We start from the raw sequence: 144,179 nt of genomic DNA, 5'->3' as shown, positions 1-144,179 counted from the left end.
ATAATGTTGCTATCGTTATACATCTTGGGGCTGACGACAGGAGCACATTATGTTTGGGTTATTGTTCCTGACTTCAAATATTTTGAGTGATTATTGATGAAGCTTGCGTGATTCAAGGGTGTATAAAAGCTCCACACTTGTGTCGAACACACAGCAGCAAATCACTAAAAATAATTACATTCTGTGTAAATGATTGCTGAGTGAGTTAAACCAGTTTGAAAGTGACGATGCATCAAGCCTAAGTGAATGGTATTTGATGTATGTATGTTTGTGTGTGTGTGTGTGATGGATTGTATGTCCGCACGCCTCCGATCCTTTTGACCATGGAGCCACACTGTTAAGTAGATCCATGTTTTGACAGTAACTTGTTCTTTTAAACTAATCGAACTTATTCAAAAACAGTAGAATTCCAGTTGTTCTTATGGCAACTGATTGACAGTTTGTCAGTTGCAATAATCAGATCTGTTGATAACTACATTATACATGCCCCCGTAACCAGCAGGCTACAGGGATGTAATACTGCCCGTGTCCCAAAATGTCAGCAATCTATACACAGCATACTCCCTTACCATGAATTTAGATTTAGATCTGAAATTTCCCTCTGGTCAGCTACCTCAAATGAGGTCAAACAAGAAGGCCCTGCCATGGACATTTCTTGACCATCGTTTCTCCAAGCACTCGGGGAAAAAAATCGACCTGCAGCTCTCTGGAGCGATATACACCTGCGCAAGAATTCCATGCATTTCCGTCACGTCCGCGTAAATAAGCTTCTGTGCAATGCAGAAGCAAAGCTGCCCGGGGCTTTAAAGGGGCATTCCGGACGATTTTCATAATTTCACATCATGTAGTACATAAATCAACAGCTTCATGTATAGATTTGTAGAATTTATTGTGGTTCTTGAGCAGAGAAACAGTACTTTCAAAAACCTTAAACAAATTACACTGAACAAAGATGATGACATAGGAGCCTCACATATCTCAGAAATGTAGCAGTGTCATTCCATTACAATACCGCATGCTTGCAAGCTCACCTGTGTGTAATCTATGCATGCCTTCTTCTTTTGTGCTGCTTTCTTGAGCCACATCTCATGCATTCTTATGGTGAGGCTGCCATGTCATCATCCTTGTTCATTGCAATTTGTTATAAACTTCGAAAACATTCTTATTTTTCATCCCAATCATTATAAATCCTCAAACTCTGTACCCAGTATAACTAATTTATATATGTTCAAATGTAAAAATTTGAAAATCATCCGGAGGTCTCCTTTAAAAGAAGAAGAAGAAGAAAAAAATGAGGTCATTGTAAGGTCAAAGCGCTAAATAATAATCCCCCATGCAGACTACCTCAGCATGTCCGACGAATATTTTTGGTGTTCGGAAAGTTCGTCAATCCGAAATTAATGAAATGAGGTTCGTTATTCCAAAAGGTTAGTTAATCCCATAATAAAAATAGGTTGTATTGCATTTTATCTTTTTTCTTTTTCCGTCATGAAAAGATAATTATACAAACAAAGATATATTACATGAAAAGATTCGTTAGGTGTGTATATATCAACGAATATTCAGAATTACAAAACCATTTTCGTTTTCGGATTAACTAACCTTAACAAGGAACCTTTTTTTTTTTTTTCATTTTCCGATGAACGAACCTTCAGAATAACAACTATAACCAACTATAATATTTTGATACGTGTTAGTGATGTGACGTGTTCCCATTGTTATTTGGACAGGGAGTTATTCCTTTTTTGTCGCTTTTTTATTGTTTTCTTTTGAAATAAATGTGAAATAGGCATGTAGCATGATTCCATTACTTTAGGAGGGCTAGTTGGCCATGCTGTGAGAGCTATTTTGTATGTACAAAAGAAATCAAAACTTTGGGCCCATAATCGAAACATTGAGAAGGAATTGTACAGAAGTATGCACACAGAGGTAAAGTGATACATGAGAGAGAGAGAGGGGGGGGGGGGAGGAGGGGAGAAGGGCAGGAAAAAGGAAATGGCCGTAAGAAAATAATAAGATATTTTGTTAACAGCATGCACGCATTTCAACTTTAAATACATTAGCCTCTTCACTATACAACATGCAACGAAATTTACACACACACACACACACACACACACACACACACACACACACACACACACACACACACATAACGCATGCACTTTGTTTTAAGAGAGAGAGAGAGAGAAAGATTTGCGCACGGAAATGGACTTGGTCTCTGAAGATTTTACGTGCAGAGATTCAGTATAAGACATAAAGTACCCTTTTTCAATCCACTTCAAATTCACCTTTCAAATAAAAAAAAAAAGAAAAAAAAAAGGAAAATACGCCAAGATAGCGCGCCTGCATTATCGCCGCACTCCATGCATCATGCAACACGCTGAAGTGGAACTCTCGTAGAATACATTGTACATAATTTGCCGTACCTACTGTGCGGGGGGAAAAGCACCCGAAAATAACCACGATCAAGAAGTATATGTTTTAACAGGACTGAAGATCACAAGTCTGTCGTGCGAATTCCGCTCAGAATTTTATTGGCGCCACCTTGGCAATGTCACGTGAGGCCATCTAACGTAAACCCACTTTCAGTACTTCCCCCCTTCGCCCCTTCGTGTCAATACGCTTGGTAAGATTATTGGCGTGAGGGGGGGGGGGGGCAACAAAAAAGAAACATGAAAGAAAGTGATCTATCTAAATACAGTACTCTGGCGTCGTAGTCGGGAAAGTAGAGACTTCACTTGACATTTCGTGAAATACAGACTAACGTATCACCCCCCCCCCCCTTCCACCCGCCACATCCCTGGTATCCCATACCTGGTATCACCGTTTATATCTTAAGGGTGACTAGATCTGCCAGATGAAAATAGCTAGTGTTGTTTTATATATAGTTATTCAAGTGAATCTCGTAATTTTTAATCAATATCGCCTCACATCAAAGAAATGCAACTTTTTTGTGTTGTTTTCTATATGTGTAAAATGATATCACGATCTGGTCATCAAGTATGAGCGAATGCATGCCTTTTCTTTCTTGCAAGTTCCATAGCATATCCTAAAAATATATAATAATGTAAGATTGTAATCAATTGATTTTTCAATTTTTTAATATGATTAATGAATTCATCTAAACTAAAATTTATATTCTAAATTTATCACCGCCTTCGATGTATCTTTTCGACGGTCTCGAACGCACTTGCCAAACATGCTGTTGAAACTATTAAAAATCTACTTGACGTGTGTCATCATAGACGTGCGTGGGAGGTTACTTGTGTAATCTAGTCAGTCTCTAGTACCTGCTAGTACGCAAGATTCGTCTCCCTTCTTTATCTCTCATCTCTCGCTCCTCTTAACGACGAGACGTATCTGGAGTTTCTCAAGATCTTGCTCTTTTCCAAGATCAATATGTTGTCCAGTTGCGATGTTTTGCCGTCCCTGCACGCTTTATTTGGGCTATTAACTGCAACTAGTCCTGTCGATTTAAATGCAGCGGATAAAGCAGGAGTCGGTCACACTTAAAGATCTACTTTAAGCGTGGTTCTATGCAGCGAAGAATGGGCGATATATGAAACTCTAGGCCTGCATGCAGAAGCTGCACATTTGAATGTTACCATCATTGATTTGATCACTAGATCTGATTACGAGTTATTCGATTTATCTTTAATGAAGTAAGAAAGCTTGGCAATATAACTTAAGTCGTCTTCTGCACCCCCTTTTTGTTTCTGTTGTATTTGTGTGTGTGTTTCTGTGTGTGTGCGCGCGAAAAGATGTTAGGAAGCTTCGCTTGGAAAATTGGAAGTTTAACGTGACACGAGTATAAGATGCGTATCAATTGAAACTGCTTTATAATTATGCAAGAAGAGTGGAGAACAAAATACAGCTGAAGCGACATGTAAAGTTACGTGAGATTTTTGCCAATACTCAAAACTATTAATTAGGAGCTACGAGCTACAAGTGCATGGTTGAGGTAAGAATTCAGCTTTTAACTTTTTGCGAGATATCTAGAAACCACTTTATGAAACGTTAAGAAGCTTAAAATTCTAAGAGGAATTCAAAGTTCATCGGGTGAAAAACGGTTTTGAAATGGGTGAGTTATCCATAAACAAAGTAAAACAAAGCAATCCTAATAAAAGGTGGGTCTCACATTTTATTAGGATTGCTTATTTGTTTCGGATATCTCAGCCATTTCAACAAGTTTCAATCTAACAAACTTTGAATTCCTCTTAGAAGTATATGCTCTTTCATATTTCATAAGAGGTTTCTCATTATCTCCACAAAAAAAAAAAAAAAATCATCATTAAAAAACGTTGGAAACCTCAAACCCCATCTTTTCCGAAACTGTATCGTTCCTTTTAAAGTTTCGATAACCGCTGACGTAATCTTTGCACTGCTTCTCAAAACTTGTAGTGATCATTCTTGCTATACAGTCATTCCTCATCAGACCATATTTTCCTCAACGAGTTGTTTACAAAATCCAAAACAGATGATTATACAGCATGCAGATAATGTATTCTTGGAGCGCTCGATGGTGTAAGAAAGGGGAAAGACGTATACTGGTGCGAATGAAATGGAGAGCTTGAGACATTCCACATGATAAGAAACTGATCTACAAGCTATGATCAAAATTACGATTAATTCGATTGTATGTATATACAGCACTGTTGTTTTGTCGCGTTCTTCGAAAAACAATGCGAAGATTATTTTCTATTCTTTTGTTCTTACCTTAGCTATCGACCCAAGATCTAAGTCTCCCCTGTGATGGAAATCAGGGAATGCAATTTTATCAGGAGAATCTGTTGACGCCAGGTAGAGAGATTTAAATCTGAAATAGAGTCGGAATGGGAATTGCAGAGCCCTAGTCAAGAAAATTGCGTGGCGCTGCAATCTATTCTACTGTTTTTCTCTCTCGCGTCTGTCAAGAGGACCAATCTCTCTCCCTGTCTCTGTCTGTCTCTCTGTTTGTCTCTCTCTCTACTTGTTTGTCTGGCTGTGTCTTCTTTACCCATGACCTTCACCCACTCTTTATTCAACGGCATAAGAGTGGAGGTACATCGATGAGTTCTGGTGCATCGCAGAGTCAGGAGCAATAGCTTAATCAAATTCTGTCTATCTCTTTTCTGTCTATAACTATGTATTAATCCGTCTCTCTCTCTCTCTCTCTCTCTCTCTCTCTCTTTCTCTCAGTTTAATATAATGTAATATGTATATGATATAACATGATATAATATAATATAATATAACATAATATAATATAATATAATATATAATACAATATACGGATAAAATACAATATATATGATAAAATAAAATATAATGATTATGTATGCATAAATCTGCTGACATTTTATTGGCTCCACAAAGCAAAAACAAAAACAACAATAAACTGGTAATGCATTTTTGGCCAATAAATCATAATTATCTCAAGGTGACTCAAATTTTTGGCGTCCCACGCCTTTATTTCTTCAAGACTCCTGTTCAAGGCGTGGGACGCCAAAAATTTGAGTTAAATAAACACGTAATTTATTGGCCAAAAATGCATTTCCAGTTTGTTTATAGGTATTACTCACACTTTAATCAAAGAAATGTCGATGATGCCACACATATCAGATTTCATTCGACAGCGTATCTTTTTTTATGTTTAATTTTGCCTGTTCATCAGTGAAATTGCACTCGTCCCTTCTTGTCGCGTATGAAACAAATAATGAATATAACCTTGAATTGAATTGAATTGTATTGTTGAAACTAGCTTTTGGGGATGCTGGGCAAATAGGGAAAGCCTTTGAATGGCTGGTGGTGGGTCATCTTACAAGCTGTCAGAAATTATTTGATAAGTATTCTCCTGGGTGAAGTAGGCACCGTTTGTTCTCCCATTCAACGTGAATTGATCGACAGGTGATGTCTTTCAGCAAACACGAGTAATAATATACAACACCCATGTTGCATTATTGCACACACACAAAAAAAAACAAAACAACAAAAACACACGCACACATACACACACAGATTATACACACACGGCCTCATCCGTTGTCTCTCTCATTTTATACCCAGAAGCAAAACGACATGCGGTATGCAGGGTAAATGGATTATAGCACATCAGCCAACACGAATAAAAACAAAATCACAATGCTTGAAGCTTTTTCGACGTCTAACAAAATTAAGATCGCATAAGCATGTTTTCTTTTTATTCAACCGAAGGTGGCAAAAAAAAAAAACCCTCAAACGAAACAAATAGAAGTCTCATGCTGCTTTAGTTTGAACAAGGAGCTAATATTCACGTAGCTCCATAGTTTGAATGATTTGAGTGTTATAATTTTTTTCATGTAAACGAGAACTTTAAAAGCGTTCTTTACAAAAACTCCTCACTGCTTTTCATACTGTCTCGTTATAACCCTTTCCGTATTTTGTCAAGAAATGAACACTTGGATCTCAATGTTAAAGATTATAAAGCCATACAAGTCATGTAAATTTCATACAGTACAAATAAAGATGAATCACAGACAAGTCATAAATATTTCACGATGTGCAAATCACAACACATACACATGCACACACAAACACACACATACACAAATAGATGGGCATGCATTCACATTATGACGTAATGTGCTCTCATGTTTATCTTTTTCAGCTCTCTTCCAAGCAGACCAAAATGGGCCACGGGATCGGAGGTCAAGGTATCGTTGCGAGGCTCAAGGGAATGGCAAACTATGAGGTGAGAATCTCAATTTTTGAAGGGAACACTTTAAATATTTGAGAGCAGTGATGTTGCCATCACAAAAAAAAAAACCAACACAAAAACAAAACAAAAAACATGGAGTTTTACCGCTCCTTTTGGCTTTAATATGGTTTCAAGAGTTTTTTTTAATCAATTTCTCAATTGGAAACTGAAAATAACTTATACATTTTTTAATAACTGTCAAGTGCAAATAAGAGTAAGCAGAATTGAGGCAGTCTTCCAAATGTATTTGTGGGATGCACATGTGTATACAGTTTGCTAATATAAAAGTGTTTAAAATTCCAAGTCAAATTCTTCGTTACAGTATCCTTGACAGTCAAGAACACACGTATAGTATGCATACCCATAAATAATAGATATAATACACACACATTTCCTTTTATTTGCTTTGCAAGCCTTTAATATTTAATAAATAATCATTTTCATACACTCTGGGTGAATAATGATAAAGTAGCAATTCATAAAAAAGATATAAGATACTGTATATACATTTTCTTGAATACATAACATCAGCTGTAAGTAAAAAAAAATGTAGAAGAAAGTCATCAAGGTCAATTGTGTACTTCTTGTACATTAGTGTACACTGCAATACACCTTTGGAATGTGATTGAATTGGACTATCTCAAACCATTAATGAGTACACTGTATGTATCATACAATATCTTTAATACATGGGTAACACTGGCTGTGGTAGATAAATAAAAATGGGGAAAAAAGACACAGTATTACTGTGGACTACTGAAGTGGTTCACTAGGGCTTTACTGCAGTTGCAAAACTTGGATTTATGCTATGGATCAACCAACATGTACAGTACTACAAATGTATATGTTAACATAAACCCTTGCAGACTGGACTGTATGAATCTTGAAGACTAAATGTAGAATCATACGAAAGCAAAACAAATGGGCAAAGTTCTTCATATGTGATTGATGGCACTGGTATTACTCAGGTGACTACTACCAAGTATCGGGGGTTTCACAGAACAGTTTTTGCCTGAAGATTATTGAAGCATTTGCACAAACATACAAGTTTCGTCAGACCATTATGGGCTTGTCAGACGGACTCGAGCTTCAAGTGCATGATAACAATAAGTTTCATGTACACAGCTCTGGCGAAGCTCATACAACTTATAATTGAAATCACCACATAACAGCAAACACACACAAATGTGTGTGTTTGGTGAAGCTCATACAACAGCTTCGGCTCATAAACAGCTTAGGTGAAGCTCATATAACTTATAATTGAAATCACCGCATAACAGCAAACACACAAAAGTTTGCTTACCATGTTTGCATTTATTAGTTTCTTTGACCAGGATGTACATCATTCTTGTATAATGGAGTGCACTCTCCAGCTTTCTAGAAACTTGAAAGTTGATGCATCCCTTCATTCAATATTTGTCATGCATGCGTCACTGTTTGTGGTCTAAAAGGGGCAACATAGTCAGATGTGGAATAAAAGAAATGACTGGCGGAGGTATTTGCCATTTCAATCTAGAATACGGAACAAGGAAGCTCAATTAATAGTACTGATATGTTCCAAAACTCAATTGTGCAATTTTAAGTCAAAAAAGAAAAAGAAAGTGTACATCCAAGCATGAAGGCTTTTACTACAGTACTTGAGGTATCTTCATTACTTTATTTTGTTTTCACCTCCCATAATGTTACAGAATTGGATACCTTTTGTGTCAATATTTGTTCCACTTTAACCACAAATATGATGTTGAAGCCACAGGACGTCAGCAGAAAGCACAATTTATATCAAAAATGTTTTCCGTAGTAAAACTTCACTTCCAAAAACTCTACTGTGTACAGTAATAATACAAATGGTCCATGAGTAAATTGAAATAAAAACAAATATGGAAATTACTGGGAAAAAAATTGAGTTTCGGTTTACTCCAATTATCATCTCTTGATATTCAGCTTTGAATTGAACTCAAATACATATACATGTAACATTCAAATCTTGGAAAACAAAGACCGATTTCTGAATTACACTGAATAGGCATTGTCTCACTGTACAACCTTTGGAAATACATATGGATGAGCAATTGATTGAAAAACACAACTTTCAATTCCAGTGATGTAACAAGTTTATGCAATCATTGTAATCAGTAAAATTTGGAAAAACAATATGAATCATATTACATCACACACCTGCTTCATGCCATAATTCCAATCTGAAATATGTATAATGCCAGTTGTTATTTTTCTTAAATTTACAAATTCTTTCCTCTAAACTGACATGAAAGTGCCTTGATAATTCAAACTCTAGATGTTGTATTCAAGAATTTGTGTGCAGACCAAATCTCAATAAAATGTGAATTTTCATCATCTGGGAGTCTCCACAAAAAATTAGAAAAAATTTCATTGCGGAAAACTGGCTAAAAAATGAGCTCTTATTACCAGGGTCTCCTAGATTCTTGCTAATTCAGGATATCAAATACAATCGATGAGAAAAAAAAATCAAAGAAGCTTCAAGAAAACAAATAAGGATAGGTTGCACCTGTCTACATTCTGGGTTAGTCAAAAAGCAATTCATTTTGGTAATTTGATTATCAACTTTGATCTCCTGATCAAGACTTTATTCAAACACAAGACACATAATATCACCCCTCCCATAATCTTGAAAGGCATTCTCTCTTTGTCATTGTGTCTCAGAGCCACACAGTGGAATTTAATAATCAATAATGCATTTTCTCCCCAATTTCCTGGTTCCTCCTTTATATCTCACTGCAGCTGGTGCCTGTGATCTTCTGTGTCAGCGCGGTGTGTATGATGGCGACCGCCTTCTCTGGCTACAGTCTCTTCAAGAAGACAGATGTAGCGTGAGTATATGATGCATGGCTAATCTCTCTACCACTTGCCCTCCATTGGCAGTCTCCCCGTCAATGCTGCAAAAAGCTGTAACAATGAGTAGAATGGTGGAACGTAGTGAACATGAGCATGTATGCATGTATGTATTACGAGTTGATCTGGCAAGACTAGTATCAGGAGGTTTCTATCACCTCCCTCTCTCTCTCTTTACTCTTTCTGTCTCTCTCTCCCTATCCCTCTATTCCACGAGCATCATGTTTGACCCCCTTCTTTCATTGTATTAATGTCGTCGTATCATCGGTTACCGAAGAGTCAAGCTTTTAGCTGATTGTTGGCAACCATTCTGTATGGTAATCTATAATGCATGTAATTATGTCACAGATGTATGTGTAGTGGAAAATGGTTGAAATTGGAGAAAATAGCCAGTGTGTGTAGTACCATACACGTACATACACCTATTATGTTTGATATTGCTGGGGGGGGGGGGGAAGGAATTGTAAATGATGTGCCATATAGTACAGAGAATAAATCAAATTAAATCAAATTAAAAATCTCTGTACAGGAGTAGCACAACTTTTCTCAGTTTTTTTCTCCTTTTTTATCAGCTTAACTGAAATAACAGGAGAATTTAAAAGACATAAGACTGATATTACAGCATATCGGTACCTTTCTGATTATATATGGCTACAATGCAACTATATTTTTCCTGTCTTTCTATTTTCGCCTATCAGTATGCCTTTCTCTTTGGGCAGTGTGCATACCTGGTACACTTTTCAATCTTGACGTACACATGCATGCCATCAAATTGGAAGGTTGATGAGGCGCAAATAGAAACAGAGAAGTGTTACAGTGAGTGAGAGAGAGAGATAGCAACTGAAAGTGAGAAAGGAGGGAAGGGAGAAAGAGTGGGGGGAGAGGAGGGGGAGGGGGGAGATGGTGAGAAATAGGAGAGGGAGGGAGATGATGGGGGTAGGTACACTTGTATGTCTTCCGTAAACTCCGAGTGAAATCAATCCACTTGGCCGGCGGATCGGTTTCTGTTTCAAAGTATGCCCCCAACATCTTCAATTTACAAACCCAGCGGGGAGTCAGCTCACACTCGGACCCCACTAAGAGTAACATGTTGTGGAGTGTCGGCTTGTAGACATGGCAACAAAGAGGCGTTGAAACCGGAGGGGAATTTTAACATATTCACCTCAACAATGAATACTGATCTCATGAATATGTTTACCACTAGTTGGTGACTTCCTTTTTTTCTTGTCTAGTTTGCTTTCGACATGAAGAAACAGACCAGTCAATTGAATAATGGAAGACTGCATGTGTTTAATATAGGACAAGAACATTCAAGAATTTAGTCTAAGCCTGAGAAAATGAGTTTGTTGCTGTTTGAGAGTACAGTTCAACATAAAAGTACAGTTCAACAGTTCTACATTGTTTTATGTACAATGTAGAAATTAACGCTACCCCTGCTGTATTTAAAGAAATGTTTCGAAAAAATAATGTTATACATAATTACTCAACAAGGAATGCGAATGATTATCATCTTCCTAAAAATAGAACTAGTTTCGGTAACAGAAATTTCATGTTTACTGGTCCTAAGCTTTGGAATTCCTTTGATCGTTCACTAAAACAAGCTCAGAGCTTGAATAGCTTTAAGTATAAGCTCAAAACTTTGTTTCTTGATAAGTATTGATAAACAGTTTTATGGTAATAAAACGTATGTATACTTCAATCAATGTTTTCTAGAAGTACTTTCATTAAGTATACTCGGAAGGTTATCTTCTGTTTCATTCATTATTCTAATGGTATATAATGTACACTGTAAACACTTTATACATAAACCTGTGCTTTGTAACATATACATGACTTATTGTATATCCATAGTACGGTTCATAATTGTGCCCTTGTAAATAGTGTATATATGGTGTTTTTGTTATTCCACTCAGCCTTATCTTTGATACTATTTTGTCTATAATATGTAGGGGGACTACATTTAACAAGCAGTGCTTCTAAGTAGTCCCCTCCACATTTGTACATGGTGTGATTTTATCTCAGAATATCACGATATTTTGTATATACATGTTATATACTCTGTATAGTATTGATATTATATCCACTATGTGTTATAGCCTGTATATTTTATCATATAATGTCCACTATGTGGAATATGAATAAATTTCATTTCATTTCATTTCATTTAAAAAGAACATCTTATATCTCAACAAAAGTCAAGTCTCTTCCATGATATTGTGAAAAATGATTAGCTCGATTGTCACAAGCACATACTTTATTCAAGGAAATATCATGGTAATTTTGATGTTTATAATTTATATTGAGACACTTTTGTAGGCCTATAGGTATGAGAAGTAATGAAAACACTGGATATGACATAGAAATGGGCTGTTCAGGTCATTGTATTTAAAATATGTATGTAAAAGTATGTGACCAAAATTCCTTAAAAATTGATCCATTTTGATGACGAACACCTAACTTTTGCAGAATAAATGCTTCCTTTGTACAGATGAAATTCCAAATTAAAAGCTGAGAAATTCAACAGGGAGTTCATTCTTACATCTCACACAAGCAGCTAATGCTACAGCAAGAAATTACAGACTAACCATCACCATCAAGATCACCATCTACATCAACTACAAACGCGACATCGTCTTTTTAAGTAAACAATTCTGGTTTCCAATGAGTGTAAAAACACATGTAACGCAAATGCGATAAGGGTTCTAACAAAGAGAGCATGGTTGGTGGCTATTATTTATTGATTTATTTATTATTATTATTATACATATATATTCTTTTTTATTTTTTTATTTATTTTTTTTTTGGGGGGGGGTGTTACCCTCTAATATCATTATATTCTTTTTTATTTTTTCCTTTTATTATTATTATTATTTTATTTTATTTATTTTTTTTTTTTTTTGGGGGTGTTACCCTCTAATATCATTAATACCCACTGTACAAAGATCACTGATCACTCTTGGGAATTTGAATACTCAATACTGGTAGATACACAATGTCATATATCTCTCTGATTAGTATGGGTAATCTTTGATGGACAGGTTATACTAATTATATATCATGTGAGCAAAATGTTTGACAATTGACAAGTGTGTAGATAGTGTTTCTTTTAAGGTCAAGAGTGAAGATTTTTAGGTACCAGATATATAATACAAACGGAACCCCCCCCCCCCCCCCCAACACACACACACAACTTTTTGCTAAACTAATTTTTATCTCATCGACAGGATCTTCAAGAAGTCCACTCCACATCCCTGGGTCAAGGTCAGGGAAAACCAGCCACAGAAGGTAGGATGGAGTGCTCTTATTTTAAGCATCATAACTTTCAACTGGTGATGTTCATTATTCTAAAGGATCATTAATTTGAAAATGAAATAAGGTTTGTTATTCCCAAGGTTCAATATTCTGAAGCACACAAATCTCACATACCCAGAGGTTCATTAATCCAAAAATCAGAAAGCATTCATTAATTCAAACATTGATGGCGTTATTCTGAAGGTTCGTAATCCCTAAAATGAAGTAAGGTTTGTTCTTCTGAAGGTTTATTGATCTTAAATTGAAGTAAATATCCTTAATCTGACAGTTCCCAATTTCAGTGCATACTACCTTCAGATTACAAACTTTACTTCATTTTCAGATTTTTGGAGTAAGCTCTGTCAAACCTCTTTTCAGTTTTCAAATTAACAAACCTTTGGAATAACGAACCTTCAGAATAACAACTTGTAACCCTTCCTACAACAGTAGGGGTTCAATACAGTGCTCTCCAATTGCAACTTACAGACGTAGCATGGCTAAAGTGTTTGAGTTTCAGATTAAATTAGTTAACGCTGAATGGTAAAAACTTGGTGGTGCAATATTTTATTTTTCCGATATAAATGGCCTACAAAACCACAATATTTTACCATAAATTATATATTTTTTGAGATATTATATATACATGTACATATATATTTTTTTCATATATATGTATACATATATTTACATATATATATATATATATATATATATATATATATATATATATATAATAATTATTTTATGTCTGTGCATTTGAGAATATCTGCATGTGTGTATATACACACACATATATACTCTAATATACATCTAAAATGTACTTTACATCCTAAATTTCATAGTCCTAAAATTGACAGAAATTATATATGCTCCTTTTTCTTTTCTGTTCTTGCATTACAGTTCCTCACTCTGAACCAGAAATACAGGAGCAATCCCGTAATTGAGGAGCTTCAGAGGGAAGTGGGAAGCCGCAAGTAGATAGATCACTCTCGGAATCTTGATGAATCTGCAGGGATCTTCTAAGGGGTTACAGCTAGTTCGCTAGTTCATCATTTGAGTTATACAGTCCGTAGGATACTAAGCAGCGCAGAAAATTCCCGGCTTCTATTGAAAAGCTGAACGAGATGCAACATGCAAAACTTTGTGTGGCACAGCTTACGGAGATGATCGCTTTTGCTCATTTCATTTTGACAGGAAGGCTTATGTCACATGCACTGAAGAAATCCCGTCATAATCTCTTTAGGCAGGATGGCATTTGACAAAAGCAATGGATTATCAAAATTTCACATGTGGTGCTGAAAAGAAAAGTACCTGACATGTTCTTCAAGTGGCATGAATACGATCAGGTTCTGATTGTGTTTCATGTAACTGTTCATTTCTGGGCATCCCCAGTCTAATGTGCTGCAGCTGTCAATAATAGACAGGTTTTTTTTCTTAGTTTGTTTGTTTGCTTGATTCTTGCTTTGTTTTTGCTTCAATAAAAGATGAAATAATATCCCTCTTAAGTGTTAACCGGAATTTCACATTATGTTTTGACAAACTACATCAATAGCTTAGAGTATAGAGAAAAACGCTATGCAGCATTGTTAATTTTTGTCTATGTCATTTTAGAGAATTTTGAGGACAGATAGTCTACTGCACTAGAAAGGAGATCTGGGTTCATAATTTTGTTACATGGTATAAAAGTGAGCAATATCACAGACATTGAAAGCGCTATGAGACAGAACTTGATTGGTATGACCTATTGTAAAATATCTGAGATTTGTCTCATGAGGTGCAGCACTTAACTTGCCTATAGTGAAAACATAATCCACACAAATAATTTTTACTGTTTTCAACTATTGAATGATGTCCCAGTGTATTATATATATATGTAAATTTTATCAAATGATTTGATGAGTCATTTTTGATTTGTATACAGTGACTATACAAATTGACAAGTCTATTTGTTTAGCATATAATATATTTTTCAATACGTGTAACAAATTGATGTGCAGTGATTGATTCCTGAGGTAGGTTTTAGTAATTTATTCACAAACAGTGCTGGTAATGTCTACCTTATCCAGTGACAGAAAATGTATACACGTGATATTTATCTCCTATGCAGTGATGTATGTATATATTTGAATAGAATCTGGTGATTCAAGATTGACAGGACATGCAAAAAAAAGCAGATAGTGGATTGGCCTGTGTTCACAGTGAATTGATTAAAGTACTACCTTTGACTGTTTTCATGAATGTGCAGCTTTTAGAGCAAAGTAAAGTGGATATGTCTGCATTTATCCTTTTGTTTGGTCATACTTTGCACTTGAAAATCCCTGGCTGGAGTTGACTTTTGTTGCTCTTTTTCAGTTTAATATGTGTTCAAAATGAATGGCTAAAAGTGAAACACATCTCATTATGTATGGACAGAGGGTGGTAAAACATACCTGACAAAATGGGATAAACGTTGGAAAAGCTGAGCAACGCTGACGTTCTAACGGCATTCTAAATATATATCATAATTAACTTGGAATGAATATCTTCAAGAAAAGCAACTACCGCAATGACTAGATGTTGGCATTGTACTGCAGAATGCTACCCATATTTATCATTTCCTACGCAACATAATTCACATGGCTCTATAGTTCAACTATGTAAGTGTGCTGTACTGTACGAGAACACTTGAAAGATAACATAGATATATCAGAGTAACGTTGTTATTGATGTGCAAATGAAAATCTTTGTCATATTTGCACAAAGAACAGGTGGTACAAAGTCTCAAATGGCTGTTCAAGGTGTATTCCCCTTTTAGAATGGTGCGTACTGAAGACTATTAAGTGAGTGAGATGCATAAGTGCAATGTACTGCACCTCTGATATACTCCTAGGTCATGACAGAGTGATTGCTCAGTCATATGGCTTAACCTCACTCGCACCAAGGCAAGAAGGAGGTGGAAATGAATGATAAATACAGAAGAAAGGAGGAATGTCTGGCATTCACATTAAGACGTGAGAAAATAAATACATGGCACGCTGTGTGTCAGCTATACATCATGCGGTTATGGGTTGTGAGTTTGTCCAGTCTGGCAAGTTGATACGGCAAGATTTTTTTTTCTTCTTCTTCTCAGTTTCAACAAAAGTATATATTACAGAAACAATGATACTATAATATTCTACATCATACATCCTCCACTCCATTCCCACCCCCTCCCCTCTTGACTGACAGATGCCTCAGGAAATAGTGCACATCCTTGCAACTGTCACAATTTTTTGGTCCTCACAGTCCATTTGGCACAACAGTTGAAGATTTTTTCTCCCTCAAAACATTCTACTGAATTCATTTGTGAGAAATTATGGTATTCTCAAGATCCTCTCTTTTTTTTTTTTTCCTGTACATGCTTGAAGCACCATGTAGCAATAAAGCAATCAACAAATTCAATAATCATTCCAATGTAATGCCACATGAGAACACAGAGTGAATATGGATATGACAGTGCATTTTTTTTTTTTTTTTAATAATTCACAGCAATTCTACGACCATCCACAGTAGTCTTTAACCCTTTAGCGATTGAAGATTTCATACATAGGCCTATGGTTCCCTAGAAGGTAAAGCAATATTATTCTAATTTCGACAATTTTCTAAATTATGTAAAATAACTCACTGCATGTTTATTTTGATCAATCACAAGTTAAGTTTATTTGGAAGCCTACTAAGAATTTTAAAGCAGAATGATGTGTCACAGAAATAATTCTGACATACTTCTGTTGACCTTTGACCTCTTTCAAATTACATAACTATATTCAACATGAAAACAATAAAAATAGTAAAGCATAAAACTATCAAAGAAAAACAAAAAAGATGGATGGTTTTGGACGGTTCAGTTACTAATGGGTTGAAGGAAGTTGTCACTTTTAAGAACATGAAAACACATCTGTTACCAACAACTAAATTGGGAGACTCTTTGGACTTGGCATATTTTTGTCACACAAATAATCAGCTAAACATTAAATGTGTTACAATAGAACTGGATGAGGAAGGATTGTTACGCACATGTCTGTTACTACAATTACACCTCCCCAACCATTTGATGGTTCTCTGGATTTCACCTGGAGGAAATACAGGATGACAGCAGGAAGTCTAATATCATATGTGATTAACCTTACCACAGAGTGGATGAACATAAAATAATTGCTATAGGCCAGGAGTTTAATAATGCCTTCAGACTTTACACATGCTTACTTGCTCCATGGTCATCAAATTCTGGTACAGGTATAGCTTGTGATTTGCCTATCCAATGAACTGAGTTTTGTGATTAAAAGAATACAGGCAACCTTGCTTAAGTTGACCTCGCATAAGTTGAATAATCGCCTAAGTTGAAAGTCTTTTCGAGTCCAGTCTCTTTATATTCTATTGATTTTAATCCTTCGTACGTCAAATTTTCTCTAAATTGAAGCTATTTCTTCAGTCTAAATAGATTTGACTTCTGGTAAGTTTGACTGTATAAATAATGGTGAAAAAGATGACCAGGGGGAATGACTCCTCTTATGAATTTGAATGACATGCATACCTACAAATATGCTTAAAGTACACTGGTAAAAAGATAAAAAAAAAAAAAAAAATCTTCTCACCACTAGTATGCACAACTTTGACAAAACAACTTAAATCATATTCTATCACTGAGACATATTAATGATATTCATGTTGACTAATCAGGATGCCTTATTTCATCATCAAGATGAATACAATTGTTTGTGAATCATTGATATGTCATATTTTAAAACACCTGGTCATCTGGGCTAAAACATTCTAGATTTCAGCCCTATACTTTTATGAAAAGCTGTTGGAAAATCTGAAGGTGTATGACACAATTTTCATTCCTGGGGCTTCCAGAGGGTGTGTGTGTGTGTGTGTGTGTGTGTGTGTGGGGGGGGGGGGGGTGGGAGGTCTATTCAGTTAGCTGGGTCACATGCTAAGTACTGTCTGTGGGCACAGTCTCTCCCTGGATAAACCTCCAGGCAGGAAATTTTGCACATCAGGCTAATAAAACAACCATAAATCACATATTTATGATCCTCCCAACATATACCTCTCTAAATCATTGTCTCTCTATGTGACGACGGACACGTATGGCAAATACACGTGTCCATTTATGGAGCATTAAAGGGGAAGTTCAACCAAACGTATATATGCATATATATCAAATGTGGGGGAGATTTGTGAAACAGATTGGTCAAAATTTAAAAATGAAATTGAGCAATCCATTCAAAAATTACTTCTATGTGCTGCCCCTCCAGACTGGAACGTGGATCATAACAATTTGTAAGGCCACTGTAGGAGAAATGAATATGTAAATTACGTATTTTTGAATGAAAGACATGGGTTCCTTTGGCCTGCTACCAACATTTGTCACAACAAATATCATTCTTCATAGCTTTTGTACTTTCTCTACATCCTCCTAATTGTGTGACACCATGGTTGTAGAGTTTTCACCAAAAGAGGGCGACACATAGTGTATTATCAATTCATAATTTTTGAAAGGATTGCCAAACTGAGTATTTCATTTGTCTTTTTTTCATTCACTGAATCTCCATGTGTGAATAAACTTTTCCTTTGACTGCATGAGGTTCAACTCAGGGTTTAAATCTATGGACATTTCAAGGACCATTCAAGGACCAATTTGTCATATTCATGGCTCTGACTCTTGATGCAGAAAGAAACTGAAACATTTTATGTGTCAACTACAAACTAAAATGATGGTGTTTGAGTCTTCTTCCCTTCATCATGTTCATTTTCATTTTGTCTACAAACAAATTCCCCAACCCCGACAGAGAATATAGGGGATAAGGGAAAATACACCAAAAACATTTCTCCGACTGGAAAACGTGTTCAAAAGTTCAAAAAGGGGGGGGGGGGGCCTCCCAGGCCCCCCCTCCAGATCTCGGCCGTCGAACGTGCTTTTCACGTTAGCGATACATCGCGCGGAACGTCGAGGGGGGGGGGGGGGCCTAGGCCCCCCGGCCTAGTTAGGGTTAAATGGTGCATGCATGAATATCACATTGCACTGGACTTGACAGAGCTTTCACAAAATCAATTCCAATGCTCCTGAACTGGAAATGCATTTATAAGCCACTATAAATGAGAACATGAGACTTTCCTCTCGACACCATAGGCAGCAGCAGCGGCAATTACGATAATGCAGACACAGATATAAACAATGGCCAGCCAGCCAGCCAGCCAGCCAGCCAGCCCAACATTCCCTGATGAAATTCAAGACAGTTTGTGTCTCAAAATCAGAGCTTCTTTTAGCATCCTGCCCATTCCTCCTCCAGTTGAAAAAAAAAAAGAGAGAAAAAAAAAAAACTGGAGGACAATAAGAAGAGGTTGGGCCGTGAAAACATATCATCTTTCTTTGTGCCATGCTAATCTTATCGGCTCGGCATGTCTCTTTTACAGGCAGTCTGGACACCTTGTCCAAACATCCTTGACACAAAATGCGGGATGTAAGAGAAAGAGAGACAAATATCTGATACCTGCACATCTGCTCCTCTCGCAGATGATATATAGACAGACAGAGAAAGAGAAAAGAGAGGGAGAGATAGAAAAAAAAAATCCATAAAATCTGATACTGTATGCATGCATTGGTTTACATTGGGCTTCTCTGATTCAATATATTAATAAGAAAAAACTTTGGAGCAATTTAGTGCTAGAAAAGCTCACAAAATGTATAACCACAACGATCTCTCCCTTGCATAGTATTCAGACATGCATTTGTATTAAGAGCAAATTAGAAGAGCTGCTAGACAAATTGCCCTACATCGATGTATAAGTACTGAGCCATGATAAAAAATCATGGGCGTACATACTCATCATCGGCTATCATCAGCTTATGTAAGTGGTTGTTGCTGGTATATTAATGCAATCCTTATATTCTCACAAAGAGTATATGTCAAGCCTAGTGTGTGTGTGTGTGTGTGTTATGTGTGTGTGCATGTTAGAAAGTGTGTGCATGTCTTTGTGTGGCATGCCAAAGGTTAAGTTTCCACTTGTTCTCTGTCAGTGGCATCTAGCAGAACTGACAGCTCACTACACAGACACAACCCCACGGGCTAAGAACAGACGAGTCCCAACGGGAGATATTTACGGCTTGGTTTTGTTTGTAACACACACCCTTGAGGCGATCCCTTTCCTCCGATACCTGGCTGCGTGTGGAATGAGATGCTGGTGAAATGTGGGATCAAACATAGCCGCATCCAGGGGGGCCACTTGGGAGCATGAATGAGGGAAACGGCTTCTACCGGGGTAACATTTTTCAATTTCCTCGACTGGAAGCCTGCCCTTTGACAAAAAAATGCAGTCATTGCTAGCAACACACACAAGTTCCAGAAATTGAATTGAATTACTGAAACTGCATCGATCTTAAACTCGAGATACAACGGACAGTTCAAGCACATTTATTTATACATACTATGTCACTTGACATTGATATTATACACATACTAAGCAAAAAAAAAAAAAAAAACACAAACAAACAAACAAACAAAAACAAAACATAAAAAATTAAGCAAGATACAAAATATAATATGAAGTGGATCATGACTAAAAAGTGTGTCAGCATACAATAATATCTACATAAAAGACTATTCTCAATAAGATGTGAAATAGGAAGGAACCACAAAGGCAATTAAATTATATTAAGAGGTGATAACTTGCAAAGTAAATTACACTGAATGATAACTTTTTGCCATTTTATAGATCCAAAGATATTAGCACTTCAGTTACATTCATCATAGTGGTTTCTAAATGATACAGCCTTCAATGACAGCTAGTACCCACAATGAATTCTTGATCATAAATTTCTATGACATAGACATATATGCTAGAAGTGACTGGAAGACAGCATCACATATATTTAATAATTATAAATTTAAGGATTATGTAATTTTCACTGCTAGGAATCTGCTGGAAGTTTTGAGACTGGCATAAGTATTTCTGATACTGGATGCCTTTTACAGAAGAGGTTCAATTCAATTCAATTCATTTATTCATCTCATTTTCGGATAAAACAATACAACAGTATTGGATTTTACAATACACAAAAGGATAATCAATCATTTACATATAACAGTGAAAATGAAAAAAGAGAGCTTGAGAAAAGCCAAAAGGCCTTGTGAAGTAAGTTCCCTTACGATTATGCACAAAATAATTGATTTTTAAGGTACAAAGTGTAGACATGGACAGAAAACCAACAAATACAACAAAACATAACATAACAAAACAAAACAAAACCATAAGACAAATGATATGATAAATTGACTATGACTATGTGTGATTTGCTAGAAGGTATATTTTCAAAAATTTCTTAAATGAGGACAGGCTATTGCGTGAAAAAATATCTCCAGGAATTGAATACCAGATTAACGGAAATTGGTGACGTACGGAGTTTGAAACCAGATTTGTTTTTACTACCCACATATGAAATCTATTGCAATTTCGTGTATTGTATTTATGAATTTCATTATTAGTTGAAAACATACATGAAATATAATGAGGTAACATATCTTTGAAATAATAAAATCCCAAAACAGCAGTATTATAAGTATACAAATCAAATATATTCAAAGTATTAAATTTACGAAAAAGTATTAAATTTACGAAAAAGAGGAGGTTTGACAAAGACTATGTAAAGAGGGCTTTCTCAAGCGCAATGCCAATCCATATACAAGTTGACTTTAGTAAATAGCAAAACTTTCACCAAAATCAGACAAATAAAGACAGGTAAGGAGCTTACAGTTTTCACACCTGTACACAACACAGTGACTTTGGTCTCATCCACATACTGTACAAGTGGATATTTTTGCGCGACTAATTTTTCGCGCTCGGCCAGGTATAGAAGAGTTTCGCGTGCTTTTAATTCCGCGGAATCAATACATCAATTCAACAGGCAAAACTATTTGTGTGCTTTTATTTTTGCTCTAGTTTCTGGTTGTGCAAAATGTGCAAAAATTTCACCACCGCAAAAATGTCCACTTTACACAAATTTTCTCACAGAAATGGACCTGGCGCTGATAACTGCAAAGTTTAACCCTCGACATTTTGCACCACGATTCCGCAACGCGCAAAGATTTTGCCGCGTCGTTTCATCACTTTATTCATTGAAGTCCCCCGCATATTTTGAGACCAAATTTGCAATGTCAGGGTACACCGTTCTGAAATTATGTAATGTTTTGCATATGCATGTCAACCTGAAAACAGCTCAAATTCATGATATCGTGTGCAAATCCAATTATGCAAATTGTGTTTATTTGTTAAATTGACATAAATTAGATTATTTCAACTTCAAATAATTGAAATTAATCATATCGGATGTAGATAAGCTTGAAAAAGTGCCTGCAACAAATTTTTGGGAAAAAACAATAGAAAACAAAAGGTCGAAAAACAATAAAATACATAAGAAGTTAACAAAAAATAAAAAACAAAAGAAATTGACTTCGATCGTGCTTTTTTTTTTTTTTTTTTTACAAGAAAATTGTTAAATGTGTCTTGAGGAATTCTGACACAAAAATTTAGCAATCCTCCAGTCTTTTTAATGGAGTTACAGGTGAAAATATAATTTCATGCATAAATTTGCATAATCAATTTACTAAAAATAGAAAATCAATATTTTCGTATTGTATGACCATGTAATCTTGTAGTTGACATCCGGCTCTATGTTCAGGCAAAATTTTGCCACAATCGCGCCATCGTCAACCGTGATCTGAAGGGGGGGGGGGGGAAATTCACTCATTCACTAATATCTATGATGATAGAGCTCATAAGAGGTGACAGAAAGGACAAGAATTAAGGTGACTTTGCTCATCCTTCTATACACAGATTGATTGTAGTCTTAAAGTGACAGATGTCTGTCATGAAAGTTTGATGTTGTTACACTTCCATAATCTTTACCACTCTTAAAATCCAAACTATGAGTATGGTATCCAAACCACAACTCATGGACATTCCATTAAAGCTGGAGATACAGGATAATAATATTATTTTTGTAAATTTAGCCTTTAGCAGATATCTTCATCTCCTAATTCCAGTGCTGCATCATTAGAAGTATGATTATTTTTTTCTCTTCTTTTACATTTGTAGAAGTAGCATGCTCTGAATAAGTAGTAAAATGAATAGAAGTATCATTAAATTGAGTACTAGGATATGTACAGACAAAGTGTATCCAGGCCGGGAAACAGCATCAAAAAAAAAAAAAAAAAAAAAAAAAAAAAAAAAAAAAAGGAAAAGGGGGGAATCAAGCCGGGAAAATGGCATCAAAAGATGGAGAGAGAGAACCATGAAAACAGCATCATGAGCCAACCATCCTTGAGGAATCAGTTCAGGACTTGGAGGCAAATAGTGAACCAGGCTGGGAAACAGGATCCAAAGATAGAAACAGATACGAAGCAACATCACAAGACAAAAATAGAGACAAGGGTGACCTGGGCCTTCATCAGAATCAATAGATGGTAATGAAAGTGAGTACCACTGGAATCATATTCATTATAAAGCACAGTCCAAATACAGACACTACGGCACCAGCTCAGAATCAATACTAAAAAATAAAGAAGCATTCTATGCTGCAGCTACACACTGTGTATAAATTATGTAAGAAGACACTTAAATGGAAACATGGATACATTTTCAGTGCAAAAACAGAAGAAAAAATGAGGCAACACACTTGCATGGAAGATGTCAGAGTCAGTGGAATGTTACTAACTTATGACAGCTCAGACCCAGTGAATGTCACATTTGTTGGACTGAAAGATGATGAGGGGGAAGTGAACTTATTGTCAAGAAGAAAATCTTTATGAAGAAATCTGTAGATAAATTGGTATTTTAGCTTGGGCAAGACAGCCAGTAGTACAACCACATCAAATATAAGCTAAGAGAAGTTGGGTGGAGGGCAGTCTCTTGATAATGAAGCACAGGGAATCAGCAGTGTCTCTTTCGCTGACATGATTGGTAGGTTTTAGAAGATGTGGTGCACGCAACCTGGAGAAATAGCTGGATTTTGAGGAGAACACTCATTTTGATGCCACACCTAGTCTAGCACATTCACTGAAGAAGTACAGTCAACCTTGCTTAAAGGGGATGGCTTGTAACTGATCAGTGGGAATCAGTGGGAATGCTGGGGGATGATTGTTCCAATTCTGGTGGGATTCATTTAAGAGTACATTATATATCTATTGTTGTGTGAAAATTATTTGCTTCAGGATGGTCTCATATTCAAGTCATGTGCAGTTTAATGTTTCAAGGTTAGCATGCCTGTACAGTGACGGGGCATTGAATAATCACCTAAGTGGAAGGTCTTTTCAAGTTCTCTTTTCTTTATGATTTTAACCCCTCATCTAAGTCAAATTTTCTCTAAAGTGAAGCTATTACTTCAGCCTAAAATTGACTTGACTAAGGCAAAATTGACTGTAATCAGATATTTGGCTCACGGGAGGCATTATGACACGTGACACGCCCCTCGAGGAGGGGTGCAACAATTATCCCAGGCTCCTTAACATGAACTGGAATGAGCAGGTTTCATCCCATATCCTGCATACAATGAGAACCAACAGAAACAATCCACAAGTTCCCGCCCACTACGAGTGACATCCAGGTGTCATCAATAAATCTCAAGAAAGAAATGGAACATGGAAAACGAAACCTGATCAGTGAACCATCAAACACTTCCAGCAGTTGGAAACACCTGTCTGAGAGAGCCTTGACCTCACTATTAGTATTCGACTGCAAGAAGTAGTGGGAGGTAGGTTGCTAAGAAATAGGTGAAAGACCTTGACAAGTGCATGCAGACAGGGGTTGGTGGGTAATGACCTTGGTGGGAAGACTTGTCTAAGAGGGAACAAGATCTCTGTTTAACTTTAGTTGCACAAGGAGATCATTGGAAAGAGAGGACACATTGTACCCTTCCTGATGGAAGGGATGATTTCATCCTCAGCTCGGTTCTTACACCAACAACAATTGAACACAAAATCTTCTTTCTTTTCTCCTCCATTTCATAAATAGGAAATTCACAGAAAGCTTCTTCACAGGTTAAAGGAAGACTTGTGATGCGATGACAACATCCCCTCATCTAATATGCATACACATGGTTGTGACATATTTCAGTTTTTCGAAGGTACATGTGATATCTGAAAAAAAATGATATCCAATACCATTTTCATTTCATGTTCAACATTAATGAAGTTTCTGTCACTAGGAAAGTCCAAATGGAGTCTACTTATCAAAGTCAATTTGAATATGGAGTGGCTGATTACTTCTCCTGCCTATAACAGATATTGAAGTGTGGTGTGGATTACTGTAGGGGAAAAATACCTTAACTCATATTCATGGGATTTGTAATAAATTTGAAAATGTGTGAAGAAAAACAAGCAGAAAAGCAAACACTAATTTAAAAAAAAAAGTAAAATAGTTGATCAACAAATTTTACTCAACTTGGGTACCAAGCTGAATCATATAAGATGGATGACTGAATGAATGACCAGTATGCTTGAGGTTTGTGTTCTCTTCCCTTGTTACATACACGGCTTGAGAATGCCACGGTTTCAGAGTGAATGGCAGCCTGACCTATTGCACTGAAGCTTGAAGAAAGGTTGAGGTAATACTACTCACTGCTCCCTGGAAGGTAAGTTTCATATCCTCTCTTTTGCTTTCATCTGTGTGTGAGTTTCCATGTCATGACACAGTAACACATTCATCAGCAACAGATACTCTATCATGACAAGTGACATATCAACAGCCTGTATTCTATGTCAATTACTTTCATGTGTGTGTGTGTGTGTGTGTGTGTTTATTTTGGTACATGTTGTATGATGGACCACAGCAGGACTTTCACACTGACAAACTACGGCCATATTTCGACCTTGGATTGGATGTCACTGACATGACCAGTACACTATCAAATCACATGGCAAGCCTTAGACATTGAGACATGTAGGCAGTCCAGTATACAGGGTCGAACGTGTCAGCAATTTCAGACACAGGAAAAATTGTTAGAGCCATTGTCTACTGAAACATTCTGTGCCTTTGGGGACATGATGTCGCTCGATAAAGAAATATTCCAGTCAGTCCAAGAAGTCAGATATGTCTATCACCACAGAATGTGCAATTAGTTTACACCTTTGAGATTTGTGACAGAGTGCGATTCAGTATTATTACTGAGTATGTGTGAATACACAGCGAGAGGACCAACTTTATCTAAAAACAAACAAACAAACAAACAAATACCAAAAAGTCACTATTAGTGCCTGAACATAGGTAGAAATGATGAGTATGCACACACTTCACACTCTAAATCATGTAATCATTTCTTATTGAGTAAATCAAAGAAAACTGAGCTTGACTCTTTATGATTTTTTTTTTTTTTTTTTTTTTTTTTTTTTGGGGGGGGGGGGGGATAACAAAATTACCATGACTGGAAAGAACAGTTGAAATTATCACAACAAAAATTGTAAGAGATTGTAATATACACATAACCTCAAGCAAAGAGAACTGAGATTTTATGGTTGTACAGTACTTACATACACATACAGTACAGTACTTAACATATATACATACTATGACAACAAAATGAGGAACAGACTGGCAAATGGAGAGAAGACAAAAAAAAGAAGAAAAAAAGACAGAGTATTATGTGTGGTTTAGTGTGCACATCGAAGAAAATACATGATGGAAAATTCCTCTTTCATGATGCATAAAGATTTATGCAAACTCCTTACTGTATACAAATGTATGTAGTGCAATATTTGTCAATTTGGGTTCCCTTTAAGAGCATTGTTTATAATATTTGCGGCATAGAGTAACAGTTCCCCTAGTAGCAGCTGGGCAGTCACCTGAAAGACTTCAGTTGTTGCTATGATGTTAATTGCTATAATAATCTTCTACTGTATACTAAAAGATGAACTCCACCATCAAAACTGAAATTGCAGGGAGGTTTATGGGGAAAGGGAAGGGTTCATCAAAAGGCATTTAGCATGGAAATATCCATGAAGTTCATTGGACTTGGCTCTACAATAGTTATGTTCAGACAGTGATCCTTAACCTCGAGGATATTAGAAAGCTATCTTCGAGATCATGTTGATGCACTCAAAAGTGACCACGAGATATCGCAGGGTTAGCGCTCTATCCACGAGCCGCAGGGGTCCCCACTAGTAGATACGCATTGTGTGGACATGACAATCAATGAACTTGTAGATAAGCATGACCCCTCTGTGAACCACCCATTCCATTTCCCGAATATAAATACAGTGCCTCTTTTACTGGGGTCACCACGAACTTCTGGTTCCAAGAGGTTCTATCAACGAGTGGGACTCGCTAGTAGTTACCAGGGCAGAAGCGTATCTTTGAGGATAAGCTTTGTCATGTGAGCGCGCGTCATAGCTAAGGTGCCAGAGCTTAACCTCAAAGACAGCTTACCCTCGAGGTTATGGATCACTGTCTGAATGTAAATAATGTTAAAGGACCGCATACCATGGATTGTTCTGTAACTGTGGCATCAATCATATCAGCCCAGGAAGAAGACCTCCTCCAGAACTCTGGACTCCTCCTCGTCTCCGGGATCAGTATCCTCATTGAGCAGTCTCCCGATTTCCCGGATGACGTCATGGGATCGCTGGACAAGATGGGACTTGGTCATGTTGGCGTGGGCAGCTGCATTGGGAATCCCGATCAAGGAGAGAGAAAATACATAAATACTGTCAAACCAGATATGTTTGTGTGTATTTTAGTTTTGCAAATTTTGCGAGCCAAGACGCATGAAATTAAGATACATGCGAAAGTTCTTGTCTACACTATATGCTCTGAACTCCAGTAGCAATTTACAAAAATTTCATGCAGTGAGAAAGGATGTCAGCTTCAATTCGCGAAAATTTCATGCTGTGAAAATATCGTGCTTCACAGTACTCATTCATATACAAACAAAATACCCACTAGGTACATGTTAACACCTTAAAGTTCTGATGAACAATGATCATCCAATCACTATACAGAAAGTATACTCTTGCTTTGAGGAAGTAATGCAATGCTGACCAAGCTATGATTTATAAACAAGTATGTTTCAACAAGACGTACAGTACACACTCACTAATATACACATCCATTGTAATCACTGCTTATCAACTGGCCAGCTGGAGGTGAAAGTAAATCAAAATTCACATTGTCTGGCTATTTCAACAGACAGTCCAGTAACTTTCAAAACTGAACTGACTCTCACAAATGAATTCATTCTCTATCTCTGTCTCTTTCCTGGAAATGTAATCTTGTCCTGACATAATCATGTTCAATTAATACTTTACAAGAATTGGGGTGTCAAGCGTATATCCAATGGCAGATGGGACTAAATAATTTACAAAACAGGGCAAATAATGCCTCCGGCGACACTTCGCGGCGGAGGCATGAAAAGTTTAAAATATATTTTGGAACTAGAAATGTCGCTACGGCGACTGGTGTATGCCTCCGCCATAATGCATGGTTCTCCTAATAGGTCTATAGTACAATGTCTTGACAATGTGTGATGAAAGTTTCACACAATTGGCAAAATATTAAAATGACAGGTTTGCTACAAATGTGCTGAATGTTCACTTTCCTAGAACGAGGTTTAATTGGATTGAATTATTAAAACGTCAGAGTGCAGGTATTTGGGGGAACTGATGATTTTTACTTGACTTTTGACCCTTTTATAAGTTTATGCATTGAGTAATTTTCAAGGTATTGAGAAAAAGTATCATTTCAGTATCAAATGGTAAAATGGTATTATCTAAACCTGGCCTTTGACCTTTGACCTCACAGTTCCAAAGAGAATCACTGTTAGGTAGAACATGCATAAATATGTAAGTTTCATGATAATACCTCGAGTTACTTTTGAGATATGGAGGAAGAAGTGCAATTTAGCACTTTCACTTGACCTTTGACCTTTTGGCAAGAAACTTCCTACAGAATATATATTGGGTTATACATGCATACATCAAGTTAAAAAAAAATCCTTCAGGCATTGCATAAATATAAGGAAAGCAGTGATATTTTGAGGAGTTGACCTTGACCTTTGACCCTTTGACCTTTGACCCATGACCCCAAACTTCCCTAGATAATCACTGCCCATCGGTACATGCATATATACTAAGTTCCATGAAGATACCTTGAACCATTTGCGAGATATGGAGAAAAACATGAAATTTCAACCTTTTTTTCACAAAATAACCTGTGACCTTTGACCTTTGACCCTGTGACCCTAAAATCCAAACAAAGTATTATCCCCCCAGGATATACCCTCATACCAAGTTTGATGCAATACCACCTCACGGTTCTTGAGATATCGACAAAAACAAAACGGGACGGACGTACGGACGGATGGACGACGGACGGACGTACAGACGGACGGACGACCCGAAAACATAATGCCTCCGGCCACTTCGTTGGCGGAGGCATAAAAATCCAAAAGGAATAATAGTGTCCTTGAGTGATTGGTACTCTCAAGTCAAACATTGTGGTTCAAACCCGACTGTCTTGTGACTACAGAAACTTTTTAGGCCATTGGACACGCCTGAAAATCACCATGTACAGCAAACCATGGTATATTGTGAGGAGTCAAATGGCTACACTCACCATGAGGCACTGTGGAAGACACTGATGGTTTGGCTTTCTGCTCCTGGTCTGAGATGTTTTTACGATTAGCAACACCTGTATGACGCCCTCTGGTGTTAGATGGTGGCAAGCTTCTCCTATCTACCTGGCTGTATATGGGTTTCCTTCTTGGACCTGAACCGATGTCATAAGCCTCCCTGACACCTTGTGGTCCAAGCCTATGGCGGGACTGTGGACCAGGTCCTGGTCTTGGTTGGTTCACGAGGTATGGTCTATGCTGTTGGCTCATCCTCACATCTGCTCTGGGTTTGGTTTTATGGAGTTGAGGAGGATGAGATGGGTGAAAGTCTTCTTCTAGTATGGCCGAGATGCTTCCCATTTGCTTTTGAGGCAGGCTATGTCAATGTCAAAGAAGACAAATTTAGATTGCAAACTACACCAGGCATGCCCATTGAAATCTGGTGATGAATGGTGAAATATTCAAGGTCTGTGCAGTACAAATGTCATTTTCTCCCAACAATGAAAGAAGAAAGGCTAATTTCTGTAGAATGGTACTATAAATCTTGAATGAAGCTAACTTCAAGTATAGATATATCCCCTGAAGCAACCCCAGCAGAACATGATGGAAACATTCTAGTCAGATCTTGTACGTAATAAAGTTTGTCTCTTTTATGAATACGGCTAAATCTAGAATATTCCAACAGGCAAATTATACTTTCAGGATAACATTGTGGTCTCTTTTATTTTGTGTTTCAGCAACATGTATGTCATTATACACCTGCCATGCACAGAGGCCAAAAAGTCATCCAACAACTAGAGTGCTGAACATATACTCAGTTGAAATCTACTTATGTCGGTACATCTGATCTGCTTGTGGGAAGAAATCACAGTCAGTAGCTACATGTAATTTTTTAAGGCACTGCTTATAGATATTGAACTCAAAGGAAATGAATACTCTTCAGAAGAACAATGAGAGTACAAGTACAATGACTGTTGTGGTGTCCGTCAAATATAAAGACAACTTTGACATGGCTATGTTGACATCATATATCTAGGCTTACCTGGAAGACTGAGCTCTGTTTGTTGTTACATTACTAGCATCGTGTACATGGGATGCAGACTCTGTGATGTGGTAAGACTGGTGCAGTTGGGATGTTGCCAAATTTGCTGCCACGCGGCTTGGCATTTCTCCTTTGGGCAGAGGGAGGGAGATAGAACACAACAACATATATTATCTGCTGGTAACTTACTGACAAGCAGCCATTTGTTTAAAAAATGGAAAACAAAACAAATAATATGGCACCTGAATTTCACACAGAAGACTATATTTATGCTTCCTAGTGTAACAATTTTGAAGTTACACAATGCTTTTTTTTATGTTGCAAATTTACAGGACCTGAAATACCTTGCTCTGGATATAGAGGCATCAATTCAAATGTGTAACAGATCAGTTCAGAGGGCAAATTGTGTCTTTTCAGTCTGCTCTAATTACTTTTCACTTCATTCAAACCAACTAGATACTGCCCATATGTATCTAAAAAGGCATCATGTGCAAATATGTCTTTCTTTATATAACCTGATGGAATACTTTTAAGGAAAGCAAATTGTTCAAAAACTTCTTGTTTTCAGTTACCTTCTCAACTGATCGTATTACACACTTTGATATCTTTAAAAAACAATCCTAGGTTTCTACTGTTGATGGAGGGTAAAGTGATGTGCTTTTCTACATATCTCTTTATAATACATAGAGAATACAAGTATGACTATAATTGAGACATTTGCTTGACCTTACAGACATACCTGGGTGTCTTCTGTTGATTGGATGATGGAGTGATGCGTATCCCTGAATGTTGTCACCTTCATATCCTCCTTCTGTTTCTGTCCTCATCTGATACCACAGCTCACCATCAACTTCTCCTTGCTCCTCCTCTTCCTCTACAGGATCATAATCTCCATATTCTTTATAGTAATCATCTTCCCGCATCCTGTAATCACCATTTTGAGTGGATGAGATGTGCATGTCTCTTTCTGCGTCTACCGGATGACCTCTGCCATAGTACACCGCATCAGGAGGAGGATAATTCGAGGAAACCTCCTCTCTCTCATTCCAGGCATCAACTATACTCTGTCGCCACGGTGATCTGATCGTCCCCTGCCTCCCGTCAGGTTCTCTCCTCCAATGCCTCTCTGCATGTCCATTCATCCTGTCAACATACATGCCTGTTCTCTGATCTTCCTGCATCTTAGTTCTGTGTTCTCTATGCCTGGTTTCTCTGTCTTGAGGCAGGTGGGTCTGCCTCCCTTCAGCACCTGTTAATAAGAACCTGCCATCATCATAGTGTGCAGCCATCTCCATCCGGCCTAGCTGCTGTTTCTGTGCCTGTATTTCCCTCTGCTTCTGTTGCAGCAACCACTCTTGCTCTGCGAGTTTGTGCTGCAGCCACTCCTGTTCCTTCTGCAGCTTCACCCTCAACAGGCTGAGGTCCTGCTGCCTCGGTCCCAAGGTTCGGGGGTCGGGATAACCTGAAGCTCCTGGCATAGCTTTCTGGGGGGAGTGCACAGTAAGGACCTGTCCGTGTCTGTTATCATCATCATAGGGAACACCTGCAACCTCTCGGTGATGGGGCACTTGCTGACCTCCCTCCTGGCGCCCATAGCTGTGGTGGGTGTCCATCTCTGGAAGGGATGCCCAATGCTGGCTTTGAGAGGCATCTCTGCTGTTGCTCATATTTCTCCTGGATGAACTCTTGGTGGAATCCTTCTCCTCCTGCAGTGGCCGAAAGTCCTCTAAACTGGCTCTGGTACTTGCCACCCCCTTTAGTCCGTCCCCACTTCTTATCAGAGGATGCGAATGGTGATGTTTTGGGGTTTGGGGTTTTGCATTTCCAATTACTGATGGAGATAGCTGGTAAGACATGGCATTCTCACCCCCACTTTTTCTCCCATGGTCTACTTTTAACGTTTCATCAAGTTCTGCATTCTTCGCTGATCTAGATTGGAGGTGATGAGGTCGATGGGTGCTAGATAAGGCTGGAGTGAATTCGCCATCAATGCCCTTTGGCATGTTGTCGTCAACAGATGCTGGTGTCTTGACAGAAATGTTATTTGTTTCTGTCTTCACAGATGATGCAACACTTGAATTGTCTGGAACAGAGTGAAGCTGGACAAAGCCTCCATAAGAATCAGAGTGCCGATCAGACGTGGGAATAATTTGGGTGCTCTCTTTGATGGGCGACCGTCCAGGAGGACTTCGAGAAGCCTGCATAAAAGATTACAGAGGATGCATGTACACAGCATGTCTACAGCATAGATGAATACACGTAAATATTGAACAGATAGATAAATAGTATGAGACAGAGGCAGATGAAAAACAGAATTAAAAAAAAAAAAGACAATGACATGTGATATACAAGGAGAGTGAGATACAGAATACAATCAGAGTTGGACAACATACCTCCTTGGTTGTACTGCTGTGACCTTGTAGTGATCCTATAGGACTCTTCTGTTCCTGAGAGACTCTAGTCTGATACTCAGCGAGGAGCTTTTGGCATTCCAGAAGCTGTAGCTGGAGACGTGGAGAACCATGGCTCAGGAAAAAGAAGTAAAATGTAACTCCACTCCAGGGTAAAAAAGAAAAAGAAAAGGAGTATATTTTCACTCCGTACAAACGACAGGATGCCACACACCTGCAAACTGGCTTGCCTGGAGCAAATAAATTCCACTGCTGGACAAGTGAGAATTAACCCCGTTAAATGTAAAGGACACTTGCCTAAATACCCATTACAGCACATGGCAAGACATCATTTGTCATGCCCTAATTTGCCAGTAAGGATGCAAAACTGCCTCTCCCCCATTAAAAACAAACAAACAAACAAACAAACCGAGATCACAGAGCTATATTGATATGTGTAATGTGGATAGTGCTGTAGTTGCCATTCAAGTAAAGAAACTCTTACTCTTGACCTGAACTCAGTGAAAATGATCATTTTCTTACAAATGAGACCAGTCTTCTGGTGAGCAGACTAGGTGTTCCTGAAACTAGTGAAAGCATTGCTATCTTTAAATTACTGGTAAATGCAAACAGGAAATCCCTGAAATATCAGGCAAAAGAAGTGATGAATGCAGTTATACTATCATGATTTATACATGTAACTGCTCACTGCAGTTACACTCACAGTTGAGTTCATCTATTTTCCACAAGAAACAGAATTACGCATGCATGTCTTTGCATGAAAACAGTAAAAACAAGAGAGTAAATTGTGATCGATGTGTGATGACCACAAGGAGGCATCTATTACAGAACAGAGGAGCAAGATGGCTAACAAAGACCACAAATCAAGACAAAACCAACTACTATGGCAGGGAAAGGATATTTTCTCTCTCTTTCAAGATGTCCACCACCTGGCCTTGCATATCCTTAGCCCTCAAGTCATGTTCTTTCCTCTCTACTTGCAGCTGCTCGATGGCGACTTCCTTCTCTTCTCCAAGTCTGTTGGGGGAGGGGAAGGGTCATCCATAGGACAGATCAAGGGATGAAGGACAGAATCAAGATTATTTTCCAGCATCTTCTTGTTAAGTCATCACCATTATGCCATGATGATAAATCTTATCCATTAGAGTTTCTAATATTCATGTACAAAATGTGTCATTGTCTGCAACAATTCCAAATAGACCACATATTTGCTACTCATGGATAGATCTCATTTGAAGAGCTTACACCTGTAATTCACAAATCTGATTCAGCGATAGTATCTTTTTCAGCAGTTCTGCATCATGCAGACAATCTGCCGCATGCTAATACATGCACACATGCAATTACCACCTAAATATTTTTTTTTCTCAAATAAAATAAACTTACTAAATACATTTGACATATATGAAATAATCTTAGCAAATAAAAGACAAACCCCCACAAAAATATGAGTCTTACTTTGCAAGCTCCCTGATTAGATTGGCAACTCGTTTCTTGTCCTCTGGCCGAAGATCCTTCAGGGATGGGCGCATGAAGGATGAATCTCCTTCAGTATTCTGCAAAGACAGAGAATCATATTCCCAATATATGTAATAAAATATTCATATACAGAAAGAAACGACTGTTTCCCTTTGTCACTGCCTCCCTCTATCTCAAGACTGGCAAAACATTGATGTGCAGATGTACGAGTATGAATATATACGAAAAAGTGAATACAATCCATACATATGTAAAGTAGATATGAACGTACATGATGGAACGTACATTCCATCACATGAACATGAATTTCTGCAACAAGACAACATGTAGTGTGTGTATAACGTACTGTATATGTGGTATATTTCATGGTGTTTTCATTCTTTCAAATTTCGCAAGTTGACTAATACTGCAAAAATAATTAACTCCCTTTACACTTATGCATTGTATATAATCTCAAAGTGGGGAAGTCAGTAACTTTTTTGAAGGGGATAATACTTTTTTCACATTCTGTCAATGTGGTTTTCAACTGCTAAATATTAGATATACTCATGGACTATATGCCATATGCAGCATAGAGGACAAAAAACAAAAACAAAAAAACCTAGATGCAGCTGCATAATCTACCTTCACAGTGTTTTCATCTTTTCACAAGCTACATCATACCTGAGAACTGATGGGTTTCCTCTTGGATGATGGATTACCCCCACCATCCATCTTCCCGTGCGGCTTTGAGGGCATCGTTTTCTGCCTGTGGACTCCCGGTTTGAGGAATCTCTTGGCTGTTTCCTCAGTGGTCAGTCTGGATGCAGTATCTGTGACACCTTTGGAGTGAACAGCAACAGATTTTATTTCATTGATCAAATGCAGAGGAGTTTTTTTGAGATTTTATTCTGTTCCTATTGTCTCTTATATGAAGAACTTGATCACAAACAACTGTCAATTCCTGGCAATTTTAGATATTTGTGATTAAACCAGCTAAAAATAAAAGAAAATATCCAAAAAATAAAGGATTCTTTTCATCATAACTTCAAGAATAATTTTTGTATGCACCTTGTAAGGTTTCATTGGGTAGGCTTTATTTTGTTCTAAAGATCTAATGTTGGACTTACTTTAAAATGTTTGAAAATGGTGCTTAACCTATTTTGTAATCAGACTATACATATAAATTTATCACTAGTACTTTTGTTGTTGTTGTTGCCATGATAGCTTTAAGCATGGTTTTACAATTTGTTTTCATGTTTGCCAGTCCTATTAGTCTAGCATACAAGGAAGTTATTGTAACTTATGTTTTTAGTCAGTTTATGTAAAAACAGTTTTTCATTACCGGTAACCAAAATTATATAGGGCTTTGAATAACAGTATCATTTTTGATCTGCCAAGTGCAGAATATTCTATATATTTCAACAAGACAGGCTACTGTCAACAAATTTATAACACACAATTTTTCTCACTTGACATTCACACTTACATAATCATACTTGCCTGGAGTATGTGGGCACCGAATCAGATAACTAAGCTTTTATCAAGCAAATTTATAAAAACAGGTCATGTATCTTAAAATATGGTACATAATACCGTATGTGCATGTGATACCATCAGTGTTTGCAACTCAAGTCACCGGACACTTATGATTACCTGGAACATGTGCACCTCTCTGAGTCATCTTATCCTGATCAAAGTCTGCATCACTTTCTAAATTTCATATGAAAACAAGCAATAAAGTGATATTGACATTTGGGGAATAAATCTTTACAATCTCAACTCCAAGATTCGGCTGCATCATGAGAAATAGCATCTTCAATTTTCTTGTTTTTAATTTCCTTGTAAATTGACTTTCTGTAAATAATATCATTCTATTAGAGACAGCATACCCTTCCCACACTGACTGAATCCACAACACTTAATAAGTAGCGGTATTGTGGATTCACTGTAGGGTCTAGTTTTATAGCTGTAAGGCCGAGTTTAGGCCCTACCCACAAATATGGTGTATGGTACCGTACCTAATTACTCTAATACTCATTACTGTTTTTAGTCTAGTACTTTACAATTAAGCATGTTAAAAATGCTCAATTTTAGATGTACATAGACATAGAATCAAGTCAAACAGCAGTTAAAAGTAACATCTAACACTGGCAAACACTTAGGCCTAACCATTTTAGTGTTTTGTCTTGCCATTCAGTCTTCAGCAACTGTAACGGTCACAGATGAGATGAGATAGGGCCTACTATTACTGTATGTAGCTGTGCCAATCACAGCAGCACAGTGCTGTCTGAACGTCTGGAGGTAAGGCTGACAGTTTACGTATATCTCTGCTCTGTGAGCTCGCCAGTCATATGTAATCTGGCTGCTGACACGACAGTGCTGTTGACTGAACATCATGACCAACTTCACTTGCACAAAAGCTATTCACCATTCAGTGCGTAACAACCGGTAAAAAGCAGTCCGAAGTGAGGACTGCGTCTTAATTCGCCTGCTAATTTCCAGCTTGAAATCTAGTTTAGCTTGAGGTCATGACATTTTATGAAAATCAAAAGCTTTTTGTGAAGCTTTACTGGTCTTTGCTGCCCTGTTTTGTTTACTGTGAATTTTAAGAGGTATAAAAAAAGGCTGCATCTTTTAAAAGATGATAATAATCATGATAATTCTAAGTTGATTAGGCCATAGCCATAGCCTAGGCCTAACTTTACATAGATTCTACAAAGCTACGAGTGATTCATTAGCTTCAGTGTGTCAAAGAATACTTTTAGGTTGTACCAATCATGGCGCTGTACCAATTGATCACGGGCTCGTATTATACTCTGCTGTGTATCTATGGACTTCATCTAAGGGATCTTTCATGCACCTTGTAACCTCGTGAATAGTTTCAAGTCTAATTTAGAGAGGTTCTGGAGTCAAGACAAGAACAAATACAACCCCGAAGGAATATTTCTTTGTCCATGTTATACTGCACAGCGCCTAACAAAAAGTTATTAATGTCATGTAATGACGACACCGAGGGGCAAATAAGTTAAGTCTAACTTTACGCCCACATCCAAGGTATGTTATCCAAGGTATGTTTGTCCAAGCATTCAAACTGCATCATTTTACAACAGTCCGGGACGTTAACTTTTGTGCTGGGTGAAGAGATTCTACCAATTAATTGCGTCAGTCGTGTCTGCCGTAGAATCTAGTAACGCACGTACACCAACAAGACATTACGCTACGAGTAAGGAGAAAAATGATATTGAACAACTGAAAGAAAAACATTATCCTTGTGTACTGCACAAACCGTCTTTGGTCCAGAAAATGACAGCGTCCGTCCTCTCGTTCATTTCAAAGCGCCCGCCCGTTCGTTCGTCGTATGTGATCGTGCAGCGAGTATGCCAGCTGCTACACTGTCAACGCACTCGTAATCTCTGCTATCGATCCCTCGGTCCTACTAATTGACGCAAACTAATGCAAACTGATGCAAACTGACGCAAACTAATGCAAACTCAATGCAAACTCAATGCAAACTACTAATCATGCAAACTAACGCAAATGACTAATAATGCAAACTAATACAGACCGCTTGCGGTGAAAATTAGGGTTAATTACAGCACCTGGACCTGGCTCTTCCCAGGCCACTCTAGCCCTCTCGAAACAGATGAAGGGTTTGTTTGCAAAAACCGAAAGTCCATTTTTGAAGATTTTGAAGTACGATCTTTGTCTTAAAGTACAAAATAATACCTTTTGAATGATATATTGGTCACTACATATAAAGGTATATTTTTGAAGTTAAAATGGTCAAAAGAAGCAAAAAATTTCTTATTATTCTCTTTATTTTTCTTGACCTTTAATCGCAAATATCTCCATTTGGCAAATATGGACTTATCGGTTTTTGCAAACAAACTCTTCAGATATTCATCAAGCAAATCCATCCTATCGAAGAATGACTAACGTCACGTTTACTTCAATATATCAAGCATCTCACCTCAACAGTCAGCAATAACTACAAAAAAAAAAAGATTGTATTGAAAAATCATCAAATTCATATTTTTTGACCAAACAGATGTCGTTTTGATTTTAGTTTGCTTTCAAAATTCAGAAAAATGTAGAACAGAATGAAGTGTGGAAATACTTTTTTTTTCATAATCTTTTATTGATTCCATATTCAAAACAATTTCGTAACAAATCAAATCACATGTATTACAAAATCCACGATTTATCATGACACAATTATAATGAAATCAAACCAAGCTGTACTTTCAATAGGAACAGTACATTTGTAAAGAATATACAATGCACCAGAGATAGAAAACAACATACACTGTTTACTTACTTTCATTAAAATCAGATCAAGCTGTACTTTCAGCATGACAGTACAATCATTAAAAAAAAAGAAAACTACTAATCACGTCATCAATCTTTCCATACACACAAATGGAATTGATATTCCCTTTAATCACCACCCCCCCCCCCCGGCTCCTCCCCTCCCAACTACCCTTTCCCTCCCTTCCCCCTTCCCCGTGTACATCTGGCTCCGGGTCCTTCCATACTTACTTTCAAATTTTCCCATTTACTGAAATGAATGGTTAAAGTTCCCCTCATTGATGCTGATTTCTTTTCCTCAAATCTATATCCTCTAAAATGCTATTTTTTATTTCATTATATGTAGGCGGCTTTCCATATTCTCTACTTTTAAAAATCAAATATTTAACCAAAATTAAAATATGATTTAGTAATTGGTGTTTTCCTCTATTGCCCTCCTTCCTCTCGAACAGAATTTCTTCCCAAGTACAATTTTTTAAATCAACATCCTCCATCATTTTATCATATAACTTCCCAGATTAATTTCACAAGCTCACAAGTGTAAAATAAATGTTTGTATGTTTCTTCTTTTTCACAAAAAGAGCATAAGTTACTTGCAGCAAAACTGAACCTGAAAAGATGATGATTTGTGTAAACAATACCATGCACCAGTTTGAATTGAAACTCTTGTAATCGGCTATTTAATGTACATTGTCTTGGCCTTAAAAACATATTTTCGATCTCCTTGACAGAAAACCCATAATTTTGTTTAATTCTATCAAAAATCGGTACTGCACTTTCTTTTTCCTTAAGAAATTGCAAATACATTTGTTTCGATCTTAAATTGCTAATGTCAATTGTTTTCCCTCCTATAATAAAATCAGTTTCCAAAATATCTTTTTCTTTTTCTCTCATATTTCTCCTCCAAACCATCGGTATATTTTCATAAATACATCTTAACAAAAAAAAAATATATATATATATATCTTTTACTCCTAACCCTAAATCTCTAAAATATCTATCACATTTCAATTCACCATTTCAATTCACATTTCAATCACATTCTATCACATTTCAATTCACCAAAATTCAATTTACCAAAATACGGACTGTAATGATCGATCATTGATGGCCGAACTACTAATCAATGCAAACTCGAGGCAAACTCCAAGCAGGAAGGTCTCACCCATAGCTCCCCTGCTCCAAGAGGTAAGCACTATTTAGGCACCCGTCCCGCTTCATCATGAATATTCATCAGGCAGTAAGATACTGTACTATATAGTAAATGGCAGAACGCTGGATACGTGCCATAGAATGTAAAAACGTATCGCCGGGAACAATGAAAATCTCGAAAAATTGCATCAACAGGGGATAGGAAATTCTGGCAATCAAGTTGACTATGGAAGAACAAACTTTACTTTTAAAACAATCACAAAATCACAATAACGTTTAAATTGGACCATTCCCGCCACCTAGAAAAAGCTCTTGCTCGTTTTGACCTACCATGTTTTCCTATCTTTTTTTTCTTTTTTAAACAGGGATAGCCATCACAATGACATGCAAATTAGACAAAGTGATGATCATCTCATATTTCTCCAATGTATTCGTTAATAAAATAAAAAAAAAAAGTATACAGTGTATTAATTTGAATGTAACTGTGCCTGACATCATTAGAAACATGTAAATACATATCAACCATATAGCTCTCTTATTTGTGATTTGAATGGAACTTCCTCTTTCTGTTCAATATCACTCTATTCATTACAACCAGCTTAAACAAAAATTTGATTTTGTTTTTGTTTGTTTGTTTGTTTGTTCATCTGAGAAGATGGCTGGATAGCCCATATTCAGCTACGTTAAGCTGGTCTTCCATGGGGTCCAGTTGGATGCGAGGTGGGACCACTTCACCGGGTTAAACACCCTGCTCTTTTGCGATGAATGAATGAAGCGGGATCTTTTGCGTGCATGAGTTGTTACTCTCTCGTGCATGAGTTGTTACTCTCTCATACACGGGACCTCCATTTTATGTCCTATCCAGGGGACAAATTTAGGGATATTTTCACTTTTTGATATGAAAATGAGCTTTCAAGTTAAAATGATTTTTTAAAACTGGAAAGGAATGGGGAAAATATTTCTTCTTGTGTGTATGTGTTGAATATATATGATGAAGGGCCTACTTTTACAATCAATATTCTGTCAAACCTTCAAATGAAACTAAGACTTGGAGTTAAAATTTCAACCCTTTATCATGCTTTAAAATTTGTGTTTCTCTGGAAACTCATCTTTTCTCTTCCATATGTATGTATACCTACATGTGTGTATAATTGTATATATGTATATATATATATATATATATATATATATATATATATATATATATATATATATATGTATATATATATATATATATATATATATATATATATATATATATATATATATATATATATATGTATATATATATATATATATATATATATATATATATATATATATATATAAGTATATATATATGTATGTATATATATATATATATATATATATATATATATATATATATATATATATACATGTATATATATATATATATATATATATATATATATATGCTGTATACGCCGAATATTTCGCGAGGTTTTAATTTTCACGCATTTCGCGAGTCGGGTGCTATTCGCGAAAATTTAGACTCGCAAAATATATGCCGTATACAGTATCTATATATATAAATTTTCCATGTGCTGGACTTCAAATGTTATTATAAGAAGGAGTCTCGAGTACGCCATTTGTAGTTCCTAACAAGTAGGTTTTTATTCACAAAATTTTTGGCCCACCTCGTGCCTTCGTCTAATACAAAATTTTGTGAATAAAAACCTTCTTGTTGGAACTACAAATTGTGTACTCGAGCCTCCTTCTTCTTCTTCTAATAATAATAATAATAATAATGATAACAAAAAAAATATGTACATGTGTACTATACCTTTACTGTATTTACCCCCATAGCCAGAGGCACACATGCACAAACATACATGCATACCAACAATTCATTGGCTTATAAGGGGGTTTTCACACCCTGTCTGACACACAAACATGAGATTTTTTTTTTTCTCTCTCACACGCATACATGCATTCTGGTAAATCTTCAACGGCATGGACCAGCGCAAAACACAGTTGGACCATTGACAGATGGAACATAAGCCACACAAGAACCTCAGTAAAGACGTTGACCTAATTTACTTCATTAAGGGTTTCAAGTGCATTTAGTCTAAGATTGTTGTTTTATTTTCCTGGGGGGCATTTCATGAAGCATTTTGTCCGATAAAGTTGTCGGACAAATTTGCTCTTAGCCAATCAGAGGCAAGGATTTGTGTAGCTTGTAACAGTTTGTCAGAAAAATATCTGACCAAAACGCTTCATGAAATGCCCCCCTGAGCATATTCTTAGATGAAGTTAATTTCTATGAACACTTCTTTCATTCTGCTACAGTATTAGCAGTACTCCATCTATCAAAGTTAACTTGAATGAGGAGCAAAAAAGTACATGTATGTTAATACTCTTGATTTTCAGAGTTACAGCTGTATGCTACTGTTGTTGGAGTTTACACATGCACACACAAACACAACATACATACATGCACATGCACACACACACACACAAACACACACAAACACACTGTACATGTATACACATAAAGAGTTCATTGAAATTGACATTTACAATAGCTGATCCTGTAATTTATTAGTGAACATGCAAGAACACACAAAAAAAATGCAATACACAAGGCTGGCAAACAAAATTCATATTTACACATAAACTTCATAACAGTTGGTTGAAAATGACAGTGTTATAAAGATCTACCTGCTGCGGATAATAACAGTGCTGACTCTGTGCAGAGTCTTTCGCAAGAAACTTGTCATCATTCTCAGGGGGTAGATTCCCTAACACCCTTATCATTCTCAACAATCAACAGACAGAAACATTATGTATTACAGCATTCTGGGAAACATTTGAAACATTCTCTGGTTTGGCAATACATTATTTTTATAGCAACAACATTCTCAACATTCATGACATCAGAATCTATTGTCACTTTTTTCTCACTCTATATTCTGATCTAAAAGAAATTCATGAACATCAATAGATCATTTTTATTATCCTTATGTTTTGTGGAGGGCAAAATACCTAGTGTTACAACTTTCTAATTCAAATGAGTACTGTTTTCATTAACCCTATATCCCTTCTTCTGTCAATTCAAACAATTCCAATTTTTAATGTCAGTATCTTAAACCCATTATGATTTCAGGAAAAATACAAAATACAATAGAGAATACACTGAAAAGTCCAAGCACAAGTATACATGTAGCAAGAGAGGCATTTGTAAGAGCAAAATCCACTATAAGAAGGTAATTGAGATTATGAGAGTTGCTCTATGTACGCAGGTCAGTAATCTGTATGTGAGGGACCATGATAAATGTCTGACAATTTCAATATCTATGTGTGGGACCATTTTTCTTTCTGCATGTGTGTGTGTGTGTATGCGTGTGTGTGTGTGTGTGTGTGTGTGTGTGTGTGTGTGTGTGTGTGTGTGTGTGTGTGTGTGTGTGTGTGTGTGTGTGTGTGTTGAGCTCTGCAACACCTTTTGAAAGTGTATAACTCTACCACACCCTGACCAGATAAGATATTTCAGTGTATTCAAAACATTTTGCAAGATCCCACTACAGCATAATGTATAGGTACGATAAAACATAAGAAAATTTAACATTTGTCATTTAACCCATCCCTTGTTTACCTTGATTTGGTCGTCGAGACTTAATTCCTTACAGCAAAAGTGATAAAGACTTATTGTTACCTGGGTTTTTGTGATTTCAATAACTATTACAGACACATAATGAAACCTACATTACCATCCCTGTTTACACTTTGGTCAAATGACAAGAAAACCAGTAACATGCTTGCATTTATGCATCAGCCTCTTGCCACAAGTTTTGCTCTTTGTCTTTAGTCAAGTTGCAAATCCTACTTCACAAGCTCCTAAAACATGTAATCACTCTACATTCATTGGCACAGATTTTCTATACATACATGTTAATCATCCTAAAAGCTTTTGATTATTATTTTTTTTAAAGTCCATGTGCTGAAAAACCCTGCTTACATTTAAAAGGATCAGTTGCAGCTCACACACAGACAGTAATGGAAAAGGAGAATAGAAATTGTTAAACTACTTAACTTAAGAAATGTCTACATATGCAGCTTACTTTCTATCCAATAGTTTGAAGTAAATGCTATCCCCCCCCAAAAAAAAAAAAAAATAGAAAATACATGTAAATTCATAAATACACAAGGCTTCTGCTTACATAAAGAATTTCACTAGGGAAAGGTTTGTCGCATACCACTTTCCAGTGCAATGCTGCATGATCTTGATTAATCATAGTGTCATGATACCACCCTATTACTGTCTTGTGACACAGACGCTAAACGGGCAATCAGTTGTATCATGTGACCAGGCCTTGATGCATACCAAGTTATATGCGCAAAAACCATATGCAAACCTCATATATCAGTCCGAAATGTTGGATAAAGATGGGCGAATGGTCAACTCTGCTTGATTTTTAAATTTATAATTATAAAAAGAAAGAAAAAAAAATGATTATACACATTACTGGTATTAAATGGTATCGGTGAAAACAATGTGTTAGGAATTAATTACCTAACCTACCATGGTCACAGTAATTATTTGATAATCCGTGTTACTGTTAGTAACAACTTAATTGGTATATTTTATGATCAGCCAGGATGCCAAGTCGTTTCACATTTCTCACATGGGCAGTTGGTAAATGCACTGGCTATGCTATCAAATATGCATTTCAGTATTCAAGCGTGAGCAATGACACTACAATATTTTTCACTGATACGCAATAAGTTGGCAACATTGGAAATTTAACTGGACATGATTACGTGATCAGTGAGCTGGTATGTAGCCTTCAGCTCCAGTCTTTTATGTGGAAACTGACAAGAGACAAAAGACTTTAAGTATGACAGAATTCAGATGACTAAAAAAAAGAGAGAGAAATGTTTTTGGACAACAGTTCAAACTCTCCTTGTTGTAATTACTTGCCTATTTATGACTGCAACAAATAAACTCAATGAAAACAAATCTAGTTACTCCTACATACATCACCATTCATTCACATATCTACACTGCTTCAGCATGTTCTACAAAAGGTCAAGATGACACAATCAGATGCAATGCACTATACCTGACATTTGTGCCATGATGTAAAATCTGGAATGATACTTATTCTGTACAAGTTACCGTGCTGATTTCTTAAGGGCTGGTCATTACTATAATCTTATCTAAGTCAGAAAACTCATTCGGGGGAATATCTGAAACCAAACAATAGATGCACAGAGAATAACCACCTCACCTTGTGGGACTCTGAGTAGAATACTTGGCTCAAAACATTATTTAATAAAAAGGAAGGGAAAAAAGGAAGGGAAAAAAAACAAACATGTGGCATCTTTAAAATCCGATTACATTGTGTTACAATGAGATATCAGAAAACCGAGCCTTACAACTTACAAATAAAGCACAGGATGTGAAGTTGTGGAATAGCATTTGCTTCTCAGCGGCTGCAAGATAAAAGAAAGGGCAAAAAGTTTAATGAATAACAGGTAACATATTACACAGAGTGCTACAAGAACTTTTTTTAAATTTTTTAAATTTTTTATTTTAGAGTTGTTACAGAACACTTGCCTGAACATGAATTTTACTTGCCCGAGAAGAAAGTCCAAAGACATGAAAAAAACAAGGCAAGTGCCAAACTGTGTCTCACCCATTCGCATAGAGGAAATTAATGTTTTTCTAACTCCTGGAAGTTCATTGACCCCGCCTGTGATCTTTGACCTTGTGATGAACTCTCCAAGGGACATCTATCATCCAAGTTTCGTCACAAACGGACATAGGGATCAAAAGTTATGAGCCATAATCAAAACGCGCCGTAAAAACTTAACATTGGACCCTAAAAGTTTTTTGACCCCGTCTGTGACCTTTGACCTTATGGTGACCTTCAACTCCCTAAGGGACATCTACCATCCAAGTTTGGTCACATCAAAAGTTATGAGCCATAATCGAAACGCGCCGTAAAAACTTAAAGTTCCTGTTAACCTTTGGGAGCAGTGATTTTAAAAATGTTCAAGATATCACATTTGATGCATATGTGTAGGTCAGTTGTATCACAAAACATCCTACCATAGAAGAATTTTGCAATAGAATCTTAACCCTAAAAAGACTGGGGGGGGGGCCTAAAAGGCCCCCCCCCCCCTCGACATTTCGCGCGATTACTCAGCAACACGCAATGCTCTCGCCGCGATGCTCTATGACTTTTTTCTTTCGAGTTTCCCGCACATTTTGACACCAAATTTGTGACACCTGGGGGTACGGTTCTGAAGTTACATAACTTTTTGTACATGCACGTGAGACCGAAAATGGCTCAAAAATGTGATTTTGTGTACAAAGTCAATACAAATTGAGTTTTATCACATGGTTCATATAAATATGCTTATTTTTACTCTCAACAGCTAAAATCAATTTGTTTTAGTAGTGTTATGCTTCAAAAAGGGTCTGCCACAAATTTTGCTAAAAAAAAACAACAGAAACAAAAGGTCGAAAAAACAAAGAAATACATAAGAAATTCATAAAACAATAAAATAAATAAGAAATTAATTTTGATATCGAATTTTTTTTCAAGTACATTTGCTAAGAATGCTACAAAGAATATCTAGACCAAAAATGAGCACTTTTGGAGCTTTATTTACTGATTTAGATAAAAAAGGTCTGATTTCTCGCATAAATTAGCATAATTAATCAAAATAAAATAAAAGAAGACTATTTTGGAAAATTTAAATATAAGATCTTGTAGATTACATCGCACACTACCATATTTCCGCGGCGATCGCGCGATCCACGGCCGAGATCTTAAGGGGGGGCCCTTTAGGCCCCCCCCAGTCTTTCGAGCTACCAAAATAGCCCAGTCTTTTTAGGGTTAAATATAAGGAGATATCACTATTTTTCTCAATAAACCGTAACGGTAGACAGTTAAGTCTGGAAACATTTTTATTAAAACCATTATTCACATTTTGTGTATTTAACAATACTTAACATTGATTATACTTATTCAAATTTTTACATTGGTTGTTTCTATCCCAAACTCACATTTTTAAACTATTTTCAAGCACTACTGCTGGGTTTGTATTTCATTTGCAAATGGTAAATTATGCCTTTAACATTGGGCCCTAAAATTCATTGACCCCTGTCTGTGACCTTTGACCTTGAGGTGATCTTCATGTTCGGAAAATGTGTAACTTTGAATAACCACTCTTCCCTCCAAGTTTGAATGAAATTTGAAGTCCTCAGTACAGAGTTATTCAAGTTTTTGTAGCATTACGGACAGACGACGGACGGACAGACGGCACAGGCGATCCCTTAGTCTTCCCTCACCTGCGTTGAGCTCGTCAATTATACAGAAAATCACTTGTAAGTCGGGGGCTTGATAAAACACAATCATATGAATGAATGGCAGATGTCGGATGTCAAAAGTACATGCATACAGCTACAGACTAGTTGCATGATCTGAAATGAGAATTTTCTACTTAATGGGCCAAATATTTACGATGTGCAAGACAAAAAGAACCTGGAAAGGATCCCAACCTCATAAGTATACAAGCAAACAGTAAAAGTGACATTTTTTTTTCCCAACACAATGCCGGAAACCAAGCACAGAAAATGAGCCACGGGAAATATTATTCAGCTTTTTGTGAAATAAACATCTATGTTGTTTAGTTGAACACATTTACAAGATTATCTGAATTGATGTATATGGCAAACAGCAGGTTACTTTGGAATGAACACTTTCAGGAAAGTCTCAAAGAAAGCATTTCTAGGCACTTTTCCCCACTTTCCCAAAGGCACATTTTAGTTAATGTCCTATACATGTAACAAGCACATAACCAGCCCAACAGAGAGTGGTAAAAGGGAATGGAACCCAAATATAAAAGTGGATTGAGTAAATGCAGCAATTTTGGTAGCACACATCAATGAAAGTTTGAGGAAATTCGCACAATCCCTTCAAAAGTTATGAATTTTTCAGGTTTCAGGGCCTCCACTGCTGGATGAGAAGACTACAACATTTTGTCCTGTTACAAATTTTTAAAAAGGATTTCTTTTTTTTTTTTTTTTTAAATGACAAGTACACATAACCTTGACTTCAAAAAAAATATCATTCCCCATGCTTTCTAAGAGGCGAGTCAAGAGCTCTTTTATTAGGCTAGAAAAGAGATAATATGTAGAATTTTCTTCATATTTTCCATGTACTATTTTCCATACATGGCGTTACAAAATGTGTACTTTTCTCATCAAACGATGGACTCACTGAAACTTTAAAAATGCATAACTTTTCAACAGATTATCTGATTTTCCTCAAACTTTCGCTGATGTGTTCTACTAAAACTGCTATGTGCATTCACTCAATCCGCATTTATATTTGGGTTTCATTCCCCTTTAAATGCTCTTTTCAAGCGAAGATTGCATGCATAGCATTCTTCCATGTCTCTAGCTGCAACCGAACGTACCTCCTGCTCCTACTCCGGCTACGGCTGCGCTCGCTGCGTCGTGGAGCAGGTGAGCGGGAGCGGGACCGGGACCTGAAACATAAAAGTTGAAGAACGTTACACACTGACCCAACACATGCTGCTCAAGGGGTCCTCCTTGGTGCTAAATAATTTGCAATGACTGCCCCTTGTTTCTGAAATACATACATATATACCACCCTCTCTAAGAAATATTGGTGATTAAAAATGAATCTGACCCTGACAAGCTAACTATCACAGTGCTGATTGAATAATTAAAGAACAGAACTGTAAAGACCCTTTAAATAATCTTGTATAACAGCAGGAAACACAAATATCCCCACACAACTAAGCCTGTTGGAAGCATTCATAATAAACTGTTACTCTATTTCATCCAATAATTATCTTTTCTCAAATAACAAAGTAATGGAAGGGTCAAACTTGAAAGTTTACACACCAAATATATGTAGTTGGAAAAAAAAAGTAATAATAAAAAAACCAAAACCTCTTCAAAACCTCAGTGGGTAAGAAGGAAATTGCAAAGAAAGGGAAAGGTGTCAGAAAAATTTAGATCTGATTTCACTCCAATGACAACAAGAAAGAAATGTTATAATTCTTTTTTTTTTCTGTTTTTATCACCAGTTCAAAATCTGGTACAAGACTAACATCAGTTCCTAACTTCTGAAGTCTTTCAATTTGTACTTTTTTTTTTTTTGGTATTCTTGTATAAAACCTTACTACAATTGTAACTCCAAATTTTCCAGTCAAACTCTATTCACTTCAAGGATCTATCTCTGCTCATTGCCTTGGAAGTTTGCTACGTCAGAAAATCACTCATGCAACAGGATTCTGTACATAACACATCAACCACTTTATCAATCATCCTAAGCATTTCTTGTCATGTTTATGTTGTTACAGTAAAAGAAACCTTGCACTTACTACCTGTTTTCCTCCACTGGAAAAACAAAGGTGAAGAAATGACAAGGAGGGGATAAAGAACCCCCCTTATTGCCAGCAGTGCAGGGAACTACAGGACGCAGAAGGACGCGCTAAGACTGAGGACGCCACAGACGCATACGTGATCTTTTATTACACGTGCAGAACTGATGAAACTAGCATAACCCTGAAGTCGTAACCAAATGAAGGGCAGCAACAGAGATCTTAGCAGACATCCTCGCAAACGACAGAGCGTGCATTTCGTCGTGCCACAGCCCCCGTGGATATAAGACGACATGGACGGCTTGGGGCTTCTCTTGAAGCCGGAAACTTGCGTCGAATTTTGACGGGGACTTTTTGCCGCATATTTCTTTCTTTTTTTAAAGCCGCATGAAGTGCAGATTTGTAGTAAAGGTGTGTGTGAGGCAGACGTGGGGCTTTTTAATGGCCTGCGATCTTTTCTCCATCACCGGATCTGATATCCTATCATGAAAAGATCACATTCCGTCAACTACCCCATGAAGGAAGGCGCAGTGTTGCGACATGGTCGTTCACTGGAGAATTTACTGGGCGTTAGATACGGGCTGTCAAGCCACTAACAAGAGAGTCCTGAAAAGGAGGGAAGGAGTAATCAGGGAATGGTCACAGAATCCTGACCATGTTAAATATTAAATTAGAAGCAACACTATAAATAAAAATAAAACAATACAATTCAAATTTGTATTAAAAAGGAATAAAAGTTTTGAATGGTATATTATTGAACTGACTATTACGCAAATGCAAAATGTTTGATCTTTACTCACACACAAAACAAAAATAAAAACAAAAACAAAAACAAGAAAAAAAAAAGGAAAGATAAAGTGTGTGAATTTGGTGAAATTCCTGGTTCCTGGGAGAAATCACACAGATTAACGTTAAACTTCATAGGTATTCTTGCACACATTTATTCTTTCACATTTATTTTTCATAAACAAAGTAAGGCATTTATGAAAAAAATCAGCAGTCACAGCATTCATCAACTACTGGTAAAATACAAAAACCAGTGATATGATATACCATTTAGTACATTGATGCAAGAAGAATGATTTTTAAAATCCTTTTATTCACAGAAAATCTCGATGACATTGCAAGAGAATTCATGCTTCATTTTCTTGGAATTTTTAAAATACCCTTTTGGTTTTCCTTTTATTGCCACAGTTGTGAAAACAATTCTGCCTCTTAATTTTTTACTCTTTTCATATCTGCCACTTACCTGGAGTAACTTCGACGACGGCTGCTCCCACCTCCTGACCTGCGGCGACATTCGCGGGCAAAGTGTCCGACCTCTCCGCATTCATAGCATCGGCTCTCCCCCCTGGGTGGACCCCCGCGGCTGCCCCCGAATCTACCACCTCCACCGCCGCCTCCTCTGTAGCCACGCCTGCGAGAGTCTCCATTGGACATTTCCACCCGGGCTCTCTGGCCGCAAATGTTGCTGGTGAATTTAAGCGCACAATTGGAAGCTTATCACCCTGTCATCCATTAGTGATCACATTACTGTTGGAGACCATTGTCCCAAATGCAAAGTTGCAAGAACAGTTTCACATTTTTTTGATTCCGCGAAATCAAGACATCAACTACTGGAACATATGGAAAGCAAATATATTCATATGCTTTTATTTTCTGGTTGCTAGTTTCTGGTTGTGTGAAATGCGCAAAAATTTCAACACCACCAAAAATGTCCACTGTTACAGTAACTTGCAGCATTACAGTGTTGTGATTGAGTGTTTAGTATTAGATGCCTTTTTAAATTCTAGATGACATACTGAAATCAAAGTTTTCATTACTGTTCAAATTGTTTAAGTTCTTGCTGCACTATCACCATTGTTTTACAGCTTGTATCTGAACTACTTGCATAGTGTGTTTGTGTATGTGCCATGCATGAACTTTATCATTCACCCTGCAATGTAGACCTTTGCTTTTGATACATTTAAATATTTTCTTGTTAGTAAATGACCAGCTGTCATGAAATGTGCATAAGAACTTAGTGCAATCTTACAAAGGTACTCAACTTTCATGTGAACAGAAATAACATTCACTCACTGTTCATTTCTTTTTTTGTATGTGTAAGCAGGACTGTCGATTCAAGTGAGTCATGATAAGTCAACCCTAGATATTTGAAGGGCTTATACCATGGAGTTAGGGAATCAAATTGTCATTACCATTATCATTATTTTCTTTTTAATGGGAGGAATAACAAGAGGCAAATCAATTGCACTCTTGAAGCAAGAGAACTTTCCTGTCTTCTCCTCAATTTTCTGGAATGTACATGTACATGTAGTTAAAAGTGTCAAATGGCATTACTAAAAGGATTCCAATTTGTACAAGGCAGACACTATGACTTTCTGTTAAAGTTCACCTTTATGTACATAAGGACTAAGAAAATGCAGCAATATTAGTAGAACACATTTGTGAAAGTTTGAGGAAATTCAGACTATCCGTTCAAAAGTTATGAATTCTCGAAGTTTCAGTGCCACCATCACTGGATGAGAAGACTTCTACACTTTGTGATGTCACATGCGTAGAACGGTATAAAGAAAATAAAAGGAAAACTCAACAGATTTTCAGTTTGCTCGCATCATAAAAGAGCAGTTGACTTGCCTCGTACAGAAGGCAAGGGGAATGATATTACCCTTAAAATACGTCATTAACAAGTCGAGGGATGTGTACTTTTTTCAAAAAATGAAATTTTGTGAAATTCTTATATTTTCCGTATCGTTCTACGCATGTGACATCATACACTGTAGTACAGTGCTTGACCGTTAATCGGGAACCGCTTTAGCGGGAACTCCGCTTAAGTGTAACAAAACTTGATGCAACAAAATTTTCATGTGTTATTTCCACCGCTTAATCTGAAGCATGAACCGCTTTATCGGGACAAATCTGGCTGAAACACTTCCATTGTCCATGTATTAATGTCTAAATATAATAAGTAAATCCTTAGAAAAAAATTGCAGGGATTTAGTTTTCTTACCAAAAGAATTATTTTCTCACAAGTTCCCGATAAATTATGTCGACTGCAGTCTAACATTTGCCATTAGACAGTGAGACATAGCGCAGAGGTGGTCTTATCGAGTGCAATCTTATTGCGAGTCGTCAGCTTCTACTCACGCACGTACACTAAGTGAGTCCACCAATCTCACCAGCCAGCCAGCTAGCTACACGTGTATCTGTGAGACTGAACTCTCTTCCCCCTTAGCCCTCCTGCATGCTCTCACCAACTCGTGTGTAATCGTGTGTGTGCCACACCAACACATGCTACACACACTGTCACACAGTCCACCGTGTGTGCGTGCCAACACATGCAGTGCACTGTTTGAAACTTCAGCTTTGAGATTACACACACAGTGATCATCTACTGTGTGCAGGGTCTGCTTCTAATCGCCCCTTTCCCAGGGCCCCCATTCATGCAATTAAAGCGACAGTCACAAAGGTTCGTACGAATGATGCGTTCGTACCAATGTCATTGTTCGTACGAATTCTGGAGTTCGTACGGCCGCTTTGCAAAGAGAGGGTTTCGTACGAAGTTTAAAAAAATCTTGAACAAGACCATCGACCAGGCTACGAACTACAGCGTTTGTAGCAGTTCTTAATGGTATTTGTGACCGAGCCACTACAAGCATGCGTACACAAATTCCTTTCTACCACTCCACCAGCCTGGCCAGGTGGCTGGCATGCCTGTTGGGTGTCAGACTGTCAGTTTCCCTCTACCTACCATCGTTTTTGTTTGTTTTTTTCTTATTCTTCACCTAACATGAAACACCTGCATGGCTGCTAGCAAGTGGTCTGTTGTTTAATCGTTACAGTGTTCCTTGTTTTTCTATGTCATTCATAGGATCGGGGCAGGGCAAGGGATATCAATAGAAGGAAGTCTGCCAAGGCCAAGTTGTCTCTTGCACCATACCATCAAATTGTCATTTCGATCGCTAATCATCTTTTTTAAAGTCCCAAAGTCGGGTTGCCTCTTACACACGGGTGCGTCTATACACGGAACTTTACAGTATGTATTTTCAACTCTTAAATGGGGTTATTTTGTGGATCAAATGGATAAAGGTTTGTTCCAATAATGCATTTGCCAAAATTATGAGACTGCCGTGTCCTTTCTTATTGCCGTTTTGTGTCTGCGTGTCGTAGCATTATGTGTGTATCTGTCGCTGAGGTTATCATCGGGTTTGATATATTTCCATGGTTTAATGTAATGCCCACATACTGGGCTAAATGTCGTGTGGTTTGCACGGCCAAGAATGGTCATCACTTAAGCGGGAGCACCGCTTAAATGGGAGAAAAACTTGTCTCCCGACCCCTTGTGATTAAGCGGTGAGCACTGTAGTCTTCTCATCAAGCAGTGACTTTACAGAAACTTTGAAAATTCATAACCTTTGAATGGTTTGTCTGATTTTCCTAAAACTTTCAGTAATGTGTTCTATGAATATTGCTGCATTCTCTCAATCCACCTGTATATGAAGGTGGACTTGTCTTTGAACTAATTCATCCTGAAACATTACTGCTGATAATACTCACGTAGCATCCAGTTCCTTCACTGCATCTGCTGCATCCCGTGAATCCTCAAACTCGATGAAAGCAAAGCCTGGCGGGTTCCTGGCGATCCACACGTGTTTCAGGTGGCCGTAGTAGCTGAACTTCTTCTCAAGCTCCGATTTGCTGGCGTCATTTCCAAGGTTGCCTACGTAGACCTTGCTGCTAGAGGAGCTGCTTGATGATCTTCCGTACCTGGACATCTTCTCCCGACCTCGTCTGAGCTATGGGAATACAATGCAAAACATGCACATAGAGTATACAAATAATGAATGTTTATGAGTGCAATGGACAGAATATTTCATGAGGTGAAAGATGAAATGATCCATTCAACGAGGGGCAGCCGAGTTGAATGGATCTACATTTCATCTTTCACCGAATGAAATATTCTGTCCATAGCACGAATGAAAAACATTATTTGTTTTATATAACACCTAAAATAGATCATTGTCATTTGATGTTTTATCAATAAAGAACCAAGAGAGAATCTGAGATCGCGAGAGTGCTCACTGAGCGCTTTACGCTTAGCCTAGCGCGCTGTTGCATACACACACTGCAAACGCGTAGTGTGCCGGGCTTTCAGTGAGCGTGCAATGGAGCAAATCGTATGGATCCAAAATTGCACGGTAAATGGAGCCGCAATTGCACGGGTGATGACGTCATAGTGAAATGGGCCGAATGACCAATGTCAAACAACCAATCAAATGACAGGGATCTCTTCAGGCGTTATATAACAGTCGCTAAAGACATCAAGTAAACAACAGAACAATATTCTGATGCCTTGGATGACTGCAGTAAAAGGATACTGATCGACTCTTGAAAAAAGAATCCTACCACAGCCACAGGGCTTTTTCTGTGTTCGTCTTTGACTTGTTGAGCTTATACAAATCTGACAAGACTGCTCTAGCAACAGATTTACATGTAATTACACATCATGGCCTGGCATCATCACAACGACAAAGGCATCAAAGATGTTAATCCTGTGAATCTAGGGTCAAGAGTCTCAACAAGCAGGTGTCCTGATCCAGTATGTCCTATGTGCTCCACCTCCAACATACTGGCATATCATTAAATATGCCTCTGTAATTCTGTTCCAAAATGGCTAGGTCATGCTCTGGTACAGGAGATCCAGGTATAATATTCTAAAATGGGCTCACTTCCAGCATTTGCCTACGGTTGACTCAAACCAACTCACACTTGCAGCATATCATACATTTTGTACCTTGTGTCATTACCAGCACCAGTGAGTCCAGACTATTGTAGCAATATTGTTTTGTTTTTCATATTACTATTACTTAGAACATAAGGGGCTGAATTAAACGAAGGTGGTTTGATTTTAAACCACGGAATAAAATAGGTGTACCTTTGACATGCACTTTGTATCAATGCACATTTGTTACCTGATACCTAGCCAAACACAGGTGATTAGACTGTTTTCATATTTAAACGGAAGTGAGGCATATCACTCAAGCCACATCAACTGGCAATGTATAGAGCTGTACATCACACACCACCATGCGAAAGGGGAAAAAGATTACCTCAATTTCATACTTTGTAAACAACTTTATTCATGTACACTATTTTACACCCCATTCTAACTTATTAACTTATTTTACATTCCATTCTAACCATCTTTGTTTCATAAAGATGGATTTGAAATCAATAAAAAGCTACATATGTTATAATTGATTGGGGGATTAGCGACTGATAAGGATCAATCGCAACACTAAGACAGTCTTGATAAGGCTCGTGATTCACCATGTATTCCCTTTGGCTGTGTACACTATAGCACATACAAATAAACATGAATGTGTGCATCAAATTCTGTGCATCTATTCTCTGAAATTTGTCAGTAGCCCTTCCTTGTACAATGTACATTGAGTATGTACAGCATACAGGATACACATGGTCATGGTAGTGCTAGCCAGCCAGCGATATCTGGCCGGCTGCTGTGCTGGCCATCAATCATGAAAAAGTAAAATGGACTTAACAACCAGGGGCATTTGGGAATGAAGTAAGCTCTTCTTCAAAAAAACTTGCAGCCAAAGAAAGGAACGCTCATGACAAGACTGGAAAAGCAAAGAAAAAAAGACAATGAGAACTGATTGGAAATTTGTCTAGAAAGTGGAATGTCTGAAAAATTAGGCAACTTTCATTGTAATGGTGGTATACACCTAAGATACTGCATTGGGTGTTGATGAGGCTGTTTCCAGCTCAGCAGTGGGCATAGGCCACACAGCACCATCATATGTGTGTGGCTGTATTCAGCGACTTGGGCTAGACTGAGTGTACGGATACAACCACACATGAGCATATGGCTGTATACATCGCCTTGTTAGAATCGGACTCTATGCAGTTCTATTGCTTTTTGAGTTGGATCATTGATCAGCTAGAAACTACAGACAGTACTACATGCACTGTGAACGTGATTGATCGCGAGGGTGTTGCTTGTCATGCTGGTCATGCACATCACACTGTCTTCAGTACAACATCCAATCATTGTCATCTTTATCATGTGACAATGTAATTACGAAAACAGTTGCAATACTGTATGTGAACATGTAGTACATGTAAGATACAGAAATCTACACTGCACGTGTAGGACCACCTATATCAATTTGGGAGACAGAAAAAATAAACCAAGTGCAGTGGTTTGCTTGTATCTCTTGCTTTTCCTCATTCTACCTTTCAATATTCTCCATTAATGTTACCTCAGCTCAGAAATATCAACTGGTAACAGACTGCTCATAAATATGTGGGTTTTTCTACAGAAGTGCAGACAAGGCAGTGAGTGAGCACTGCATTGGCATTGTACTGACCGAAAGATCAGTCTGAATCTGGTCGTCAGGGATATGTTCCGCGGAGACTACATCTGGCTTCACGGAATCCCCTCCTACAGAGGAGGGCCGCTATAGTACAATGTCTTGACAATGAGTGATAACAGTTTCACATAATACCCATCGGCAAAATATTAACATGACAGGTTTGTCACAAATGTGTTGATTGTTCACCTTCTTTGAACTAGGTTTAATTGGATGAATAGTTATATTGTATAAGAGTGTGGGTATTTGAGGATTTTTACTTGACTTTTGACCCTTTCATAAGTTTTAGGAAGAAGTGAAACTTAGCACTTTCACTTGACTTTTGACCTTATGGCAAGAAACTTGGATGCGAATTTCTATTGGGTGATACGTTACATTAAAGTTTCAAGAAAAAAAATCCTGCAGACATTGCATAGATAAGACCTTGACCTTTGACCCCTGACCTTTCACCCATGACCCCTACATTCCCTACATGATCACTGCCAGTCAGTGCATGCATTGTACTAAGTTCCATGAAGATACCTTGAACTATTTGTGAGATATGGAGAAAAAACATTTTCACTTGACCTTTGACCTCACGACACAAAACTCTCTCTGGAGAATCTTTATTTGGTAGTTTATGTATAAACTAAGTTTCAAGAAAATACCTTTGGGCATTGCATTGATATGAGGGAAATAGTGTAATTTTGTGCATTTGACCGTGACCTTTGACCTTAAACATGTGTGCCCAAAAGTTGATAGGCAAAACTTCGCCCACTCATAAACATGCCAAGTTTCATCAGGATACCTCAAACGTTTTTTTAGTTACGCTGTCCACAAAATTGATTACGGACGGAAGGACGAACGGACAACTCGAAAACATAATGCCTCCGGCGACACTTTGTGGCGGAGGCATAAAAATGGCAATCATGCACTTTATGGCCCTTTATCATCGGTGTGAGATTTTACCCTAATCGAGTAGTGCAAGAGAATTTGAGTACCCATCACTACTCAGGCACCACGGGTTTGACAGCATATGTTCCAGTAATGTGTACTAGTGTGTAGGATCTCGTGTTGGGATGCAGTGTGTGTGTGTATGTGTCAATGTGTGTGTGCAAAATGAAAGCACGGTACGACACACCGTTGCTCGCCCTTCCATCAGCGGCGTAATCGAGCAGAGGGTGTGCTGCTGAGCTGTGCTCGGCACACAATGCAACTGAACTGGGGGAAACTTTTGCCTTTCATTTGTGATTTTAAATGAATGGATACTGCAATATATCTCAAGCAGAGGATCACTCATTAACCTATTCATTGGCAAAATTATTCTGCGAAATTAACAGCAACAAAATTTTTAAAAATCTTATCCCGATCCGCCATTTTGTTACCGCCTACACAGCGATTTATGGGCAACCACTACATGCACACACACACACACACACACGCCTCTCCTGCGCAGGTGGTTTGTGCGAATTGCAGTGGCGGCAGATGAATGAAGGAGACATAAAAATATTTATTAATTGTTGTGGCTGGCTAGGATGTTCAAAAATGGAAGCTATTGTATCGCAGACTTCCTTACACTCTGCGTCATGATCACGGCAATTTCTGCGATGCAATATTGTTAATGTAAAGCTTGATAATCCTGCAGCGGAGAGCAGCCAGAGGCATGCGAGGCGATATTGCGCAGTTTTCAATGCAATTGTCAAAATCGCAGTGCAAACTAGGCTAAACTGATTGTAGCTGTCTCTTCACGCCCAGCCAGCGAAGATTCCACCCAGCGAGTGAAGAAGCTAGCTTCTTGTCTGTAGCTGCAGGTATCTGTGCGCATGTGCGGTAGTTGATATGAATGGCGCTGTGTTCTGGAAGATGGCTGAGAGACCTGTGCAAGAAAAAAACAGGATTTTTTTTTTCAGATTAAAGCATAAAATCAGTCAGCAAAACATCAAATGGGACTAAATTAGGCCTACATATTCCAGTTGAGCTAATTTCAGTGAGGCTGAAATGCCCTTGTAAGGGCATTCTTAGCTGAAAATTTATTGTCTCGCGCTGATCAATAATTTTGCATAGCAAAGTGATGAGTAGATCTGTCTCTTAAACGGAGGGATGACCATACATGTTTCGACATCAGATAAGACGCCCACCGTGAAGAGACAGATACCATCCGTCATAAGGCCAAGCTAGGTGGGCTTTAGTCACTTGAGTGACGTTTTGAATACTTAAATGTCGTTATCACTTGTCAAACGGCGTTCCATGTGAACAAGTGAAGCTTGATAGCTGCTGAGTGCGTGGTGGTTCATGGGATTTCACAGGGAGTGAGGTACCATTTCATAATTGTCAGCTCTGGAGAGTGCAATGCTGGTTGTGAGGAAAGAGGAACTCTTCCTCTTTCTATTGATACCTAATTATGTTGACAAATGTCATGCATGACCGAGCACATAAACTTCAAAAGACAACCATGACAAATTACCGGTACACATTTTCAAAGTTTTGAGTGTTGCATGAAAGGAACAATGCATGTCTCACTGAATGGATGAGATCTCTCAATGAAAATGGTAACATTAACAGGCCAGCCTGTTCATGACTGCAGGTTTGTATTTAGGGCTTCTTCTAACCTTATGATCTGTAATCTTCAGTATGGCCACAGTTGTCAACTAGAAAAGCACTCTGAGAGCGCAGACTCTTCCATAGAGATATCAGTGATTTCCACCCATACGTACTTATAGCATTGTGTGCCGAGTTGCCAGATTTCCCAATATAGAAGCCTTTGTTACGTCATAAACCCTCAGCTGCATGGCGCGCCTCGCCCTAGCAGAAACTAGAGCACGCACTTTAGTGCGCGCATGCAAACCTCAAATACGTGCAGCCCCAACTCTCAAGTTAATTGACCCTACCTGCCAAAATATAAAAAATCCTTCATAAATTCCCCAAAAATTCTCGGATCACTACCAAAATTTAATTGTCTGATTGTTACTTGTATCATGTGCATTCTAAACCGTTCCTGCAAGTTTCATCCAAATCCATTGACCACTTTTTGAGTTATTTTGCACACAGACAAACTAATGATAAACTAACAAACGAACGAACAAACCAACGGTAACGAAAACATAATCTCCTTCCTTGGCGGAGGTAATATAACTTGGTCACTCCCACAAAGGCTGAACCATAATTATCAATTTTCTCTCTTCACATTCCAGACTTGGTTTGGTGCCCTGCTGCAAGCTATGTATTGAATGTGGACAAGGAAAAATGGACTGTGTGGGTTTGCCTTAGTAGGAGTGACCCATTATCGGACAGGTGGCAATGCAAAGCTAACGGTTGTGAACCATAAAATGTTAGAAGAAACCCTATTGTAGTAGAACAACCTCTAGGCCCTTATTGGCTATCTAACTCTATGGCAAAGTAAACCGCCAAGCCGCTACGGCGTTAGAGTCTAGACCTAAGCCTATTAAAACACATAGGCCCGAATTCACGAAGGTGGTACAAACAAAACCATGGTTTAAACCATGGACAAAAACCATGGAGCACCAAGTGTCGCACGGAATATTTCGTTACGAAATTGGTCATTTCGTCGATAAAATGACAGGTTTCATTAACGAAATTATCATTCCGTGAACGAAATGTTCATTTAGTTACAAAATGTTGCCATTTTGTTACAAAACAATAATTTAATCGACGAAATGACTGATTTCGTGACGAAATATTCCATGCGACACTTGGCGCTCCATGGTTTTTGTCCATGGTTTAAACCATGGTTTCATTTGTACCACCTTCGTGAATTCGGGCCATAGAGTCTACATTGTACCTGCAGTCATGCAGGCTGGCCTGTTGCCACTTTCATTGAGAGATCCCATCCATTCAGTGAGACATGCAATGACACATTGTTCCTTCACGGGCTATCCTGGGTTTTAGGGGTCTAAATTATTTTGGGCTTCTATAGTTCTAACTTCAGCACAGGCATCGATACGGACTATGGAAAGCCAAAATGGTTTCACCATAACCCTAACCTAAACCCTAACCCTAGGCCTAAAATATTTAATAACCCTAGGCCCTAACCCTAACCCTATAACCCTAATCCTATTTGGCTTTCCATAGTCCGTATCTATGCCTGTGCTGAAGTTAGAAGCCCAAAACAATTTAGACCCCTAAAACCCAGGATAGCCCCTTCACGATAACACTCAAATTTGGAAAAAGTGTAATGTGTCATTTAGAGTCTACTGTGTCCCTGTAACGTTACATGCTGTAACGTTAGGACCCTAATTTACTTTTACTTTATGTGCTTGGTCATGCATGACATTTGTCAACATAATTAGGGTAAGGGCACCAGTATTCGGTCAGCCCCCGGTATTCGGTCACTTATCACTAGTCACCAGCCAGTAAGTTCAACTGTCACAACACACGCAAATCACATTAATTCACATACTTCCACACTCATTCACAATAGGAAACTCCCTTAGCCCCCTCCAAAAATCCATCCAAAATCCCAAATTTTACCGTCAAAAGTGCAGAATCGGCGCTACTTTCCAAAAGCGCGCGCGGATAAGGCCCAGTTATAAGAGTACGGGTCGCCGAAAAAGCGCTAAAAATCGAGAAATACGCCGTTCTCTCGCGGGATTTTTCGCTTATCGCAAGCTTGGGGTGTAATGGTATCCTCAAAAACGCAAAAGAAAAACAAAATGTCCGTACGTGCCGATACAGTGTCCCAATGTACAAGGGTTGAATGCAAGTGCCGAGGACCCAGTATTCGGTCACCAACGGTCGCCTCAATGTCCCCGATGCAATTCTGCGCCAACAAGGTAGCGCGCGCGCGCGTTTTTCAGCTGCCTTGAACACGCATTGACTTTGAACGCGCACATCGCGTGACCGAATACTGGAGCCGATGACCGTATACTGGGGAATTTTCAAGGTGAAATATTTCGCGATTTTGTGCAATTCTGTGAGATATTTAACGAAATGAAAGTTGAGATTAAAGAAATTTGATATATTTCACATACATTGCTGTAGATATGATGTCTGTAGGGCCTATGTATTATTTTAGTTTGAAAAATATTGCAAAAAAGCTTAAGTGACCGAATACTGGGGATGTTACCCTAGGTATCAATGGAAAGAGGAAGTGTTCATCTTTCCTCACAATCAACATTGCACTCTCCAGAGCCGATAATCATGAAATGGTAGCCCTCCAAAGTTGATTTGGCCTACTTTTTTTTTTATACGCTCTGTACAGTTTCCCCACATTCATTCACACGCACGCTCACAACACGTTGTTTTAAATCGTCTGTACAATTGACTAACGTGTTAGACTCCCAGACGCGAACCCAAGTTACACACATTGCATAGATTCTAGTGCATTTAGTGCAGAAAAACTACTTGCTTCTGCTCTGAGTCTCATCGGTTGAGATCCACATCTTACTTCTAAATATACGTACCGAATGACTGAACTTAATGATATGGCTCCGAAATGTGTAATTTTAGCTAGCCTTTGATGTACTTGATGCCCTGCCCAGTCAGTCTTTTTGGCAGCGGAAAGACACACTCGATGTATACAGTGTATGTGTAGCTGTAGGATCATGCATGCACGTACCATACCATAGCATCAGGGCCAGTACGTACAATACATACTCCTACGGCGCGGCGTGTGTTTTTTACATGGGCTGCTGATAAACGCACGCACACACACAGGCTGATTTCTACGAGCGCTCTGTATGTACAAATACAATAGTCATGTACCACTGCAAAGTGCACGTAGGCATAACTGTAGTACGCATACCATCACGTACAGGGTGCTCATGATCTTAGGCGTGGCTTTCACTGTGTTTGAAGCTCCTTGCTGAAACCGAACTATAGAATAAATTTGCACAATGCATGCTTACAGCAACATGTAGTTTCTTTTTAAATAATGTATATTGTTGTGAATAACTCTCTTATCAGTTTGTACATAAAAATGTCTTGCCTGATGGTATAGTCAAGAACTTAGTTGAGATGGGGATAAAAGGAATTCAAGCTTATTTGATGAAAATCGGTTTTGAAATGGCTTATACTGAGAGTATCAAAAAACAAAGTAAAACTAAGTGTTCCTAATAAAAGGTGGGTCCCACCTTTTATTAGGACCACTTTGTTTGTTGTTGTTCTTGTTGACATATCAGCGCAAACCATTTCAAAATCATTTTTCATCAAATTAATTTTAATATATAATCCTCTTAGAATTCTACACTCTTCAATATTTCATATACGTGGTTTCCTAATTACCTCACAAAAAGTAAAACCCTGAATCCTCATCTCGACAAAAGCTATCCCTTTTACTTATAGCACACACTGTGGTAGCTGAACTGCAACCTGTCGATCTCCTTTGAGTCATCATTTGTAGATTTCTACAAGTATAGTGATACCTGTATAATGTGCTTTTTTTTTGGATGCAACTCGGATACATCTCTAAGTTCTCAAAATTGGTGTCAAAATAGAAATTTAGTGAAAATATGTGCAGCTCAGTGGGAGACTTGTGAAGGTTATTATCATCATGCACACCTCTGCCAATACAGTATATGGAATAACAATAAACACGACTGATTCGTGGGGATCATGTGAAAACTTTAGAGAACTGCTAACTGTTTTGCTTTGTCTCCATTTGTGGTATATTGCCGTTTGTAGATTTGTCGAAGAGTAGATTTTTTTTTCAATCATCTTCGAGTCTCATATAATTCATATATATATATACATATATATATATATATATATATATATATATATATATATATATATATATATATATATATCTACGGAACTTTTATATGGGAGAGGAAACACATCCCGTAGGTCCCTCGATCTTTTATAGGTTTTCCCGGTCAATTTCATAAATCTTGTCATTCAAGTTTCTGTTCCGAGCATTCAATTTCACGCATTTATATTCCACGCTCGCAGCAATGAATCAGCAATTAAATTCAAAATCCGGTCATTCAGATTCATCACAATTATTATTGTTCATTTGAGTCATTCAAATCTAAGATAGTGAGCACACATTTCAGCAATGAACATTCAAATTCATTTCAAGCTGGAGACGGAATTTCGTCGGTCATTCAAATTCGTGGAAAGGCTAATTTAACCATGCTGATGTTCCATACACTGTAAGCGCATTCAGTTTAAAAGAAGTCTTGCATTACTATTAGTTAATTTGAGGCCGTGTATGTGTGTCTTTTAGCTTGTAATAGATTGGGCTTCGTGATGAAGATTATTTATGTCGCAGTGTTAGGCCCACTGTTCATTCTAAAGTCATTTTGAACTTCAAGAGCATGAAAAGGGTAAAATGGCAGCCATTCATACAGGCACATCAGGCACTGTTATAATACACAAACGAGCACTGAGTGGAGGTTGATTGACATTAGTTCGAAGAAAAAAAACACAATTTCGACTACATTGAAACTCAGGACATGAACATTGTATACGTCTTGTCTGTTGTTTATTGATATCTTATTGGTTTACTTTTGCGGGCCATTATTATCAGTAAGATCATTGTGTGTCATTTTTGTCTTTAAATCTATTGATGCATTGTGTGGTTAGAGGGCGTTGTCTTCTTTTTTTTTTTTTTGTGTGCATGTGGTGTCATCAAGGAGTATGCTTAAATTGTCGTTGTATTATTGGATGCACTGAGACTCTGACCGGACTGTATTTAAAATTTCTTGAAGTTAAAAACCAAGAATACATGAACACAGAACAATGCAAGAAATGCATAGGCCCTAAGCGTGGGTTGTGTATACCTCTTTGATAGTTTTATAAGAAACATCCTCACCCCATCAACATATTCTTTAAAAAAAAAAGTTCCATTTCCTTCATTAAACAGATTTCACGAAGTAGGTAACTGATCATCTGAAAATGAAATTGAACGCTCCAAACGAGCTCATCAGGACGAGAGGGCTACCGTGAATTTGAATGCACGAGTATAGGAAATGCAGTGCTCGCATTTGGATGCGTGAATTTGATTTGACGGAAATGAAATAAAGCTATATACCACAAATGAAATTGATCGCTCGGATTCTGAATTTGAATGCCCGAATATTTTCGCATGATCGCACGATATGTGAATTTGAATGCACATTAATGAATTGGAATAACAAAGTATGAAATTGACTGGGAAAACCTATATTAAATCAGGATCACAACAGCGCCATAAGTGTATATAGTATACAAATAAACTTTGCCTTTAGCGTTTTTGGTTATGAGCAGAGGTGACTTTAAAAAAAAGAAAACAACAACAACAACAACAGACTATGGGCATAAATGACTTTAAAATAGAAATATTCACTGAAGGATGCACCCCGAAGTGAATAGTACTTTCAAGGCACCGAGGCCTGTAGTCTTAACCAGAAACTCAATGTTAGGCAGAGTACAGTATTTTGTATCATATTTTGGATCAAAAATTTAGAAAAAAAAAAAAATAAGGAAAAATGTGATGCGAGAAGTCGTGAGGAGGATGCGATATTGTGAATGGATCCTACACTGCACGAAGCAGCGCACGATGATGTCAGATTTGTTTTGTGATGTCACAATATATTGTGTGCGTGTGCGCTTTTAAAGAAATTGTTACATTGTTTCACCAAAGAGATTTTTTTCTCCCCCCCCCCCCCCCCACTGGGCAAAATCTCTTTGCATTTCATAGTGTGACGATACGAAGCAGTGCGCAATGTTAGAATTGCTTTGTGATGTCACAATTGTTTCGTAGGGTTACATTTTCACAGGGCGACGGTACGACGAAGCAGTGCGCAATGTTAGAATTGCTTTGTGATGTCACAATTGTTTCGTAGGGTTACATTTTCACAGGGCGACGGTACGACGAAGCAGTGCGCGATGTCAGAATTTCTTTGTGATGTCACAGCTGCTTCGTGACATCATTTCACAAATACATAATACTGAGTAAATGATTGTACTAGTATACGGATACTAGTATACTACTGAGTATATGGAAAATGTCGTCATAAAAAGTGACGCCATTTTGCAAACAATACGCCATGGAGCGTCAATCATGCCAACATTCTGACATAGCTGAAAATACATAAAATCACGTGAGACACTTTCAATCAATTACTGGAGAATAAATTCTTGATCCAAAATAAATATAAAGCAAAAAGGAGAGGGCTCTGTGCTACAGTGTAAACGAGCGCCACCTACGGTTTTAGTAACAAAATTACAACTTTGAGTCCGACCAGTTTGGATGATAGTTCTTGTAAAGAAGAAGAAGAAGAGGAAGAAGAAAAAAGATTTGCCAAACCTTTGCTTATCTCTTTCAGTTTTAGTCTAATTAGTCTTATTTTCAAAAAGGGAGGGGGAAGTCATAATGAATGCAATCGCCTGTAATAATTTTGTAAGCTATGTGTTATGGCAGCAAAGCTGTCAAGCAAGCAAAAGCCAATTTGATGTAATGTACGTTCAAACACTGTGAATATATAGCGACAACCCCCGCACCCCGAAAAAATGAAAACAATTGAATATTGCCGACGAGCCTGATCTTGCAATTAGATTAAACACCCAATCAAGTCTATCTCGAATCCTTTACCTATACTTTGAAGTCATATTAAAGGCTTACGTGATTATTGTCGTGCATATATTAAAAGTAATGGAAGTCCATATATGAATACTCCTCTGCAACGCTTTTTTTTCTTTCTTTTCTATCTTCACCTGTCTTTGTTCTTCTTCATTAGGTAATAAAGTTCCTGCTTTTTTTATTATTTTTTTTATTCTTACACCAAATCATACGAATACTTACGGTGTTTCACGGCTGGTAAATCGTCTGAGCGGCACAGACAAGCCTGTCTGTCCCTATCGACACAATAACGTCATTAACATCGGCAAGATAAATTTTCTGTTTGTCTATGACGAGATTCCAATAAAACAAGCGATATGTGATGAGGTCTCCTCCAATTTTTCTATCGTCAGTTGCACATTTCATCAACTCCCACTTAAAAATATAATGATTATGAAATGAGTTCACTTGTTTTACAAAGTTACTGTTCAATGCTCTTTCACGATTAGATGTATAATTTCATATTAAAGGATTATACAAAGTTACTGTTCAATGTTCTTTCACGATTAGATGTATAATTTCATATTAAAGGATTATACTTGGCATTATTCTTTTTCATTATTATGTATTCAAAAAGCATACAATATATTTTTCTTTTGTTCAAAACCATGAAGAAATCAAATAGAATCAAATCTACAACACACAGTATTAGATAGTCAATCAGATACGAATTTAAAGAACAGTTTGATATAACACAAAACACACACAAGTCTATCCACTGATAACCTCTCCTCCGATGTACTCACCAAAATATACTTCTTATGATATTTCATGCAGGGTTCTATCAAGATTATGATGCACTTAATAGTATCACAAAATGATATCAAGGTACGAATGTATAGTACTTAGTAATGTGCAGGGGCGGATCCAGGGAGGACCGCAACCGGCGCACGCCCCCCCCCCTTTATTTTTTGTTGAAACAAAAGAAATAAAAAGAAAAAAATGGGGGGAGGGGTGCGTGCGCCCCCCTTTAATTTTGTAAACACGCCCCCTCTTTACGGAATTCCTGGATCCGCCCCTGATGTGAAGTCTTTTAACCCTTTTTGTGCTAATGAGTCGAATGCACACAAATGGGCAGGGAATTAATTAATGTGGCACGCATAGAGTTAATGTATGATCTGCCATAACAGTACGCAGAGCCGTAAGCATTTTAAGTCTGTCAACGATTTCAAGAAGAAAAGTCATCTTCCAGCTGCCAAAGAAACATAATTACATGAGTGTTTTTATCCGGTTAGCCTGAATAGGAACGTGGTCATATCCCCGAGAAGACAAAATGTTTTATTGGTGTCTGTCAGACTGGGAGGTGAGATCGTCTCACCAACCTGTTTCATATCTTATTTCCAGCCATTATCACCCTCCCCATGAGAGCAAATGAACAGACACAAAACAAATTAACGTGATATTCATTTGCTTCATGATCAAGTATAACCTCAACACTAGACAAAGAGCACACTCAGAGCAAAGTCTTCTTCTCCTCTTTCTCTATGTCCTCCTCCACCTCCTTCTCCTCCTTTATCTCCATCGTCAACATCTTCATATCCATCATCATCACCATCATCACCATCATTATCCTCATCATTGTCAATATCGTCACCACCGTCGTCAACGTCATCGTCTCCATCATCACCTTTATTATCAATCACCCAATGACCCCCCCCCCCCCCTCCTCCTCCTCCTCCTCTTTCTTCAGTCATTATGTCACAGTCTCTCCTTGGTCAGTCCGATAGTAGGTCCATGGTCCGATCAATGTATACGGTACGTCGTAAGAGCACAACCAAGAAACCAGTTCACAGACAGGTGCGATTCACCTTGTGGTACGGTCCCCATGCGCATAGAGTAAAGGGAACGCTTGACGCGCTCACTCTTCAAAATCCACATCCACGTCCACCGATCGCTCGACCAGGCCAGGCGACTAGCTAGCTCTGCGAACTACCGGTAGCCAGCCTCGCCTTTCTTCAGATCATAAACTAGCAAGCTCGAGCTCCGAGCTGACGACAACTTTCCTGACGTTGGATACGTAGCAGGCGTCCATACCGGGCAACCTCGCTGAAGCCTGGTGGTGGAGGGTTAATGAAATTGTTTACTAATAGGAACTAGATATAAACTAACGCAAGACTGCACAGCTTCAACGCGGATTTAGAGGGATTGTATGGCCGGATCCGCGATCTGACAAATTTGCTCCATTAGAGCAAAATCTTACTTTGCGAACTTTGCCTTCAATTCTTCAGTCAGGATGGTTGCCTGAGTGATCGTCACCGATACACCGTCTGTACACCGATGCCTACCTAGTAACCAGCATGCGGGTCATTCACAGATGAATTTGGTAAGCCCTCTTAGATGCACCTGAAACAATGCTGTGTAGTGCGATGTTTGGTCTTTATAGTGTAATTTGTCACTTGTTACGTTTGATCTCAGTTGATTTAGTTACAAAATTTCCATTCAAAATGAGAATCACATCGATTTTACTTCTTAGACCCAAGAGTAAAGACATCCTTGATCCATCTGTGATTCAGATTCGCAGCACTAAAGTGTCATTATACTTTAATAGGGCACATTCTTATTGTTTGTAGATTTCTTCTGTACAACTACAAGTCTACAGTTCTAGAGTTAAATCAAAAGAAACATTAATTTGATTTTCAGTGATATTGATGCAGTCAAAACATGTCATTAGGCCTAGGGTTGTGGAATTTCTTGCATGGATCATATTACCTCAATCAAATAATTGACAGTTTGATTATCATTTGGTTTCACTCGTATGGGAAACCTATCTCATTATCTGTGTGGATTGCTGCCTCAAGATTTCCTTCATATTGCCTCCTTCTTTTAGTTTTCTTTGACAGTCATCAAACTTGAATATGATATAATACATACAAGATTAAAAGTCTATTGCTGAATTAACCCTAGGACCAGGGCCCCATTTCATAAAAAAAAAAAAAGTTGACATGATAACAACTCTTGCTGGAATGTCAATTGTCATGGTAACGACAAGAATTCAACTTCCTGATTGGTTGTTGCTATTGGAAGTTGCCATTCCAGCAAGAGTTGCTATCCTAGCATCTTTTATGAAATGGGGCCCAGATGCCATGCAAAGCCAGGAACTGTGTATGTTATAGTTCGTGTTGAATGTGTGGTGATGGGTAGAAGATACTTATGCGGAAAATCATGACCCACAAACTTAAGTTATTTCTTTCTAGTCTGAATGGGTATTCCTGTAAATATCTGAAAGAACAAGATTTTATTGACAAAAGCAAAGTTGCAGAGAAAATGTTTGTTTTGAGGAGATATTTCAAACATTTTACTTTATGATACCAGTGCAAAAACCACAAGAAAAAGAAAATTTTGTATAATGTCACTTAGGGGGAAAATGGAGAAGCAGATGTTGATGTTCTGGCTGACAACTATATTGACACAGAATCTGTTTGTTCATAGGAGGTATTGATACAGAATTCACTGATTCAGCAAAATTCCTGTGAAGAGATGGGCCGGGGAAAAAAGAACGCTGAAGTCTTAAAGGGACTGTACAGTACTGGTTGAGGTAGAGATTCATGTTTTGAACATTCCTAAGTGAGATAATGAAAAGCCTCTTATGAAATATGAAAGAGCATGTAATTTTAAGAAGGATTCAACGTTTATTTGATGAAAATTGGTTTTCAAATGGCTGAGATATCCAAAAAAGTTCTAATAATAAAAGGCGACATGCCCCAACTTTATTAGTTTCTCTTTGTTTCACCTTGTTTTTGGATATCTCAGCCATTTCAAAACCGATTTTCATCGAATAAACTTTTGATACCCCTTAGAACTGCATGCTCTTTGACATATCATAGAGTGGTTTCTGAATATCTCACAAAACGTTAAAAGCTAAATCTTCACCTCGACCAGAACTTTACACACCCTTTAACTTGCATTGCCCAGAGAATAACATGTAGGACCTACCTGGTATGTTGAAGAAGAAAGGCAAAATTGGAAAAGAATGGCCATCACAGGCAAGTTTTTCATGACATCCCTGTGTTACATTTGGACTGGTGCATCATTCTTCAGGTCATTTGGGGTCAGAGGTGATGCCTTTTGCACTTGCTGCATGCCTCATGGTTGTTGTTTTTTCCCCTTGCCATTATTACCCTTCAACTGTCAGGTGGAGGAAAGATGCTTTCTAGTCTTCTCCTTTGCAGACCCCTTTTTCCTTTTTCCCTTTTTTCCTTTTTTTTTCCTTTTTTCTTGCCATTCATGTGGTTTTGCTAAGGAGGTAGGTACTAGGCGAGCCTAAGTGAGCCTAGTACCTCCGTGGTTTTGCATGGCCCCAACAGAATGATGATTATATCTGCTTATTTATATAATTTCTTTTTGCTTGTTTTTAATTATCTTTGTTTGGATGCACTGGGCATGTGAGAGATGGATGCACGTGATTGAAAGGATCAGTTATTGTACATTGGTAATCTCATAAAACCTTGAAAATTTAGGTCTTAGCATAGCTTACCAGGAATTGTCCACATATGATAAAACAATTTTACTTGTACCGATGTCACCACGGGCTTGCAGGGACTGCCAGGCATTGATGGACTTGATGTAAGAAACATTTACTCATCATCCTTCATCCACAGCTACTAGACCATAATATATAGATCCTCTGTTGTGTGGATAAATCTGTTTCTTTTTAATCTGGTTTTGTTTCATGTTTGGTCCAAAGGGTGGAAGCCTATTAGCAGAGAAAGGAAATTATAGGACAAATGACCATTTCTCATAAAAAGAGGACTTTGAATGAGTGATATATTTCATGTGTATAAAGTGTGATGATGTGATTCATTTCCCCTTAAAGAGCAGGCAAGGCATGATCAGGGGGGCATTTCATGAAGGAACTTGTCGGATAAAATGTCCGACAAGTCGATTATATACGACAAGTTCAGAGAAATCGGCCAATTAGACGAAAGAATTTCTCAAAACTTGTCGGATATAATTGATTTGTCAGATATTTTATCCGACAAGTTCCTTCATGAAACGCCCCCCAGGTTGTGATGAGAGTTGTGAAATCGTTTTCACATCAAAACATTTACCCAAGTCCAGTATAGGAGATAGATTAAGTCAAGTATATTTTTTTTCCTTCCAAGGGTGGATTTAAAGGTCGTTTTGGTATGGAATATTAACATTGCATTCTAATGGGGATCAAAGACACTGATAGCAAAATTAGCATTATATCTTTTACCTATAATATGAAATGACACACTGTTCAGTATTGACAACATTTTTACTTTGTGTATTTAAAAGCTTACTAACTTGTACTATACAATATCAAAGCAAGAAATTCTGATAATAAGCACTATCCATTGTACTCAGTACTCATGAAGCCCAAAGTCTTCTGGTTGAGGCTCAAGCTATATTCAACTGTATAAAATTATCTATAACTGATTTTAGATGAGTGTGAACGTGACAGTATACAACTGTATCTGATGTGAACTGGTCCTGGGAATGTTATTATATTGCTTTGTGGTGACAACCATACTCTATACTGTCTATACTATATACTTGAAGCGAACATTGGTGTGAGATAGCATTACTTCATAGAAAAAAACGACTGGGAAAAACTCACATCCAGATTCACATCAGGGTCAAATGCATCATTTCATCCCATATATTACTCCATCCACTGTACTTTCAAAATGTCATGAAATTACACAAAACAACTGCTGTTACATTCTCTTGTTTTTCATTTGATGCTCTCTATGTGTAGTATATGTCACTCAACAATCATAGAAATAGTTAACTGTATTGAGTAAACATCTGTTAGAGTAATAATAATTGTGCCCTCGTGAATTTCATTAATTTCTTTTTTTGTGGAGGTTAATTGTCATGTTTTTACTTTTTTTCTCATGTCAAATTCATTCTGATGTATTTCTTTATACTTCCTTCAAGATACATTGCATGGCAAATTTAAAATGCTTCTGTCATTTTTTTTTTCTGATTTGATTTTAATGTATTGTTTATTTAGGATTCTCTGTACATGAAGACAAATTTGTCTTGGCTCTGCCAAAGATTTTTTTTTTCCCCCCAGAAGTATTAATTTCCATGCTTCAGCTCTATAATAAGCACATTGCTTTTGGATGCAAACTCAACAAGCAAAATTGTTGGGTATTTTTTTTTTTCAGAGAAGAAGAAGAAAAAAGAACAGTCATCATGTCCACATCTGGTAAAGAAATACCATATTAAGATAACTGTGCCCTTGTGCCATCAAACTCTGATTCATTGGCATTTCAAATGGTGGGGGGGGGGGGGGGGTGAAGAACTCTTCTTCAGTTTCACTTTCACTTTCCCTCCTGTTTTCATAGAATATTTCTTTGCCAATGATATCTTTCGTTATCTTTTTCTTTTCAATCAAACCTATTGTAAACATAAAACATAAGATGCCACATGTGTTTTTGCTGTTGCTGAAAAGATTAAAGGTGAAAATGCAATAAAGAGGGGTTTTTTTTTTTGGTGAAATCATGGACAAAATCTACTTAGCAGTCCCAAAATCTTGACAATGTGTTTAATAGATATGAATGTCTAAAAATTTGGTCTCTTCCGTTCATGCTGTACAATCTCCAGATGGAAAGGCAACAACCATTTGCAATAGGAGTAATGAAAATGACTCTTACTAAGTAAGTCTTCATAGGACATATAGAGCACTTGATTTAGCCTATTACACTGGAAGGTATTGAGAATTATATTTGCATCAGCATGTCTCAGTAATATGCAGGTAAAAAGAGTGTACCTTTTATATATTAGAAAAGAATGTAATAAATTTCATATCTAGGTCTCTAGTCACAGACTAGTGGGGGGGGGGGAGGGGGTAGTTGTGGCCTTTGGAGGGGGAGGGGGAGGGTTATGTTTATTCTAGAGAGAAGTTCCTGGGATTTTCCTTCTTTTTCCCCACTCCATTATTGTGCCCAACCTGCCTTTTGCTGCATCAGTAAGGCCCCTGTGGAGCGCTCTCCTGAGTCATGGGAACGCTATTCATGAAAGCTGCACAGGCATGTTGAGCCCTAAAGCCCTCCTGCAATTGCTGGTGAACTGTTGTCAACTTGATTTTCAACTGAGTCTGCCATGAATATATAGGCCCCCTATAGATTATGTACAACACTGTTCACTCATATCACCATTCCAAATGTTACAATGCTGTTTATATTACATTGTTGCATCATGTCCTGTTATACAGCAGGGTGTTTTGGAAGTTGTGACTTTTATCAATTGATTGCTTGTTTTTTTTTAGGTTTTTTTGCTAAATGAATTATTTGCCCATTACTATTGCTACTGCCATTTAGTCAGTGAGTATTTCATAATATCGTATACCACTCTAACCCCTTGAAGAATGAGAAAATCCGCTGCTGAACCCCTTTACAGTTGTGCATTATCTGTCTATATAAACATCAAAAGTAAAGTTCAACTGTGCATGACTGGTTTCTATGGGCAAATGCAACTTTTTATGACCTTGTCACCATGGCACTTGACTTTATCATGGAGTGAAAAAGATAGAGGCAGTTCATGTACTATGTCCATAATGTCTATAACAAACTGCTGTAGAAGTCTACCCAAGGATGTTCAAGAATTTAAACCTCTATGTAGAGTCTATTTATTCTGTCCTATTTGTTCCCTGAGACAATAATAGATATTTTTGTTGTTGTTAATATGAACATTAGAATGACAGGAGGTGAACTTTGTGAAAAACAAAACAAAACCCTTAGGGCCGAAATGATTTGCTCCAATACTCCAGCAGCTGCTCAGATGTTATGTTTACATAAGTTCATCTTTCAACACATACAACATTTTCAAATGCCTGCCCTGCTAATTACATTTGGTGCTTCGTTCAGCAAACTCTCCTCTCTCACTCAGATCTGCCCATTCATAGCTGCCACTGGTGCATAGAAATTGGTGACAATCATTTTGCTTGTCTGCTTTTAAAAGCTCTGTTAGCTGCCAGTGGAACACGGCGGTGACCCCACTTCTCAGCCTCCTTTCATGTTTTCCACCAGACCGTGGAGGGGAACACATGAGTGTGTGTTCAGATGGAGGAGAGCCAGTGATCGCCCTTTGTAAAAGGGGACTCTGGGTTATTTTCTTGCGCTTCTTTCTTTTTTGTGTACCTTGTACTTCCTGTCTCTTGCTGGGAAGCTACTGCCAGGAGGAACCCCTTGTCTGACAGTTGTGTGATTGGGCTGAAGTGTCTGATATTATGCCTAATGTCTAGGAAACTGCAGGTACAACTTGGAAGATACTTGTGAGTGTTAACATAAACTGTTCCTTTTGGTGCAGCACAACAATACATTGTTTGCATTATTGTACGTTATGGGATTTTGTGTGTGCGATGTAATCGGTGTGTGTGTGTGTGTGTGTGTGTGTGTGTGTGTGTGTGCGTGTGAGTGACATTGCATAGCTATACCAATGCCTCCTCATTCTGAAACAGAATGAATGGGGTTTACTGACACTGTTGCACACACGCAGCGCACCTGGTAGTGGTGTGATAAAACCCCTTGATAGAGTTCAACTGGTGCTTGTGCCTGTGGAGTGGCGGAATCAATCCTCTCCAGCTCCTGCCAGCTCAGATCCATACCTTCACTGCTTGTAACTGAAATTGGATGATAGGATTTTCCTCATCTGAACAGTGAGTTGGAAAGTTTCATCTGTTACCTTGCATCCTTCTGGACTGTCTTCCCTTACAGTTAGGCCATCATGTGTCAAGTTATGATGTTTGGTGTTTGTGTCAGAATCAGTATGGTCAGTCAGGCACTATTAAACAGCAAGTGTGCAATACCCATACAAAATGAAGAAAAGGTGTTTAATTGCAGAGCTTTACTTTATGTCAGCCCAATTGAAGTAGCTGTAAAACTGTTAACACTGGGCAGGAGCTAGTTTAGTTTAATTTTTATTTTGTAGGTGTACAGTTTTTGAGGTGACTGCTTTCAATGATCTTTATTTCTGCAGGTTTTCAAACTTTTAACAGAAATTTGCTAACAGATGGAGTAGTCAATTTTTTAGATTAGCTTGAATAAGTTACAAAACTCTTCCTCTTGGTGTATGATGGAATAGTGATACCATAGTTGATGAGGAACAAGCAGGAATACCTATTGTAGAACTGATTCCTATCTTTTATGTGAGGTAGTTCAAGGTGAAGGCAAACCACAAACCTCGTTTAGAGTGTGGTATAAAATGGTCATTGTGAGACGATGGACCATTTCAAAAGTCTTTTGTCAGATGATTATTATTGCTTGTGGGTTGTACAGTTGTGGTTCTGAGTGATGTCCAACTTCATAGGCATGATAGGCTCACTCATTAATATTAGGGCCTAGGCCCTGTGCAGGATTTTACTTACACGCCTTACAATAGCTGTGTAAATCATGTCAGTTTCTTTTGTACACATACTCCTACCCCTCTCTCGGTATTGCTGTTGTCAATGACAGCTGTGCTCTCTATTATCTTTTTCCCCCTCAGATGACTTGAATTCATAAAATTGTCTTTTACTTCCAGGCAATTACATACATGTATGAAATAAATGTTATGTAGCATTATACTGCCATGATAGATAGCAACATATGATTACACATTATTCTTCTCGTATTACATCTCTCGCATTGTGTTTTCTTCCTCTTCCTAGTTTAATATTCTTGTGCTATTCTTTATTCGAAATTAGTGAAGTAATACCCGAGGTTGTTGTCCACTTCAAGTGGAAAGCCATGTCATATTCACGAAGACTTTTTTTATAAAGTAAAGTCAGATGAGCAAAATGATGGGAGCTCCAAAGTAGGACGTAAATAACAAAGTTATGGAATTTTAAAGTTTTGTATGTTTTTTACCATTACCATATAATGCAATTTTTTTTTCATTTTCATTTATTTTCATATTCCTCAATGAATAATAAAAAATACATCAAATGTTATGAAATTGAATAATACATGATATCCAGCTAGGAGACATACATAGAATACTGTAAACATATAACACATAGTGGTCGATTTATAAAAGTTGGAATATGGGAATGAATGCTAAAGAAATATGAAGGAACCTACTAAAAAGCAAGCTTGTGGAGCGTAGGTCCCATTTGGAAGAGGTATTGATGTTGTTATGTAGGCCCTCTACCTGACAACTCTCAGATTTGTTTGTATACAAAAATATCAAAATAATTTTTATTGGTTGTTGATTTCCTTAGCAACTCTAACCCTTTCCCCCTAACAGTAATTTTTGCTATGTTAATACAAGACCACGCTGATTTGTTATGGAGCATCCGGTATACACCATATATTTCCCAGGGTTTATAAGTTTGTGAATTTCACAAGTCTATGCTATTTGGGAATGCTAAAAAGTTGAAAGTATAATTTACTTTGATCCCAACATGAATGTAACATGCATACATACATTTCTGCAAACATTGCTGGACTCCATGTCTCCATGATTGCGAATTCCACCACTCACAAAATTATCGGGAAGTCCAGATTTGCCCAAAATTAAACATGCAAAGTATATGGGGTATTACAGTACTGTAAATGTGGAAATTTTTGCATTACATCGATTTTTGCGCATTTCGCACTATTTTTGGCTTGCGCAAATTCTAAAACCCATGAAAATATCTCCCCAATTATATCACATTTTGAATGGGTTGACAATGGCACAGTGTGAATTCAAGAACCTGCGGATATGTTTTTAGCTGTTCAGCTAAAAAAAAATCAATCCTGTGAAAATATTAATGTTGACAGTATAGGGCCGAGATATGTATATTTTGTTTGTCATATGAAAAAAAAAAAAAAAAATGTGAAGATTTGTGTACAAATTAATGGAGACTTATGAGGCAGTGACAGCATCATCTCTGCTATTGTGGTTGAGACTATTCATTCTTATTTTTCAAAACATGAAAAACTTCATGATTCCATAACTATAGTATTTTAGTTCCAATTTTAAAGAAACCACTCCACGTCTGTTCATTTTATTTTCCTCACTTCATAATAGTTGAGTAATTGCATTTTGGTTTGGTAATAAATTTTTTCCCCTTCCCTGAGAGATCATTTGCAACAAATCAGTGCATGATAGAGATATTGAAATGTTGTATTCAAGAGACTTAATGGATATAGTTAAAAAGACAGTTTTGTTTTAATAGTATGCTTTTCTGTATTAGTAATGGCAAAATGCAGCCAAAATATCTTGATATATATGGGGTGGGGTGAGGGTTGTAGGGAACTGGTACCATAGATATGTTGGGCTCTTTAGCTTTTGCAATAACAAAAACCAAACACAACAAATATGTGGCGAGGACCCAATGGTCAAATCGTAGGCCAAGAGGCGGGCATGGAAAAATACTTAATGTCCTTGTACCACATTTCATTGTTGAATCAAAGTGACACATGCAACAGATGTGCAATGCCAACACCATTTTAAACAAACAGCAAAATTCCCACAGAATTACCTTTTCTTCTCTGACTTGCCATAATCACTTATCCCATTTACACAGGGCATTTAGAGTGCTCCAGGAACACCAGATCATGAACCCCTCTGAACTCTGTATGGACAGACAATAGGGCTCAGGAGCACTCTAAAGTTGCTGTAAAACCAGAAATATTCGTGGCATTAATTTTTTTTCCCCGTTAATTGGAGCTAACAGCCTTTTTGGCAGCATGAAATTTTCGCAAATTGGCATTCGATGCATATAGTATTGACAAGATCTTTCGCATGCATTGTAATTTCTTGAGCCTAGGCTGTCATGAAATTCGCAAAATTAAAGTGTGTGTGAACATTTCTAATTTCACAGTAGTATGCCCCTCTCCAGCATAGGCTCAGGAGCACTCCTTTGAAGTGCTTTAAATTCTTTATTTTATTTTAAATGGTCATCAGCGTTTAGAGCGCTCCAGAAGAGGAATGCAATGTGCACTGTGCGTACAGTTGGTATGTTAGAAGTTCCTGTGCACTCAAAGGTCACCATGACAGTTAAATGGCCCTCTCGGCCACTTCGCATGCAGTCTCAGCGAGCAGTGATTCTCTGTGAATGGACTCAGAGGGCCATACTGTAAAGCAAGAAATGTTTTTTAGCATGAAATTTTTTTTTGCAAATTTGAGGTGATGGCCATGTTCAAAGAATATTAAACATTTTTGTTAATTGCCACTGGCATCCCGTGCATTAAAATGTAAACAAGAACTTTCACATGCTTTTTAATTTCATGAATCTTGGCTCTAATGAAATTAGTGAAATTAAAATTCATGCAAACATTTCTGGTTGTACAGTAACTGTAAGTTGAAGCACTTCAGGAGCATTCCTGGGCCCGACTTAGTGTAAAAATGAGATGACTTTTCACTGGAATTGCTGTTCTCCTCTCAAAATGGCCTGAAATTTATGTCTTGACTGCCTTTACTGTTTTTGTCTCAGGACTTCCAGACATACAATCAAATTGACTGTATGGCATGTCACCTTTTGGGACATTGTAGAAATGTTTGATATGCAGAGACTCCAACCCAAAGCACCTTCTGATCTGGAGATTCTCCCGCCTGAAACCCCTAGCAAACGGGAGATTCCAAGTTGATGTGTGCGAAGCGCGAAATTCCCAGGTTCTAGATGCTCTCTAGTGTTATCTAAGGCTTATTTTTCAACATACGATAGCAATAAGTAAGAAATCCTTTCCAATGGGAGACACAGAGCCAGGGCGGGAGAAATTAAATCATAAGCGGGAGAACGGGAGATTTTGCAAAAATGGGTTTTCGGCGGGCGATCTCCCGTCGAAAACGGGAGAGTTTGAGTCTCTGGATATGGTGGATGTTGCACCATTAACCCATTGAGAATGGACTGATTTTGCTTCAACACACATTTCCCAAAGACACCTGCCCGAGTATAAAACTCGGGACTCGTCCTCAATGGGTCAAGATGCCAAGAAGCAATACAAATTTGTACTTTTTATAGGTCCTATATTAAATATGATATGTATCCACAACATGTGGAATGAAATCCTCTGTAGTCTTTCATTTGGAGATCCAAATTTCTGCAATCTACTCATGTAGAACAAATCACATCGCAGCAATTTGAGACATCCCGAAACCAAGTTGTGTTCAAGCGGGGTTTCAGAAATTCCAGCAGTTGAAAACAAAGAGAGGAACTCCGTACAGCATTCCGATAACGAGATTTTGTGGTAAGTTACGACAGGATATGATGGTTGACGGTTGAAACAAGGAGAAGGAGAGTTTTTATTTACAGAGTGGGTAGAGTATCACATTTATGACAATAATGGCAAGGTATCAGAGTGGAAACTATCCCTATTCAGCTTGGGAGACATAATCCATGGCCGTATCATGTGACGATTATCCGTTTACGTTACAGGCTTATCACAATTTAGCCTTGGATTGTTTTCTGGTGATCAGCGACCATTTTTCACATGGTCATAGGAGTAAAAGGTGTTTATCCACAAGGATTTGACTCCTATATAATTGATGTACTGTCTTCTTTTGGCTTGAACTACCAACTTTGCTGGCTGGTTTTAGTGTGCAAATTTGAAACTTGTGAGAAGAATACTGGGAGGTAAGAGGCATCATTTGTAAATGTGTTAAGAAGAGCATTTTGGTATGAGAGCAACAACTTTTTTATGACAGTAAACCAAAGCATTAAGAGTTGATTAGAAAGTGTTTACTGACTTCCAAGTATTTGTTGGGTTGTTTTTTCCCCTCTCATTTGAGTATCATTTGCTTTATATTGCATGATGCCACAGGATATCTCAAAAGTGGCTGTTTAGACATATAGCTTAGAAGCATTCTGTAATTGATGCTCAACTAATTAGTGCAAGTAATAATGCCCTTCAGGCTCCTTTTACATGTTCATGTGCTATGTAGATTTTTTATTTTTATTTTTTAATGTAGAGGTAAATGCAATTAATGTACTAATGGCTTGATTGTTCAAATTTTATTCCACTAACTTTTCTTAGCTAACCAGGGCTCAACATTAGCAGTTATCTGGTGGCCCATTGGCCCATGGCACTTAACATTGATGTCGAGCCACCAAATATCCAGAAATCTTATTTTTTAGTGGCCCAATCGGGCACTTACGATTCAAAATAAATTGTTATGTTTCCATTTATTTTGGGACATTGCATTTCTTTTTCAGGCCACCAAAATTTCAGATTTAAAGATTTAAATGGTCCAAACGGCCCACCAGAGAAAAAAGTTAGTGTCGAGCCCTGCTAACAAAATACAGAACACCTTTAAATTGACAGTGTTTACTGTGGCCAGGTTTCAGTGGACTCACGTGTTCATACACTTGCTTTTACCCCATCAGGGTGCCATTTGCCCACTTGCACTTTAACCTTGCGTTGGAAAATGTTTGACGAGGGCAGTTATTTTTCCCAACATTTGTCCTTTATACACAAGAGCCTACAGCATTTATATTTTTATTCATTATATATTTGGTGTTACCTTGTACTGAAAAGACCTGTAGTTTTTTGACTGCTTTTGCTTAAATTTGGTAGTCAACTCCTTTTCACTGTTGTAAATACAATCACAGAACATGTCCTTATTATCCTTATCATATCTTTCAATACAGTTATATATATATATATATATATATATATATATATATATATATATATATATATATATATATAGGCGTACCTGTGTTTTGGTGCCTTGTCTGCTACCGGCGGTTTCACGCTGTCGCGATCCTCAGGCAGATATGCTCTGCTTTACAGCATTGAGCACTTTTCAATCCTCAACAAACTTCATATTCCCGACGGATATATACCAAACGGATATATATATATATATATATATATATATATATATTTTTTTTTTTGTACAGCACTGGGCTAGAGTACTCTATTATAATGGCATATTGAAAACAAAATAATTCAAATGTGACAGCTTTACATCAATGTACAGTTGAACCTCTATTATCCGGCCTCCCTTTATCCGGATCTCTCTATTATCCGGACGCAATCTCGCCGTGATTTTTTTTTTATATAATTGCGGGAAGAAAGGGGAATTCCCAACTTCTTGAGAACTCCTACCCAAACACACATGAATTACATATTACTTCCAATATAATTGACATACATTGCATCAAATTTCCTTCCAAATTGCTTACTTTCAGACATTTCAACATCCCGAAACATCCCCAAATGTAACAATGAAAAGGTTGCAGTATACACATTACTACATGTGGTACTACAATGGGCTACATCAGTACATGTGTATGTCAGAGCTGCCAACCAGTACTGATTTTCAGTAATTTCTACTGAAATTGGACAAGAATACTGGAGGTTACAAGCAAATTACTGATTTTAGAAATCATTGTCTGTGATAAATTCTATAACACTGTTAAGGATTACTGATTTTCACTCAAAAAAGGTGCAAATTACTGATTTTCAGCCATCATAGTACTGAAAGGCTTTTACAAAAGTTGGCAGCTCTGGTATGTATATGTACATGTATAAAGCATTGAGTCTCCCGTATCCGGCCAAATCCCTTATCCGGCTGAGCCCCGGTCCCGACTTGTCTGGATACGAGAGGTTCAACTGTATTCACTAACTTAAAAAATGATTGTGAATGGAAACAAAAAAGTCTAACGGATAGGGTGTTAGACACAAAAAATTTATCCTAGATAATGGTATAGCTGTATGATGAATACGTCTGAATGCTAGCAGACGAAACAACGTATAACAAAATGACGTACCAAAATGATGGTCAGAGCATCATTTCAAACTAGAACTCGATAACGAATCAGCATTCCGTCATGTCCATATGCGTCTCAACATAATGCCCACCATAGAGCAGTACGGGTGAGCGCACACAAAAGGTGACCCTATGAATCCTCTCACTAGCGATGACATCGTGACCATAACAACATGTGCAGTAGGAATGTGCGGATCTATACAACGTTTTCCAGCCTGTCAGCTATACGATGATTGTTTACAAATCGTTTCTGTATTGAGTTGTGGTATAAACTGGCTTGCATCTGAACAGGGGGTGAGACGCTTGTATACTTCGCATATAGTGCCCTACACTATTTTGTAGAAGTTAGAGTAACACTATTGTAGAAATAGAGTAACATTAACTCACAAAAATTCTATTTTGACATCATTGTATTAACAGATCATATCTTTTATTACAGTTTCTCACACCTTTCCGACTTCACTGAAGCTTAAACATTAGGCCCGTGCACACACAACGAAAATGAAATTACAATCGCAATCCAAATTTCGATTTTTTTTTTTTCGACCGTTCATACACAAGGAAAAATTGCACTTCGCAGCAAGGAAAAAACGATCAATGGCCTAATTGCGCATGCACGAAACTTGCATGACCGAAGACTGACCCCGCGGTCCCAATAATGTTGACGTTCACGCGCTATGAACGATGGGATTAAAAATACCGATTTCCGAATCTCGATCGCACTCACACACACGACGCTTGGCAAAATAATTGCGATTATTCTGAAAAATCGCACTAATAGTGTGAGTTGGATTGCAATTAGTGAAATTTTTCTGTCCACACGGGAAAAAATTTCAAAATTTTAATCGCGATAAGAAAATGAATTTTTAAATCTCACTTTTTCCCTTGTGTGTGAACGGGCCTATTGTCAAAGAGGATGTGACGTAAAAATGAAAGTTGTTGCAGAGAGAATGAAAAAAATAGAGAGGAAGAATGTGAGAAGAAAAAGGGAGAGAGAGAGAGGAACTTTGTAAGGAAATGGGGAAAATAAATAAAAAAAATTTAGTAGAGACTGCCATGTCAGCTGATAGTCATGGCCTTCAAATTGCCATGACAGCTTGAAACACAATGCTGTCAAGAAAGCGAACATTTTGCCTTCCCGGTGGGAAGCTGATGTGCTTGACCTGATGGACTTGGAAAAATCGGGTGACTCAGTGCCAGAGATATTTTGGGTTTGTTTTTAAAGGAAACCCAAAGAATTTCCGGGAAGTCATCCTCTGAGATCCTAGATAATCAGTTCAAGGTGGGAAAACCTTCTCTAATTAGTTGGTGCTTTCTTTTCCTGTATCATTCATAGACTGCAAACTGTATAGTCTTATTGATGAGATTTAAAATCCTGAACAAACAGTCAAACGGGTATACTTGTAACTTCATTGATAGATGCTGTTTTCCTTGTATGTGACACTTCAGTGCAGATGTCTTATTGTGATAAAAATTGTAAATAGCAAGTAAACTGACAGTAGGCCACAGCATGCATTTTATGGCTGTAACGAATCAGTGGGAGTAATGCATTTTTGTGTCTTTCTTTTTTAATTTCATATCTGTTTCTTTTTTTTTTTTTTTAAGGCAGTATCAGTCGTTTATCAGTCTTTCTCCTGTGGATGTGAAGGACACCCACAGCATATCCTGAACATCAGGATCTAAAGGTCTGAGGTTAATTCCTCAAGATTTGAGAAATTATCTGATTTACAGTGTGCTTTCATTGCATAGTGCAATACTTTGAATTCATATTTAAGAATTTTGAAAAGAGAGAATGAGATAATACAAATCATAGGTGAGAACCAGAAAGATGTCTACACAGTTCCAGCTTGTTATTCTGAAGGCCTCTTAATCAGAGAATTAAATTACAAAAAAATTAAGGTTCGTTAATCCTGAAAATAAAATCAGGTTCATTATTGTGAAGGCTTATTTCTTTGAAAATGAAAAAAGAATGTATGTGGTTTGTCATTCCAAAAGTTTGTTAGTCTGAAAATGAAATTCGTAATTCTGAAGGTTGGTTATAGTGTTTGCACCATCTTTACATATTTTGATTAATGAACCTTCGGAAAAAAACGAACCTTATGTCATCTTGGATGAGCAAATCGTAGTAATAGCGAAACTTAGTTCATTTTTAGATTAAAGGACAAGTTCACCTTCATTAACATAAGGATTGAGAGAATGTAGCAATATTAGTGGAACACATCATTGAAAGTTTGAGGAAAATCGTACAATCCGTTCAAAAGTTATGAATTTTTGCAGTTTTTGTGCAGTCACCACTGGATGAGAAGACTACTGCAGTGTATGATGTCACATGCGTACAACAATATAGGAAAATATAAGGAGAATTTCACAAAATTTCATCTTTTGAAAAAAGTACACATTCCCTTGACTCGTTACTGACATATGTTATGGGTAATATTATTCCCATTGCCTTTAGAAAGAGGCAAGTCAAGTGCTCTTTTATTATGCGAAAAAAGTGAAAATATGTTGAATTTTCTGTACATTTTCTTTATACTGTTGTACTCATATGACATCACAAGCCTTAGTAGTCTCATCATCCAGTGGTTCCAAAACAAAAATGTTAAAAATTCATAACTTTTGCATCGATTGTCCAATTTTCCTCAAACTTTCACTGATGTGTTCTACTAATATTGCTGCATTCTCTCAATCCTTATGTTTATGAAGGTGAACTTGTCCTTTAATGAATCATTGGAAAAATGAACCCCTATTTCATTTTCAGAATCTGATAAGCCAAAATACTACTCTCTGAAATATGAGATGATTGTAATTGATGATATGAATAGCTTTAAAGAGGACCATCAACTTTAAGAGCCAATTATTGTTACACTGGAAGTGCATTCTTTTCAAATAACCAGAGTGCGAGACAAATTTATCTGTTTGACCCGTTCCATACGGGAACCTGGATAGCCTGTGTATTAAGTCTGTGAGGATGTCAGAATTCAGTAATGAACGGGTTAAAATTCTGTATCAATTCAAAGAATCACAGCATTTACTATTCAAAGCAAGGACGAAGAGTACACTTGAGACTACACAATATGTGCTGGTTCTCCCAGGAGATGAGGTGTTGATATCTGCCAATCTGTCATTGTTGACGTACACGGAGGATGACAAGTGTCACATGATAGCAATTAGATCACCAATGAGCATGTCCTGTCCAACTTTCGGTTGTGAGAGTGACCAAGTCTAGAAATAGCTGCAGGGCATGTGATGGGTCTGAGATTTTCTGATCTTTTAGATGCTTCATTTGTTTCTTGTGGGGGGGGGGGGGGGGGAGGGGGCAGGGAGTATGGTGGATTTGGGGACTTGAGAGAAATATGACAGTTTGGATTTAAAAAAAATTGCTCCACATGGAAACTAAATATTGGTTGTTGGCATTTCTGTCATACACTAACGTGCTGTATACTTTTTTCTGTCTCACAGTTCCCATGAGTCTGGTTTGAGAGGAAATGATATCAGATATTTTCTCATTCTTGTTGGCAGGTGAATGAAGTTTAGAGAAGTTTAGAGAAGTTTCAAACATTTCCTTCCTTGTTGCTTGTGTTTATGTTTGGTGACATGGTCTTGGGAGGTTAACAGAGACAGATATTGCACAGGCGAGTCCTGCTTGAACTGTTGTAAGTGTTACATGTGATTCTCTTAATTATACCCACGCCACACATAGTGTGAAGGGGGTATATAGGAATCACCACGATGTTGGTCGGGCGGGCGGTCGGTTGGTCGGTCTGTTGCACAATCTTGCGTCGCGAACTCCTCCTACAGTTTTGAAGCAATTTAAATGAGTGAATGATGATATTGAGGTACAGATGTGCAAGATGTGTTTTTTTGTGTTTGTCGGACAATGCGTTGCCATGGTAACCATAATTTTACCAAAACCTTGTGGATTGAATAACTTCCATAGTATTTAAGCAATCAATTTCAAAATTGGTATCTATGATGATCTATAGGTGTAGTTATGCAAGACACTCCTTGTGTTTGTACTTGACAAAGCGTTGCCATGGTAACCGCATGTTTTCTTCGAAATCTTGTGGAGTGAACAACTTCCACAGTTTTGAAGCAATTGAAATCAAATTTGGTAGGCATTATGGCCTTGAGGCATAGCTGTGGACACATAATTTTTGTGTTTGTCGGACAAAGCGTTGCCATGGTAACCATAATTTTACCAAAACCTTGTGGATTGCATAACTTCCACATCATTCAAGCAATTAAGGTCAAATTTATATGTAATATGATGATCGGGAGGTGTACCGGTAGTTATGCAAGACACCAATGTGTTAATATAAGAAAAATGTGTTGCCACGGTAACCACTCATTTTTGTATCAAATTGAACCATTTAATCTATGAAGGTGAAATTTGGTGTGTATGATGCTCTTTAAGTGTAGTTTTGCAAAATATCCTTTGTATTTGTATCGGACAATGCGTTGCCATGGTAACCGCTTTTTTTTTTTGTAAATCCTGTGGAGTGAACTTCTTCCACAGTTTTCAAGCAATTGAAACCAAATTTGGTAGGCATTATGGCCCTGAGGTATAGATGTGGAACACATAATTTTTGTGTTTGTCACACAAACCGTTGCCATAGTAACCACAATTTTACCAAAACCTTGCAGATCGAATAACTTTTCCATCATTCAAGCAATTAAAGTCAAATTTAGTATGTATCATGATCTAGAAGTGTAGTTTTGCAAGACACCAATGTGTTAGTTTAAGGAAAATGTGTTGCTATGGTAACCATTTTTGTATCAAAATAAACCATTCAAGCTGTGAAGGTCAAATTTGGTGTGTATGATGGTCTTTAAGTGTAGTGATGCTGGGGGAAAGCATGTTTCCATTTGCTGTAAGTTTTATACTCAGTGTCAACTCTGTAATTGTACAGTATTAAACTAAAATTATTCTGTTTCCAGTTCGACAAATGCACAAACTTGGTATTAACGTCATTAACGTCATGACATCACATACTATAAAGCAACACTAGGGTCGGGGGTATTAATCACCTTCAGTGATATTCTAGTTTTTAGTGATATTTTTGGATCTTGGAGATACATATATGATATATAGTACCGTATATCTGATTATATTCATATACTAGGGCTGAACACTACTATTTTCTTACTAAAATCTTTTTCTTACTATTTTTTTTTTTTTTACTGAAATCTTTGAATTTGAAATTTTGGTGGCCTGAAAAAGTAACGTAGTAGCCAGAAATAAAAAGTAATAGGTCCTATACAAAATTATTTTCAATTTAGCTGCCCTATTGGGCCAACCAAAAAATACCCTTTTTGTTATTTCGGTGGCCCCAGGCCACCAGGCCAATGCTAATGTCGAACCATATGTCTTCTATGCCACAATCCCAAACGCCAAAGCATCACATCATTGGAGGGGCATGTGCAGTTACCATAATGATTATGGTATCCATCTTTTCCAAGTTTTTTCTTTTTCCTTTTAACATGCCCTTGTTTGGAAAAGTGTTGAATATTTTCAGTGTTTATGAACATGATTTTTTAAAATTCAATTGTCTGCACAACGATGCGAATGATTGGGGTACGTGCATTTATTAAATGGGTCGTAGTGAAGTTTGGAATCCACAAATGTGGTCAACAACCTGCCTGCCGTGGATGGTTATTAGGACAGTATGTCTCCTCGAAGGGAGCATGGCGGGTTGAGAGGCAGTACCGCTGGGCTGACGTGCTCCTACATCGCTCCACGCACTGGAACGTTTGTACCCTACACCACTCTGTTCCGATAAAGAGGTCAAAAGAGTATTTGTTGGGACAATAAAGCTATGGCCTAGGGGTCAGACCTCCCCTCCCTCCCCCCACACCCCCCCCCCCCCCACCCCCAACCAGGTTCACAGGCATGAGATATGAATCCCTCCAGGCCAAAAACAATTGCTGGGCGGAGAATATGTGAGAAGATATGTGGGGTGGAAAGGGATTTCAGCATTGGGAGAGAATTATCATACATGTGGAAGGTTACCAGCAGACAGAGTTTACTGGCAATGTAAATATTGTGAATATGGGTTCCTGCCACTTGAAGATAAAATATCTGAGGTACACCCATTTTGCATGATGGAACAAAAAGTTATGGAAGTCCTTTCCTTTGAAGGAAAGATACAGTCCATGACAGTTACATGTACATCTTTAAATTTCTTTCTGTCAGAGTCTTTAATATATATATATATATATATATATATATATATATATATATATATATATATATATATATATATATATATATTACTCTTTTTGAATTACTTATGTACTTAGAAAAGGAATCTCCACTGTATGCTAAAAAAAAAAATCAGGAAAGAGTTAGGTCCAGCAGGTATCAAATGATTTCATTGAAATTGGACAAGTATTTGAAAGTTGCAAAGAAGTTTAAAAGTTTTATACGTTTTTGCAAAAGCAGTTTCATTTCATTTCATTTTATTTCAATCATTCATTGTCCATATCATGGGTCAATGATATTAGCTTATAATCACATTGCCTCAAAACTCTCCTATTGGTCAAACTGATATTTTGTGGTCACTGTTTCAGCAACTACTAGTATCCCATTGATGACGAGTCCTGAGTATACTCGGGCAAGGGAAATGCATGTGTAGTAAAATCAATCCGTCCTCAATGGATTAATAAGTCATCTTCCAGTTTGATGTAAAGAATATGATGTCCTCTTGACTTCATGTCAAAAATGAAAGTTAGCCAAGATTTGTGTTTACTTGGATTAGAGACTTATCTCATCTAATTTCCATATGACTGAACTGGGAAAAGATGACACATAATAAAACCTCATACCTGTCTAACACTGTTTTGTTTGACTTTAGTTTATACAGTCAAGGTCAACTTGAGAATGGAATAGATTTTCACTTCAAATTTGAAACAGTCTTGCTTTACAGTTGACTATAAGAGGTGATGTCAACATGAATACTCAGATATGTAGGCATATATAGACTTGCATCTCTTTGAAAGATGTGAAATTACTGGTAATAGTGATGAAATCAAAGATAGCATTAAAGTATTGTTGTTTTTTTAATGTAAACATGGATAGATGCAGTATTGAAGATAATTGAAGATTTAAGTTTGCATTGTTTTATTTTATCATGACATTATTGGTTATGATGTGTGTGTATGATTCCTAAGTCTCCCTATATTGCCTATGGTATTTATCTGCCATTCTTTTTCTTACAATAGAAAGGTATCACATTCCAGATGTTGACTGGCGGGGGAGGGAACATACCAAATGTTCCACCCGAAGGGTTTGAAATGCAATTGAAGGAGGTTATAAGTCCCTCGACTTTGTCTCGGGACTTATAGCCTCCCGAAATAGCATTTCAAACCCCGAGGGTGGAACGTTTGGTACATGTTCCTGACAACAAAAGTCATCATCTACCGAGTATTATATTAATATGGGTTAGTCAAATCTGCTTTTACACATTGTATGGAATAGGCAAATTTATCCTATCGATTGCATGAAAAATATGATCGTTCAATCGTTTGGTATCATTTGTCGTTTGTTATGTGAAAATGTTTTCCCATGGGGGAACATTACAAAAATGTTCTGCCCATGGGCGAATACAACCAATGTGCCTCCATCACGTGACTCTGTTTAGCCAATCACTAACCGGTATTTGACTAACCCATTTAATATCATATGCTTGTCTCAGTGCTCTCTCTTGGTGTATGTGTCACACTTTACTTGATGCCATCTGAGCAGAGATGAAGTGCTGTAATACTATAAGGCAGCTCTCCCTACGCTTTATGAGATATAATGCATTACCTAGAAACCTCTTATGTGATTAACCTAAGAAATTGCATTACTTCACTGGCCCTGTGCGGTGGGCTAACCTTATTTCAGCGTTCTCCTGGGCAGTGATGCAAGGAATTAACCCTGAAAGGAATAAAGCTGTTGGGATAATCCTATTAGACAAGGAGCAGAGGGATGTCTGAAAGGAAAATATGGTCTTTTTTTCCCTTTTTTTTTTCATTTACTTTTTTAGACTTTCTAGGTGTGTTCAGACTTAGGCTGTGTTTATACTTCCCTTTTTGGGTCAAAATCAGCGGTTTGATACGTGTTTAGTTCAAAACACGGTTGCGTCCTTTCTCACTTTGATATAAATGCCGTTTCAAAATATTGTTTCAAAACACACAAGTATGTGCGTTTACGATCGGTGTTTCTGACTTGTCATGTTTTACAGGGGAAGCATAAGCGCAGATCACATATACGCCTTTAAATGACGTCATCTCTGTCGCCTTTCCGGTTCGCGTGAAAATGCATGCAAAAGTGCTACGCAATGTACAATCTGCAGGTGTTGATCCTTCATGCTCCCTGTCGGTTGTTACATTACTTTACTGTAGGCCTATACGTACACAATGCATGAAGAGCTCTCTACAATACAATCCGATTCTGTCAACAGTTTGTCAATGTAAATACCTGCATTTCTTATCATTGTCTACAGTTCATATGTGTGTATTAGTAAAATAATAGAAATGATATTAGACATGCTACGGAACGTGAGCAATGCACACACTCAGGCCAGAACTTCCGAAAAATTATTGTAGGTTAGGACACAATGTTCATGATCTTTCATTGTTATGTGAACAGAAAGATCAAGCATTTATATATCACAATAATATTTCAATAAGAAGTTTCATTTTTCTTTTCTAATGCAAATATCTGCTTCTTGATAACAGTCTACCTGACTACCCCCCCCCCCCCTTTCCTTCCTTTGCTTTCATCAACATTGGGGTAGGCAATAATTATGTCTGCAGGTGTATCCACCAATTAGCTGTTACAAGCCACTGAATGGGGTGATTGACTCTGTCCTCACCTTCGCCCCACTCCACATCCAGGTTAAAAATTGCACATTGAAACCAGCAGAAAGTGATGTTGAACTTATATAGAAAGGTAACCCTCTGGCCTGTCACAATACTGGAAATGTGGATTTCTTTGCTCTTTCATCCCCTTCCCCAACATTCCCTAGACTTCTCCCTCACCTTTCAGTACTTCCTCCTAAACCCTATTATCTTCCCATTGGAAAGGAGCAAGGGTATTGGGAAGGGGTGCAAGAATTTGTTGTGGTTGCCCTTCTCCATGCAGGTACTGATTGAGTGCTTTCAATGGATAGCATAGCGCTGTATGTGGCTGTACAGTACTGGTTGAGATGGGGATTCGTTTTTTATATTCCTACAGTGTAAGTGAGATAATGAGAAACCTCTTATGAAGTATTGAAAGAGCATGTAATTTTAAGAAGGATTCAACGTTTATTTGATGAAAATTGGGTTTCAAATGGCTGAGATATCCCCCCCAAAAAAAAAGTGATAATAAAAGACTACAGGCCACGCCTTTTACTTATTAGGATCTCTTATGTTTCACCTTGTTTTTGGATATCTTAGCCATTTCAAAACTGATTTTCATCAAATAAACTTTTGATACCCCTAAGAAGTGCATGCTCTTTGACATCTCATAGAGTGGTTTCTGAATATCTCGCAAAACGTTAAAAGCTAAATCCTCACCTCGACCAGAACTGTACACACCCTTAGCCTTTAATATGCCAAACAAAGGATCCAGTAGGAAAGGGGGGGGGGGGGAGAAAAAGAGATAGATAGAGAGAGAGAGAGGGGGGGGGGGGTGGGGGGACAAAAAAAAAGAGAGGGGAGGTCATTGAACAATGTTCCATCTAACTACTGCAGGTATAGAGTGGAAAAACTATTGCAAAGTGCTCTTGTGGTGCAGACAACAATACATGTCACCTACGACTCGCAGTCTGGGTTCAACATGCTGATTTCTGGTATTACAAAGTAAATAAAGTCATTGATCAGGTGTAGCATTCCAGTCGGGGAGCTGTTCCTAAGGGTAGGAAGAATAAAATGGGGGATGGATTTCCACTGCTTGCAGTGATCAACAGGGAACTGTGATATGATGCTGGATTCACACTCTAATGACTGCATGACTGCAGTTGCAAGTTTGTTCAAAGAACCACAGCATTTTCATTGAGCCCACATGGTAACAGCATGCATTCTTGTGGTAAAGCTACGGTTTTACTTAAAGGACAAGTTCACCTTCATTAACATAAGGATTAAGAGAATGTTGCACCATTAGTTATAGAACACATCATTGAAAGTTTGAGGAAAATTGGACAATCCATTCAAAAGTTATGAATTTTTGAAGTTTTTGTGCAGTCACTGCTGGATGAGAAGACTACTACAGTGTATGATGTCACATGCGTACAACAATATAAGGAAAATCTAAAGAGAATTTCACAAAATTTCATCTTTTGAAAAAAGTGCACATTCCCTTGACTCGTTACTGACATATGTTATGGATAATATTGTTCCTATTGCCTTTAGAAAGAGGCAAGTCAAGTGCTCTTTTATTATGCGAAAAAAAGTGAAAATATGTTGAATTTTCTTTACATTTTCTTTATACTATTGTACTCATATGACATCACGAGCCTTAGTAGTCTCCTAATCCAGCGATTCCAACACAAAAATGTTAAAAATTCATAACTTTTGCATCGATTGTCCAATTTTCCTCAAACTTTCACTGATGTGTTCTACTAATATTGCTACATTCTCTCAATCCTTATGTTTTTGAAGGTAAACTTGTCCTTTAAACATCAAATGGAGGAAGCATGTTGTGCATTTTTTTTTTTTTTTTTTTCATGGGGAAAAGTTTTTTGTTGAAAGGAATGCTACTGTTTGTTTACACTATTGTTATTAGTCAAGTCAGGTATGTATCAACCTTATACAAAGTAAGTGGTGCATTAAGCCTGAATGTAATTTTTAGATCAGAGTGGGAACTACGTCTGTGTCCCATGTGAAAGACATTGTGTCACAGGTTCTTTAGTTCTATTTTGCTTATATGAAAAGATCTTTAGCAAAGTGTTTTCTTCCTTTATTTCATGGCTGATCCACCAACAGGAATGCCACTGAAGAAGGATTTTTATCCATTGCAACTTCTATGTGGAACTGTTACTTTTTTCTTGTGAATGCTGTTGTGACCTTGCGCTGAATGTTGTGTCAGACATACTGTGACATTACATGAGCTCTTTACAAATGAGCGTTTTTCTGTAGGAGATACATAACAAACCTTTGAAGCAGTCTGAGCACATTTAGGCCCTATTGGTATCTGTGTTTGTTAGTGGTGGAAAGACTAAAGACCTGATTGTGATACCTCTCTGAGTAGCTTCAAAGCAATGAAGCTTGACCTGTGCTCCCTCCCTATGGGTCTGGCCGATTTGAGGGCTAGCTGTATGGCATCTGTCTCTGTTCCCAAGATATTGAAAGTTGGTGGTCAGTGTCCCTAGAGCAGGACGTTCAGTGACCTGGTTCAGCCCTGAATATTTAATGAGGTGTTTTGGCTCATTGAAGAGTAAGAATACAATTCAACAGGGAGCAAACCACAACAGATAGTGTTTATACTCTCTGCCAACCTCCACTACAGCTTATATCCCTTGGAGTGAGGGATTGATGCGCGTAGAATTGTGTAGCAAAGCGCTGAATCCTATTCTTGTGTCTTGATTTCAATAGTTATATTACAAGCAGAAATGACACAAAGTTAGAAACAAGGGAACAAGATGGAGGTTTAGTTTCAAGAAGGTCAAGCAACATAAAAATAGGAACTACCAGGTATTTCGAAAAACACCTACCTCCACTACAGCTTATATCCCTTGGAGTGAGGGATTGATGCGCGTAGAATTGTGTAGCAAAGCGCTGAATCCTATTCTTGTGTCTTGATTTCAATAGTTTTATTACAGGCAGAAATGACACAAAGTTAGAAACAAGGGAACAAAATGGAGGTTTAGTTTCAAGAAGGTCAAGCAACATAAAAATAGGAACTACCAGGTATTTCGAAAAACACCTACCCACTTCACTGCTTTCAAGAGAGGAAGAAAAAAAAAAAGGAAGAGAAATTCTGCCATGTGTGAAATATGTCATGTGTATCAGAAAGAATGTTATAGTGTTGGGGGCATTGCAGTGTTAGTAATATTACTATTTTTTCTATCCTAGTGTAATTTGTTGTTACTTTTTCACTAACTCATGTAAGTCCTCACAAATGTTGTAAAGTTGACGTGAATGAGTTAGACAAATAGTGACAGTTTGAGAAACAAAGGGTACAAATATATGTCTATTTGCATATAAAGCATTTGCAGCTTGTTCTAATGCATTGATTACTTCATGAGTGGATCTGTATTCCATATCTTTTTTTTTTCTAGTAGCATTTCAGATTTATTAGGTAGCCTGCTCTGGACAACCCGGTTGGCAAGTAAGCCACCAGAGTCTTGTCAACTCTTTGAGATAGTCCGGAGTATCCTCAGGTTTGGATTCTGAGGGGAATGATCATCTATATCATTGTTGGATGATTCTGACTTATATATTCAGTGCAGTTGGTCACAAGAAACACTGTTCAACATCAGAATAGGAATTAATTAAATGTAAATTTATGTTTTTATTTATTTTGTTTTTTTTATGTGCATGCAGGTCATTTGATTCTTATTCATAAAGAAACTTCCTCCACAAGAATGAAAAGTATGCATCCTGAATTTGTAAATGGTCATGTATGTGTAGTGGTGTGCAAAATTAGTTTTATGAGTGTGTATTAAAGGTAACACTCCCCTGTCTACATTACATGATGTCCCAATTCCTTTGTCATATATTTGACATGGAGTCACAGAACAGTGGAATAGTTTAGGAGATGGACATTGCTTTAATTCTTCCATTGCTAATATCGAAAGTCTGCGAGAAAGTGTGTCTTTTTGTGTGGGAAGAGTTCAACCACAGGGTATAATAATGACTGGAGCCCTTCTCCCAGTTCCTCGTTCTGTAGACAAAGGAAAACAAACATGTTACCCAATGAAACGGAACAGATATCTTCCCATTGTCGACGGTGGTGATAGCCAGCTAAGTATAGTGCCAGAGCAGGAAGGATGTAATACCATTATTGTTGAAATATACCTTCAGGTGTCTTTGAATTTGATATGCACTATAAGTAGATTGTTTGTTTTTGTTTCTAATTTGTGTTGAATGAGAGGAGGCTTTCATTGTATCATTGGAGGTCTGGAGGCCTAGATCAAATGTTGAGTTGCGACCTTGTTTAGACTTGGACACATCCTCTCTCATACATGACATGACGTACATAAAAAGGTTGCCTGGTTTTTGCAGGAGTGATATTACCTGGAGCGTGAAAGTTCTCTATCTGTGAATCTTGTCTCGGTGAAGGTATGCGTGCATGATGGCTCGGTAACACACCGTCTCTGGTGACATTGTACAATCAGATTTACATAGCGAGTCGTGATGGAATGTCATTTTGATATGTGCTGTCATTCTGTCTTGAATTGGGATGACAGGTCAGAGCAAAGGCAGTGTTGTAATGTTTCACGAGATTCTATGTGATTGGACTGTTTCTCAGGAATCGTTAGCATGAGTTCTGGTGGATAGTAAAAGTTATTAGCCTCAAAACTGAGCCTCAAAATTTATACTTAACAGAGCACAGAAGTGATTAAGGATTGGAAATGTGTGAGTACAGTCACTGAGATTTGTAATTTTTAAATTGAATATTTGTTGGACATTGATGTTAAAAATGTATGACCCGAATGTGTTCAGACTGCAGTCCCTCATTGAGCTGTTCTATGACAAGCTGAAGAATATAGGCTACCTTTTTGAAGTTAACCTCTGTCTAAGAAGTGTTTTCATTTCCATAGAAATGACAGTGTTGACATTGAATACTAATTACCAGGCATCTTATCCCACATGTGTAGTGTTTTAAAAGTTTACCATTGCATATCAGCAGTGAATAATGTGTCAGGGCCTACACACTCCCTGTAAAATGTGTGCTCTGCTTCAAGAATCTACTCAGACCTCCTTAATGTGACGATGATGACCAGTAATAGGGTGAGATTGGTGTCCCAAGGATCTGGTTGTTTTTGAGCCGAACCTGCTTGCAGCATGGCCCATCTAAACATTCTTTCTGCCCCATTATTGATAGCTCAGGAGAATTGCATAGAGAGAGCATGATGGGAAAAGGACAAAGTGCAACCCAGCAAGACGTGAATTGTTTCCCTCAGCGATGCCCTTTGGTCTGGAGCAGGTTGTGATATTTTTTCTCCTTCCTTTGCTCAGGAGTACCCTCGCCTCTATTCTCCTGAAGGTTTTCCATGGTGGCCATCAACAATTTTTGTCTTAATTGCATACCTGTGCAAGTTTGCTTCAGTAAATAGAGGAAAATCAAGAATTTAAAATAGTAAGTCAGAATTTGGCTCAAAGGAGAAAGTTTTTGAGTTTTCAAGTTTCATGTTAATTTGTTCTTGATGATGATATTGGCCAAATAACATAATTTGTATGATAGATGAAGCAATGATGTTACAGGCTCACAACCCTCCAATTTGCCTTGTTCATGACATTGTCTCAAAAAACATGATTTTAGTTGATAATTTAGCAACTACAACCACATCCCCCTTAAACTCTTAATTCCATAATTTCTAGATTATGAAAGCGCTTGTAATTTGATATGAAAGATATGAACAGATTATTTAATTGCAACAAAAAAGAAGAAAAAAATCATGTACATATAAGATTTGTGTCTCTGAAGAAAATCTCAGATGGAAAAGAATGCACAAAATGTGGAGTTGTTCTTTTGAAAATGCTTATAAAATGGCTTTTTAAGGGCACTCGTGTTGCTTTCGATTGCCAGAGTGACAAGTGTCTTTTCTTTGTCCTGAAACAAGAAATAAGTCTATAGGACCGATATTTTGTTAGCCAGCTATTAATGTCTCTGATAGACATTGAAAACAGGAAAGACTTGTGTAATAAGACAAGATTTCCGTCATTAGGATGTGGTATTTTGTGCTGATTGGATGAAGGAAGGGGAATGACTCAGTATGCGATTTACAAGAAAACCCTGCTGAATAAATATTGACTTTTGGTCGTGTTTGAGACCATTGTTGTATTTCAGCACCATGCATTGCAAGAACCTGTGCAAGTACAGGACAAGATTGCTGCCATAATTGCACAGAGTCAGGTGAAGCGTGTTGGCACAGGTTTTGGGGATGCATGAATATTCTTGTTAATGCTCGGGATCAATATGGAAGGCTTGTTCTTACTTCTTCTGATGACAGGAGCAACCCTAAGGAAGAGTGAATAGAGTTTCAAGGTGAAGTACACTACTGTTGAAGACCAAACATAGTTTCAATTGCGAAACATTGTTTAAAACAACAATGTGTATAGGTTTTGTAGTGCAAGATGTGATCTTTCGAATGCCATCATGTTTTTGAGCGCGTGGACAAGCATTACAGTCCAACCTCAATTATTGGGCCATGTTGGGACTGCTTGACAGCCATCCTGATAAGTTATATTACTGGATAAGCATGATAAGTGAGATATGCTCCAGCACAGTACTTACTAGCAAGTTGTGTTGAGCGTGTACACAAGGCATTGTGCCTGATTACTGTGATGATTTGCACAATATTTTCATGTCACATTATTTGATGTGGAAATAGACTGTAATATGAGTAAAATACCTCTTCTTGTGTGTCTGCTTCTTTGAGTTTGCTGGTTTTAAGGTCTCCCTTTCTCTCTTCCATCTCCCTCATCAAACCTTCAGCAAAGTTGTATATTTTTCCTTCCAGTGACAGCATTTTGAATGATGTCATTTTGTCATAGTGATCGCTTTTTATGCCCCAACTGTCTTAGGTCTTATCATTTGCTGAAGAATTGCCATTTTGTAATTGATTGTAGTATAGTTTCCAATGACTGAAAGCCAATGAAAACCAATGAAAACCAATGAAAATGCAAAGATAGTCATGTATCAGCCCATGCCCTACTGATCCAGAGATCAGAATGAGTGATGTTCAGATGAACTCTGCATACTAAAATCATCAACAAGATTGTACCTCTAAGGGACATGCATGCAAATGCAAGGTTAGCTATCCAGCAATAGTTTGATGTAACTTACATGTAGCTAATTGATCAGTATGGACTTTTCACTGTTATGATTTATGAACATACATGACAAATCTAGAATTGGTGGTAGAAAGCTATATTTTAAGGGGAAGAAAATTCATCCTAGGCAAGAAACACAGCTAGAGCAGGAGAAATTTTGCTCAAGCGTGGAGAGTAGAAAATTTCGAGAAAATGACCTCAAGGAGGGAAATTTCTCACTAAAAGCACCAGAGAGAGTTGAAGTCTTTTCTTTTGATTCATTGCAAGTCCTTCAGGCTGGAAAAGGCCTGTATGACTTGTATTTTAACCCTCTCAGGACCAATGCTGCAAAATACCATTGACATTGTATTTGACAGTGATACCAGTAGTAATGAGGGGGTAGTTTACTTACTGGTCTGCACTGGGCTGTCATAAAGGTTTTGTCCCCCCCCCCCCCCCTAATTTTCAGCTCACCTGAGCCAAAGGCTCAAGTGAGCTATTGCGATCGCCCTCCGTCCGGCGTCCGGCGTGCGTAAACTTTTTACATTTTCATCTTCTTCTTGAAAACCCCAAAACCAATTTTCATCAAACTTGGCAGGTAGCATCCCTAGGGGGTTAGGAACTCAATTTGTTAAAATGGGTACCATGCCCCACCCAGGGGGCCCCAGGGGGGCCCAAACCCCCCAAAATTAAGGAATCTGTAAAAATCTTCTTCTCTAGAACCAGAAGTGATAAAGCTAAGTTAATACTATGAGTTAGTACATTGATGACTGTAGTTTCAAGTTTGTTCATGGCAGAATCAGGGGTGCCCCCGTCGGGACCCTGGGGAGGGGGGTGGGGAGGGGTCCTAATGGGGCCTAAATTGTACATTTTCATCTTCTTCTTGAGAACCCCCATACCCATTTTCACCAAACTTGGCAGGTAGCATCCCTAGGGGGTTAGGATCTCAATTTGTTAAAATGGGCACCATGCCCCACCCAGGGGGCCCCCAGGGGGGCCCAAACCCCCTGAAATGAAGGAATCTTTAAAAATTGTCTCTAGAATCAGAAGTTATAGAGCTAAGATAATACTATGAGTGAGTATATTAATGACTGTAGTTTCAAGTTTGTTCATAGCAGATCCAGAGGTGCCCCTCTTAGGGGCGGGGGGGGGGGGGGGGGGGGGGTTGGGGGGGTTGGGAAGGTCCAAATGGGGGCCTGAATTGTACATTTTCATCTTCTTCCTGAAAACCTTATGATGGATTTTCGTCAAACTCCCTAGGGGGTCAGGATCTCAATTTATCAAAATGGGCACCATGCCCCGCCCAGAGGGCCCTAGGGGGCCCCAATCCCCCCAAATTAAGGAATCTTCAGAATTTTGGGCCCTTATTGTACATTTTCATGCCTGGTCAAATTTTAGTAGAGCTGTGAATAATTTAGATTAGTGACTGCGTGAAAGGTGAACTTGCGATACTCAGGTGAGCGCTAGACCTGTGGGTCTCTTGTTTACCATCATTAAAGGGATTGTACAGTTTTGGTCCTGACCTAATTTCAGATTTGTAACATTTTTGGTGAGATAATGAGAAACCTCTTATGAAATATGAAAGAGCATGTAATTCTATGAGGAATTCAACGTTTATTTGATGAAAATTGGTTTTGAAATGGCTGAGATATCCAAAAAAAAGTGATTCTAATAAAGTGTGGGACCCACACTTTATTATGATCGCTTTGTTTTACTTTGTTTTTGGATGTTTCAGTCATTTCAAACCTGATTTTCATCAAATAAACTTTGAATTCCTCTTTAAATGGTATGCTCTGTACTATATCATAAGTGTTTTCTTGGTATCTCGCAAAAAGTTAAAAGCCCAATTCTCATCTCCACCAATACTGTACTATCCCTTTAAAGTTTCCATCAAATTTTATTGAAAGTTGACAAGTGTTATGAGGGGAGCATAGGGAAAGTGTTGACTCAAATTGCATGTCATCAAATATTAGGTAGTGGTGAGAAATTCCTACAACATTATTTCTATGTTGTCAAACCCCCCTCCCCCAAATTCTATGCACAGGAAATAAGATAGTTTGATTCACATGAGTCTGTTTGATCTTTACATTATTACTTTAGATTCCAGGTTGCTGAAGTTATAGCAAGCCAATATGCCTAGTTATTTTATGAGAAAAGATTTTTCAGTGGTTTCCATGTGAACACTATGACTTGAAAAAGGCCTATACTATGTGTTCATTTTGGATCTTGTATTGTGAACACATTGTTCAGTTGAGATAGCACAGATCTAATCCCAAAATAAGAATATCAAGTCAAAAACCCAAATATATTGTGGATTTCTAAAATTCTCATTATGAAAATATTTTACAGATTCATTCTCTAACTTAAAATCTTGTAGAAAATTACAACTACGTTCATTGATGTTACTTTGCAATGGATCCATTCTGTTGTTTTCTTGGATATCATAGACTAGTCATATGATAGCAACACACAAGTAGAGAGCAGTAACCAAGGGGGGGGGGGGGGGGGAACACCTGTAAGGGTGTTTAGGATGATGTACGACAAAAGATAATTGATATTTGAGTTACTTTATCAGAAAAGTTTCCAACTGTCTCCATCTTTGTCAGAAAACTTACTTTCTTGAATTACTTGAAGTCTCCTGTGAAACGTTAAAAACTACAGTCATGAATAACTTAGTGCAGCCTGTATGTGGAATGTGGAGCATTCATGTGTTTATCTTTGTTTTGTCTGCTTGCAGACGCACACCCCCGTTGAAATGATGACGCGGCCAGGCTAAAGGGAAGGAGGAAAGAGAGGCACTGAGACTGGAATCATGGCTGGGTTGGTGAGGAGCCCCTGGCAGTGCACTCTGCTGGCCTTCATCATCGTCTGCACCACATCCTATGTGTGAGTGATGATACCCTTTAATAAGCACCTACCTGAGAGGTTGTTATGGAGCTTTTGCTGACAGTGTTGACCATATCATGAAAGGATAAGCAGTAACTTTCCCAGCATTTGCTTAAGGGTTTTATCAAACAATGGTGGTCATGTGTTCTTGGAGGTGTGTTTTTGGAGGTTGAATTACAGAGATAGGGATCACATGAATTGATGAATACTAAATGATAATAATTGATACAGGCAAAGAAATGCAGCAAATACACAAAAGGATAATAGGGAAAAGGGTTTAAATGTGTGTGTGTGTGGGGGGGGGGGGGTAAGAACTCGGGGAAACGGTTCAAATGTCAGCCTTTTATTATCATCAAACAGTTATCTATTGTGCAGCTTTTTTTTTTTGCCCATCTTTCAGATCATGTAAGGAGTTACCTTTACACAAATGCACCTTTAGACATGAAACTTTACAGTATTCATAGTTTTGTCACATGTGAGCACAGTTAGACTAGAGAAAATGAGATATGTCTTTAGGCATGGTACTATGCTGATTTTTCATTTCGTGAATATATTCCTGCAGAGCACAAGCAGCAATGGAATGCCACAGTATCGTCAGGGCAGGGCATAGGTGTAGATGGCCAGACGAAGGTGAGAAACCACACACATGCCAATGCAAATATTTTGCTCGCATTGGTATATGTGCGTAAAGTTTTGGTAACCCATCTGTATCATGCAGTGTATGTCTGTTTGTGTGAACAATTGTATGTTTGTTGTGATTTGTTTTGATATTTTATTTTAGTTTTTATTGTTCTTTTGGTCTGGGGAATCCCCTTCCGCAGTAGGCTATTCAATACACTGGGCAAGCAAGTGCTTGAGAGTGAGTTTCGTTGATGACAAGTATGCTTGTCAATTATAAACCTAGCCTTTCCTTTTTCATGTATTTCTGATTAGTTTAAACAATTTATTTCCTGAAAGAGATGTTTGTGTTAGAAACATACTTGAAAAAAAAATCAAAAGATTTGAGTAAATCAGACATTTAACAAAAGTTTTTCAGCAAGTGAAACTCTAAACTGGCTGTTGTACATTCAGCTAGAACGTAAAACTGGCTGTGGTTTGTAATGTCATGTGAGTAATTCTCACTAGTCACATTTTCTCATGCATGTATTCTTTCAGCTAAAGATGCTCTCAGGCGCTTTAAATATGCAATCATTTATTATTTTGAAATTACAAACAAAGAAGTTGAACATAGGATGGCACAATGATTGTAAGAAAGCATACCATGTAGTCATAAAGTAGATATAATGAATGATATAACAAATGGTAATAAGTTTGGTTAAACCCTTGGACGTGTCCTCAAAGAAATGTTTCTGAAGCCAGAGAAAATGAGTCCTGATGATGTGACATAAATGGGTTTTTTTAAGATCTGTGAAATTGCAATTTCACATTATATGACCTGCTGTAAAAGTGGTAATTTTTGCGGTGGTGACATTTTCGGGCATTTCGCACAACCAGAAAATAGCGCAAAAATAAAAGCATGCAAATATTTTTGCTTGCTATTTGTTCCAGTAGTTCATGTCGTGATTCTGCAGATTTAAAAGCATGTGAAACACATCTTATCCAGCAAAATGCAAAAAAAAAACCAACCCCCCCAAAAATAATATATTGCGGACATATCCACTTTTACAGTATTGTTTTGTCTAATGTCTCTCAAAATCCATCTGATTTGCCACTTTGATATTATGGAATTTATTCATCGACATCTGAATGCCATTCCAGAGCATGATTGGATATACCTGGGCACTTCCAAGGTAAAAGGTACATTTCAGGGATGTTGCTTTATTTTCTGTTTCCAATGTGCATTATCCCAAAATACAATATGATCTTTTAGAACACTTTAATGAGAGATAACTTTGCCCCAAAATTGCTTCAAACAAGTGAAATGTTGGAATTTATGCCAAAATTAAAATTTTGGGGTGAATGTACATTAAGCTGGACTGACATCTTTGTACAAACATATGAATGGCAAATAATAAATGATCATTGGAAATTTGTTGTTTTGCAATTGAATGGCTGTATATTGAATAGAAAAGATAATGATAGCCCTCAAAATGTATTGAACACTGTGTTTTATACCATTTGTAGACTTAGTGGTGAATGTACGTTACATGGACTGACAAAAATGTGACATCCCTGAAGCATTTTGGGTGCAAAGTTATCTCTCATTAAAGTGTTCTCAAAGATCATATTGTATTGGGGGGGGGGGGGTAATGCACATTAGAAACAGAAAATAACCTGACATCCCTAAAATGTACCCTTTTACCTTGGAAATGCCCACTTGCATAAACTGGTACCGGTACATAATGTTTTCTTCTAGGATTTGAATGTCACTGCATCCCAAACGCTGAGTGCTCCCTCGGTACAAATGCCTGTCGTTGCCTGCCTGGTTATACGGGTCCCAACTGTGAGCGCTCATGTCCATACGACAGGAACAACCAATGTCTGACCAGCTGTACGGACAGTCCATTCTACCAAAATCTCCCGTCCTACCAGCAAGACAGTGGAGTGTGTCTCTGCAAGGATGGATACTCGGGCAAATACTGTCACCTGTGCGACCACAACGTCTGGCCGAACTGCACGCAGTGTCCGCATCAGACGTGTGAGAACAATGGGAAGTGCGACCTGTGGCAAGGCGGGTGTGCCTGTGAAGATGGATACCAGGGAAGCTACTGCTCCCTCTGCTATCCATCGCTTCACCCGACAGGATGCGGAGAGCACTGCGACCTGACGTGTGTCAATTCGTACTGCAACACACACACCGGGGACTGCGAGTGCCCGCATGGATTTGACATTACGAAGAACTGCAGCTTGTGCGACCCCACCAGGGTGAGTGATGGCTGCATGCGCTTTTGCCGGACCATTTGCCGGGCCGGTGGGCTGTGCAACGTGGAGCAACAGCGCTGCATGTGCAAGGATGGGTATGTCGGCGATGACTGCCGGCTGTGCGATCCCCGTGTGCACCCGACAGGTTGCTTGGACCACTGCTCCATGCATTGCCACAATAATGGTTACTGTGATGTGTTAACCGGACTATGCCTGTGCCAAGCAGGGTACGAAGTGACATACAATTGTGAGCTGTGTCGCCCATCACTGCACAGCGAGGCTTGCTTAAATCATTGCAATCCAACTTGCCGGAATGGTGGTGACTGCCTCTCCAGCCTGGGGTTTTGCATCTGCCCCATTGGATACATCCAGCATGACTGTAGTGTCTGCATCCCATGGCAGCAGGCAAGGAACTGCACAGACCATTGCCCTCCCTGTGAGAATAAAGCCACATGTAATACCATCACAGGGGAGTGCTCCTGCACAGCTGGGTGGCAAGGTGTAGCCTGCTCGGACCCATGCCCTGTAGGAACCTTTGGGCAAGGGTGCCAACCCTGTGACTGTGGCAACCACCCGTGTGATGTTCGTACCGGTGCCTGCCTCATCCAAACCACAACGCCTGTCCCTACAACTACAACGCTACCAACCACCACCACTCAAATCACAACAACTGTTACCACAACAGAAGCAGCAACCACAAAGCCGATCACTACAACTCCTGTGGCTACCACAACCGCAAGTGTCACAACTAGTTCACCAACTGCTGAACCTGCCAATGTCGTTGATGTTTCCTCTACAGAAGGCAAAGAAGGGACAACCACCAGCGCTGGCGCTGGAATGGTTCGCACCCAACAGAGTCCAGGTAATATAGCGACTGGGATTGTCACACCCATTCTGTTCATGCTTCTTCACCAGGACCCCTATGTATAAAAACTATGGTCACTTTACAATTAATGGTAACTTATCAATTAATGTTCTGCATCAGTGATTTCTTGGCTCAGATTGTCTGTGGAATAGTATTGCTATGGTATTTACCATTGTTTTGCACAGTTACCATGAATCATACAGGTACCATATTTTTATGAAATGGAGCCCTGATGTGCTAGGGTAGTATTTATGAAAAAGCTAAAGACAGTATGCTGTTGTGACACGAGAGTTGTACAATTCTTGTAGTTTACTCATGCCTGTTCCCAGATTTCTTCAAAGATTCTTGGTCCCTCTTCACAATTTACGAAATCAGCAAAGCATGAACGTGTGAAGAAAGTAATAGGAGAACTTCACAAATGTATTTTTTATGAAAAGTACACATTCCCTGAACATGTTACATTGGTGTGTTGAGGCTGATACTATTTTTTTTTTTCATGCCTTCATGCCTTCTTTTTTAATGCCAAAAAGAAAAATGAAATTTAGTTTCTTGAATGCACAATCATTTTGTATTTATCTGAAGATCACAGAGTTAAGCCAATATGTGTGATATTTCACAAACAGACTTGTTTTACAAAGTGATTCACAATCATATAATGGAAGATGCGATAATTGTCACTACAACAGCAACATGAACAAGGCATGTATGTTATTGAAGAGAGTGTTGGCATGTGACTGTCTTCATCCAAACCTGTTTGGTGTGTTACAGAAGAAATTGCGAGCCTGGGACCAGGACTAATCCTTGAGAGCCGGCAAAACTTTCCCTCCTCCTACGTCATCGCCATCGTTGTCAGCACCATCATCCTCATCATCCTCCTCTGTCTCCTCATCCTTTACTTGGTGAAGGACCGCAGGAAAAGAAAGTAAGCATTCATGGTTTGTTTTGATTTATTGTCTCTTTCTTTCATTTATTTTTGTCTCATCTGTCAGGACTTCTTTTCCCTGCAAGTCAATTTGTTTTAACCCATTGAGGACGGACTGATTTTGCTACAACACGCATTTCCCATAGACACCTGCCAGAGTATACTCGGGACTCGCCCTCAACTGGTTAATACTCCTGCACATTTTATTTCAGTCATATGAATGGTTGTGAAGGATGATATGTGCAGTGCTGTCATTAGTTTGCTGCTACTGTTGCTGTGGCTGCTGAATGTAATGAAGATGACGATGATAAAGGTGATGATGATGTCAAAGTTGATGATGGCAAAAGTTTCGATGACAAAAGCAGGGCTCGACATTAGTGATGGCCCGGAGCCACTGAGAATTGATATGGGGCCACCAAGTTTCCAAAAGCGCTATTTTTTTGTGTGGCCCGATCAAACACTTAAGATTTAAAGTAGATTGTTATGTTTTCATTTATTTTTTGTCGCTACTTTTCATTTTTAGGGGCTACCAAAATTTCAGATTCAAAGATTTCAATGGCCCAAAAGAGGCCACCAGAGAAAATTGTTACTGTCGGGCCCTGACAAAGATGATGATGGCAAAGGTGTTGATGATAACAAAGGTGATGATAATAAATGCTGAAAGGCTTAATGGTGCACCACATGTTCTTTATTGGGTATGTACAGTGCATGTGGCCCTGAAAAGGGCCTACCCACGTTCAACATTTCGGCAAGCATGTTCTTGCCACTTTCAAGAGAACGGCAGGAACATACTTTGCTGAAACGTCGAGAGTGGGTAGGCCCTTTTCAGGGCCACATACATGTATTGTATGTGCCCAAGAAAGAATGTGTGGTGCTCCATTAAGCCTATCACCCATTGTTCTACCGCCATGGAAGCCTTTCAAAGGTTATGATGATAATGATGAAGTCATTAGTAGTCAGCATCATTAACAATAGTAGAAGTAGTGTGATAGTGGTTGTAGTGGTATTAGTAGAAGTAGTGTCATTATCATCAATAGCTCTTATTTCGGCCTACACGTATCGAAGAAAGGAAAAAGGAAGAAACTTTTTGAGAATGTGCACATACATTTAAATTGTTATCGCATTAACGATCTCTGTATTTCATGAGCATAGCTGGAAGTAAGTTGAGAGAGCATTACTGAAATTGAAAGCCTTGGGAGGAGAATCAATGACTGACTTACGAAAAAGTATGAAAAATACAAAGCAGAAACTGGTTTAGGAGAGGAGACACAGTCTTGTATCATCACATGACTACTCCCTGTGAACCAGTGTTTCATATCTCCCATTCACTACCCCTCTCTATCTCTCTCACCCTCACTACTGTTGTGCAGAAGGTTGTAATCTTATGCCACTGAGAAATAGACATAATACCTCACCTTCTAGAATTTTTAGGTCCGAGAATGCAAGAAGGCGAGATATGAGATCTTGTCATCTCAACTTCTTGGGGTCCAAGAAGGCAAGTAGGCGAGTTGTGAGGTCTTGTCTTTTTGACATCACGGGTCCGAAAAGGCAAGAAAGTAAGATATGAGATCTTGTTTTCTCGCCTTTTGGGTCCTATCAGTCGAGACAGTGAGGCCCAAGATCTTGTAATCTCATTGTCGTGAGGGAAGAGGTGCAATATGACAGTGAGCTCTCATCGTCTTACCTTCTCAGACCCACAGACTCGAGAAAGGAATATCTGACACCTCCCTTCTCCAACCCAAAAAGGGTCAAGAAGGCGAGAAATTATCACGTCTTCTGGGAGCACTTATAAGCGTGGTACCTGAACCATCTATCTACTTCCGTGCCTTTTGTTTTTTCTTCCTTTCTTCTGCCTGTTCCCCTTCCCCTCACGCCCGTCCCCGAAGTTAGTCTGCTCGTGCAATTATACCCCCTCCCCTTCTCACTTTCTCCTGTTCTTCAGGCCTGTCAAGACCACTGACTATCAAAATTGCAGGTTATTTTGTGTGTGCATGATATGCTTACCATTGTCTGGCTTTGATGGGGTTAAGCTTTGCGACCATGTGGTGCCCATTATGGTGGCTAATAAGGAACTCATTGGTGGCTTATTCTTTCGGGCATTATACTCTCTGATGAGTGATTCATGTTCTCCACGTGCACCCATCCTCAAACAATTTCCTCCATTAGTGGACGGGATTTTTTTCTTCGCTGAGGAGTCTTAAAATTTGTAACAAGGCTTGATAGAGTCACCCTTCATTTTATTGGACACTTCTCTTGCATTGAAGAAGCAATGTCTGCAGGTATAGTGTCCTGTACAAGTAGATTATTGACAGGAATTCCTTCTCATAATTGAGCCTCTTTGAAGCATTGAAACAAAATTTAGCTATTATTCTATAAACCTGTGAGTATCAATATAAGACCTAAATGCAAAGAAAGGAACGAGCGCTGATGTGTTTGCTAGGGATGGATCAGATAGAAATCAGAGATGTGGGTATATGGGTCCCCAACCATATGTTTCTTAGAGGGAAAAAAATAAAATGCTACACCTTCAAGGTAGCATTTTTTTTCAGCATTTTTAGTTTTATTCCTTTAAAATTGATTGTCAATGCTGAGTCATACTTCACACAAGGACAAAATGATTCTGACGAAATTGCCTATGCAAATCATTCATCTCTTTTAGGGGTTGATACCAAAAACTGGTGACTAGTGTCGTTAAGGGCACAAGTAAATTCTGGCGCTGCTCCAGACTCCGGCTCAATTTAGATGTCCTTGGCGTGACTTAGATTTGCACTTCAGGTGCTCATATTTTGCTCACCTTGCCAAAGTCTGATGTACTTTTCTACTTCTTGATAATGGGAGAAAAAAGATATTAGGGTAATGGCCCATTCTGCTGAATGGGGTTCCCAGTGTCAATGTACCGGTAATATCAGGCAGAGGGCACAGAATTCTCATTTAAGCATCATTTATGAACGTACTCTACTGAATATTGTGCAGAACTTGCATATTCTTGCTTTTAGTGATTATTTTTACACACAGAGATAATGCTAATGAATATTTACAATACCCTTTTCATATTGTTAAAGGAATGGTTTATGAATGCGGTTCGAAAGACTCTTGTAATAAAACAAGTTAAGTATTATTTATATTTTTAGTAATATTTTTATTTTTGTTAGTCTGTGAGAAAACGCTCATCCTGTTGCTCCCTAATATGCAGCTCAGCTTAGCTTGACCCTGTATTTTTTCTACCAGGCCCATGATGCATGCATGTGATATACATACTTATTCTTGCATGAAAGTTTATAGAGAATAGTATGTTTGATTGACAAGACCCAGAGGTTGTTACGCTGCTGTAGTCTAGTATAGCAAGTTGTTCACAGGTGCAAGAGTTGTAATGCCTTGGCATTTGGTATAGGCCCTACTTGACTGCTTTTCGTACGCATAGAAATCAACCACTATGACTGCAACTCAAAATTGTATAATGTGAAATTTCTAATTATGTTTGATTGTATTGAAACTATGTCTGTTTTTCTGTAACATTGCTCCTTTCAGCAAGGTTAAAGAGACTGAACAGTAATGGGTGATGTGAGGATTCAGCTTGCAACGTTTTGCGAGATATCTAGAAACCACTCTTTGAAATGTTAAAGAGCATACAATTCTAAGGGGAATCAAAAGTTTATTTGATGAAAATTGGTTTTTGAAATGACTGGAATATCTAAAAACAAGGAAAAACAAAGAGATCCTAATAAAGTTGTGACATGTCAATTTTATTAGGGTTGCTTCTTCGGATATCTCAGCCATTTCAAGGCCAATTTTCATCAAATAAACATTGAGTCCTCTTTTAAATTACATGCTCTTTCATATTTCATAAGAGGTTTCTCATCTCACCAAAAAATGTTGTAAACCTGAATCCTCACCTCAACCAGTACTGTACAGTCCCTTCAACTTTACCATGGAATAGAGTGTCCCTTTAACTCACGATGTGTATAAAAGATGTGCTGCACAATGCTACTGGCACAGGACATTTTCAACATTGCCCTTGGGGCTCCTCAATAACATCATTGTCAATGTGACAGCTGTTAGGAAATGTTTCTCCTGTGTGCTGAGACTGTGTTTATGTTTGAGTGTGTATAAAATGTGTGTGTATTTGTCTTGTTATGGCGATTCTGGCCCCTCCTCTCCTTCCCCCCCCCCCCCCCCCCCCCCAATGATGGGGAAAAACTTTGTCAGTCATGGATATAGAGGTATTCCTCTTTTGCAAAGCATCGTGGGAGAATGATGGCTCGTAGTGCAAGACGTTTCAAAACGATTCCTTGAAATGATTTTGAATGGTGCTGTATTTTTTTTTTCGCTTTGCTTTTTTTGCTAAAAAAAAAAAAAATTAATGGTTGATATTAACTTACTGTACATGTCTGCCTTTTTTTAGGGGAGGGGGTAGGATTTAGGTCCCAGGAGCACGATTAAAGAATCATTGATTGTCAAAGAGATTAGGTCCTGTACCCACTGATGGGTGTAGATGGTCTAGGTAACAATAATTGTTCTGAGAGTGTAGTAAGAGGACAAATGCCCTTAGATCTAAATCTTGTTACCACTGATCATGGAAAAAACAATATTAAGAGTCAGGATGATACATATTATAATCATATTGACTGTATAGGCCTATGTGTGTTTTGTTGTATGTGGTGCTTAGTGTTGCATGTATAAACCAGTGAAAGGAAAGAGCTAGATACAGCTTAGAAACATGTCTATGTGATATAGACTAGCTAGCAAGCTGGTTTCTGCTGAGCCCTGGGTTCAGGGTTATTCAAAATAGGGTCAAAATGGTGTTTCAGACTACACAAATCTCGTATTTGTTACAGCATCAACAGCATCATTTTCAGTGCCCTTCTAATCATGTTTTAAAGTATAACCCGTTTGTGATAGGCAATGAAAGGAATCTATCTTAGTTTATCATTGGCTCTAGGCAAATGGAATTCCAATTCCCATGCAACATCTAACCGCATGTTGCAAATTCCACAGCCTCTTAATTAAACATGCAACTCCAGGAACACACACTTGCATAAGTACGGTACATGTATTGTAAACATTGTTTGTATTATTGTAATGGAGACTGTTGCAAAGATTTTTATGCCATAGTGCATGACAATAAATGATCTGAATCTGAATCTGAATCTGAATTGGCAGACATGCTTCAGGACAAAGCAGAGCTGAAAGTCTTCAAACATGTTTGAGAGGTCAGACTGGTCAGTTTACAATTATGCTACCCTAAGTAGAGCAAATCTTGACACTGCTGTAGCATGATGGGCCAAATATGGTCTGAAAAATATGATTGGGAGAAAAATGCTGAAGTGTATTTACAGGCCTACAAATATTATGCAACTAGCAGAAAATGTGTCTGTAAATTATGTTCTCAAACAAGATCTTTTGTCAGTCTAAAGGGGCTGAAAGCCTTAAAGGGAACCAGTCAAGCTGTCAACCAGTGAGCTGCCTAACTCCAGACAGCTAGCACAAATAATTTCTCATTTTTATGGTCTCACCAAGGAGGTTTTATACATTGGAGTTCCAACTGGCTGTGATTATTCAAACAGTTGTCCGATTTCTATTGATGTTCAAAGGAATTCCACAGGTGCACTTGTGCCTTTGATGATGGATGTTCCTTGCCGCCGTCTTGCTCAGCATTCTGAATCTTCTTCAACTTTAATTGATAATATTTTGACAAATGTATGCACAAAAGATATTATCTCAGGTATATTCTATAGTGATATCACAGATCACTTACCAATATTTTCATTAACTCATAATATTTTCATGAATGAACATGGTGAAAAAAAGTTCGTACCCAATAGAAAACATCTCAATCCCAGAAACATTGCTTCTTTGAATAAGGAACTAGCAAAAATTGACTGGAATATTATTTTTTCATCCAACGACGTTGAATTTACATATGACATATTTCTCACGAAGTTTAAGCAATCTTTTGATAACATCTGTAAAGTTGAAATATCCGTTAATAAAAAGAAAAAGAATATTCCCCGGAAACCATGGATCACCAGATCTCTACTTAAATGCATTAATAAAAAGAACAGACTTTATAAAGTATTTTGCTCCAAACGCGATAAATCGTCCGAATTGAAATTTAAGAAATACCGTAATAAATTAATTGCAACTTTGCGAGCCGCACGAAAACAATATTTTGGTGATTTACTTCAGACGAATAAGAATAATCTAGTTAGAGTTTGGTCAATAATTAATAGTCTCATTGGTAAGAAAAATAAAGATGCTTTCCCTTCTTTTTTTATAAAGAATAATGAAAAAATATATAATGATCAGCACATTGTAAATGAATTCAATGAATATTTTTCAAATATTGCATCAATTGCTCTTGAAAAATTGAATAACACTTCCATGACTCGCTTTTCTTCTTATCTTAAACATTCTTGTGAAACAACTTTGTATTTTGCTCCAACTAATGAATCCGAAATTATTAATATTGTAAAAAGTTTTAAGAACAGTAACAGCACAGGATTCGATGAACTAAGTACTTTCCTTCTAAAGGTAATTTATTCAGTTGTTTCCCCCTTAGTACACATATTTAATTTATCTTTATGTTGTGGAAGGGTTCCAAAAAATTTAAAAATTGCTAAAATAATACCTGTTTTTAAAAGGGGAGACAAACACTTATTTTCTAATTACAGACCCATAGCTTTGTTGCCTTGTATTTCGAAAATTTTAGAAAAAATTGTTTATAAAAGATTAATATTTCATTTGGACAAACACCAACTACTAAATAATTCCCAATATGGTTTCAGGGCACGTCATTCATGCGAGCATGCGTTAATAGACCTTCATGATAGACTGCTGAATAATATCAATAACAATAATCACTCTTTCGGAATTTTTCTTGATCTAACCAAAGCCTTTGATCTGATTAATCATGATATTCTTTTGTACAAATTATCTTACTTTGGAATTAGGGGTACAGTGTGGGACTGGTTCCACAGCTATTTAGATGAAAGATACCAATTTATTTTCTATAATAACTGTAGTTCATCATATTCAAGGGTCCAGTGTGGAGTCCCCCAGGGATCCATACTGGGCCCTCTCCTGTTTCTTTTATATATCAATGATTTATGTTATGTATCCTCCTTCTTTAATTTTGTGTTATTTGCTGATGATACCAATATTATTTCCTCTCACAGTGATTTTAAGTACCTTGTCTCTAAAACAAATACTGAGCTTGATAAAGTGTCTGAGTGGTTTGATGCTAATAAATTAATTGTTAATTACGAAAAGACAAGCGTTATGTATTTTCGTAAACCCACAATATCTCATGTCTTAGATGAAGTTAAAATCAAGATGAATAATGTTCAATTAATGTATATCAACATCAGTTAAATTTCTAGGTATTATACTTGATGAAAAATTAAAATTTAACGAACACCGTTTTTTGATTTGTAACAAAGTTTCCAAAAATATTGGTATATTATGCAAGTTACGTACTACGCTCCCTGAAAAGCAGCTATTTATGTTGTATAATTCTCTTGTCCTCCCATATTTACAGTATTGCACCATTACATGGGCAAATGCTGGTGTTACTCATTTAGATCCCATACACAAATTGCAAAAGAAAGCTCTACGTATATGCTCTAATTCTGCTTATTTTGCCCCTTCTCAGCCTCTATTTTTTCGTTTAAAAACCTTAACAATATATGATATTTATAGATTCAAAATCGCTAATTTAATGTTCTATGTTAATAATAATTTGGCACCAGTTAATATTTCTAATTTATTTCGCCACAATAAAGATGTTCACCAATATAATACTCGCTCACGTCTTAAATTCAATTACCCTGCAGCCAATAGTCACTCCATATTAAAATCTGTTAAGCATACCGGTCCCCGTATCTGGAACAACCTTTCAAATGACATCGCTTCTTGTTCAACCATAACTTCTTTCAAATTTAAATTGAAGAATCTTTTGATTCATACATATAAAGAAAATAACCAAGTTCAATCATTTTATTTGATTTAAATTCCAAAAGATTTTACAATAGTTATAATATATACTCATGAATTTTATTACCATGAGGAATATATATGCATCATGTATGTGACTGTATTTATGGGGGGGGGGGGGAGGAGGCGTCGAACTTCACTGGGCTATAAGACCTCCTTACTTATTTTTTTTCCATTTCAATGTATAGTATCTTCTGTGTTTTATGTACAATTTCAAACAGTTTATTATTTTACTTCATCTAAAAATTATGTTCACTTCGTCATGTACATGTACATGCATTCTATTTATCATTGTAATCTGGGGGCTTTACGCCTTTTCAAGCAATCGCTTTTTGTAGTCCCCGTTCTCCTCATCAATACTTCTTTTTTGTTTGCTATGTTGATCTCACAATGTATTTGTTTTATGATGATTGAGATGAATAAACGAATTGAATTGAATTGAATTGAATTGAAGATTAATTTTGAACGTTATCATAATTTTGGCCATATTTTGCTTATCTATTTATTAAATGAAATGAAATTTCAATTAATGATAAAGCATGTAAAACAAAAGACATTTCCGTCCAGAAATTTGCGCAAAAGTGTAAATCTGAGCTGTATCATGTGAAAATGTTTAAAACTGTACCATCCTGGAAAGCTGGTTTTATCACTTTTCCGCTTATCTAGTTTCCACAAATGAAACTAAAATGGAATAATCTTCAAGTATAATTCTTTATTGATAGATATATCAGATTAGTGCCCGCATATGCCCAGTCGAGTAATTTTCATGGTCATTTCAGCATTTTTTGCTCAATTTCTATTCGCGCATCCTCCTGTCTGTACCACCTACCTTTTATAAGAAGGGATAGTGAAAAGTAATTACCATCACAAAGAAATATCTTCCTTTGAAAGTGGCTAGTGATTACGCAATGAGACACGAGTCAATTGTCTTCCTATCTGCGCGGCAGATCCTGTTTTGCACATGCTTCAAATAATTTTGAGCGGCGGCTTCGAACATCTAGCAAAGGAAATAAGACGGTTGTGACTCCATTCTCTAGAACCTCCTTGTTCTCACACACAGGGTATAATTCTACTTACCTCCTTCTTACCTGTGTACATCAACCCTATGCATATTTTGTTCTGGAAAAGAAACTGCCCCCTCAGATGAAAGTCTGAAATATGAAAATCTTGCCTTTCCACCTTTTTGGATGCCAGAAGTATAAGAAAGACAAGATCATACAACCCACTTTTTTTTCCTTTTTCGGCCCCAAGAAGATGAGGTCTTGTATATCTCGCCTTTTGGTCTTCTCAGACCTAAGGAGTCTAGAAGATGAAATCTCGCATCTCTCCTTTTCACATTCTTGGACTATAGAAATCAAAGAGACAAAATCTTGGATCCATATGAAAAAGTTCAATGCATCTGCTCCTATGAATCAGAGAGACTGTATTATTAATGCATGCACGAATGCACTCAACCTCCGTACTCGGTGCGTGCATTACTTTCTGCATGTTTTTAATAGGGTTAAACTTTTTCATATGCACCTTTTTGCCTTCTCATATTCAGTAAGGTTGAGAAGGTGAGGAACTGTCATGTCTTCTCATTGGCACTCAAATGCTTCTGCATCAGAGCAAAATTATGGAAAGGAGATGTCATCATGTTGTCAAATCCTGGCCTGTTTGATCCTAACAGCATGTGATGAATCATAGTTTTCTGAGAAAAATATGGGGGGGGGGGAAGTAAAATGACAGTGTAGGCCAAGATGATTTAAGCAGCAGGGTCAGAGATCATACAAAGAGCTGAAAAATACATTTTTTTTTTTTTTTTTGGTGGTCTCCTCAGGAACATTATGTGCCAGCCTTTTCCACAGGCAGATGATACGTCCTCATTATCCTCATATAAATCTGTTTGTATGTAGATCTGAGTATCTATGTATACATGTCTGTCTTTACATACGTTGTATGGTATATATTTTTGTAATCTTATGTTCACGTAATGTGTCAACTATACCCCAACTTACATATTAGGGCCTACTTGTAAGCTAAATTTACATAGACCCCGTTTACAGTGCGGGGCTGGGCTCGGCCGCGGCCGAGCCCAGCCTCAATTGCGCGGCCGAGCCTCGCAATTTTGTCCGTTTACACTGCTGGGCTCGGCCGCGCTTTTAATTCAAACCTTTCAATATTTTGTCGTAGTGGCGCTCTACTTGTAAACAAACGCAATTTGGTATAGTCTGGTTTTCAGACCCTTTGCCAACTGGATTCCGTGACGACGAAGTCGCCGTTCGGGCAAAGGCCTTTGCCGAAGGAAAAAATCCTTTGCAAGACAAAACCACCTTAAACTATACTAGTTTTCGACGTTGATGGGGTTAATATCGTGAATAGCGAAATAGTAAGGGCAGAGGGTTTGGAAGCCAGACTAAAATTGGCCGCACATTTGGCCCAGTTTGCGTTTACACCAAGAAGAGGCCGGGCTCGGCCGCGGCCGAGCCGCGGCCGAGACCACCTCCAGAGCGAGGCCAAATGCGAGGCCAATTTTGGCCTCGCATTTGGCCTTTTGCGTGTTTACACTGAAGCGGGGCTGGGCTCGGCCGCGGCCGAGCCTCGCACTGTAAACGGGGTCATACAGCAGGGCTTCACACTAACTTTTATATTTGGTGGCCCAAAGGCAAACATCCAACCTACCAAATTCTTCATTTCTGAAATTTTGGTGGCCAGACGTGCGTTTTTGGTGGCCCTGGGCCACCGGGCCACCATTAGTGTCGAGCCCTGCGTACAGGCTTTGTAAATCTATGTGAGCCTCCTTCATATGCATGCACATACACATGCTGAATGTGACCAAGCGGAAATATGAATAAATGGGACTAATGGTTGATATTTGTGTGAGATAGCTATATTTTCCTGTTAGCACATATATGACATATGTTGTGTGCCCTTTCTTCAAAACTCCTTTTTCACCTTTAAAGGGATGGTAGGCCTATAGTATTGGTGGAGATGAGGATTGGGCTTTTAACTTTTTGTGAGATACCAAGAAACCACTTATGAAATAGTACAGAGTATACCATTTTAAGAGAAATTCAAAGTTTATGACATGAAAATCGGTTTTGGAATGGCTGAGACATCCAAAAACAAAGTAAAACAAAGCGATCCTGATAAAAGGTGGGTCTCACCTTTTATTAGGATTGCTATTAGGATTGCCATTTTAAAACCAATTTCCATCAAATACTGTATACGCTGAATATTTTGCGAGGTTTTTATTTTCGTGAATTTCGCGAGTCAGGTGCTATTCGCGAAATTAAAGACATGCGAAAATATTGACACTGATCCCCGATGTGAATGTGACGTACGCGTGTACTCTTCTCCGTTCAGTACAGGACTCCACAATCGCTAATTTAACCACTCGCGAAATCGTCAGGAATTCTCGATTCGCGAAAATTTAGACTCGCGAAATATATGGCGTATACAGTAAATGTTGAATCCCTCTTGGAATTACATTTTCTTTCATATTTCAAAAGAGGTATCTCATTATCTCACCCAAAAAATGTTAGAAATCTGAAGTTAGGTCTGAACTGAAATTTAAATATAATCCCTTTAAATGCCTGGTTGTCTGATATTGCACTGAATTTAGAACAATGGTCCCATGACAGGAAGTATTTCGGTTGATGGCTCTTTAGAAATGCCAGACTATTGTGAGATGACTGACACGGTCAACCATGCAGGAAACAATAAAACCATGATGCATGCAGAATATCCACAGCCACCTATTATCGACAATGAAAGGGCATTCCCCTATGAAAAGTTACATTGTTTTGGGTTTTTTTTTGCACATCTGCGTCTGTATTGCATCTGTATCACTTGAGGTGATGGTACAGAGAACATAGGTCCATGTAGGGCCTACATGTATGTATCATGTCTGTATGTGAGATATAGCTGTAGGCCTATATGTACACACAGGTACATGCATACATGTGCACATTATACATATTCACACATTAATGTTCTTTTTCTCCCTTAAGAAAAAAACTTAGGGAGAGAGAGTAGAAGTTTTGAACAAGTGTTCATATTTCAGACTTCAGCTTGTGACAGTCATTACAACTCATATAAGCATCTTTTTCTTCTTTTTGAGGAGCAGTTGCCATTAAGGTTGTATACACTTTTATTTGAAAACTTAACCCATATCGGGCCACCTACGGAATATTCCGTAGTTCGTCCGAACGCCTCAGTGGCCACATACGGAATATCCCGTAGTGAATGAAATGACATACTAACGACGTCATTCCAAAGTTCTTTCACCTTTTAACCTTTGACAACATATCCCAGAATGCTTTGCTACACTGTCTGCGATAATTCAAGAAGATTTTGTCCGTCGAATGCCAACAATATCGGAAAAATCATCGAAAAAAATGTGTGTTTACATGAGATAACGTGAATAACCATGAAGAGTCAGTGGGTGCTATCTACAGCTGTACGGAGTGCTCGATTTTGGATTTTCTGTCGCAGTTTTTGAGAAGGTTTGGACACTTGCCGGGCGATGATTCGACGGGATAATAGTCCCACATGTACATCCACATGTATGTACAACAATTGTATAATTCAGTTGAAACTGAAAAGCTGTAGATCTATGGATATCGCAACGAGTTTTGCTTCAACACGCTATGTAGGATGCACACATTACACTATGGATTCCTGTGCGCTTGCAATGGCTTCATCATCATAAACATGAATATAAACCTGCATTATTGTATCAATGATATTTGTATGTCCAGAAAGCTGACACTCTGATCATTTCATTTCCGGTACTGGATGTGTAAAATTACAACATTTGGTATTTTTAATCCATGAATGAAAGCAAACGAACAAATTGATTTCGTAACTTTTGGATTACTGTACTTCACTTCTGCTGAGTACTATGACTACACTGTGCATTGAATGGCAACATGTCATATACCATTTTAAAGGGAATTTTATATTCTTTCAAATGACATATAACTTGTCTATGTTTTGTTCATTGCTTGTTAATGAAGAGCGATTGTTTGGAGAGTTGTCTGCCTGTCGGCGTGTGTGCGCAAACGTTGCTAGGCCACTGCGATGTTTGTTTACACAAATGCGTTGGCCCGTTATGGGTTAATAGGCAGTGATAAATGCATAGAATCTTCTGATGAAAGGTAGGCCAGACAAAAAGTGGCAAATGCTATTGAGTTATCAATATGAGCTGTACCAAGATATCTGAGGATGGATATGCTTTGTGCGGCTGTGTCACATTGTGTTGCTTTTCTCTTGAAATCATGCTTAACTCGTTGAGGACCGACTGATTTTGCTATAAGTATAACACGCATTTCCCATAGACGCCTGTCCGAGTATTCTCAGGACTCGTCTTCAACGGGTTAGGCCTACCTCATTGAATGATTTTTGTTTCACATATATTTATAAGTAATTGAGTTTGACCATAGATAAGTACTTATTTGATATGTGTGGATGCATGTAGGCCTAAGTGTATGCAGATATTCACTAATTAATGACACTCAGTCGTGTATCATGTATGCATATTTCTTATTTCAAGAAATAGTTTCACAGTTACAACAACCTTTACTGAATACATGGGCCAAGCTTTTGTTTTGCTGAAAATGATATGAAAAACAGATCTCTTCATTTCACTCTGGAGAAGTCCGTCGTTTCCCAGACATTTGAGAATGACTCATTCTTTATACTATTAAATCCACTCTCTGGTATGTGTATGAAAACTTGCATTGGTCAGCCTTTTTGACAACTTATCAAGCTTGAACTGGGAATATGGAAAAGCCAGCCAGAGAGATATGATGTCAAGGTCTACATAATTTGCTCGTGCTGTTACTGGACCGTTCCGCTCCTCCCCCCCCCCCCACCCCTACCCCACCCACCCACCCCTACCCCAACCACCAATGTTTGATTGATGGGGAGAGCCATTGATATTATACAAAGATCACGTGGCTTTTCCACTGGAGCATGGATCCTTTTGCAATTGTCAACTCCAAGCTGGGAGAGTGTATTATTGTGTGTATAATGGCTGGATTACAAAACAGATCAGCTCGTATCAAAGCCATTGCCTCTGTAGTTGTGTCACAGCCCTAATGTCATAGCCCTGTATAAGTAATCCTAGGTATTTTTTAAGTGTGGCACATGCTGGCTTTCGCTCCAAATCTCTCCAGATCTCAGATGTCAATAGAGGCAATCTAGTGCAAATGCAATGTATTGGGGAAGTTATTTCTGCTTCTATCCCTTTCTCATGCAGGATTAGAAATAGAAAAGGGGGATAGGCCTACATTGTATGTCCACAAGATCTAGAGAGGGTTTTGAAGGTTCCTGCTCTTTGCATGCATGGAGTTGTAGAAATGTGTGACTCAAACAAAATTGACATTGAGGATATATGAAATATAAGACAAATTAAGGTGGTTAGGGAATGCTATTTAGTGAGATGAGGATTTTGAAAGTCAAGTTAATGAAGGAAGGAGGTGGATGAAAACAATTAGGAAAAAGAAAAAAGACAAAGCAGGAGACAAAAAGAAAAGGCAGAAAAGGAAAGAATGTAGCAGTACCAAATTACACATGGTAAGCATCAGCAGTAGAGGGAACCAATGAGGAACAATTTTTTTTTTTCTTTTAAGGAGACAAGGAAACATTAAGTTGGGGTCAAGTTTTGTGACTGTAAGGAGGAAAAAGAAAGGGGAAAAAAAGGAGTGAAGGAGACAGGTATGTCAATAACAAGGCACAGCTTGAGATCCCTGCTGGGATGTAGCCCCTGATACCAAGCTGCACTCCTCCCCACACCTGCCTGGTGGAACTCAAACTTGAGACCCCCTCGTCTCACTGGAGACCCCCCTTGTCTGATGACTTCCATCCGCCTGATGTTCTCATGACCTTAGAAGGGGTTCCAAGCTTTATAGAAACTTGCTTATGGACACGTGTGTAGAGACATGTTTTTAGGAACATTGCAAATTGTTTATCCTAAATCATAATATTTAGTAAGTCTGAGAGCAAACTTTAAAGGGTGTGTACAGTTCTGGTTGAGGTGAGGATTTAGCTTTTAACGTTTTGGGAGATACATGTATTCAGAAACCACTCTATGAGATGTCAAAGAGCATGCAATTCTAAGTGGTATCAAAAGTTTATTTCATGAAAATGGGTTTTGAAATGGCTGAGATACCCACAAACAAGGTGAAACAAAGAGATCCCAATAAAAGGCGTGGCCTGTCGCCTTTTATTATTATCACTTTTTGGGATATCTCAGCCGTTTGAAAATTAATTTTCATCAAATAAACATTGAATCCTTCTTAAAATTACATGCTCTTTCATATTTCATAAGAGGTTTCTCATTATCTCACTTAGGAATGTTCAAAACATGATTCCCCACCTCAACCAGTACTGTACAGTCCCTTTAATTAGTTCATCTGAAATGTAATTAGACAGTTAAATGTTGTGCAGCTCTCCGTTTGGTTTGGACACAAAAATTCCAATTTTCTCCACCCCCCCCCCCCTTAAGAAAAAAAAGAAAAAAAAAATCTTCGAACCTGTCCTTGGTATGTTATTAGAGTAACATGTGTTTCTGTATCCTCCTCAGTGGATAAGTTCTGTCTGTGCCTAAATATTTGAAAAAAAAAATTCAAAATACAAACATTTTTGTATACAAGTCAAGTAGAGCTGCTCAACACCTACATTACATGGAGTTGCCAATTTGTCTTACTCTCTAAACTTTTACAATTCATAATTCTTTTAATGTGACTGATTTCCGCCCTTTTCAAATTAACTAATCTACTTTTCTATTTCTTTCTAATTTTACACAAAGCAACATAACATCAGGATGGAATAGCCCTTTGTGTAAAACTGTCATAGACTAGTGGCATACAGTCTGAGTCATTCTCTTTATGATATTTTATTGGTTCTGCTCTGTTTGGGTTTCAGGAGTGGTTTGTTCATGTATGAGAATTTTAGTTGTCATCAACCTTCCCATTCTTGTCATCAGCACTGCCAAACATTTTAGGCTCGTCTTTGATGCTATCGAAAAGCAGTCAAATCATGATACCCCACAAGAATTTTAGGTCGAAAGAAAAAACATATTTTCAACATAAAATTTTATGCCAGCTGATAACGTTTCAACAGCAGCTTCTCATGTGATCAGACATCTGCCAATGATAGCTGCATTGACTTGGATGTTGTCTAAGTTCTTTGAAGTTTTATGTGTGTGTGTGTGTGTAGCTGTGTTTGTGATTGAAGGTGAATTTGTCCAGGAAAAAGATATTGTGAGTGAAAGCAAGTTTGTACATGCAAAGCAGGTACATGAAAGCAAATAATGTATCATAAGAGATGTGAGTGACATTTAACATTTTGAACTAAGAACTTAAAACATTCGTTTAACAGATTACTATCTTATCTCTACATCTCATTTATCATTGTGCCCTCTTAGTGCTGAGTATTTTGTATTTCTCTTTTCTACTTCAAACATGGTAGCCTATACAGCTTAACATGTTTGTTCGCTTCTGTTTTTGCTTCTCTGCTCTAGACGTCAGCTTCCTGACAGTGGACCTGAGGAATTCCCTCTGAACAACACAGTGACCAACAACCTTGAGAATAACAGATCTAGTGAGTACATTTGGTTTTTGGAGATACCCCTCGTGATTGATACTAACTTAAGTTGCGTTCAGACGGGAGCCCTTAACCTCGAAGTTAGGAAACTTCGAGGTTAGAGCTTGTAGTTAGGGACCGTGAAGACGCACTCATAGTTAGCAAACCTCGAGGTTTGCTCGATGTTTTGAGCCACGAGAAATCTTATGGTTAGCGCTCTAACCATGAGCCGCGGGGGGTCCCCACTCGTAGTTAAGCACCGTGTGGACACAAAAAACAACGAACTCGAAGTTAAGAGTGACCTCGCCGTAAACTCCAGCCCCCACAATTTCCCTCTGCTTCCGGGTCAACCTCCCAAACGTACACCACAAATACACTACACGTGAAAAACCTATGACGCACGACACAACAACATCATCTTTTCTTCCCATGCGCTTGATTTCTGAAACTGAACACGTCGAACTCGCTACTGTATTCTATATTCTTCTCCGACGCTAAAAAAATGTTTTCGACGAATATCTTCATAAAGGCATAAAGTCATCAGTGCAGTGCTATCTCTGCATACCATGACAGAGAAAAAGAGTACCTGTAAGCGAGTCGGACAGGGTTGGACTAAAGAATAGATAGACGCCTTGTTAGCAGTGTGGGCTGAAACTTCCGGTTTTGTGGTTTTAACATCGAGTGGGACCCACTCGTAGTTAAGGGGGGGGGGGGCAGAAGCTTAACCTCAAGGTTTCGTAACTTCGAGGTTAAGATTCGTTGTGTGGACACACGTCGTAGTTAGGGGGCAAGAGCTGAACCTCGAGGTTTCCTAACCTCGAGGTTAGGGCCTGCCGTCTGAACGTAACTTTATATATATGTGATATGCTGGCTAAACAAGGGCAAAGCTTTTAATTTGGAGAGAACTAATTTGAAAGTCAGTACATGTAAATCCTGTCAATTCAGGACTGATTAGGATACTGAACTTTCACCTGCATACATTTCTGTTTAACAGCTGGTGTATAAGGGCTTGGCACAGAAATATATGTTTATGATAGAAATGCAAGTTGTCACCTAATCAATACTGGAAAAGTGGAAATTTTCTCCTGATTAATTTTTTTTTTTCACTAGGTCAGGTAAGATGAATTTCACATGGTTTCAATTATGCAGAATCAAAATATATAACAGTATTACATACAACAAACAGCAAATATGTGTACTTTTTCATGCTAGTTTCATGTTGTGCAAAATATATACAAATTGCCACTTTTACAGTAGTGCAAAAGTGCATGCTGAAAGTGGTGTTTGGCTCTTTGCAGAGAAGCTGTTAAAAGTACAACTACTCAGCAGCCTTAATCTCTACTCGTGGTGATCCCTACATTTTGCTGCAGGTAATATCTACATGGATTCGGTTCACCCTCTGCTAGCTGATGGAGAGGAGCCAGTGGATGGTGCGTGTGATAACCGACGTTCTCTCTCAGAGGAGCAGGTCCAGCGACTCAGCCGGATATCTGGAGACCTAGCTTTTTTTGTCAAGGTCCCCAATGCCATGGCAGCCAACAAGGTTCCCAACCCAAACGTCTTCAACGAGATTCCAGGCAGCAAGGATAAATTCAGTGATGTTGCTGGTTCAGATGTGGCAAAGCCAAACAACAATGACCCTGATGCGATCTGCAAGCCTGGCTCCAGCGCAGCTGGACAGGATGACTGTGGCAGCAGCAAAAAGGGGTGTGGGGGAGGAGATGGGGACGGGGAGGATATGCTCGGAGCGTGTGGTGGGATAGATTCTAAGCTGGGACCAGGTGCCACGTCAACGCCAATCAGACCAAAGAGCGCCGACGGTCGCGTCTATGAGGAGGTCATCCACCCGAACCTCGGAGCCCGCGACCCGACGGAAATCCGCAACCCCCGCATGAGCGGCGAGTACTACTTGCTGGAGCCGACTTCCGCTTGGGGTGGTAGCGGTCACTCCAGTGAGGTTGAGACAGACCTCAGCAAAGCATTCCAGGAGGACAGATTGAGTCAGGGGACGAACCCAAGGGTGAGTGCTGACAGTGGCATTGAACAAGCAGCCGCCCCAATTCTCTCGCCCCACTACGAGCAGCTGGAGAGACCCTTTGACCTGGTGCAGCAGCGGTCGCCGACGCAGTCAAAGTCAGAGCGCAGCGATGATGAACGGGACTCCGGTGTGTACGCCCATCTTTCTCGTGGACAGTCGGGAAAGGGATACAACAGGCTGGAGTTTAGTCCACGGAGGCAAAGGAAGGCTCACGACATGGATGTATACAGTGATAACCCATATGGACGGCTTCAAGGAAGCAGGAGTGATGACAGTCAAAGTGATTGAATAAATCACACACCACTGATAATGAGTGATTAAAAAATGCCTTAAATGTCTTTTATATTCTCTTATTTTATCTTATTTAAGAAACAATGAAGTTCACGTTAGAACTGAATACATTGGTGATGGTGTCATTTTTTTCCATTGTTTGAGCTTGTCTGCTGTAAAAAATCTTGTGTACTTGTGTTTTCAAAATCAAGTTTTATCAAGCTGTAGAAAAATTGCATATATAGAAAAGATGCTGTATTTTGCTGGGATTCACATCTCATTCAAGACAATGTCTGTCAGTGTATATGTTGTTGTCACCTTGCTTCTCCGCAAAGACGTGTTCTTGTACTGAAACTAGCATGTAAAGATGTATGTAGATTGACACTACCTTATTATTGGTTCCCTGCGTATGTAGTGAAAAGAAATAAACTCACATCAAAACTTGTCCTTGTTATTCACAGTGGTTGCAAACAAAGACATTGTATGTGTTTGTGTTAAGGTAATATTTTGACAGATACAATTTGTGCATCTGTACAATACCAAATAGTATTGCTGGAAAATGATGCTGTATTATATTTCATAGATTTTTTTATAGAACTTGCATTAAAAAACAGTCATCCATAATTGGTGCTAGTAGCTTGTTAAATTATGGTCTTTAGCAGGGTAGGTTTGTTTTTGTTCTTTTTTGTTTTTTAAATGCTAAATGGTCCATCATGTTTCAATTCCATTTGAATGAGTGTGCTCATTTTGCGATCAGTCCCTTGCAATGAATTTGGATGGTTTATGTAAGAATACATTTCAGTTTCAAAAGCTCTTGAGGAGAGGTAAGAATGTAATAAGTGTGTTAATGATCAGTAAATCTATCAATGCAAATTCATCAAATTAAGCAACTCTTCCACCCTGAAACTTTTCTGGCTTTTCCTCTTTCCATTTGATTTACATATTGAACCCATCCACAGAAATGATTTTTTTTTTTTATTTATTATTATTATTATTTTTTTTTTTTTTTTTTGGGGGGGGGGGGGTTCTCTCTCTCTTGTTATTTCTTTGTGGAATGTAAATCCATGTCCAAAGCCTGCCTTTCCAACCTAGGAATTGCTTTGATACATGAGAATTTTCTTTTTTTTAATATAAAATGATTGATTGTGTTTGAAACCAATGACTTGTACTTTAGAACAGTGTTTGGTATATCTGTCAGAATGGAAGTCAACTTAGGTCAAGTGAATGGGAAAAAAAAAATAATTACCAGACGTGCCTGAAACGTGTATCAAAGTTAACTCTATAAGATTTAAGCATTGTAGGATTTTTTTTTGTGTGTGTGTGTGTGTGTGTGTGCTCATCTGAGCATAAATGTGAACATACATTGTCTTCCTTTATTACCTGTGTTGAGGTAGTACTTTGTTTCTCATGAGTTGTAGAGTGATGTGTGTTTTGCATTAAACGATACGTCCACACAGTTTCTGTAGTCAAAGGATAGGTGGAAATGTCATGGATTTTTTCTTCTTCTTTTTTTTTTTTTTTTTGGGGGGGGGGGTGGTCATTACAAAACTTAAAGGTTTGGCTAATTAAAAAGAAAAAGACAAAAAATATATGTGTGGCCAATTGTGAGCCCAAAGATAGCTTACCTTGTTTCCATTTTGTAATTTTTGTTGCTGTTATGATGTTCATATAATTTATTTCTACAAATTTACATGACCTTGCTTAAAAACAAACAAAACGAATACTTTAAAGTCACAGAAAAGTCAAGAAATATATTTTTGTAGAAGATGGTGGAACCCAACATTCACTAATGGGACTTCATTACATACTTGCTTCAGTACATTCATGGCCTGCCAAGGTTGAAATCTCTTCACATAAATAAGTAGATTCTATTGGTAGCTGCTTCAGTTCATATTTGACATGGCAGCATACATAGGAATTTGAAGAATGTAAAAAATTATGTTTTTTTTTTTATATAATGGTGCTCAATTTTATTACAGATTGTATTTGCAAATACTTCTGATCAGTTTGGCCACCATCCAGAAGTTTTACATGAAGCGGTGTCAACTGCTGTCGTTTTTGTTTAAAGAATATTCTCTAGGCCCAAAATAGGGTTTAGACGAACATTGAGTAAGCTGTTTTACTGCAAAGATATTCAGATATTCTTTTCTTTGTGCTTTTTTTTTTGTTTGTAAATTTCGTGCACATGGAAAACATCTGCAATGACTGAAATTTGTCAGAAAAGACATTAAATCAGAACGCTTCTGATTATAGATTTTGTATCCATGAAATTTTATCGTTAGGCACATGGTGCTGTCAATGAGTATGTACTTGGTGATATTTTATTCTGAAAAAAAAAATGTTTGATATGTGTGATATGTGAATATTGAATCAAATCCAGCTATTCATTTGTATTGTTCTCCAGCATTATATAATGATTGCCAGAGAAGGCTAAAGTTTCTTTAAAAAAAAAAAAAAGAAAAGATCTTTCTGATATGCATCAGAGCATTTAGAAGCAGTTTTAGAAACATTTGTAGCTGTTCAAGTGCTGGCTTTGTGACATATTCCACTTTTATTGATGTTTCTAACCCCAATATGAAAACTAGTAGTGGGCTGTTCCCCTCATGCACCTGTGATAAGTGGGCACAGTGATCATTCCATTTTGTTCCATTCCATATCAACAGTAAAATTAGTCTGGGATGCAGTAGTCTATATGAACAATCCAGCACACATGCGCTTGGCAAGGAAAATCTAAGGCAAATGTAAGACAAGCCTTGAAGTCTTCATGGATACCTTTCACAATGGAAAGTGCACAGCTCCTTGATTCAAATTCAGAATGGCTGCTCTATTACCATAGATCTACAAACACCCTTTGATTAGAAGTCTATGTTGATTATTATCTTCTTCTTTTTTTTTTTTTTCCTGTGGGGGGGGGGCGCTACTTGCTAGGGTTCCCATTTTTCATAAAGGAAGCCAAAGGAGACATTTGAAATGTATTTTTCATATCCATTATGACCAAATTTTTATCCATATGACCAAATTTTATTAATTCAACAAAGTAAACAACATTCCTCTGAAAGGAATTACCGAAATGGTCCTTCCTTGAAATTCATGCACAGTGTGAAATTAGGCCGTTGAAATTTTCTCGTCTTAGTCTTCTGCAATGAGTGGCTTACTTTGCTGTTTTCAAGTGTTTTGCCTATTCTCACAATAGAGGTCATCTGTGACAACTATGAGCTTGTTACAGACTTGCCTAACATAGCAACAACTAGAACTACAGGACTTCCATGGGTGACCAAACATCTACTCACAAAGACTTGTCAAAATGTACCATCCAGCAATTGTTAACATTAGTGACATTTATCTTTTATAGTGTTACCTCAAATACTTGTCACTCATGCTTTTCTGTTACAATATGTGTTTTTGATTGATCATGGGAGACATAACCCATATATCATCGACTGAGAGCTAGAAGAGCATTATCACAATTTTGGGGCATATTGAGTAAGTGGTATCATGTTGTATTTAAAGCTCAATCTCCTTTACATTATGGTGTCAATTTTGAATTATTTTCATTTTCAGTAAAATGTTAAAAATCAAAACCACAAAGATGCTATTGTAGCCGATGTTTGGAACAATGCATCTACCTGCTTTTGATTAAATAGACTTTTTATTGTTTAAGTTTTATTTATGCTAAAATCTTGGATTGCGATAGGGCCCTTCTGGTTCTCAGCTGACGATATTGCTTTTCATCATAGTTTTCACCTGATTCCAAGACCATGAAGTTCTCATGCATGGAATGCTCCCTCACTTTTCACCCCAAAAGTATAGGTGATCAGTGATGGGTGATTGCAGTTAAAGAATAGTTGGTACTGTTTTCTTTGAGGAACATCATTCTGTGAAATGATGAGTTGCTGTATCATTTGACTGGCTGGAGTTCAAAAGTTTGTTCTCTCTGTGATTTTCATTCGTTACACACAAATATTTTACTTGATATTGGTGCTGAAAGTTTCAATAATTTTGCTTTTGTAATTGTGCATATTCTATCAAAAGCAAATCTAAATATTTTGTCTTAAGAGTTACTGCTTAAATTCTTAATGTGCGTAGTGATGCAAGAGTAGCTCAAAGTCTTTTGTGTATGTGTTCACAGTGTTGTGAAAGTAAACTAGCTGTTATACAATGCGGAGTAGTGATTTGGTGAAACAATTCTACTTGTACAGGCAGTCAGCTGGGGCAGTTAAGATTCGTGCACCAGTATTTCATCGACTGGTGCTGTGAAAAAAGTCGTGATATCTTTAAGTTCTGATATATGTACTAGGTATCTTTGTAACCAGCCACAAACGTGTTTGGGTTGCTGGTGCGGTTAGTATCTTTGCTGTGTATGTTGGTGAAGAGATGAGGCAGAAGGCCTTTGTGACATCCATTGTTTAGCAGAAGTGTTTAAAAATGAAATCTTGACACATTAATAATTTTACCGCTGCAGGACCGTTAGGGAACTATGGCACATAATGGCACTAAAACCTGTGCACAAGGATTACCCAAGAATGTGTAGATGTTGGTGAAGAACATGGGGATTCTTTCAGAGAATAGAGAAGGGGGTGCGTAATAGGAACTGGTCATTTGCAGAGATGTTGTTTTCAACATATGCCATGATATGTACTGAAGAGTAAACTTAGTGCTATGTAAACTTGACCAAATCTTTTTGTGACTATGTAGACAGCCTGATATGAAGCAATAATCAATGCATACCTCAAGACAGTAGGAACATTCAAACATATTTCATTTACACGGCGGGGTTTGTTTTATACTGACCAAAGGGTTACAGTATGTCAGACACATTTTCTAATGTCTGTATTGTAAGGTCTTTAATTCGTATTTAGAAAGCCAAACGAGATATGTTCTAAACAATAATTTTAGCTGTAATTTACTGTCTTTTCATTCTAAAGTTCTTTTGCCAGTGGTGTCTGGAACAAAACAAAGCATTTTCATCTTGAAATAGGCAGACTTTGGGAAGGATTTAGAAGGAAAATTTAGGTTGTGCAAGATTTTTAGATAAAGTCTTGAGTTGCTATGAAGCTGCGGTGGCCAAAGGTTGTACATCCTGTACAGTAGTACTTACATTGTGAGACCCGACTGCTTCAAGGGGGTTATCTATTTCCTTGCATGCTATGTTAATGGGGAGACAAGGGCCCAGTCACATACCACAGAAGACTGTACATCTGTACAAGTTCCTTTTCCCTTGCCATTTGTGCAGAATATATGTTACAAGAGTATAGTTCTATAATGCTGTATGTCATCAAGATTTTGAACTGTGTAGAGCTGTATCTTGTGGAGATACTTCATTTGTGCAAGTATTATAGTATTAATGAGTTGATCTTTTTTTTTCAATAGATACCTTGTAACTTAACAGCACATTGATTCTCTTATTTTAACTTATACAATCCATATTTATGTGGAGTTATGTACGAGACCAAATGGCATAATTGTGCCGAGGTGGTGTGTTATACCCTTGATTTATACTTACTTGCTAACACTTATTTGTTGTTCTCCTGCATTTTTTATTTGTTGCATCATATGTTATGCATTGCTGTATTGGCAAAAGACAAAGCAAAATGTGCCTTGATAATGTATTTTGTCATTTTATTGAATATTTGCATTTTTGAACAACTGTATATGTTTATAGCTCGCGAGATGAACCAAGTATTCTCAAATGTGTTTTTGAGAAATTAAAAGGAAAAGACAATAATACTTTTGTCATGATTATCTTGTTCATTGTCTCTTTTTGTATATTGTAGGCCTACTGTCAAGTCTATTGATTTGCGTGAACTTTGTATGCAAAAATATATATATATATATTTTTAAGGGGTTCATGCTTTTTTTTTTCCAGAGGTGAATCTAATTGAATACCAGAAATAGCAATCGTGTCTCTTTCATTATATAGAAATTATCCAATAGTGACAGTGTGAATATGTGTAGCTTTTCTTGGATATAATCCATTGGGACATACAAATCCTTTTTTTTTTCCTTCTTTGGCAATTGCAACCCTGGTGTCAACTGCATAGTATATATGACCTTTAAACTGTAGCCTATGTAAAAAGAGGAAATTACACTTAATATTATATATTTTTTTTCTCTTGTAATCAACTTGTCTCATGAAGGATGTCTTTTATTTATGTTAATGTAATTCATGAAGTGAGTGTCTGATTTAGCTCATATTTAGCTCCTTTTTTTGGCAATTGCAACCCTGCTGTCAACTGCATAGTATATATAACCTTCCAACTGTAGCCTATGTAAAAAGGAAATTACACTGAATTTACTAAATTCCAGATATGAGGCAGCAGAAAATGCCAATTTGCTTGGCACAGAGAGATAAGAAGTTGTAAACATCAATTTCCTCAAACATCACACAGCAGTTTCCTCTTTCATTTTGTGTGACAATACCCTCTTGAAGTAAAAAGAAAAACCTACTGTAAGGGATGGTACACATACAGCTTTTGTTGAGATGACGATTCAGGTTTTGAATTTTTGCAAGATGATTAGAAATCACCACTTATATGAGATATCAAAGAGCATATTATTCTAAGATAAATGAAAGGTTGATTTGATGAAAATCAGTTTCGAAATGGCTGGGATATCCAAAAACAAATAAACTAATGAAAGGTGGGACCTACCTTTTATTGGGACCACTCTGTTTTACTCTGTTTTTGGATATCTCAACCATTTCCAAACCAATTGTCGTCAAATAAACTTTGATTTCCTCTAGGAATTGTACGCTCTTTAATATTTCATAGGGGTTTTCTACTTGTCACACAAAATCTGAATCCCCAATCTCTACCAAAACTACAGAGATGTATACCATCCCGCTAACCTCAGATAAAGGTACCTGTATTGAATACATTTAAGTGAGTATCATGGGCTTGGGACTAGGTCTGGTGGCAAAACTGATAGAGTGTACTTCCATTATAACGGATACGGTTAGAACAAAATTCCGCTTACAATGAAGTAAACATTTGTGCTGCAACATTATCCAGTCTAATGTTTTTATTGTTTATTTGTTCGACTATAACGAAATTTCGATATAACTAAAGAAGACTGCCGGTCCAGTGGACTTTGCTATAACAGGAGTCCACTGTTACTAGTGAACAAATGTCTTCCATAGTGGAGAGTTCCCTTTAAACGTTTGATTTACAAGCCAGTCTGTATGTTTGCAGCTTCGAAGAAGAGTGAGCTTGGCTTCAACTCTTCCAAAATAATGGGTTTATGTCTGAACTCTCGTGATGCCCGGTACAGAGGAGAGCCGCTTGAGGGACTCAGGGAGATAATGTTGTTGTTGTGTTCATTCCTGTAATAGAGGTCAATGAAGACCAATTCTGTCTGTCACTCTTTGAGTGGTCTACCATGTGGAGATGACACAAGGACACTATTGATGCCAAGGCCGAACTGGATTTGGAAAGTGGGCTCGGGCTCACATTAGAAAACTTAAATGAAAGAGAGAAGAGAACAGGAAAGGTAATGTGTTCAGAGTCCCTATAGAAGATGAATGTTCCAGGGAATGTGTCATAGAAAGTGTAGTTGGCCAAAATGTCTATAAATATATTTGGACCCCTAACAGCAACAAGCACTTGATAATTTAAATGTGTTTTATATGGGAATCTGTACACTCATTCTGCTCGAGTCATACACTCACTTTTTGTGACGCCTTCTACATGAAAACTTGCATCTTTCCATGAAATGATTCAAGGCACAGAAAAAAGAAAGAGAATCACCCGAGGCGAAAAGATGTACACATACACACACACAAACATTTTTGTTCTTCATCTTCTGTAAAACAAGGAATGTTGGCACGCATCACGCGAAAGTTCTTGTCTACGCTATATGTGATGAATGCCGGTGACAATTTGCGAAAGTTTCCTTCCGCGAAAAAGGCCATTGGCTTCAATGCATGAAAATTTCACACTGCAAAAACATCTTGCTTTACATTACCTCATACACAGCTCGCCATCAAAGCACATGGAAACAGGGGGTGCATGCAGTGTGAAGAGAAGATCATGTCAATAGGGGGCGCTCTTAATAGTGTAGATGAGATTTACCTCTGAGCTGCTCGCAGATGGGGAGAATTTTTCTGACACAGGGCTGTATCCTTTCTCGTGTGGAACAGGACATCTACCCCAATAAATATGTGCAGGCATGTTAATGCACTTGCACATGATATGTATACTTGCATATAAAGTTCTGCTAGTGTGCCTGCGCCCCATTTTACAAAACATAAAATCGATTTTAAATTTCCTTACCACACAGGCTGCCATAGACTTACAGTTGAAATCAACTATATAATAAATTTTAATAACTCTTCATAAAACAGGGCCCTGTATGTGTGTGACATTCAAAATTATGATAAACTGTAGTGATAAAACAGATGGGTAATATGCATAGACTGCACAATGTGCACTACAGTTGAACCTCTCGTATCCGGACAAGTCGGGACCGGGGCTCATCCGGATAAGGGATTTGGCCGGATACGGGAGACTCAATGCTTTATACATGTACATACCGTATAATAGAGCTCTATGGTACATACACATACACATGTACTGATGTAGCCCATTGTAGTACCACATGTAGTAATGTGTATACTGCGACCTTTTCATTGTTACACTCAGTAACAGACCCCAAAATAGAGGTTCGTGTTTGCAAGCGGAAATCATTTTCTTTTATAAATTCTTGGGATGATTTACCTAAATAATTATTAAGAAATGTATCAAGTATATGTAATTCATGTGTGTTTCCTCCCGTAATTATTAAAAAAAGATAAAAAAATCACGGCGAGATTGCGTCCGGATAATAGAGAGATCCGGATAAAGGGAGGCCGGATAATAGAGGTTCAACTGTATTTGAATACATGTGCAGCACATGAAACATTGTCATCACCAACTCACCTAATGTATTCCCCCCTGTATTATTTTCCTGTGCTCTGTGTCTGATATCCTTTTTTTTTTTCCCTACCTTGAGAAGGGCCACTTTTATTTTCCTATGCATACATCAAAGTAAAGATAGTGTTAATTCCTAATATCACAGTGTTTACTCTCTAACTTATTGAGATACACACTTGCTGCTTTCATTGCACATCTTTACAATCAGGTGCAGACAGCATTGTCAATACACCTGTGTAAGTTTCCTCTGAATATCAGCTCTGATTACCACCAATGGCACCTGTGAAAGACACTTGAACTTTACCACACAACGTCATAAAAGCATAAAGCAATCTGTATCCACACGTAGAAAAGACTACAAGGTGTGCATGATCTGCTATATGCAATGTCTTCGTGTTTATTAATAGAAAATATATTTCAATATATTGCCATTCAATACAAAAATTTAACCACAAACAAATTAGCAATAATTACATTTCATGCTAAACACAAGTTCAGTAAAGGTTTCATCAATCACATAGCATAAATACTGTTTCTCAGTGCACTTCTTGATTTTGTCCATGTTCTACAACATCTGCTGTTGTTAACATGAAAACTGAGGTAATATGCAAAACCATATATCAACGGCCATACAGCCATTATAAGCATACACCTTCAAGAGTTACAAATAGATTGTGTATCTAAATACCCTTATACATTACTAACTCTTGCTTTCAAAAATTTGTGATACTAAAAATAATGCATCCATCACTCTGATATTAATGGGTTATGTGTATTCAACAATGATGACAATGATATAATTTGAAAAAGATAATATGAGAAAATAAAAAGGGACAATGGTGGACATATTTGGGCAGTCATTCAGAAATTGCACTTGGCTTCACATTTGTAGTATATATACAACATCAACATTTTTAGCATGAATCACACCACAAATAATGAACATCTGACCACACAATACTCTATTGATGCCCTCCTTCCAAAAACAAAACAATAGATACTGTAGTGGAGTATCTATTGTTTTGTTACATAAGAAATCATGTATATTACAAAACCCTCCAATAACAAGGCGATTTTGCAGCTTTTGTACCGTAAGGTGAGATACCTCACATAACACAGTGACTGTCATGATTTTAGATCCTTGTTATATCAAGGTTCCCCTGCAGAGATGTGAAGTATAAAGCACCAGAAATTAGTGGACCTCTTGACCCAAAGCTTAATATATTGTCATTCCTCAAATGACTGCTACTAGATAATAATACAGAATAATATGAAAAAGACATAAGGTGTGTTACTTTCTGACAACAGCGTGTCCTAAAGTTCTTTACCGAGGCAATTTTACAAACAAAACATCACACATGCTTGCTGCAATTAGACACAGATCATCCCATCACAACTTTTCCAATACCTCTGACCACAAATCTCAAAAAAAAAAAAAAAAAAAAAAAGAAGAAAAAGTATATGCTGTCTTTTCTTTAAAAATTTGGCAAAAACAATGTTCAACATGCCGGTATTATTTTTCAATGCATACTGTCTATTAATAGACACAGAAAATAATTATGAATCCAGAACCATGACATGCAAGTTTGGGATTTCACTGCTATTTAATAAGTGGAAATATTGACAGATAATTTTCTCCAACAGGTAATACTCACTCTTCTCCACTGATAAAAGAACCAAGTATTGCCAAATTTCGTACACTGCTTTAATGAAATACCATGACCATTTTAAAGGTCCTGTTTACCTTTGGAAGCAGTGATTTTAAAAATGTTCAAGATATCAGATTTTATGCATATGTGCATATAACATCTTACTATATATTTTTTTTGCAATAAAGCCTGAAATATAAGGAGATATCTGTATTTTTCTCAATAAACCGTAACTGTAGACGGATTAGTCTGGGAGCATTCTTATTATAACTATTGTTCACATTTTGTATATTTAACATAACATCGATTATACGGATTCAAATATTTACAGTGGTTGTTTCTATCCCTAACTCACATTTCAGAACTATTCTAAAGCACAAATGCTGGGTTTTGTTTCATCTGCAAATGGTAAATTATGCCTTTAATGTTAAGCAAGGACGACAGCAGCAAGTTTTTTTAATGATGGTAAACACATACAAAGTGTTGTAACATTTTAACCCACAACAGAATCATCTCACATATGTAGGTGTCACACCCAATACGACACTGCCATGACCGCCACATCAACATAAAAAATCTGTTATATCCATCAATTAGATAAATGATAACTGGTGCAGAAGGAACAAATAAAGTTTGCGTCACGTGGGTTTGACATGCTACCGAGGGAGGTTGTAAGTCCAGACATAAGGTTGTGAAACTTGTCCCCTCTTTGAAATAACATGTCAAAACAGAAGGTTTTCACATTTTCAGTATATTCACAACAACAAGAATGATCTAAAGGATAAGTAATGTGAGAAGGCATAAACCTTCTATCTCGAATTCTGTGGAAGCCACTATCATAGAATCATAACTCCTCAGCAACACACAGCACAAGTTGAAGCCTTGAGTACCGAGCATACCCAATCTTCTATTGTTACAAGTATATATTCCCAACAACAAAGATAATCTTCTGTTGTGAAACTTGTCACTCCCTGAAATACTGTGGCATGTCAAAACTGAAAGTTGTAACATTTAGTATATATCCATGACAACAAAAATGATTTAGAGTATAATGTACAAGGTGGACTTGTCCTTTAATATCCAATTTTCTGTGGAAGCCACTACAGGCGACTACCACTATAATGGAATTGTCAGGACCGGCATTTTCCTTTTGTTATATCAAAATGTCATTATAGCCGAACAATATAGTATATCAGGATATATAAACAGTAATTTTTGGATCTGACTTTTCACTTCATTGAAATAAGAGTTTTGTTTAACCGTGTTATGGCGGGAGTGTATCATGACATAGAATCACAACACCTCAGCACACACAAGTTTTGGCCTCTGTGTGCCGAGTGTGTATCCACTCTTATCAAACAAAGCTACCCTACACCACATATTTGTGCATGTCATAAATTGACAGTCAGTCAGTCCTTACCACTGTAGAGAATACGCACATTAATCTAACTGATAGTGCTAAATATGTCATTATTTAACCATCTGGTGTTTATCCCACACATGAAGCTCACATGATTTCTTTTTTTTTTCCAAAGGAAGAACTTCATGGAAATGCCTGCCTATGGGCAAATGGAATAAACAGTCCACTATCATGTGATCGAGCTAACCCACTGCAGATTGGTACTTGACTGACTCATAAACTATCAACCAATGGTGCCAGTCGTATTCAACACAGACTTTGATGACAAATGCTCTGCGTAGCCAATAGAGTGCAGATGTACCAGTCATCTCCTGAGCTGTACCGAGAATCCACTCTAAAAAACGAGACATAGCTACATGCTACTTATCAGATGGACGAAGCTGGGGTGGAAGTACTGAGCTGTGAGAATGCATAACTCCATCTTGAATTTTGCTGTGGAAGCCACTATCACAGAATCACTGCCCCTCATCAACACAAAGCACAAGTTTAGGCCTTGAGTGCTGAGTATGACCTGTACCTAATCTTCTATTGTTACAAGTATACATTCCCAACAACAAAGATAGTCTTCTGTTGTGAAACTTGTGCCCTTGAGTCCCTGAAATAACATGCCAAAACCTGAAGGTTGTAACATTCAGGATGTTCACTATAACAAAAATGATCAAGAGGATTAGTACTGTGAGTATGTATACCTCTATCTTTAAAAGTTTTCTGTGGAAGCCCTTTCAACAAATCACTACCCCTCATCATGATCAAACACAGCATGAGTTTTGGCCTTGTGCGCCCAATGTACCCAATCTTATCACTGTACACGCCATATGTTTGGCGAGTCTAATTTCTCACCGTCCAGGCCTCCCGACAATTTTGTGAATGGTTAAATTTCGGATGGTGGAGTAAAGCAACGGACAGAAAATTGGGAAGTGTGCCCCTCCATTTATGCAGTGGGCACCCCAAGACTTAGGCTTACTGAACTGTATTATCATGTACCTTGTTACTGTACCATGTACAAGAACATGAAAGCGTGCACGTCTCATTCATGTTGGGATCAGTATTTCTGCGCGCATCTTCTCTTTGGACAGCTTGAATGCCATGAGTTGACACTCCACATATTTCAGTTAAAAGTCATTTGCATTACATCAAATGTCATGCAGCAAAAAGAGTGAGTGTATAAGATCATTCACACATAATATCATTGGCCATCACATAATGGATAGCTGTAAATTTGTCTCTTCCCCTTTAGAAGAAACCTTTTTTCCTCTTGGTTTTCTTCAATCTAAAAATCTCATGTGACGAAAGACAATTTATCATTAGCACAGTACCTCATATTTGGGTTAATATAAAGTAAGAAATGGTTGAACACAAGATGGATATCTGAATATAGACTTGAAAATGCATCCTCTGGACAGAGGAAGAATTTATTGGAAGTAAGTATTGCATATGTACAAAAAATGACTTGGCAATGTACTGAGTATGCTTCACACAGCAAATCATACCAGGCACATGAGAGCATGGCAGGGTTGATGTGTAATCGTCGATGCTTTCTTCACATCCTTTCTATTACTTCTCTCTGCCGCGACTCTGCCCGCTGCTGCTCCAAATCACCTGGGCTCCATCATCTCTTGCTCTGCACAACCAGGCCGAGTTTGATGAGGGAGGAGATGGTGCCAAAGAGCCCAATCCAGCGGTTTGGCAGCTTGTTGGCCCACAGGAAGCCCTCCGGCATCCAGTTGACAGCGTTGCAGAGGTCGCTGGCATCGGCCAGTATCCTCAGGAGGACCGCGGTCTGCTGCTTGGCCAGCTGCACAGCTTCCCGACTATGGCCACCATGAGAGCTGCACAGGTTTAAAAAAAGTAAAATAAAATGAATAAAATCCCACTTGATCAGTGGGAATCAGTGGGAATGCTGCTGGATGATTGTTCCAATCCTTGTGGGATTCATTTAAGAGTACATTATGTATCTATTGTTGTGTGAAAATTATTTCCTACAGGATGGTCTTGTATTCACGTAATGTGCACTTCAAAGTTTCCAGGTTAGCATGCCTGTACAGTGACAAGGCGATCGTTAACAATCGCCCCGACACTGTTTTCATTTGTGTTCGTTTGTGTGACAGGAGTCAGCAAGCCCCCTAGAGGCAAGTATTACAATTTATCTACTAGTGACAATGTAATCACTAGTTTCCAATGATAAAATGCATGGCTTCATGACTTTCCACAATCACGAGAAATCTGACATCAACAATTTGTCAAGTGCTTGACAATGAAATAGTACGTTTTAAGTCAATGTGAGCAAAATGATGATTTCCTCAAATTGAACAGCCTCGAGTGAAATGCACATGTTCCTGGAAAACAAAACATCTGGAGTAATTTGTAGCTACATCAACAAAAGAGAATCAAACAGACAGACTGAGACAGACAGAAAAAGAGCCCTCTTTCTCATTCTCCCTATTCTAACTTCTCACTGGAGAAAGTAGAACAAAATTTAAACTACAAGTCAATCAGGAGTTGTATCCCTCCATCCATATTTGGTCCACTCATTTTCACACTTGTACTCTGCTCACCTTTTCTCTTGTTTGAGACCCATTCTCTTCTGCTCCTGCAGTTCCAGTAGTGTCCCACTTGATCTGAGCATGTAAAAGTGCATGGAAAATATAGAATATTACAACGTAATCAAATAATATAAGTATTACAGAAATTGTTCCACACTTTGCAAGTTATTAATCATCCTACAAATACACTCAAAACCTGTCTATAATTACCATCCATTTCCTAAGGAGATGAAAAGAGTGACTGTGAAATAGATAGGTGGCTGGTATTAACAGGTTCTAGACATTTCATGTAGATGTGTATCACATACATGGACATTTATTATCGTCGTATGCATGTATAAGCACTGCATATAAATAAATTTGTAAGTATGCACATGTTTCTGTATTCAACAAAGCTGTTATTGATTGCATTATTGCACACCAGGAATGGAAACAAGCAAGTTTTTCACAAGTGGATTACAGTGTACTATGGGTGAATGTAGCAGTGACAATCATTGAACTGTTTGCCTTGCATGATTAACACAGCTGTAAAGCTGGAAAACACGCTAAATTATTGGCTGGCTGCAGTTCTGTATGGGCCTGTGCCAAGTACAGAGTTATACAGTTGAAAATCTACCTTGGGATACAAAAATTGGGGGCCCCTACACACAGGATCTTTAAACAAAGCTATCTCTCATTGGGATTTTTTCAGTGGCCGGACACAGCAGGTGGCTACTATAGACAGATGGCCACTAAGGCAGGTTTGACTGTACTGGTATACACAGGATTACTTGATTAACCAAGCATATATGGCATGTGGACCCTAATCTAAACTCCAATTTAAAGACCCAGTAGTATGGGGATACATCAGTGGTCTGATTCACTTCCTGCCCACTGGGATACATTTGAAAACCACGAATAGCACCAGTCAGCAAATTTTTATATGTGCAGTGAAGCTTTCATTCGCTCACTGCTAACAGTCAACTCCAGTCGAAACTCTCTGTCTGTGTGTGTACTTACACAGAGATCAGTGATTAAGCAGTTTACAAAATTTTTTATGTGGATTCTCGAATATATCCAAGCCAGGCCAGCCTTCCTACTCCAGGAATCCCCACGCTACCTGGGGACCATTTCATGAGAGTTGTCAGCACTGACAAGTTGTCAGTCTCTGACAAACACCATGGTAACAGTCAGTGACCAGAGCTTCTCAGCCAATCAAATCCACAGATTTTGCTGATATTGTCAGAGACTCATAACTTGTCAGCGCTGACTAAATTGATGAAACACCCCCCAGGTCTTATGAGGATGAGGGCCCGAGGGCCAGTCTTACTTGATGATTCCTAGGCAGAGGGCCGTTAGCCATGCTGTGACAGAGAGAGTCCACCACCTCCCGGCGGGAATGTCGATGAGCTTGTTGTCTGCAGCCCAGGCGATGTGCTCTATGGGAAAGAACAGCTGGTTGACGATATTCTGCAGAACGCCGATCACTTGCATCAGTGAGCTCCTTTCCTGAACCGCAGAAAATGAAAGTGAAGTTTGATGATAAAAATGAGATCACCTAGGAATATCACAAAATGGAAAACAATGATTGTACCGTATCATCTACTGAGGAAAGGTCCTCAATCAGATCTATACAAAAATTTCATAATTTTTTTAATGGTTATCTCAACAATAACTGGTACGTACGATGTAGCACTCACAGTAACATGGTAAATACACTATGTAGATTTCCTCTTGTATGATGAGGACTTATGATTCTATCTGATGTGTTGATCTGTCCATGTCCATTGTTGCAGCACTACTTAAAACTCAGGTTTCTCATCAAAACAAAATCAAACAAGAAAACAAAATAATTTCTCCCATGCTCCTCTTCTGTTAGCTGTTGCTCACTGCCTGTGAGCTGCATAATGTATCTTTACACTCTAAACTCACATAATCTGTGCTAGCTTTGATGATGTCAATGGCTAGATTTTCGCAATACCTTGTCAACAAATAAAGATTAGGACATTAAAACCACTGGAAAAAAAACCCAACAAAACACTGATTGAATTTTCAATGTGATGGATAAATCAGTAAAATATTGCACATACAAGTAGTAGTATGGTACTCTTATATAGTACGCGTAACACCATCAGAACAGCAACAAAAAAGAACCTCACAGAAATGATCACTCATGTTACGTCCTCACTCGCACTCTGGATACATTGGACCCACAGCAATCCCAAAATACTCTACCTCTCAAACCCTCCATCCCATATCATCCATGGCATCAGGCCTTGTTGATATCAAGAGCCCAGCTCGTGACATCCACAAACAGTACCTGCTACTGCACAGACTAGCCCGAGCAGATGCTGTGCAAAGCACGGCGTCCGTCCTGTCATGATAATTTGTGTACAGCAACAGGTCTGTGTATAGTTAACAATATATAGACCGATGGTATCCATCTCTTCACGATGGGCTTCTTATCTGACATTGGGATATGTATGGATGGTCAGCCCCCCCCCCCCCCCCCCATTTACAGACAGACCTGCTTGTAGTATCACTTTGCTATATGGAACAGAAAATGCCTACCTGCTGAGCCACGTACCACCCCTCTTGTCCCTATGCTTATTGCACCAAACCACATTTGTCTTGTCTTGTCTATAAACGTGCAGTCCCTCATGCATACAGCTGCAGGACTTTAAAATCTCATTTTAGACAAACAAGATTTAAAAGTATCGATATTGGTTGCAGATTTTGTTTCAGCTGGCAGTGTGTTCCAAATTGGGATTGTCTTTGGATAAAGTGAGTGATATGATAACAATCTTTGTTGGTCTGAATAGTGTTGTAATTCAAAGGTTGATTTGACCCGGTTGCTGGTCCACTTCTGGCATTCCTTTTAAGATGATTTATGTTTGACGGAATTAAACAATGGGTTTCTTTATAAATCAGTGAAAGCCTGGCAATCGTTCGTCGTCTTTGAAGAGAGTCCCACTTCAGATCTTGGAGCATGTCTGTGACACTGCTGGTTTTCCTGTAGTCGTTGGTGACAAACCTAGCACTGTAGCAGATCTTCTTTGAACTTTCTCTAGGTTGGTGATGTGGGTGACTTGGTGAGGATCCCAAATGGTACAACAATACTCTAATTTTGGGTGTACAAGGGTTTTATAGGCAAATTTCTTTTGTAGATTTGGTGCAGCTCCAGAGGTTGCGGCGCAGAAGACCAAAGATCATGTTTGCGCTAGAGATTGTCTGATTGATGTCTTGACCAGGTAAGATTATCTGCCAGCTCAATGCCGAGGTAAGGATGATGTTTCACTTCCTGTAGGACAGAGCCATTCAAGGCGTACTTGTGGTGGTGAGGACTCCTCTTGTGGGTTATTATACATTTTGAGCTATCTGCCATTGTGAGTTTAGGCCCTAGACACCATCTAATGCCAGTCTACCATATGACCCTAGGGTCTGACCCTCCCTCAGTCTGCCAATGATGACATGACATCATGATGTCCTCCCTTAGTCTAACTAAATAACTACCAAGTAATTCTATTTTATCTTTAAACTCCACATTAATTATGCCACATTAATTGATTAACTGCTTGAACTTCAAGTTCCACATCTCCAACTCTGCTTCTTGAAATCCCGATCAAAGATATAAACCTAACGTTACATTAGTAAGGGTACTACAGGATCTCGCGCAGGGACTTCATGGTCGCGCATAGCGAAACTGCGTATAGCAAGCAGTATTACGCGTAGGACTAAGCGCAAAATTTGCCGATACGCCCATGGAATAAACATACCTGACATCCGCTAAACATGAGAAGGAAGCAGGCAAGAAATTTTGATATTGAACAAATTTTTCACTAAATTTCCAATTTTTTCGAACAAATTTTACACTAAATTTCCAATTTTTTACCTTGTAAATTTACCTTAGCTTAAAATCTGTTATAAGGATGTTGTAGCCTAGACGTGTCGTCTCGCTTGTTTCGTTCGTAGCCGATAGAATTTGTAATTTGTTCGATTGATCGTTTCATTAATATTCTAGGAAAGCCGAAGCACGTTACAGCCGCAGAGGGGCAGACACTTTCACGCATGAAACTACATAGAGCAGCTGCGCGACCTTTACATACCCCGAGAAATTGAATGACATACATACGGCGACAGCCCACTACACTACTCCGTCATCGTATCATCACTGATCATCAGGAGATTCTGGGAGGGGATTTTTCTGTATTTTCGTGGTATTTATTGAGAAATATCAGGTACGATTGTCGAATAATTTCTATTATAAGAGCATCACAAATGTTCGTGCGCGATATCTAGACCCCTCAACCATAAATTACAAGCCTATGTGCGAACTTCACTCGCCAATCTCCAACATACAATGTACAGTAAATAGAGAGAGGAACAGCAGAAGAAGGTATGTAGTTTTGTATAGATATTTACAAACCTGCCGTCCCCATCCGTATGAAAGAGTATGTGCTAGCATAGGGATGTCATCGAAAAGTCGCAGAATCGTGCGACACAAACTTAATTGGCCAGTGATTGTTGAGAATTTCCGTGCGGTCGAAGGTCTCTTAGAGAGTCCAGCAATGAGTAGAGAGACATAGGAAAGAGTTCTCATGACCTTGTCCCTCTCTGAGTACCCCTGAAGGAACTTGGCTGCAGCAAAGACAGCGTGTTTTGAGGCGGCCATGGTTGCTCGAGAAGGAATACTTTACCAGCTGACTTGCGCTTGCCTAGCTTGCCGGCCGGAATCTATCACAACATAAACAGAGCTATGCGAGCTCTGCATGCATGAATGCAAATTACGCGTGATGGTTAGCGGTAAGGATGTACTCGTAGGCGGTGCATGCAACGTTGATCCCCGACCGAGTGGCGCTGGATAGCTAGCTAGCTAGCTAGCTCTGTTACTCGTACCAGTTTGAATTGCGCCCTCAATTGTTTCGAGGAGTGGAGACGAGTCGCAAAAATAAATAAATCATTGAAAAGTACATAGGCACATGCAGTCATAAAACTTGCGATTTGTTTCAACTTCTGATTAATTGCAAACTCCGTTTCGAAATATGGATGAAATTCAAACTGCGATTTATCTGTTTGAGTTGTATTCATTTCATATGGCTGGCACAAAAAGGATACAACTTTGGTGCTGTATCTATATTTCAAATTAACTTCCTATAATTGACTTGAAATTATTTTCATAACAAACAGGAAAGAGTATTATTATCTCCTCTTTCTAATGTCACCCTATTTACAATAATCATTGATCAATCTTCCCATTTTCGTTACGATGAGTAACTTATTTTGATACATCTGTCTTTTTTAATTATGTTTTATAAGGTACCTTATAAAACATAATTAAAAAAGACAGATGTATCAATATAGGTTGACACGTGTCCGTTGTTCATGATGACTCTGAAAGATATAATTACAAACCAAATTCAAAAGACAGAAGAGTGAACAGGACAAATACCTTTGACATAGATTGTCCGATTCTGATGAAATCA

The 144,179-nt window shown here is 38.0% G+C and overlaps 5 protein-coding genes across 8 annotated transcripts in view; 2 read left to right on the top strand and 3 right to left on the bottom strand.

The window, feature by feature from the left end:
- Positions 1–14,297, top strand: part of LOC140237632 (normal mucosa of esophagus-specific gene 1 protein-like) — a 32,665-nt gene extending 18,368 nt beyond the window's left edge. For both annotated transcript variants that reach the window (XM_072317557.1, XM_072317558.1), the window contains exons 2-5: positions 6,629–6,712; positions 9,476–9,564; positions 12,811–12,871; positions 13,778–14,297. In XM_072317557.1, the coding sequence (XP_072173658.1) occupies positions 6,629–6,712; positions 9,476–9,564; positions 12,811–12,871; positions 13,778–13,855 (312 nt within the window). In that variant the 3' untranslated portion in view covers positions 13,856–14,297. The remainder of the gene's footprint in view (positions 1–6,628; positions 6,713–9,475; positions 9,565–12,810; positions 12,872–13,777) is intronic.
- On the bottom strand, positions 9,520–37,774 carry LOC140237631 (uncharacterized). Its single transcript, XM_072317556.1, has 11 exons — positions 37,696–37,774; positions 36,063–36,119; positions 35,091–35,248; positions 34,407–34,504; positions 33,850–33,965; positions 32,931–33,049; positions 31,277–32,735; positions 30,538–30,667; positions 29,498–29,871; positions 27,368–27,547; positions 9,520–9,640 (listed from the first exon to the last, which is right to left on the bottom strand). Exons 1-10 carry the CDS (start codon positions 37,736–37,738, stop codon positions 27,402–27,404), a joined length of 2,700 nt encoding a protein of 899 aa, XP_072173657.1. The 5' UTR covers positions 37,739–37,774; the 3' UTR covers positions 9,520–9,640; positions 27,368–27,401.
- A 5,517-nt stretch (positions 37,775–43,291) lies between these two features.
- Positions 43,292–62,165, bottom strand: LOC140237474 (serine/arginine-rich splicing factor 7-like). 3 transcript variants are annotated; one of them, XR_011901847.1, is made up of 6 exons: positions 62,050–62,165; positions 53,814–54,052; positions 50,506–50,727; positions 49,257–49,862; positions 48,321–48,392; positions 43,292–45,323 (listed from the first exon to the last, which is right to left on the bottom strand). XR_011901847.1 is itself a non-coding variant. In XM_072317399.1 (5 exons), exons 2-5 carry the CDS (start codon positions 54,029–54,031, stop codon positions 45,317–45,319), a joined length of 519 nt encoding a protein of 172 aa, XP_072173500.1. In that variant the 5' UTR covers positions 54,032–54,052; positions 62,050–62,165; the 3' UTR covers positions 43,292–45,316. The 3 variants fall into 3 exon arrangements, 1 of the variants encoding a protein (XP_072173500.1); XR_011901848.1 differs by having other exon boundaries at positions 49,260–49,862; XM_072317399.1 differs by lacking the exon at positions 49,257–49,862.
- Positions 62,166–74,730: 12,565 nt separating this feature from the next.
- On the top strand, positions 74,731–124,625 carry LOC140237747 (uncharacterized). Its single transcript, XM_072317675.1, has 7 exons — positions 74,731–74,820; positions 100,528–100,676; positions 101,239–101,306; positions 103,033–104,400; positions 105,172–105,325; positions 121,827–121,906; positions 123,259–124,625. Exons 2-7 carry the CDS (start codon positions 100,603–100,605, stop codon positions 124,212–124,214), a joined length of 2,700 nt encoding a protein of 899 aa, XP_072173776.1. The 5' UTR covers positions 74,731–74,820; positions 100,528–100,602; the 3' UTR covers positions 124,215–124,625.
- Positions 124,626–136,714: 12,089 nt separating this feature from the next.
- Positions 136,715–143,368, bottom strand: LOC140237968 (peroxisomal membrane protein 11C-like). The gene is made up of 4 exons (XM_072317899.1): positions 143,123–143,368; positions 140,027–140,205; positions 138,730–138,792; positions 136,715–138,003 (listed from the first exon to the last, which is right to left on the bottom strand). The coding sequence occupies exons 1-4, from the start codon at positions 143,366–143,368 to the stop codon at positions 137,784–137,786; spliced, it is 708 nt and encodes a 235-aa protein (XP_072174000.1). The 3' UTR covers positions 136,715–137,783.
- Positions 143,369–144,179: the final 811 nt, after the last annotated feature.

Source organism: Diadema setosum, chromosome 14 (assembly GCF_964275005.1).
Source record: "Diadema setosum chromosome 14, eeDiaSeto1, whole genome shotgun sequence".
Classification (NCBI taxonomy): domain Eukaryota; kingdom Metazoa; phylum Echinodermata; class Echinoidea; order Diadematoida; family Diadematidae; genus Diadema; species Diadema setosum.
This window is presented reverse-complemented; position numbering and strand designations above follow the sequence as displayed.

Bases quoted from the DNA above. Each gene is read 5' to 3' on its own strand.
- LOC140237631 (XM_072317556.1), bottom strand. From the start codon at position 37,738: ATGAACGAGAGGACGGACGCTGTCATTTTCTGGACCAAAGACG. The intron at 30,668-31,276 runs GTATGTCTGTAA...CTCTGCCCAAAG, and splicing joins AATCAACAGAAGACACCCAG to GAGAAATGCCAAGCCGCGTG. The intron at 27,548-29,497 runs GTGAGTGTAGCC...TTCCCAATGCAG, and splicing joins GTCTTCCACAGTGCCTCATG to CTGCCCACGCCAACATGACC.
- LOC140237474 (XM_072317399.1), bottom strand. From the start codon at position 54,031: ATGTCCAGGTACGGAAGATCATCAAGCAGCTCCTCTAGCAGCAAGGTC. The intron at 50,728-53,813 runs GTGAGTATTATC...TAAATTCACCAG, and splicing joins GTGAAGGAACTGGATGCTAC to CAACATTTGCGGCCAGAGAG. The intron at 48,393-50,505 runs GTAAGTGGCAGA...TTTATGTTTCAG, and splicing joins CGTCGTCGAAGTTACTCCAG to GTCCCGGTCCCGCTCCCGCT.
- LOC140237747 (XM_072317675.1), top strand. From the start codon at position 100,603: ATGGCTGGGTTGGTGAGGAGCCCCTGGCAGTGCACTCTGCTGGCCTTC. The intron at 101,307-103,032 runs GTGAGAAACCAC...GTTTTCTTCTAG, and splicing joins GTGTAGATGGCCAGACGAAG to GATTTGAATGTCACTGCATC. The intron at 121,907-123,258 runs GTGAGTACATTT...ATTTTGCTGCAG, and splicing joins CCTTGAGAATAACAGATCTA to GTAATATCTACATGGATTCG.
- LOC140237968 (XM_072317899.1), bottom strand. From the start codon at position 143,368: ATGGCCGCCTCAAAACACGCTGTCTTTGCTGCAGCCAAGTTCCTTCAG. The intron at 140,206-143,122 runs GTTTGTAAATAT...TCTGCGGTTCAG, and splicing joins CATACGGATGGGGACGGCAG to GAAAGGAGCTCACTGATGCA. The intron at 138,793-140,026 runs GTAAGACTGGCC...TTACATGCTCAG, and splicing joins CTCTGCCTAGGAATCATCAA to ATCAAGTGGGACACTACTGG.